Source organism: Punctularia strigosozonata, assembly GCF_000264995.1.
Source record: "Punctularia strigosozonata HHB-11173 SS5 unplaced genomic scaffold PUNSTscaffold_1, whole genome shotgun sequence".
Lineage (NCBI taxonomy): Eukaryota > Fungi > Basidiomycota > Agaricomycetes > Corticiales > Punctulariaceae > Punctularia > Punctularia strigosozonata.
In genome coordinates, this window is record NW_006767433.1 from 3,187,356 (window position 1) to 3,311,756 (window position 124,401).

The 124,401-nt window shown below is 54.4% G+C and overlaps 42 protein-coding genes across 42 annotated transcripts in view; 24 read left to right on the forward strand and 18 right to left on the reverse strand.

The window, feature by feature from the left end:
- Positions 1 to 1,226, forward strand: part of PUNSTDRAFT_59279 (HCP-like protein) — a gene marked incomplete at both ends in the record, with an annotated part of 1,321 nt that extends 95 nt beyond the window's left edge. The window contains 3 exons of the mRNA XM_007379096.1: positions 1 to 739; positions 788 to 993; positions 1,046 to 1,226. The exon at positions 1 to 739 is cut by the window's left edge and continues 95 nt beyond it. Coding sequence (XP_007379158.1) covers positions 1 to 739; positions 788 to 993; positions 1,046 to 1,226 — 1,126 coding nt within the window. The remainder of the gene's footprint in view (positions 740 to 787; positions 994 to 1,045) is intronic.
- Positions 1,227 to 1,679: 453 nt separating this feature from the next.
- Positions 1,680 to 3,232, forward strand: PUNSTDRAFT_57984 (FMN-linked oxidoreductase; the record flags this gene model as incomplete). Its single annotated transcript, XM_007379097.1, has 4 exons — positions 1,680 to 1,815; positions 1,876 to 1,974; positions 2,028 to 2,568; positions 2,608 to 3,232. 4 exons carry the CDS (start codon positions 1,680 to 1,682, stop codon positions 3,230 to 3,232), a joined length of 1,401 nt encoding a protein of 466 aa, XP_007379159.1.
- A 174-nt stretch (positions 3,233 to 3,406) lies between these two features.
- On the reverse strand, positions 3,407 to 4,617 carry PUNSTDRAFT_41511 (uncharacterized protein; the record flags this gene model as incomplete). The annotated part of the gene is made up of 6 exons (XM_007379098.1): positions 3,407 to 3,473; positions 3,538 to 3,886; positions 3,949 to 4,041; positions 4,097 to 4,163; positions 4,225 to 4,380; positions 4,441 to 4,617. 6 exons carry the CDS (start codon positions 4,615 to 4,617, stop codon positions 3,407 to 3,409), a joined length of 909 nt encoding a protein of 302 aa, XP_007379160.1.
- Positions 4,618 to 7,226: 2,609 nt separating this feature from the next.
- On the forward strand, positions 7,227 to 10,289 carry PUNSTDRAFT_140572 (uncharacterized protein; the record flags this gene model as incomplete). Its single annotated transcript, XM_007379099.1, has 7 exons — positions 7,227 to 7,748; positions 7,804 to 8,755; positions 8,810 to 8,823; positions 8,872 to 9,278; positions 9,331 to 9,476; positions 9,527 to 9,545; positions 9,599 to 10,289. The coding sequence occupies 7 exons, from the start codon at positions 7,227 to 7,229 to the stop codon at positions 10,266 to 10,268; spliced, it is 2,730 nt and encodes a 909-aa protein (XP_007379161.1). The 3' UTR covers positions 10,269 to 10,289.
- Positions 10,290 to 10,693: 404 nt separating this feature from the next.
- Positions 10,694 to 12,134, reverse strand: PUNSTDRAFT_56791 (uncharacterized protein; the record flags this gene model as incomplete). The annotated part of the gene is made up of 3 exons (XM_007379100.1): positions 10,694 to 11,300; positions 11,410 to 11,729; positions 11,784 to 12,134. 3 exons carry the CDS (start codon positions 12,132 to 12,134, stop codon positions 10,694 to 10,696), a joined length of 1,278 nt encoding a protein of 425 aa, XP_007379162.1.
- Positions 12,135 to 12,603: 469 nt separating this feature from the next.
- PUNSTDRAFT_49055 (general substrate transporter) lies at positions 12,604 to 15,089 on the forward strand. Its single transcript, XM_007379101.1, has 8 exons — positions 12,604 to 12,893; positions 12,946 to 12,962; positions 13,018 to 13,133; positions 13,187 to 13,373; positions 13,428 to 13,896; positions 13,954 to 14,090; positions 14,141 to 14,402; positions 14,461 to 15,089. Exons 1-8 carry the CDS (start codon positions 12,800 to 12,802, stop codon positions 14,778 to 14,780), a joined length of 1,602 nt encoding a protein of 533 aa, XP_007379163.1. The 5' UTR covers positions 12,604 to 12,799; the 3' UTR covers positions 14,781 to 15,089.
- PUNSTDRAFT_49056 (uncharacterized protein) lies at positions 15,066 to 16,225 on the forward strand. The gene is made up of 2 exons (XM_007379102.1): positions 15,066 to 15,870; positions 15,927 to 16,225. The coding sequence occupies exons 1-2, from the start codon at positions 15,083 to 15,085 to the stop codon at positions 16,162 to 16,164; spliced, it is 1,026 nt and encodes a 341-aa protein (XP_007379164.1). The 5' UTR covers positions 15,066 to 15,082; the 3' UTR covers positions 16,165 to 16,225.
- A 217-nt stretch (positions 16,226 to 16,442) lies between these two features.
- PUNSTDRAFT_58507 (G-alpha-domain-containing protein) lies at positions 16,443 to 18,934 on the reverse strand (the record flags this gene model as incomplete). Its single annotated transcript, XM_007379103.1, has 11 exons — positions 16,443 to 16,492; positions 16,545 to 16,598; positions 16,651 to 16,716; positions 16,773 to 16,974; positions 17,027 to 17,061; positions 17,112 to 17,132; positions 17,185 to 17,352; positions 17,408 to 17,460; positions 17,513 to 18,176; positions 18,259 to 18,348; positions 18,667 to 18,934. 11 exons carry the CDS (start codon positions 18,932 to 18,934, stop codon positions 16,443 to 16,445), a joined length of 1,671 nt encoding a protein of 556 aa, XP_007379165.1.
- A 5,567-nt stretch (positions 18,935 to 24,501) lies between these two features.
- Positions 24,502 to 26,088, reverse strand: PUNSTDRAFT_140578 (kinase-like protein; the record flags this gene model as incomplete). The annotated part of the gene is made up of 2 exons (XM_007379104.1): positions 25,408 to 26,088; positions 24,502 to 25,355 (listed from the first exon to the last, which is right to left on the reverse strand). The coding sequence occupies exons 1-2, from the start codon at positions 25,970 to 25,972 to the stop codon at positions 24,502 to 24,504; spliced, it is 1,419 nt and encodes a 472-aa protein (XP_007379166.1). The 5' UTR covers positions 25,973 to 26,088.
- Positions 26,089 to 26,336: 248 nt separating this feature from the next.
- Positions 26,337 to 27,957, reverse strand: PUNSTDRAFT_140579 (YjgF-like protein; the record flags this gene model as incomplete). The annotated part of the gene is made up of 6 exons (XM_007379105.1): positions 26,337 to 26,427; positions 26,482 to 26,804; positions 26,854 to 27,259; positions 27,309 to 27,451; positions 27,507 to 27,709; positions 27,795 to 27,957. The coding sequence occupies 4 exons, from the start codon at positions 27,952 to 27,954 to the stop codon at positions 27,250 to 27,252; spliced, it is 516 nt and encodes a 171-aa protein (XP_007379167.1). The 3' UTR covers positions 26,337 to 26,427; positions 26,482 to 26,804; positions 26,854 to 27,249.
- A 200-nt stretch (positions 27,958 to 28,157) lies between these two features.
- PUNSTDRAFT_57515 (inositol monophosphatase) lies at positions 28,158 to 29,583 on the reverse strand (the record flags this gene model as incomplete). The annotated part of the gene is made up of 8 exons (XM_007379106.1): positions 28,158 to 28,235; positions 28,285 to 28,419; positions 28,472 to 28,587; positions 28,679 to 28,780; positions 28,839 to 28,947; positions 28,998 to 29,110; positions 29,165 to 29,241; positions 29,357 to 29,583. The coding sequence occupies 8 exons, from the start codon at positions 29,581 to 29,583 to the stop codon at positions 28,158 to 28,160; spliced, it is 957 nt and encodes a 318-aa protein (XP_007379168.1).
- Positions 29,584 to 30,778: 1,195 nt separating this feature from the next.
- PUNSTDRAFT_140581 (cytochrome P450) lies at positions 30,779 to 33,630 on the forward strand. Its single transcript, XM_007379107.1, has 15 exons — positions 30,779 to 30,921; positions 30,975 to 31,435; positions 31,515 to 31,611; positions 31,666 to 31,925; positions 31,980 to 32,066; positions 32,121 to 32,283; positions 32,337 to 32,459; positions 32,527 to 32,629; positions 32,685 to 32,771; positions 32,828 to 32,862; positions 32,912 to 32,958; positions 33,008 to 33,130; positions 33,190 to 33,208; positions 33,276 to 33,286; positions 33,342 to 33,630. Exons 2-15 carry the CDS (start codon positions 31,278 to 31,280, stop codon positions 33,514 to 33,516), a joined length of 1,488 nt encoding a protein of 495 aa, XP_007379169.1. The 5' UTR covers positions 30,779 to 30,921; positions 30,975 to 31,277; the 3' UTR covers positions 33,517 to 33,630.
- On the forward strand, positions 33,562 to 37,877 carry PUNSTDRAFT_110371 (ARM repeat-containing protein; the record flags this gene model as incomplete). Its single annotated transcript, XM_007379108.1, has 20 exons — positions 33,562 to 33,577; positions 33,802 to 33,894; positions 33,954 to 34,019; positions 34,083 to 34,165; positions 34,216 to 34,287; positions 34,342 to 34,563; positions 34,621 to 34,848; positions 34,909 to 35,217; positions 35,267 to 35,365; positions 35,418 to 35,524; positions 35,577 to 35,731; positions 35,791 to 35,953; positions 36,003 to 36,223; positions 36,275 to 36,558; positions 36,613 to 36,879; positions 36,932 to 37,193; positions 37,248 to 37,277; positions 37,334 to 37,470; positions 37,534 to 37,701; positions 37,761 to 37,877. The coding sequence occupies 20 exons, from the start codon at positions 33,562 to 33,564 to the stop codon at positions 37,875 to 37,877; spliced, it is 3,099 nt and encodes a 1,032-aa protein (XP_007379170.1).
- A 165-nt stretch (positions 37,878 to 38,042) lies between these two features.
- On the reverse strand, positions 38,043 to 39,849 carry PUNSTDRAFT_123873 (uncharacterized protein). The gene is made up of 2 exons (XM_007379109.1): positions 39,603 to 39,849; positions 38,043 to 39,552 (listed from the first exon to the last, which is right to left on the reverse strand). The coding sequence occupies exons 1-2, from the start codon at positions 39,782 to 39,784 to the stop codon at positions 38,160 to 38,162; spliced, it is 1,575 nt and encodes a 524-aa protein (XP_007379171.1). The 5' UTR covers positions 39,785 to 39,849; the 3' UTR covers positions 38,043 to 38,159.
- Positions 39,850 to 39,942: 93 nt separating this feature from the next.
- Positions 39,943 to 41,131, forward strand: PUNSTDRAFT_123874 (proteasome subunit alpha type 5). Its single transcript, XM_007379110.1, has 7 exons — positions 39,943 to 40,029; positions 40,082 to 40,126; positions 40,185 to 40,210; positions 40,260 to 40,624; positions 40,677 to 40,779; positions 40,834 to 40,929; positions 40,986 to 41,131. Exons 1-7 carry the CDS (start codon positions 40,005 to 40,007, stop codon positions 41,052 to 41,054), a joined length of 729 nt encoding a protein of 242 aa, XP_007379172.1. The 5' UTR covers positions 39,943 to 40,004; the 3' UTR covers positions 41,055 to 41,131.
- Positions 41,132 to 41,595: 464 nt separating this feature from the next.
- PUNSTDRAFT_56227 (ThiJ/PfpI family protein) lies at positions 41,596 to 42,474 on the reverse strand (the record flags this gene model as incomplete). The annotated part of the gene is made up of 3 exons (XM_007379111.1): positions 41,596 to 41,927; positions 41,975 to 42,263; positions 42,322 to 42,474. 3 exons carry the CDS (start codon positions 42,472 to 42,474, stop codon positions 41,596 to 41,598), a joined length of 774 nt encoding a protein of 257 aa, XP_007379173.1.
- Positions 42,475 to 43,022: 548 nt separating this feature from the next.
- PUNSTDRAFT_129888 (Dor1-domain-containing protein) lies at positions 43,023 to 44,717 on the forward strand (the record flags this gene model as incomplete). The annotated part of the gene is made up of 1 exon (XM_007379112.1): positions 43,023 to 44,717. The coding sequence occupies one exon, from the start codon at positions 43,023 to 43,025 to the stop codon at positions 44,715 to 44,717; it is 1,695 nt and encodes a 564-aa protein (XP_007379174.1).
- Positions 44,718 to 46,685: 1,968 nt separating this feature from the next.
- On the forward strand, positions 46,686 to 47,907 carry PUNSTDRAFT_95970 (kinase-like protein; the record flags this gene model as incomplete). The annotated part of the gene is made up of 4 exons (XM_007379113.1): positions 46,686 to 47,036; positions 47,090 to 47,546; positions 47,595 to 47,655; positions 47,712 to 47,907. The coding sequence occupies 4 exons, from the start codon at positions 46,686 to 46,688 to the stop codon at positions 47,905 to 47,907; spliced, it is 1,065 nt and encodes a 354-aa protein (XP_007379175.1).
- Positions 47,908 to 48,103: 196 nt separating this feature from the next.
- On the reverse strand, positions 48,104 to 51,165 carry PUNSTDRAFT_140588 (glycoside hydrolase). Its single transcript, XM_007379114.1, has 18 exons — positions 51,018 to 51,165; positions 50,683 to 50,956; positions 50,506 to 50,625; positions 50,358 to 50,449; positions 50,117 to 50,303; positions 49,962 to 50,059; positions 49,850 to 49,908; positions 49,722 to 49,796; positions 49,646 to 49,664; positions 49,545 to 49,589; positions 49,397 to 49,512; positions 49,268 to 49,346; positions 49,091 to 49,215; positions 48,884 to 49,027; positions 48,641 to 48,830; positions 48,528 to 48,588; positions 48,452 to 48,471; positions 48,104 to 48,401 (listed from the first exon to the last, which is right to left on the reverse strand). Exons 1-18 carry the CDS (start codon positions 51,078 to 51,080, stop codon positions 48,351 to 48,353), a joined length of 1,818 nt encoding a protein of 605 aa, XP_007379176.1. The 5' UTR covers positions 51,081 to 51,165; the 3' UTR covers positions 48,104 to 48,350.
- Positions 51,166 to 53,340: 2,175 nt separating this feature from the next.
- On the forward strand, positions 53,341 to 55,316 carry PUNSTDRAFT_80473 (uncharacterized protein). Its single transcript, XM_007379115.1, has 4 exons — positions 53,341 to 53,839; positions 53,895 to 54,758; positions 54,807 to 54,924; positions 54,977 to 55,316. The coding sequence occupies exons 1-4, from the start codon at positions 53,507 to 53,509 to the stop codon at positions 55,141 to 55,143; spliced, it is 1,482 nt and encodes a 493-aa protein (XP_007379177.1). The 5' UTR covers positions 53,341 to 53,506; the 3' UTR covers positions 55,144 to 55,316.
- Positions 55,317 to 55,468: 152 nt separating this feature from the next.
- PUNSTDRAFT_123879 (uncharacterized protein) lies at positions 55,469 to 57,062 on the reverse strand. Its single transcript, XM_007379116.1, has 3 exons — positions 56,903 to 57,062; positions 55,582 to 56,850; positions 55,469 to 55,515 (listed from the first exon to the last, which is right to left on the reverse strand). The coding sequence occupies exons 1-3, from the start codon at positions 56,960 to 56,962 to the stop codon at positions 55,504 to 55,506; spliced, it is 1,341 nt and encodes a 446-aa protein (XP_007379178.1). The 5' UTR covers positions 56,963 to 57,062; the 3' UTR covers positions 55,469 to 55,503.
- Positions 57,063 to 57,786: 724 nt separating this feature from the next.
- PUNSTDRAFT_95977 (Ca2+-binding EF-hand protein) lies at positions 57,787 to 58,866 on the forward strand. Its single transcript, XM_007379117.1, has 4 exons — positions 57,787 to 57,912; positions 58,051 to 58,201; positions 58,289 to 58,436; positions 58,491 to 58,866. The coding sequence occupies exons 1-4, from the start codon at positions 57,802 to 57,804 to the stop codon at positions 58,576 to 58,578; spliced, it is 498 nt and encodes a 165-aa protein (XP_007379179.1). The 5' UTR covers positions 57,787 to 57,801; the 3' UTR covers positions 58,579 to 58,866.
- Positions 58,867 to 59,274: 408 nt separating this feature from the next.
- On the forward strand, positions 59,275 to 60,293 carry PUNSTDRAFT_129892 (uncharacterized protein; the record flags this gene model as incomplete). The annotated part of the gene is made up of 3 exons (XM_007379118.1): positions 59,275 to 59,290; positions 59,352 to 60,032; positions 60,082 to 60,293. 3 exons carry the CDS (start codon positions 59,275 to 59,277, stop codon positions 60,291 to 60,293), a joined length of 909 nt encoding a protein of 302 aa, XP_007379180.1.
- A 96-nt stretch (positions 60,294 to 60,389) lies between these two features.
- On the reverse strand, positions 60,390 to 62,600 carry PUNSTDRAFT_57717 (NGP1NT-domain-containing protein; the record flags this gene model as incomplete). The annotated part of the gene is made up of 6 exons (XM_007379119.1): positions 60,390 to 60,494; positions 60,547 to 61,392; positions 61,441 to 61,943; positions 61,997 to 62,162; positions 62,216 to 62,364; positions 62,420 to 62,600. The coding sequence occupies 6 exons, from the start codon at positions 62,598 to 62,600 to the stop codon at positions 60,390 to 60,392; spliced, it is 1,950 nt and encodes a 649-aa protein (XP_007379181.1).
- A 402-nt stretch (positions 62,601 to 63,002) lies between these two features.
- PUNSTDRAFT_140591 (glycoside hydrolase) lies at positions 63,003 to 65,999 on the reverse strand (the record flags this gene model as incomplete). Its single annotated transcript, XM_007379120.1, has 13 exons — positions 63,003 to 63,284; positions 63,335 to 63,830; positions 63,889 to 63,957; positions 64,010 to 64,239; positions 64,291 to 64,599; positions 64,650 to 64,799; positions 64,856 to 64,888; positions 64,942 to 65,014; positions 65,073 to 65,222; positions 65,275 to 65,406; positions 65,467 to 65,532; positions 65,580 to 65,880; positions 65,939 to 65,999. The coding sequence occupies 13 exons, from the start codon at positions 65,997 to 65,999 to the stop codon at positions 63,003 to 63,005; spliced, it is 2,352 nt and encodes a 783-aa protein (XP_007379182.1).
- A 1,346-nt stretch (positions 66,000 to 67,345) lies between these two features.
- Positions 67,346 to 68,364, forward strand: PUNSTDRAFT_140592 (uncharacterized protein). Its single transcript, XM_007379121.1, has 3 exons — positions 67,346 to 67,978; positions 68,028 to 68,203; positions 68,259 to 68,364. The coding sequence occupies exons 1-2, from the start codon at positions 67,495 to 67,497 to the stop codon at positions 68,180 to 68,182; spliced, it is 639 nt and encodes a 212-aa protein (XP_007379183.1). The 5' UTR covers positions 67,346 to 67,494; the 3' UTR covers positions 68,183 to 68,203; positions 68,259 to 68,364.
- Positions 68,365 to 69,111: 747 nt separating this feature from the next.
- PUNSTDRAFT_117809 (Clavaminate synthase-like protein) lies at positions 69,112 to 71,292 on the forward strand. Its single transcript, XM_007379122.1, has 8 exons — positions 69,112 to 69,313; positions 69,371 to 69,433; positions 69,485 to 69,916; positions 69,967 to 70,143; positions 70,205 to 70,399; positions 70,457 to 71,063; positions 71,128 to 71,170; positions 71,227 to 71,292. Exons 1-6 carry the CDS (start codon positions 69,170 to 69,172, stop codon positions 70,634 to 70,636), a joined length of 1,191 nt encoding a protein of 396 aa, XP_007379184.1. The 5' UTR covers positions 69,112 to 69,169; the 3' UTR covers positions 70,637 to 71,063; positions 71,128 to 71,170; positions 71,227 to 71,292.
- A 354-nt stretch (positions 71,293 to 71,646) lies between these two features.
- PUNSTDRAFT_123884 (Isochorismatase hydrolase) lies at positions 71,647 to 74,706 on the reverse strand. The gene is made up of 8 exons (XM_007379123.1): positions 74,589 to 74,706; positions 74,389 to 74,519; positions 74,139 to 74,324; positions 74,006 to 74,077; positions 73,804 to 73,950; positions 72,442 to 73,745; positions 71,765 to 72,389; positions 71,647 to 71,711 (listed from the first exon to the last, which is right to left on the reverse strand). Exons 1-6 carry the CDS (start codon positions 74,638 to 74,640, stop codon positions 73,620 to 73,622), a joined length of 714 nt encoding a protein of 237 aa, XP_007379185.1. The 5' UTR covers positions 74,641 to 74,706; the 3' UTR covers positions 71,647 to 71,711; positions 71,765 to 72,389; positions 72,442 to 73,619.
- Positions 74,707 to 74,873: 167 nt separating this feature from the next.
- Positions 74,874 to 76,109, forward strand: PUNSTDRAFT_49094 (thioredoxin). Its single transcript, XM_007379124.1, has 4 exons — positions 74,874 to 74,963; positions 75,019 to 75,189; positions 75,251 to 75,325; positions 75,379 to 76,109. Exons 1-4 carry the CDS (start codon positions 74,913 to 74,915, stop codon positions 75,412 to 75,414), a joined length of 333 nt encoding a protein of 110 aa, XP_007379186.1. The 5' UTR covers positions 74,874 to 74,912; the 3' UTR covers positions 75,415 to 76,109.
- A 50-nt stretch (positions 76,110 to 76,159) lies between these two features.
- Positions 76,160 to 78,925, forward strand: PUNSTDRAFT_80491 (uncharacterized protein). The gene is made up of 5 exons (XM_007379125.1): positions 76,160 to 77,084; positions 77,134 to 77,237; positions 77,290 to 77,710; positions 77,767 to 78,075; positions 78,130 to 78,925. Exons 1-5 carry the CDS (start codon positions 76,277 to 76,279, stop codon positions 78,774 to 78,776), a joined length of 2,289 nt encoding a protein of 762 aa, XP_007379187.1. The 5' UTR covers positions 76,160 to 76,276; the 3' UTR covers positions 78,777 to 78,925.
- Positions 78,926 to 78,992: 67 nt separating this feature from the next.
- On the reverse strand, positions 78,993 to 83,373 carry PUNSTDRAFT_80494 (uncharacterized protein). Its single transcript, XM_007379126.1, has 6 exons — positions 83,035 to 83,373; positions 81,114 to 82,981; positions 80,948 to 81,061; positions 80,824 to 80,894; positions 80,738 to 80,772; positions 78,993 to 80,680 (listed from the first exon to the last, which is right to left on the reverse strand). Exons 1-6 carry the CDS (start codon positions 83,159 to 83,161, stop codon positions 79,200 to 79,202), a joined length of 3,696 nt encoding a protein of 1,231 aa, XP_007379188.1. The 5' UTR covers positions 83,162 to 83,373; the 3' UTR covers positions 78,993 to 79,199.
- A 1,007-nt stretch (positions 83,374 to 84,380) lies between these two features.
- Positions 84,381 to 85,505, forward strand: PUNSTDRAFT_49098 (uncharacterized protein). The gene is made up of 4 exons (XM_007379127.1): positions 84,381 to 84,626; positions 84,713 to 84,811; positions 84,873 to 85,240; positions 85,298 to 85,505. Exons 1-3 carry the CDS (start codon positions 84,540 to 84,542, stop codon positions 84,927 to 84,929), a joined length of 243 nt encoding a protein of 80 aa, XP_007379189.1. The 5' UTR covers positions 84,381 to 84,539; the 3' UTR covers positions 84,930 to 85,240; positions 85,298 to 85,505.
- Positions 85,506 to 85,655: 150 nt separating this feature from the next.
- On the reverse strand, positions 85,656 to 86,038 carry PUNSTDRAFT_129905 (uncharacterized protein; the record flags this gene model as incomplete). Its single annotated transcript, XM_007379128.1, has 4 exons — positions 85,656 to 85,724; positions 85,779 to 85,793; positions 85,863 to 85,944; positions 86,022 to 86,038. 4 exons carry the CDS (start codon positions 86,036 to 86,038, stop codon positions 85,656 to 85,658), a joined length of 183 nt encoding a protein of 60 aa, XP_007379190.1.
- A 742-nt stretch (positions 86,039 to 86,780) lies between these two features.
- Positions 86,781 to 88,891, forward strand: PUNSTDRAFT_96001 (uncharacterized protein; the record flags this gene model as incomplete). Its single annotated transcript, XM_007379129.1, has 3 exons — positions 86,781 to 87,354; positions 87,411 to 88,616; positions 88,679 to 88,891. Exons 1-3 carry the CDS (start codon positions 86,788 to 86,790, stop codon positions 88,889 to 88,891), a joined length of 1,986 nt encoding a protein of 661 aa, XP_007379191.1. The 5' UTR covers positions 86,781 to 86,787.
- A 729-nt stretch (positions 88,892 to 89,620) lies between these two features.
- PUNSTDRAFT_129907 (uncharacterized protein) lies at positions 89,621 to 91,797 on the forward strand (the record flags this gene model as incomplete). The annotated part of the gene is made up of 5 exons (XM_007379130.1): positions 89,621 to 90,184; positions 90,234 to 91,436; positions 91,493 to 91,545; positions 91,604 to 91,721; positions 91,777 to 91,797. 5 exons carry the CDS (start codon positions 89,621 to 89,623, stop codon positions 91,795 to 91,797), a joined length of 1,959 nt encoding a protein of 652 aa, XP_007379192.1.
- A 188-nt stretch (positions 91,798 to 91,985) lies between these two features.
- PUNSTDRAFT_80502 (uncharacterized protein) lies at positions 91,986 to 94,321 on the reverse strand (the record flags this gene model as incomplete). Its single annotated transcript, XM_007379131.1, has 5 exons — positions 91,986 to 92,199; positions 92,258 to 92,375; positions 92,428 to 92,480; positions 92,534 to 93,733; positions 93,785 to 94,321. 5 exons carry the CDS (start codon positions 94,319 to 94,321, stop codon positions 92,176 to 92,178), a joined length of 1,932 nt encoding a protein of 643 aa, XP_007379193.1. The 3' UTR covers positions 91,986 to 92,175.
- Positions 94,322 to 94,701: 380 nt separating this feature from the next.
- Positions 94,702 to 100,746, reverse strand: PUNSTDRAFT_96008 (uncharacterized protein). Its single transcript, XM_007379132.1, has 18 exons — positions 100,503 to 100,746; positions 100,337 to 100,423; positions 99,775 to 100,281; positions 99,617 to 99,716; positions 99,520 to 99,559; positions 99,356 to 99,472; positions 98,597 to 99,301; positions 98,207 to 98,544; positions 98,143 to 98,159; positions 97,994 to 98,086; positions 96,815 to 97,942; positions 96,556 to 96,765; positions 96,383 to 96,505; positions 96,249 to 96,324; positions 96,157 to 96,194; positions 95,682 to 96,102; positions 95,207 to 95,632; positions 94,702 to 95,147 (listed from the first exon to the last, which is right to left on the reverse strand). The coding sequence occupies exons 1-18, from the start codon at positions 100,578 to 100,580 to the stop codon at positions 94,729 to 94,731; spliced, it is 4,923 nt and encodes a 1,640-aa protein (XP_007379194.1). The 5' UTR covers positions 100,581 to 100,746; the 3' UTR covers positions 94,702 to 94,728.
- Positions 100,747 to 101,525: 779 nt separating this feature from the next.
- Positions 101,526 to 104,741, forward strand: PUNSTDRAFT_140602 (glycoside hydrolase; the record flags this gene model as incomplete). The annotated part of the gene is made up of 14 exons (XM_007379133.1): positions 101,526 to 101,661; positions 101,718 to 102,018; positions 102,070 to 102,135; positions 102,188 to 102,319; positions 102,374 to 102,523; positions 102,573 to 102,645; positions 102,693 to 102,725; positions 102,775 to 102,930; positions 102,985 to 103,293; positions 103,352 to 103,581; positions 103,637 to 103,705; positions 103,754 to 104,249; positions 104,300 to 104,503; positions 104,559 to 104,741. 14 exons carry the CDS (start codon positions 101,526 to 101,528, stop codon positions 104,580 to 104,582), a joined length of 2,379 nt encoding a protein of 792 aa, XP_007379195.1. The 3' UTR covers positions 104,583 to 104,741.
- Positions 104,742 to 105,478: 737 nt separating this feature from the next.
- On the reverse strand, positions 105,479 to 110,208 carry PUNSTDRAFT_56805 (glycosyltransferase family 2 protein; the record flags this gene model as incomplete). The annotated part of the gene is made up of 6 exons (XM_007379134.1): positions 105,479 to 106,328; positions 106,393 to 107,272; positions 107,325 to 108,775; positions 108,827 to 109,406; positions 109,456 to 109,737; positions 109,791 to 110,208. The coding sequence occupies 6 exons, from the start codon at positions 110,206 to 110,208 to the stop codon at positions 105,479 to 105,481; spliced, it is 4,461 nt and encodes a 1,486-aa protein (XP_007379196.1).
- Positions 110,209 to 111,983: 1,775 nt separating this feature from the next.
- PUNSTDRAFT_96015 (uncharacterized protein) lies at positions 111,984 to 114,755 on the forward strand. The gene is made up of 4 exons (XM_007379135.1): positions 111,984 to 112,363; positions 112,418 to 113,045; positions 113,097 to 113,154; positions 113,211 to 114,755. Exons 1-4 carry the CDS (start codon positions 112,022 to 112,024, stop codon positions 114,670 to 114,672), a joined length of 2,490 nt encoding a protein of 829 aa, XP_007379197.1. The 5' UTR covers positions 111,984 to 112,021; the 3' UTR covers positions 114,673 to 114,755.
- A 266-nt stretch (positions 114,756 to 115,021) lies between these two features.
- On the forward strand, positions 115,022 to 116,315 carry PUNSTDRAFT_80518 (CRAL/TRIO domain-containing protein). The gene is made up of 6 exons (XM_007379136.1): positions 115,022 to 115,176; positions 115,234 to 115,454; positions 115,507 to 115,614; positions 115,668 to 115,776; positions 115,832 to 116,076; positions 116,126 to 116,315. The coding sequence occupies exons 1-6, from the start codon at positions 115,060 to 115,062 to the stop codon at positions 116,265 to 116,267; spliced, it is 942 nt and encodes a 313-aa protein (XP_007379198.1). The 5' UTR covers positions 115,022 to 115,059; the 3' UTR covers positions 116,268 to 116,315.
- Positions 116,316 to 121,260: 4,945 nt separating this feature from the next.
- PUNSTDRAFT_140607 (uncharacterized protein) lies at positions 121,261 to 123,946 on the forward strand (the record flags this gene model as incomplete). Its single annotated transcript, XM_007379137.1, has 10 exons — positions 121,261 to 121,512; positions 121,561 to 121,755; positions 121,809 to 121,891; positions 121,941 to 122,005; positions 122,063 to 122,202; positions 122,267 to 122,355; positions 122,412 to 122,557; positions 122,608 to 123,464; positions 123,516 to 123,760; positions 123,811 to 123,946. 10 exons carry the CDS (start codon positions 121,261 to 121,263, stop codon positions 123,923 to 123,925), a joined length of 2,187 nt encoding a protein of 728 aa, XP_007379199.1. The 3' UTR covers positions 123,926 to 123,946.
- Positions 123,947 to 124,401: the final 455 nt, after the last annotated feature.

Genomic DNA, 124,401 nt, shown 5'->3' on the forward strand with positions numbered 1-124,401 from the left:
GAACGCCAAGAAGACCCAGGACCCCGACCTTCAGTTCGAGTTCGCCGTCTTCATGATCGATGCCTCCAAGACCCTCCCCGTGCCCGAACCGACCCCCGCCAACGTTATAGAGGTCGAACGGGCACTCGAGAAGCGCGAAGATCTCGTTAGAGAGGCTACGTCCCTCCTCAAACGCCTCGCCGACCGCGGCCACGCCGCCTCCCAGTACTTCCTCGCCGACTGCTACGCCAACGGTATAGGAACCACCAAGGGCAAGCAGGACTTTGATCGCGCCTACCCACTCTTTGTTCTCGCCGCTAAGCACGGGCACCCCGACGCTGCCTACCGGGCGGGCACCTGCTGCGAGAACGGGTGGGGATGCCGACGGGAAAGCGCCAAGGCGCTCCAGTTTTTCCGCAAAGCGGCCGCAGCGGGCCACCCAGGTGCCATGTATCGTCTCGGAATAGCCGAGCTGAACGGCGAGCTCGGGCTCTCGAAGAAGCCCAAGGACGGGGTGCAGTGGCTCAAGCGTTCGGCGGAGCATGCGACGGCGGAGTTTCCGCACGCGCTGCACGAGCTCGCTCTGCTGCACGAACGGGGGATCAACAACGTTGTCTTCGTTGACTACGAATACGCGGCCGAGCTGCTGGCTCAGGCGGCGGAGCTGGGGTATGCCGCGAGCGCCTACCGATTAGGAGAGTGCTACGAATACGGCAAGATGGGATGCCCGCAAGATCCGGCTCTTTCAATACACTATTACGTGAGCCGCTCGGACACCGAGATCGCAGCTCGCTGACAGTCCGTTCAGAACATTGCCGCGCAACAGGGCCATCGAGACGCATGTTTTGCGCTCACGGCCTGGTACCTTGTCGGGTCGCCAGGCGTGCTGCCTCAATCCGACACCGAGGCATTCCTGTGGGCGAAGAAGGCAGCCGATGCCGGTCTGGCCAAAGCCATGTACGCTGTCGGTTATTTCCTTGAAGTCGGCATCGGAACTCCCGTCAATCACGATGAGTGAGGTCTTCATATTGCGAGCTCACCTTCCAATACTCATGTTTGGGTCAAGGTCTATGCAATACTACAAGCGCGCCGCGGACCTCGGCGACCGTCGCGCTACACAACGGCTCAAGGGCGGCTCTATGCATCACCCGGGCGGCGCCGACGCCGTCGTGCACCGCGATGGCACACAGGATTCGTTTCAAACGGGGGCAAAGAATGGGAAAGACAAAGACTGCGTCATCATGTAAACGATACTCGGATCCCCCTCTGCTTCAGCCCCTGTGCACGGACTACTGCATCTTTGTCAACCTCATCCCACTTTGCACTCGGAATGTTCCCCTTCCATCCTCTTCGCGCCCCACAAACGCTTCCGCATACCTTAGCTCTAACTATAGTCGTCAACCAACGCGGACACGATTTAGACCCGTCTCCGTGCATTGTATCATCCTAGCATCCTTCCGGAATACGAAAACCCGTTTATCAGGGCCTGTTATTGCGGTCAATGTCAACGCGGGCACCGGAACCACATGATGGGGTACGTGAAGGAAACATCGGTACGGTTGCTGCAATGCTCAGACTCGGAGTCGGGATGCCACCGGTCGTTTTTCGCACGCTCGCAGGTGCACCCCAGCCTCCGAGTCAGCGATCTAATCTCTTATATATACATGCTGCTTGCCTTTCGCCGAACGTATGCATTAATCATGACCCGCCGTTCACTGTCCACATCGCCTTCTCCTCCGCCGCGGGCTCCAAAACGCGCTAGAACCGAGCGCGTCCTGACCCCTGACGACTATAAAAATGGCGTCGTTCTTGCTCCTATGGTCCGCTCTGGCGCTTGTGCGTTCTACTGTTGTTGAACTACCGCAGTGTTGGATCTTGCTTTACGCCACTGTTCAGTGCCAACCCGGTTATTTGCCCTCAAGTACGGGGCATCACTTGTCTGGGGTCCAGAGATGGTGGACAAAGCCATACTACACGCCGAGAGGACAGTTGACGGTAAGCATGGTATTTACGAGTACCGTGCTAACCCATGCTGAGCGAGCATGCAGAACGAACGGGGACCATTGTATACAGAGGTGCTGGCAAGCCCATGTTTACCACTCATCCCATCGAAAAGCCGTACTTCATTTACCAAATCGGCTCCGCCGACCCGGAGCTCGCCGTTAAAGCCGCAAAATTCGTCATGCAGGACGTGTCCGGCATCGACCTCAACTGCGGATGCCCCAAACCTTTCTCCACGCACGCGGGGATGGGTGCCGCCCTTCTCACCAATCCCGACCTACTTTGCTCTATCCTCACTGCGCTCAGGAGGGAGCTTCCGCCGGAGATATCAATTTCTGCGAAGATCAGACTACTTCCGAGTCAAGAGGACACGCTCAAGCTTGTGGAACGAATCGTGAATACTGGTGTCAACGCCCTGACGGTGCATTGCAGGACGCGGAATATGCGCCCGCGAGAACGGGCGCTGATTGAACGACTGAGAGAGATTGTTGAATTCGTCGAGCGATTGGGCAAGGGCACTGCCGTTATTGCGAATGGCGACTGCACCAGTTTCGAGGACGCGAAGCGTGTTAGAGAGGTGACCGGTCCGTGATCCTCCCCATTAACCGTCCGCGACCTCTGATGAAGGCTTTCAGGTGCCCATTCGGTCATGATTGCCACTGCTGCAGAGGCGAATCCTTCAGTGTTCTCTCCTACTCCGCTCCAACATGTGGACCGAACCCTGATACCTCCGTATGTCCGCCTATCGAGGTGGCTCGACAACCACTGGTCGAATACCGCCTTTTGCATCCGGCAGTTCAAGTCGCCTCATCCTGGCGTCTCCAAAGCCGAGTACATGGCACGCAGCGAGATGGTTCGCGTGGCCAAATCTTACGATGATATGGATGGATATGTTGACGGACAATGGGATGGCGAGGCAGTTTTCCGGGACATTGAAGACACACTCTCTCATAGGCCCGATTGGGTTTCGTGGTGGGACGTCAAAAGACCTGGAAAGGTCGATCTCGGTTCACTCGTCAGTGAGCAGCGGGCAAGCGCACAAGATCCCGAGCTAACCGCTCCAGAACCCGCGCTTTTGACGGAAACATCATCGCTGCCAACTACTCCCCCGGACTTCCGACCCAACCCTGAACCTGTCGATTTGTGGGCACCGCGGCCGTCCGAGGGCAATCCTATACCTGCCCTTGTTGCTGGTAGGGATGAACCGACACCGACTCCTGGGGGTGAAGTCGGGGGTATCGTGGCCGTGTAATCGGTGTGGTAATTCACATGCAGTAACCATATCCGAGTTACAGTCGAGAGTCTCAATGTCCATTAACACTACTCGGGACACCGACACATCACTGATCGTCACAACTTATGCTACAGGCGTGAATACATTGTATCGTTACGTGGTGAAAGAAACGCGTCATTTTCGTTTCGAGTCTCAGCATTGTGAGACAACTTCCTCAACGTAATCGGCCATGATGCGGTGTGTTTGTGTCGATGGGTTCCTGCAAGAGACCGGTCATGACGCTGGTCGGAGTTAAACGTTAAACGCCTAAAACGATGACTCACCCAGGAATCCAGTAAAACGTATGAGCAGGGTCCGAACATGCACCAGCCGTGGTCTGGGCATTGACAGTACATGCGCCGTCGCTGACGTAGCCGAATTCACCGTACTCGCCGCCTAATACCGCCATCCAAATATTGTTCAAGTCAGCGACAGCCACATTATACCCCAACTCCGCGTTCATATTCTTCGCGGTGTTAAAGAGGTTGCTCTGGAACTCGGCGGCGCCAGGGCTCATCGACCCCAGACCAGTTGCGGTAACAATAAGGAAGTTCTTAGCGTTGGTGGGCGGCGATGCCAAAGTCTCGATGTCGTAAGCTATACCCGCGACCGCTCCTTGCGCGTATGATGTCGCTTTGAGACCATCAGAGAGCATCTCAGCGGACAGTCCCCACGCGTTTCAATACTCGACTCACAGTTGTTTAGCTCGTCATCTTGAATCCCAAAGAACACGGTATACAAGGTACTGCTCGGATCCAGACCGCGGCGCTGGCTGAAGAATGTTTGCGCTACACAGCTATGAGCGACGTGACCAGTGGAACGTAGATAAGCGTTGGGACTCACTTTGGCCTTGGAAGTCGCTGCCATTAAAGCTGGGGAACAGCTGTTTTGACGTGACAGAGTTAGATACCTACGGGATGCATTTGTCTCAGATTATGGGCGGTCTCAGACTTCGATCATCGTCAACGAACCGCGTATGGAAACAAGGTGGCGCCGATGTCAGATGCGAGGTACTCCGCCCAGACTGGACCGTTGGTCATTCTGCCGCCTGCCTTAGGATTGGGTGGAACCAGAACAGCAGGTGCGGGCGCAGATCCATTGTGCACACCAGCGTCCGTGAAGGAATCCTGCAGATACACCATGAGAACGCTAATTACTGCACGCCTTTCATTCATGCAAACACTGACCCCGAACGTGACGATGTTTTTGAAGGTATCCAACGAGGGCAGCCCTGCGACGAGGTCTGTAGCACCACACTTGGGGTTGACCGCCAACCGCACACCGTCGTTCGCGTCGCGGCTCAAGGGTGTAGCAGCAACCGCAGATGCCAATGACAAGAGCGTGAAGTTAATGAAACGGGTCATAGCGACAGGCTTTCGAAAGGACAAATGCGAGTATGCTTGGCGGCCCTGCTCCATTGAGCTGGCCTTTTTATGCAACTGTCATAGAACCTCGTAGAGACAGTGAAGGTTGAAGCATAATGGCGATGACAATATGCTGACACTGCTTCCCAATCATGCCAATGAGAATGCATAGCACAAAGGGGGTAATGCGCACAACGGCCTCATCCGAGAAGCACCGCGGAGCCAGCACGAGTTCGTCCACTGTGGAAGCGCTAGAGCCGCATTAGCTCGACGTCGTCTCCGCCGTAGCCAGCCACCAGCGCCGATCCTCGGTAGTGAATTGGCGCGTGACACACGTGACACCTCGCCAGCATGCATGTGGTCATGAGTGCGAAACCCGGACTTTTGCCCAGTTGAGATCAAGTTCAGATACTCCAGAAGTAGCCGCGATATACATCCGGGGATCTCCACGGAAATCAAATGGGCCAGAACTATACGGGCCTATCACGAGCGCCGCAGTCCATACGGCCGTCCCTTTCAGAATTTGATGTGCGCTCCAGGTGCACCGCGAGTTGCGCTTCCGTCGTTGTTCAGGGTGGGCGGACTAGAACAATATTGACCGCGCGATGGCGTCATTTTGAGATCGCATATGGTGGAGCGCGCGCTCTCTTCGAATGATGCCTGGAGATGCCTTGGCGCATGCTCAAGGTAGCTTGATTTCAGGTGTCGAAGAGACAGTGAACACGCGGCTATAACCTGGAAGTTGCGACGCATTAGCGTCGACATGCAGGGTCGATTTAGATGCAACAACCCGTGGTACGCTGCTCTGGCAACAGACAACCGAGCATGACCCGGCGTATTATGCAGCCGTCAAGTTGATTTCAGTTACGCGTTCCAGATGCTGCGCAGCAAGTGGCAGCAAGTATACGCAGTTAGTACTTCGATCTTGGGCCGTCGACCTGATCCGAAATCAGTATACATTTATAGCGACATGCAAGAGTAGTGTTCACCGGCGTGTCCCGGAAATATAGCGAAGTTTACGAGGCGCGGCGGAAGTGAACGATCTCGACCGAAGATGTTAGATGTCGTCATCTGGGCCAGACACTCACGTTATACGTCTAAAAGAGATAACTATGCACGCGTATATCCGAACACGAGGTAAGGACAGGCGCAGAGACTCCCTATACAGGCAGCCTTCCGAGTTGCATTTTCAGATGATGCATGACAGAGCGACGAGTGTCTAGTCGATGATAACAGGCCCAGGTATGTCGTGCAGCATCCGTTCCTATGAACTGTCGCAGGTAACGATATCGCAACACTTGCGCGCTTTGAGGCTCGTGATAGATCGCCAATGTGCATGCAAGGACAACGCTATTGCGGGTGCGTGAAGCAACGATGAGCCATCGGCGATGCGGCATATCGTTCAGAAAGGTAGGTAGAAGGCCGCAACGTACGCGCATCAAGTCGGGAAGACATTGATGGAGCATTGGTGCTGGTGTGTTTTACATCGCCTGTTAGTCAGAGCTTGCGCGCATAAAGCCTTGCCCGAGTACTCCAGTTCCTTTGTCGCTCGCTCGCTCGCAGGGCGATGTTCCCCTCAGTAGTTTTAGCTTCGGGCCGTAAGCGTGCTTGGATATACCTCGGAGACGTTCGTTTCCATACGCTGGGATGTGACGGTTACACGACCTTCTTCGTTGCCAGGAGTGGTTCATTGGGGCAATCAGGAGTTAGGGGAACGTCTTGCGGGTCCTCGTCTCCCTGTTCCCTCTCTGGATCCGGCCTCTGGCAGAGTTGGGTGCTTATTCGTACGCTGAGTTGTTCCTATCTTTGTGTATATATGTGTATCAGGCGTCAATGATCACGCATAATCTATTCCAGCCTCTCAGTATGGGTCGAGGCGCGAGAGAGCTCACAGGCAAGTCGAACAGCGTACCCTTCAGCATTTGCGCAGGATTGGCAGCACGACGGACGCCTTCATGCGATTCTGAGAAGAACATAGCAAGTTTATACAGTTGTCTAAAGGCAAGCCCGGTATCGAAGCTGAAGCACAGAGCTATGAACATCTGAAGTTTGATGCTCGTTCTGGTGATCAGGCAAAACGGGACGCGCCGTCACGGCCCGGACGGCCCGACTGATATAAACCTCGGAGACGCGTTGGCTTCAAACTCGAGATCGGCGTGATCCTCCATAGCCTACAAACATTGCTGTGTGTTTGTTAACATTGCGATTTATGTTAACAACTTGATCTAAACGAATGTCTGCGGCGCTGTAGGACTACTGAGGCAAGCTCTGGACTTGACGGCCGTGATACGTACTTATTGCGTGTCTGACTTCTTGACATCATGCTTCAGAGTTCCAGGTGACCGAGTAGCGAAGCGGAACTTATCTACGGCGTAAACCCATCTCTCCGCGCCGCGTCTATGAAGGGCCCATCTGCCTATGGAGTTGCTGGCGTCGTCACATGGCTCACCACACGAGGTCAGGATTCCGGACGCGTAGTTTATAGCCATCTTTTGACGACCAGTGCCCCAGCTCTTCTCTTCAACGCAAAGATAGAGCAGCAACTCTGCTTAAAAGGATGGGGCTCCTTCGAGTGGATGGTTGGTCAGGAGTAATACTCTCTCGGCGATATGCGCCTCTTCGTGTATTTCACTGCGTTGACGGTATGGATCATCAGCGTCCGATCCCAGACCGCAACACTGGGCCTTTCCGATGGATTCCTCTCGTTTGATACGCCAAACCTCTCTGTTGAGCTTGTTAAAGACTCGCAGACGCTGTACTCTCTCCGCCCCAAGAGCGGTTCAGGAGCGGGAACTTTCGACTTCATCCCTGCTGATATGATGACCGAGCGCCAGTATAACGGCAACTACCACCTCGGTGATATTACCTTCAGAGCCCGCAAGGTCGGTTCTACGGCATGGATCAGCGGTGATAGTTCCGCCGCCCGCAAGACATTGAGCCCGTCGCCGGTGTCGGGGTCCACGCTCGCGGCCGCGAACCTCGGACCAACCCTCCCATCCGGATCTCTTCTAAACATTACGCGGAGGTGGATAGTGCAAAACGGGCAACTTGAACTATTGTTCGACATCACCAACTCTCAGTCCTCGGCCGTTGAGATCGGCGCTCTTGGAGCACCCCTTGAGTTCAACAATGTGAGCAAGTAATCACTACGTATATTTCATACCTTGCTGAACTTACCGTACGCAGATCTTCACCGATCGTACCGCCGCCGATACAAACACGAAATGCAGCCTTTTCGACCCTTATATTGGGCTTGACGCCGGTTACGTTCAGGTCACCCCGCTGCTGGGTACCTTGCCTCCATTGGTTGTCGTTCCGGCCAACGGTACAAGCTCCCCGCTCGAAGGCTGGCGATTCCTTCCTGAGAGCACAGCGAATCCGCCGTATTACCAGTCTCAGACATTTGAGGGCCTTTTCGAATGGCAGTTTCATACTTTGGCATACGCGCAAAACGAGTGGCGTAATGTTACACCGTGGAACGCGCCCACTTCCGCCATTCTACAACCGGGGCAAACGCGTACCTATGGCTTACAGTTCCGTCTCGCGTCTTCTATCCGCGGCATTGAAGACGAAGTACGCAACGCAAGCGTCCCCGTGGCTGTCGGCGTGCCCGGCTATATCCTCACCGCTGACCAGGTCGGCAAGCTCTTCTTGAGCTCTCCTTCGAAGGTAGCCTCCTTGTCCGTTAGCCCGTCCGGTGCGCTATCCTGGACCGCGAACAAGGATGCAACATCCAGCTCCTACGTGGGCTATGATATCACGCCCCATGCTTGGGGTCGTGCTCAACTCACGATCACCTACATGGATGGAAGGAAGCAAACGGTACATTACTATCTGACGAAGAGCGGGACGCAGGCGATGTCGGACTTGGGCAACTTTCTGACGACAAACCAATGGTTCGACGATCCCAACGATCCTTTCCACCGCTCCCCGTCGGTCATAAGCTACGATAGAGAGGCCAATGCGATCGTTAAAGATGATCCCAGAGCATGGATCCCGGGGTTGAGCGACGAAGCGGGTGCTGGCTCGTGGCTTGCCGCCATGATGAAGCAGTACGTGCAGCCCAATGCAGCCGAAGTCACGAAACTTGAAGCGTTCGTCAATCAAACGTTGCACGGCTCCATCCAGAACTTAAATGGTATGTGACACAATCGTGCACGAATATGTACTGCGATTGATTCTAGTAACTCAGGGACTGTCAAAAAGGTAGCACCACTGTTCCCGACAGAAAATCATGGTCTAACTCCGCGATAGTCCGTTTACTTCTATCAGCCATCGTTGGTTCTTCAGTACAGCTATCCATCGAGCATTGACTGGGGCAACTGGTGGTCGTGGTCGGAAGCGGATTCATATGCGACCGATCGGGCCTATGACTACGTGCACGTCACAGCCGCCTACTGGGCCTTGTACCGTGTCGCGCGGAACTACCCCTCATTGGTGAAGACGCACAATTGGCAGTGGTATCTGAACCAGGCCGTGACGACTGTCGTGACGATGGCTAATCCCAATTCCGTTGGATACGTGGACGACGGACTCATGGACGAGACAGTCTTCCGCGTTCTGCTAGATGATCTCCATAGAGAAGGGCTGACAGCCAATGCTAGCGTCGTCGAGAGCCGCATGAGGGCCAGGTGGACGATATGGGCTGGAGAACGTTATCCGTACGTCAACTTTCCTTAATCTTCATATCGTATTCGCTGATCAAGTAGATAGATTCGGCTCGGAGATGGCATGGGATTCGACCGGACAAGAGGGCGTCTATGTTTGGGCGAAATACTTCAACGACTCTACGACCGCTCTCAACGTGATCAACTCGATCATTGCATATCAGCCCACAGTTGCGCACTGGGGATACAACGGTGAGATATCCAGAGTTTGGCTTTTTGCACTGTCTGACATGACGCGTTAGGTAACGCCAGGAGGTATTGGTGAGTGTCGAAAGGGCTCCAATCCATTTGTCCATTTTCCGAATCTTCTACAGGGATAACGTATACGGCGGCAAACTGCAACGCATCGAACGCCAGATTCATCATTACGGCAGCGGGTTGAACGCGTTACCGCTCATGTCGCAATTTATGTCGACTCCCACGGACTACTACCTCCTCCGCGTGGCCTTCGGTGGTCTCAGCGGACCGCTGTCCAACATCGACCAAAGCGGATTCGCATCCGCCAGCTTCCACTCCTGGGAGGATACGCTCAAGTGGGATGGATATTCGGGCGATTACGGTCCGAATTATGTCGGACTCAGCCTCAACCAAGGCACCTATATCGTGCAGCACCCCGATTTTGGCTGGCAAGCATTTGGCGGTATCGTCACTCAGAAGTCGCCGACGATCGTGGTGCAGGTTAAGGATGCAGTCCGTCGACGGGTCTTCGTTGGCCCTATCGCAACCCTCTTGACGCTTGATGCCGGCACCTTTTCACAAGTTGAATTCGACCCCGCCGTCAAATCGGTCAAGTTGACCATCGTCGCAGGCGCACAAAGCACCACTGCAACCGCCGCTAGCGCACCCGCGGGAAGATTGGTCGTATCAACGACGGTGTCGGGCACGCACGCGTTGAAGCCGTCGACCAATTTGGCACTTGATGCTGGAGCGTACACGATACCGTTCACCAACGGCGCGGCTTCAGTTACCCTCGTGCAGTCTTGAGAACATTGGGTATGGATCTTGAGCGGCGTAACGATAATCGAGTGGTATGCACTGCTCTGGTCAAATACCTGTGGTGATGGCGTTTACTGCAACGAAGTGGGTGCAGGAATATGTAACGAATGCTGAAGTTGCGGTTTTTCGTCTTTGGCTGCAACATGCATAGAACAGATTGTGAATGAGTCTCCTACCCAGTGATACATATTTTGGTTGGAATTACATCTACAGCCTGAGGCCGATCACATCACGTCGATTCGCGCTGAACGGGCGTCGCACATGCGCCAGCGGAGCCTACGTACCCCATATGCCACACAGGTCCACCCGAGCTTTAGAACTACAGTATGGGAGGTCAGACAAGTAGCTGCGAAAGATGGGCATCTCCCCATCCCACCTGTGGATTGATTCAGCAAAACACCCGTGTACTGTACCTAGGCCAGACGTAGAGGGACGGACCATTTGCGATGATCTCCCTCGTTCGGCGCCTCGCGGATTTGTTCGACTCGTGGCCGCCAGGTGCGCACGTCGCCGCCCTCTGATACCCACAGTAGACTGGGCTCAACCATGTCCCTCTCCCTGAAGAACGGCAGGAGGACCTCTCTGACCAGCCTCGTGTCCGCGAGCAGATAGTCGTAACGAAATAAGGGAGAGCAGAGATGCATGTAGACCATACCAACAACGCCCACCATAACCAGCTGCCAGCTGTTGTGAGTGATAGGATCGGTCTTCAGTACGGTGGATGCAGACGAGGGCACTGGTGGATCAGGACTATATGGCTTGTCCAGATTAACGACCCAAGTGTGCGGATCGTCTACCCAGCGAACCTGATTAGCACGGAACACTGTTGGTTGATGATGGCGCCAGGCGTCGCTTTTCCAAATCTTGAAGCCTCGAGCTTCATATTTGCGGAGTACCTCTTTGTCGTCGGTTCGCCTCGGCATCGCCAACGATATCTTCTCAGAGAAGGTTGCACGAGGGTACAAGCTGTAAGCGGCGTTGTATGTGATCACGTTCATGACGCATGCTGTATGACATTTTCTCAGTATTCCTATCATGTTCGTCAGGTCAGAATATGCGCACTGGAATGAAACGCTGTAAACACGGAAGAAAATCGATCAGTAACATGCGAACAGCATCGAGGTGGCACTCGCATAAGATGCACTCTAAGGGACACGATTTGGCGGCGACGACCTGTACGCGAAGAATGTCCCTTGTGCGAGGCGATCGCTTCTCGAAGGAGAAGACGGCTTTGACTCCGGTGAGCCTGTAGTTCTCAGCGTGGAATCTCTCCGCGGCCGCGTTAGGCTCATCGTCCGAGCCAGCGGACATAGGCAGCATCCCATAGAACGGATGCCGTTCGTCGCTCGCCTCCTCAAAAGTCGGTGGTTGGACGGAGTTAGGGACAAAGCGGTAACCTTGAGCAGAGAGGAGCCATTCTCCGATGACCTTCGCTTTAGAAGGATGGACCTGTATTGCGAATTGCGATGAGATCGAGTCGAGATTCCGGCCATGTCCACGTACGTAGAGGTCGAGATCGGATTCGGGATACACTGTGCGCAAGAAGAACTGCAAAGCGACTGAACCGGATATCACCGTTGCGGTTTGTGCTTGTAAAGCACGAAAGGCTCTGGTATCGTCGAAGAACCGCGACAAGTGGCGGTCGATATTGAACGCCCGCGCGGCGTAATCTCTTACGGCAGATCTGACGAGTCTGCATGTCCGCTGGAGTAGGACGATGGCCGGGGCATCGGTTTGCGATAATATGGCATCGTAGAGGGTGTGGATGGAGAACGCGCTTGCGAACGAAACGGGCTGGCTCTTAGGCTGGATGGCGAGATGTGATAACGCGCTGGTGAGAGCACTGGTCTCCATCGATGGCGGCAATGGTGCCACTTGGCACGGCGAGTCGGCGTCTGGATGAGTCCACCGGTCTAGAGTATGTTCAGGTTGGTGCCGTCGCGTCCGGCCAAACTGTTCAAGCCAAGCTGGGAGGTGCACGAAAAGCCCCGAGAGCGCGGGAGGCGGCATCGTCGGTCCGGCAGCCGTCTGGCGAGCGCGTGACGTCAGGGCCTTCCTTCGATCGTACTCACCGCTTTCCAAGTTTGCTCCCGTCCACGGAGGCAACGGCCGTGTCGCGGACAGACAGCACATATCCAGGATATCCACAGGCTCACAAGCCACAACGTGCATCAAAGCAAGTGACTGCTCGGCACCGCAGGGCTGGTCACCTCTGGAGTCCTTCAAGTGAACTCGCTCGTCCGCGATCCCACACTTTCCTAAAATATCCACCCCTGCATCGTTCTCCAAGCCTCCCCCGGCCCGCGAGATGGAGAGAAGCATCCCCGCGTGAGGGGTATGTCTGCCTCGCATCACCTTCCTGGAACCTCTATCCGGCTCCCAGCGCATCCGAACTCGCACCAGACATATGCGCCGCTATATAATCTCCTGCCCAATGTTTCTCACCTCTCGGACTTCGATCCTTCTCCACTTCTGATACTTCCCTTCCCGGGGGTTGATCAAGCCAGGTCGCTTTCAAGATGGCGCCAGTACCGTTGAAAGCCGTGCCTACCAACCGCAATGCCATCGTGCTGGCGGTTTTCGTCGCCTTCGGCGGATTCCTGTTTGGCTATGGTACGCCCGCAAATATGCCCTTGAACATACTGGCACTAACGCCCTCGTCCAGATATCGGTGTGATATCCGTCAGTTCTGTTGCTTCAAGCACATGACGGGATAGTGCTAACACAGGATCCTTAGGGATGTTTGATTATGCCAGATTTCATCGACCGCTTTGGCACTCTGGACCATGCTACCGGCAAAATGGTGCTGGACAGTTCTCGGCAGTCGATCATAACATCCCTGTTGTCCGCTGGGTACGCTTGACCCCATAGTCGTATGGACGAAGGTGACTGACGTATACCACCAGCACCTTTGTTGGTGCCCTTGCACAGGCATTCACTTCTGATCGCTTCGGACGGCGCGGTTCGATTCTCTTCTGGTCCGCTATCTTCACAGTCGGCACCGCGATCCAGACGGGGACGGCCCGTTCCATCGTTCAGATCACCATTGGCCGGTTCATCGCCGGCTTAGGTGTCGGTGCCATGTCCGCTATTGTGAGCTTCTCGCTAACCTAGCTGTATCCTCCGGGCTCATCATGGTTGTGTCAGGTGCCCCTCTACAACGGAGAGACCGCGCCGAAAGCCATTCGTGGCTTCCTGCTGGTCATGTACCAGTTGCAAATCATCATCGGCATCTTCATCTCCTACATCATAGACCTCGGCACCCATACGATCAACGGTAGCGCGTCCTGGCGCATTCCCGTCGGCCTGCAGATGCTTTGGGGTCTAATACTCCTCTCCGGTATCTTCTTCCTCCCGGAGTCGCCCCGTCACCTGCTCGGGAACGGGCGCGAGGCGGAAGCGCGGCGCGTCGTGGCCGCGCTGAACGGTGTCCCGGAGGACGACCCTCTCGTTGCTGAAGTCGTCGACGAACTCGAGTACGGTATTCGGGCCGAGAACGAAGGAGGAAAGGCCACATGGATGGAATGCTTCAGCACACGTAACGTGTTGTGGAAGCGTACGATGAACGGCATGATGCTCCAGTTCATTCAGCAGCTCAACGGACAGAACTTTTATTGTCAGTGGCCATTATCCTGACTCCCGTTTGTTCGTCAAGCTCATTTGCGACGTGCAGACTACTACGGCGACACTTTCTTCAAGAGCGCCGGTACGACACTGTCACCCTACGTCATTCAGACTATCCTTGGTGCCGTCTCCGTTGTCGGTACCGTTCCTGCTCTGTACCTCATCGACACATGGGGACGTCGCAAGGTAAGATGCCGCAGTGTAATGCCCGTCTTCTGACTCACGTTGTCCTATAGTCACTACTCACCGGCTCCATATTGGAAGCGATCTGCTCTCTCATTGCGGGCCTCGTCGGACACTTCACCTTGGCTGCGCCGGATACACCCCAATCTCAACTGACCTCCAGGAACAAGAAGGGAGGAGACACGATCATCGCGTTCGCAGTGTTGCACGTATTTTCGTTCAGCATGTTTTGGGGCCCGACACCTTGGGTATACCTCGGCGAGAGCTTCCCGCTCCGTGTGCGACCCAAAGCCATTGCGCTCGGTAGCGCGACGAGTACGTCTGATTCGACCTCTCACTGTATGTTGTGCGCTGATCTGCTCAATCACACCAGACTGGATCTGGAACTTCCTCTTGTCGTTCTTCGCTCCGCGAATCGCCAACGACATCGGCCCGCTCATCCTCCTCATCTTCTTCGGCATGCTTGTCGTCGGCTTCGTCTATGTCTACTTCTTCATCCCGGAGACCAAGGGTCTTACTTTGGAGGAAGTCGACGAGATGTACCGGGCCGGTGTCAAGCCATGGAAGAGCGAAGGGTGGCGTCCGCACCTGATGGAGGGTCACCACCACGTTTCGGAAAAGCCTGAGAGGGATGGAAGTGAAAAGCAGGCGACGGAGATGGCGGAGAACGCCAGCGCGGACAGGGTAGTATGACTGCGATGCCCCCCATGAATGACGAAGTGTGCGGAATTCCCGCAGCGAATGCATGTACTATAGATGAGGCTCCTTCACGCGTAGCCTCGGCTTCAGGTGCTCACTGTTTTCTCGCAATCCATCGGTGCACTTGACTACATCGACCGTCCTAACCAACGCGTGCGCCTCTATGATGCATGACGTCATGGGACGGCGAGCAAGCCAGTGCCGCGGACCACCACCTCCGGGCTGGAGCAGCACGTCAGCGCTTGATCGCTCCGGTCCCTTGGACTCGCCCATCACCATGGCCTCTCCAAGCACGCATGTCCCTCCTCACTTCCACCATCATCGTCCTCGAACTCCTCGTGGCATCCGTACTCTCCATCGCCACATGGCTCTTCTGTGGTAACAGCCTCCTCGGCCATCGTCTGCGCATCTCGCACGTCCGCCTCGGCCTTCACGCTCTCATCGTCGAAGGCGTCAGATACCGCTACACCGGACGAGGGCAGGTCGACGTCCATTACGACTTCTCGGTCGAACGCCTGTCCTTCCGCCTACACGTGCCCACGCCCTCCCACCCGCGGTACGCCTCCTTCGGGGCCGGCAACCTGAGCGCCTCCGATCCCCTCTACGAATATTCTCTGTCGGAAGCTACGCTCACGCTTTGGGTATTCCCATGCCTGTTCGGCGTTACAGCGGGCTCCTGGGCGAGCCTGGCGCTATCAGAATTCCGCATGATTGTCAAGTCTTCGCGGTCCACGCCGTGGTGGGTAGCCGCCATCCGGAGAAATGTGGTCCATAGCCTTCTGACGGGCGAAGTCCTGCGATGCGACCATTTCCGCTCGGCCGCACGCATGCAACCTCTCCCGAGCCTCGACGAATATGGCCACATAGATAAGCATCCCGAGCAGGACGAAGTCACGATACAGACAACTTGGGAGCGTCTCCATCTCCTTAACCATGAACAGTATAGAATGTACACTTGGCAAGAGATGAATTCGGGACTGCGGGAGGATTGGGTCGATGGAAGAGGCTTCCTGAAAATCGTCTCAAAAGATGTCAAATGGGTACGAGTCCACAAGCAGGAGCCTTTGCATCGGCCGTCATTATGGTACGCTCCGCTTTCCCCCATCTTCCTCGTTCGATTGTTGACTAATGCCGATATAGGTCTATCATGAATGCACTTGTCGATTTTTCGGGTGAACTATTGGCGCTCACCCAGCAACCTTCTCACCGGTTGGACATCTACCTATCAGAATGTTCCGTAGTCTTCCAGGATTTCCGGATACGTGACGCAGAGCTTTATAAACAAGGCATGGCGTTGCTCAGCGGCAAGTTCTTTAGTGCCAAGGAGGAGATTAAGGATCAGTTGTGGGACGCACTAGTTGAACTCATTGCTCCTTGATGAAATAAAAGTTCGCGTTGCGTGGCCATCGTAATAACAGCGCGTCGTAATAGTAATACACGGATACAGAATTTGGTTATTACATTGGGCTTCTCAGCTTCTTGTTCCATAATTACTTACGGCATCGGTTCCGCCGTGGATGGTCCATCGCCGTTCAGTGATCAAACGAGAAAAGACCCACGCTCATTGCGTGCTATTAAGATTGGGGCGTGATGTGGCAACGATAGCGAATACATGTGAAGGTGTGGTGTACGACCGAAGAAGTGCTGGCGATTATGCTATACGAAATGCGAATGCTTTAGGTTGGCCTTCAGGATGTTGTCCCGCACTGTGCCAGGAGTCAGCCCGATATCAGTTGAAACGTTCGCAGACATACAGACCTTGATGAATGATTAGCCGTGTTCTCCGGGTGTCGATGACGGATGTTAAAGAGACTACGGGCAGTTCAGGGTCCTTGACTGTATTGATGAATCGACTTCAACGTACTGAAAAGATCCCGTTCCTTGTTCGGCGAAAAGGATTGATGTATTGCGTAGAATTTCTGCTTAAAATCTGGCAGTACGAGTCCGTTCAGATGAGGTCATGGACGAGCAGCTTGGAGAACATACGCCTTGCAACGGATTCGTAGTCGTTTGGCCTATTCCCATATCCCGACATGTACCTTGACAGCTTTACTCCGGAGGCGAGTTTCTTCTGCAGAAGGTCGCACTTGTTCAGGAATAATATGATGTTGACGTTCTGCATCAACTTGTTTGCTACGACAGCTTTCCACAGGAGGAACGAGTCTTCGAGGCGGTTGACTGTAGGGTCCTACGCGTCTGGTCAGGTTGGTGTCGCTTCCAACTTGGCAGGAACGACTGACCTCGCTCAGCACTTGATCGAAGGCCGAAATCGGCGCTTTGGTCAACGGTCAGAACCTAGCTATACCAATACACAACCAAGCCTACCCAAGAAGATGATTGCGTTCACTGGAACACCCATTCAGTAACGTGGTAGTGATTCAGTCAAAAACGGGCTGACCATCCGTGAAGTACGGCGCCCACGCCTGTCGTTGGTGTCGTGCACCCCCGACGTCGTAGATCTTCCAGTCAAGGGTAGAGTTGAACCCGTGCCCGACATCGGAAGGCTTGAGCGTGAAACAGTGTTCAGTGACGCCAACCGTCTTCAAACGCGCTTTAAGAACGTCGTCTACGGAACATGCGCTCAATACAATGGACCCTCGTTACAGCAGCGTTTAGCTTACCGTCGGACGGTATGTATCGTTTCGCCGTAATCCGGTGAATGTCATCGAGGTAGCTAGACTCGGGCATGAGAACGCGTTATCCATCGCAGCGTCGGGACTACCCACAATCCGCTACTTTCTTCGAGCCGAAGTCTTCGCTCTTGCAGCCGCCTCCTCACGTTGGGATCCTGCCAAAGCTCGACCATAGTCACCGAACATGCGTTGAGAATATGCACGGGATCGTCCGGATCTTCCCACCACCCACGAACCTCGTTCGAGTAATCGTTCTGGGGATTCTGCGGCCCTCGAAGCATGCGCCCGCCCAAAGACAGCGCCTTTCGCCAGGTGCTTGTGCTGTGTAGCGTCAACTCGGAGCGGGGAGTGGAAGGCGAGGGGCTCAGCGGTGGAGAGGGGCGCCCGTTGGCGGCCACCGCGGTGTTGATGGTGAGACCGCTCATCGCGGCGCTGAGGTGCGGGCTCGAGTGATTTGCATCGGCGTTGTTCCAAGGTGGAAATACCACTTGCTGCTGTGATGAGGAGGCGACGGGAGGCGGGTCAAGTCGCGTAGCCTCCCCATCGTCATCGTCATCCGGCGAGGATAACTGGTGGATAAGCTTCGTTTCGAGTTCCAGTAACGGGCTCAGTCGCCGTCGGTACCTTTCGAAGTTGGGGATGGGGCTGAACGAAAGAGACGACGGCGAGCGAGGCTCCGCGGAGATGATCACGGACGCGGCGTCTATAGAATCGACGTCGACCTCATCGGAGAGCCCGTTCTGGAGACCGTTCTGGTCTGTAGAGATGGCTTCGAGGATTCTAAAGAGAACGAGACTGTCAAGTAAGGTAATGACCGTGTGTTTATCTACCTCACCGACGAATGGACCGTACTAAATTAAGATAAATTACGGAACGCCATGCAATCCGCTCAGCGTGGAAGGTCTCTGGCGTGTGCAAGAGCTGGAACTCTAGGCTTCGTCAGCTCAGCGTCTTGCGAAACATGCAGCTCGGTAGGCGAGCCTGAGTCTCAACTGAGGTGGAAAGACAGGAGGGTCAGGAGACGTCGATGGAATGGATCCAGCGGAAGACAGACCATGGTCGCAGAAATCTCGGGCAGGCCAGATGATGCCACGGTGAGAGACGCTGGACGCTGCGCCGAGATCAGTCGCGACCTCAGGGCGCAGTGGGCAACACATACCGGAGATATAGTCCGATCGCGAATGCAGCCCGCGCCATGTCGAAACCCAGGCGGCGCCCGTGCAGGAGAGGTAAGGGGGTTGACTCACGTTTTAGTGTCGTGCTCTTGCCGCTCTCGCTCTGGCCCAAGAGGAGGACCTTGACCTCCCGCCTCTTCTTCCGTTGAACCCTCTCTGCTCGGAGCTCTTCGTCGATTGCCTCGCTGCGCATCTTTGCCGCGTGTTCTGCCCGAAGCCTGAGCTCTCTTTCCTCCGGGGTTTCGTCCTCCGGCGGTTGGGTGAAGACGAGCAGGGGGTCGTGAGGGTCGTGACTGAACGAGTGTGACCTCGGGCGATTTGGCTGGAGACGGCTCCTCATCTCGATCGCGGGGACGGCTGGCAGGGCGGTGTGTGCTGGGCGGGCAGGAGATGGAGGTGGATCAAAAGGGGCCGGGGCACGGGCTGAGAGCGAGGAGGGATGGAAGATTCTGGAGGAAGGGGCGAGCTGTACAAGTACAAAGGCATTCTGGAAACGACCGAAGTATGCGTCCGGAGAGAGAAGCTTGTCCAGGCACGTACGTAATGGCGACTCTCCCGGCCATCCGTGATCGCGGACCACGGCCAAGTCAAAATCATCATATCCTCTCAGCAAGCGTAGCTACAGCAGCTGCAGTAATAGTACCGTACATTCGTCGACGTCGCCATCGGGCCCACAACCGCGCCGGGCTCGGTGGGCAGCGGCCAGGAGGACGTCCGGGCTGGACAATCACGACCCAGCGTTGGGCCGACGACCGCGCGGTCCGGGTTCCAGTGGAATCGTCGGACGGGAGGATGGCAAGCCAGCCCCGGGGCGCCGGCTGCTTTCAAACACTAATCCAATCGCAGGCCAACGCAGCCAGTCCGCCCGGCCTTCCACATTCGCACAGCGTACACACATCCTCCATATGGGTGTGGCGGCGCTAAATGCCTCCGTCCGCCATCCGAGCCCCAGCCGCCGCTACTCGACACCCACCGCGCTCGATCCTTATCACCCCGCGACACCGAGCAGGCCAGTGACCGAGCCAGCTGCGACCGAACCCGTGTTGTGGCCGCGCCCAGCGAGCATCGTATGTAGCTGCGGTACCCACGGCCTCGTGCCATCGGCTCGGCTGGGGTTTATCAACGGATCACAATTGCGAGGCGGACTCGGAGTCGAAGAACTTTCCGGTTCTGTTTGAACGGCGGCGAGATCGAATTACTTACTTATGTGACACCTCCCAAGTCCGCCAGCGTCTCGGGCTTGGGCCGCTCGGCGGAAGTCCACGTCTACTATGACCTGTTGCGAACGTTGCGCATTATAGCCTACTCGATGGACGTGTCATCGGCAACGTGTTCCACCACGGCATGTGGGGGCTACAAACGGCGAATAATCATCGCAGTCCACCGCGGAGAACTTTCTCGTGTAGCTGTGGTTCAGAGAGTTTCTCTCAGCATCGTCAGACGGTGACCCTCGGTGACCACAGTTAATGACATTGTACTTCCCCTTCGCGCGCGAGCTTATACTCTGCCATTTCTCCGTCCGCTTCGATCTGCCGAACATCCAGACTGGAGAGTGACACTGTCCAGATGACAGGATGGACGTCTCCTGCGCCTTAACGCGTATTTTCTGGCGTGAGAAGAGCCACTTATGAGCACTTGGCGGCGGCTGTTATTCTAGGTCTTGGAAGAATGACGGTCTATACTAGACAGCTTTCAAAATCGATATATATCGAGATTTCATACCCAAATCGCTCGGTTTGGCGCGCGTTTTGGCCACAGGATACTGTATCAAAATCTCGATATATATCGGAATTGAAAGCTCTCTACTGTCCTACATACGTACGTAGCGGTTGTTGGAGTTGCCTGCAAGTAGTGGTCGCGGCGAGCCATTGAAGCCTTCGGGTGGTCGTCGATGATTATTAGATTTAAATGAGCTCCCCGCTGTCGACCCGATCAATGATGCTGTTCGACATTAACCATGGGCGTACTGCCGCTGCTCCTGCGGACCGCGGTCAGCGGATATCAAGGCATCAAGCACAGTTTTGACAGCGATGGCTCAGGTCAGAATAAACGACACAGACCTTATGGGAGTCATCATGAAATGTCGAGGCAAGATCGCGACGGGTGGATGTTGGTTGCGAGGAAAGCGCCGGTGGCGGGACCTCGATCACCGGGTGCCTGTATATGTGGCATTTTGCGTCTAACGCTGACAAGCACCGGCATGCAACAAGCCATAGTCAATATAATGACGCTTTCAGCGCGTACACTTGCGTTCTAACCTCGGAAGATCATCGCCAATCGTGCAGAAGGCAAACCCAGGGATACGTTCATCAATTAGGTACCACCTGGGATGCCCGGGCCGAAAACAGATCGTTACCACCTCCATCTTTGACCTTTGATCCCGACTCTTCGGCAGAGAAGGGTGACGGTCACCGCCCGAGCGCCTCACACCATGGTCTTTTGAGGCTTTCTTCGTGACCTCCACCGTCTCCTCTCTTTCCTTTTCTTCGAGGCAGCTCTTGCGGCCCTTGGTGGTCCATGGCTCCCGTTTTGCGGCCAGCGTCCTGGAGACGCGACGACGGCGACACGTCCGACACCTCTTCGGCGAGTGGTGAGCCCTCCTCGTTTTCTACCGACTCGATGATGTGAAGCTCGGAGGCTGATGACGACGAGCAGCTGCTCCGGGAGAGCAGGCCGGATCCTCTGCGTCAATCGAAGCAGCGTCCCACAGTGCGCCATCTACATCATCCGTTGTAGACGCGACCAGCAGTACCGACGTGACTGCGACATCCTCAGGCAGTGCGGCTTCGGAATCGAGTACGGCCTCAGCCATCAGCACGACCACCGGCCCTGCATCGAGCGCTGTCTTCCTGGCAAGCCCACCGACCACCACATCCGCATCGCCTACGTCTGTGGCATCCGCGTCCTCACAAGGTAAGCTGCCAATTTCTTTCGCTCCCATGGTGCTCTGAATCTTCGGAATCTGAACTTACGCAATCAGGTAATCCATCCCCTGCTCCATCTTCCAACGAGGAGGCCACTTTTGCGCCGACCGGTTCTTCGGAACTGATTTCGTCCTCATCCTTTGTGCCGTCACCGCCAGAGGTGTCGGTGCCGTCATCTATTCAGTTCACATCCGTTCCAGCACCTACGGGGCAGTCTTCGCCTGACGTGCCGTCTTTCCCGGCTTCGACGGAGGTAACCGTCACGGGAACGTCGGTGTTCTCTTCGGGGAGTTTGGTTTCGCAGACCTTATCTATTTCTACCGTGGTCTCGACCGAGGCGTCAGGAGACGCCGGGAAACATCGCACCGAGTCGCACTCTTTGTCTTTTTCATCTACGCAAGCACAAGCGACTGCTGCAGCGTCAACGCTGGATGCGCCTTCTGCTTCTGCCTCGACATCGGACATTGCAGAGGTGTCTTCCACCGTCGTGACGACCCCATCTGTTTCCCCGTCATCCTCTTCTTCATCTTTTTCACCTTCGCAAGCAGCAGCTACTTCGGCATCGACGCCAGACTTGTTCCCTGCCTCTGCATTGACCTCTCCGACGTTGCCTGCCACACAGGCATCTCTCACCGTCGCCAGGACCGAGGTAGCCACTACTGCAGCTTCTGCCAAAGGCGGTGAAGGTTCAGCGCCCATCGTGGTGACATCGTCGCCTAAGGCATCGCATTCAGTTTCGTTTTCGCAGGCAAGCCCTGTGACGACGACTCCGTCTCACGGGGAAAATGCTACGACGCCACCGGCTGTCGCTTCTACCGACGTTGTTTCATCCAGTAGCCGACCGGAGCTTGCCAGTACTAAGACAGTCTCGGATGCTCAGTCTGCGACGTTATTGACCACGGGGAAAACCACTACCCCACCTTTTCCTGAAGTGGATGCAGCGGAGACTACGTCTTCCGCCTCGCTACCGAACACCGTTGCGACACCTTCCAAAGCAACCGTTCTCCCCACAACGTCGTCCCACGCTAGTCCAGTGCAAACAACATCTTCTGTTTCTAAACCTGCCGTTGATACGACACTTTTCTCTTCACCTGGTACCGCTACGCCACCCTCAGATGCTGACCAAGATACGATTACAGCCGACTCCACGACACCGACGACGACCGCAAACACAGGATCCGCCGCCAACAAAGGCTCCACCGCGAATCCTTCAGCTGCTGCTACCGATGCCGCTTCCGTCGCTCAGGGTTCGTCTACTCCTTCCCCTGTGACAACCTCGGTCGCAGCTCCAGATGACACCAAACCCACCACGGCTGCAGGTTCCTCCAAGGCGACCTCTCCCACAGCATCGACGCCTTCCGCCCCGGCTTCGGCTACCACTGCTTCGGCTGGTGCTGGCGCAGCATCGGTGTCTTCCGTTCCTGCGTCGGGTAGCAGGGCCGTGAACAACTCCGGTGCGACGTCTAGCGCGGATGTAGTTCCATCGTCCACCCCTACCACCGTCGTCGTTCCAGTGACGACAACGCTTGGCGGCTCGCGGACAGTAGTTTCTATTACGACTACCTCGGATGTGCCGGTACCAATGTGCGTTGTACCCTCGATCAATCTCTGTGGATTCTCATGAATACCGCATATGGTAGTCCGTCAGCTGTGTCTACTGCATTCACGGCCACCTCGGTTACTTCAGTGTTCACTTCCGACTCCAGCACATTTACGAGCGTGATTCTCTCCAGGTGAGCGATGCGAGCATCATCATGACCACCATTGACCTCATAAGTGCAGCGTTCCAGTCCAAGCCGTTGCATCCCAGAGTCCCTCGGCCAAGGATAACTCTGTGACCCCCCTCCCGGACGAGGCCGACGGAGTCACGGCAATCGCCACCACAACCTTTACGAGCCACTTTTCGAAAACCGTCCCAACAACGATCACCACCTCGGGTAGAACCATTACCACCAGTACATCGGTTGAGACTAGCTCGCTCGTGACTTCGACAGTCTTCTCTACTCCTGGGGCTTCAGCTCACTCGAATTCGAGTGCCTCGTCTTCGCGGCGCACCGGCGCTATTGCAGGGGGGGTTATTGGTGGGATTGTCTTCGTGTTCGTTGCCGTCTTCCTGGCCCTGTTCTTCAAGCGATGGCGCTACCAGCGCAAGGAGGTTCGCGACCTCAAGACACTCTTCACCCTTCCACCTCCCGCCACGCCCATCTATCCGGTTCAGCCGCGCTTCATGGCCGACGCCACCGCACGGCCACCCTCGCTTTCCGACGACGAGATTGCGGGATGGAAGAACACGAATATGTCCCAGAAAGGATCCCAGCTCGTTTCGCAGGGTTCGTCTTCGCCTCCGGAGGATCCGTTCAAGGACCCAGAGAGGCCAAAGGGGCCCGACTCCAATGCCCCGGCCGCTGCAGCGTCGACGCCACCTCGGCCGCGTATCCGTCGTAAGCCTGTTGCATCCGAGCAATTGCTGGAGGATCCCTTCAAGGATCCCATGGAGACGGTTTCGCGAACCAATTCGACGGTTTCGGACGATACCGTCGATGTCGCGAGTGCTCTGCCTTCGATAGCGCCGAGGCCGTACCAGCCCAAACGTAGTTCTCCAGTAAGATTCAAGGCATGATTACTCAAGGATTACGGCTGATAACCTTGCTCAGCTCGCACTGGATGCCTAAGCGGATATGAATGATATGCGAAGAGTTGTGCGCTGCGCGACAACTGTAGTTGACGACCGCATGGCTTGTACAATTTGTCTTACGGACTAGGACATCAATGGACGTCCAACTCGTCGTTTTGCCTTTTGGTTGTTACTCATGTTATCGGACCCTCATTTGATGGTGACCATTTTGTTTCACCGTAGTTTACTAATCCAATGCATTATAATTATATGTGCTATTGGTATATTTGCGTCCCCGTTCCCCGCCACGATGATACAAGTTTGTTGTACAATGTTCCAGAAAAGCCAGATTCCATCGCACATGATAATCTAAGCCAAAGCCTTGAGACACTTGATCGTCTTGTTCAACATCGCCGATATTGACGATTGTCTCTTGCGCTTCCCTGCCTCGCTCCTAGTTTCTATCGCCTGAGGACGGTCGTTGAGCACGGCCATTCTCAGGAGCACGGCCGAAGGGCTACCCGTTCCTGATGGCGAATCAGGAAGTGGATGTGGGCGGCGTATTGCCGGTGCCGGATGGGCCTGCTCGACGCTGGCAATGACGATGCTCGTGAGGCCTTGGTCACTGACAGGAGGAGTGCGGGGCCCACGTGACGATGGTGAGGAAGGTCGCGATGATCGGGAAAAGGCATCAGGATCGACGTTGCTTCGTGAACGAAATGACCACGCGACAGTGACCATCGACGTCTCGCGTTGAAGAAGAGGTGCCACCGCGGCCGTGCCGGGAACAGGAGCGAAGATGATGCCGTTGAAGGGGGGTCCGCCGACAGCTTTGACGAGGAACTGTGCGTGTTCTTCGACGATGCCCTTGACGTGCTGTGTTCCCTTCGATACATCGTCTGGCGACATAAAGAATGTATCAATGTTCAAGATACGCTCCTTGATGTCCTGAATCTGCAGCCGGTGGGCGGGATTGACTACCAATATGCGCTTCAGAAGTATGTTGACGGCAGACGAAAGCGGGAGCATGCATCGCAGAAACTCTCCGTTCCAACGACCATGCGCCGTGTCATCCACGTATTCGATGAAAGAGGTGTCCGAGCGTTCGGCCCTCTGCCAGGGGCAGCGCCCGGTAATGAGGTTGATAAGGATGATGCCCAAGGACCAAATGTCACTGCGGAGAGGACAATACAGGCGGGGATGTTGAGCGTCCTTGAACGCTTCTGAAGAAAGACATTAGTATGCTGAATGCTGTGAAAGATATAGTGGACTTACCAGGGCTCATATAGAAAGCACTGCCGCATCCGCGATTCTCCGTGAGCGAACTCCTGGTGGCCAATCCCCAGTCACCTATGACAACATTCCCCTCGGGGGAGCACAGAATATTCTCCGGTTTCAAGTCCCGGTGCGCGATGCCTTTACTATGCGAGTGTTGGACGCCGTCGCATATCTGTAGAAATACGTTGCGGATAAGGTCGTCCCGTTTCCAGAAGACCCGTCGATGGACGATGTTGCCGAATAGGTCGCCGCCTTGCATCAGATCAAGGACGATAAAGATGAATTGCTCCTCGTAGACGATGTCGCGCAAGGTGAGGATGTTGCCGTGTGAGGAGACGAGTTTGTGTATTGCTACCTCGCGCCGATGAGATGCACCCGCAGCATTGGTGGTGTCCCAGAGGCACTTGACGGCGACCTGCGTCGTCTGATGAGATCCGGCCTCGCGGTCTTCGGCGCGATGAACAATTCCGTAGGCTCCAGAGCCCAGGACCTCTCTGAGAGAATACCGGCCGCCCACCAGCCTGCCGGTGAAGTTGGGAAGGTTGTTGCTGATGCGAACCATGGTGGAGAATTAGACGAGTCGGATCGGAGGAGAACTTGTAGTGCGAGCCCTCCATTCGAAATGCGGCAGATTTTGTACCAGTCGACGTCTGAGCGGATCGAAACGAATTCATCAGCAAAGGTAGGGAGCCGCCCCGGATGTTTCTGAACGCGGAATATCCGGATCCCGCCCGACAGCGGACGATGATCGTAATCTTATACGCCGGTCTTGATCGAAGGCTCATGAGGTTGGAGAGATTCCGCAGAGCGGCTTTGGTCGTCCCTCGCGTCGTTCCGCGACGGCACGGAGTAACAACGAAATCCTTTGTACGCAAGCATGAAGCGAGTCGGTAGTCGTTTCTGTGGGACGGCTGTGGGCTGTGTCGCGGGACGATCGCGGAAGTTGCGGGATGAGCAAGTGACGGATGGCGGAAGGCAAATGGCGGCTCTCGCAACGGACGCAATCCCGCCAATTTTCTATAAAGAACAAGTCAACACGACAGGATGAAGCAAACCGACCTGTCCCCTAACCCTCCAAACATCACCACTTCTCCTCTCAACGATACCCGACGACCTCCACGATGGTCTTCTCGCACTCGTCGCTTTTCTTCACCACCCTTGCTCTTAGCCCTGCGCTGGCCGCACCCATCACTTGGAGCTCAGAGGATTCATCCACCATCAACACCTCTACCTTGGTCGCCCCGACATCGACAAACATGCCGCCTGCCACCGCCACCACTGCCACTACTACCGATGACGGCATGTACCGCATCCAGACCAGCCGGCCCACTCCCGACGGACGCAGGGCCGTGGCACCCGAGCCAAACGCTCCTATTCCCACCGCCTTCGAAGACCTGGCCGTCGTCAGCATGGGCGCTATGTCTACCACCGACGCAGTTTTACCTGACCGTCGTCCTTCCGCCTCGGCACCGGGCACGACGTATTTACACCCGCCAGCTACGCCAGTCATCACGTCTGCCTTCGATGACTTCACCGTGTCAAGCATCGGTACGATGTCGACATCCGACGTCTCCTTCACGTCGGCTCCCAATACGTTCCCCACCAACACAATCCCTGCCGAATTCGAGGGCTTCTCTGTGCTGAGCATAGGGACGATGTCAACCACGGACCACAGCTTTGAATGGGCGCCTGCGGCTACCCTCGTTCCATCTGCTTTCTACGAGCTTTCGGTGACTTCCCTGGGTGGAATGTCGACCACAGATTGATTTACTGCCCCGATACGCTGCATTGTATCCTGCTGTACGAACAACTGCAATTGACATCCAAAGAGACATGCGTTTACTTCAAACTGAAAGTGGTGTCAGAGGAATCCCCGTTAACTGGTAGACTGATCTGACCTAGCGATGCACTCCATCTCGAACAATGCATCTTTCGGCAACCGGGCAACTTCCACAGCAGAGCGCGCCGGTTTGTGGTCGCCAAAGAATTTGGCATAGACTCCGTTCACGGCCACAAAATCGTTCATATCCTTTAAGAATACCTGTAGACTACTCATCAGTGATTCGGCCCTTAAGGTACGTTGAAGAATTGCGAACCGTGGTCTTCGCAACTTTGCCCACTTCACTGCCGCTGGCCTCGAGCACATTCTTCATGTTCTTGAGTGCTTGCTCCGCTTGGGCCTCGACACCCCCTTCCACGATAAGCATGGTTTTGGGATCAAAGCCAATGCAGCCGGAGACGAAGACGAGGTCCCCGACTTTGACGGCTTGGGAGTAAGGACCGATGGCAGCCGGTGCAACTGACGTATATGAACATAGGGACCGATGATGTCGTAGATGAACGCCGTCAGAACAATGCCTTGGCGGAGCGGAACATGTATTCACGTTCTGTTGAGACTGCAGACAAGGACGGATGCATGGAGATCGACATGTCGCGTTTGGTCTGGAAGAGGCGGTCGATTGTGCCCGTCCGTAGCAAAAATGAAGAACAAGCTCGCCGGGTTGTGAGGGTCAGAGCTGAACGGCGCGCTGAGATGGTCAACATTTGCAAGGAATCGATCCTCGTCGTCCGAGACGTCCGACATCGACACATGTTGTACAGCCCCAACCGTACGCGTTGTCCAGACTCTACATAGCCATATAAGACTCAATGCTCATGGGTCTGCTTCACTTTGCTGGATACTTAGGTATCAACATGTTGTTTAGCAACGATGGACCGCGTTTATAATCCCACTAGACACGCAACCGCTAGTTGGGCGTCACATCAGCAACAGTCTCGTAGAAATCGCGTATGAGCCTTCTTTGAGCGTCATAACCACTTTCGCTCTGTCCAGGATGAGTCTCGTAGGACATGCCGTCGTAAATTGGCACATACTGGGGTATCAGCCACTCCGCGAATGACCAGATATTTCCTTCCCGTCAAGATCTCCTCCGTTACGTTCCCGTCGTGCACGCAATCTTTGGATCCCGTCACCAAACACCCGGCTTCTTGGGCGATGACGATTCCAGCCTGGTTGGTACCCGTGAACATGGATCGAAAGTGTTTTCAGGGGGGCACGTACGCAGACATCCCAGGGCCAGCAGCCTATCTCCCAGTAAAGGTCGAGTCCGCCCTGAGCGACCATCGCAAAATTGAGGGCTGCGCTTCCGAGCGATCGCAGGGAATGCGCCATGCGACCTCCCTCAACAGCCTTCTGAGTCGCTTGCTCTAGCACAGAGCAAGCGATGAGCCAAAGGTTGCCGGACATTATCAGAAGCCATTTCCTCACTTCCACCAGACTTTTCCGGGGTGGGATCACCGGCCAGTTTCAAGAAGGACTCGGATTTCGGCGCAAGAACAGGGAAGGTCCGGTCGGACCCCCATTCAATGGCTGATAACGACGTGAGCAATGTGTTGTCGATCATGGTCGCCTTGTTGACTCAACGAACCTAGCAAGCCTTGCGACAACGACGGAAAAGTTTTCGGGGAACCCAGGGGAAGCTTCAAGGTCTCGCTTCCTCGGGTCAGGTGCGATCCTTGGCCCTTCACGCCGGAGTACTGAAGGCGTGATAAGCTGCCTGAACGCGCGTACGACGTCGAGAACACACCAGATGGTCCAAGAATGGATTGTAGATGACACCAAGAACGGGCCTCTTCTTGTATATGAGCCCCAGAGAGATGCACACGAAGGGAAATCCGTGCACGAAATTGGTAGTACCATCTGGCGGAACATTGTGTAAGCGCCGAGGACCTTTCGGGTCTGTGATAGCCTGACCAATGGGATCGACACAAAAAGTGGGTTCGTCCGTTACGGGCTGTCGGGACCCAGCGGCGTAAGACTCTTCGCCGATGCTGAGGAAAGTCAAGGTCAGTCTACGATCGGTGCCAAGGTGCTGGGCGCTGTCGGCCGATGTCCCGCCGCACCGTCGATCGTAACAAGGGACGGGATGGTCGGATGTTGGCTCACAATTGGAAGTGAGGGTAGGCTTTAGCGATCGCAGCCTTGACAACCTCTTCGACTTTCACGTCAAACTCGGTGACGAGATCGACCGAGTTTTTCTTCTCGTTCACGTCCGATGCAGGAGCGGACTGGATCGCCTGAGACCCTTCGAGGATGATGGCCCCGGCGGTGCGGGCTAGGGCCGTGGTGAATGCCAGTACATCTTGCAAATCGGATGCCGTAAGCTCCGTCATGGTGGACGATGTCGCAGGAAGAGAGGAAAGGGAGCGGGCTACAGTACGGGAACTCGGGTCGAACGCCGTGTGTTGTGCAGCTCAGGCTTATCAATGGTTGCCCATGGATGCAGCAATAAGTGCAGCTGGCAAGACGCCAGGGCGTGCCGTCGAGGCCAATCCGTCGCCGAGGCCGGAACAACCAGCGCAACCCGCCTGCACGTTCGTGACACTGATGAATCGATGACCTCAACCCCGGAACTCGAGCTTGAACCCGTGTTTCGCACGTCCAGGTTTTGCCTGACCTTAACCTGGTCTCCACAAAATCCGTCGCTGAAACATGAACGCCTTTCAGAGTTCCGGTTGCCCTCCGAATCGCTCGTCCTCCGTGCCCCGCAGGCCGCTGTACTACATGAAACTCAGTCCCATCGTCATGCGACGAGCGATTCTTCTCATTCGCATGTCAACTCAGCCTATGATGGATCAGTGTCTGACCACCAACACGACCACCCCCCTCTGACGCTGACCGGGACCGGTGGCCGACGGTATACAGGGGCTCCATTCTCGCAGGTTGCTCGGCTTTGTCGGCTCTTCCGATCACGTACCGCAGCAGACGTCCACACCTTGGCAGCGCAGCTCCTATGTCTAAAACTTCAGTCTTGCTTGGAGCATCTCCGAGCCGAGCTACGCGTATAAATCCAGGGGAGGGATTCGGAACGTCGCCAGCTTGAAGTCGCCAAGCTCCCTGTATCCTCCATGTGGAGGATCATGGCCCTTCGTTTGAACGTCGGAGATGCCACGTAGGCGAATGGCTGAAACTGGGGTCGCGTTCGATCCGTCGAGGTACCGGGCTGCCTTATGTGAGTACATTGACGACAGTCGACGTGCAGTGTGACCATCGCTCACCCCCGTTTAGACACGCCTTATTCGCAGCCTATGGCTTATGCGTATAGCACGCGCTCCCGACCTGGACCGGACCGAACGAATCCGTCACTCCTGGTCGCCCATTGACGTCTTGTGCAATACACGTATCAAGCTACCGTCATCGTTGTCCCGCCCTTCCTTCTTCCCGCGGTTCCCGAATTGTCAACTCTTATACCTTTGAGCCTTTGCGGTACACACGAGATCAAATTAAATGCAAAGGGCCTAGATGTGAACGGGCGTGTTCAATCGCGAGTGTCAGATCCATCTTTGTGCCGTTCAATCACCCCCACTCGTGAACCCAGGTGCTTCTGCAAATCACCGGAGTACCCCGCTCATCCTCCTCACTTGCAACCGATCGTGGGATAGCGCTTCAGCTCCGACCCATCTGGAAGATTTACAGCTAGAATTCGACTGTCCCCGCTGGGACACGCACCAGTACGTAAGGCATATCTATATGCTATCCGGATGCCGCGCCTCAAGTTTCCAAGTTCTCCGAGACCATTGGATACTCTCTCATGGTTAACTCATGACCGTACAAAGGGCCCGGCATCTGTTCACGGAGATAGGTGCTATGTCTGGGATTCGTGAACCTTTGCTTCTCTGGACCTGAGAGGTTCACATGAGGAAGCGTCTCCGCAACTGAACAGAGGCACCTTGACTGCGCTACGGACCTTCTCGGTCAATCTGGGGTTGTTCCGGACATAGACGCAACAGGCCAGCGGGCACGAGTGTATATATACCAGCAGGGCGTCCCTCTGCGTTCATCATTCAAGCTGAACTGAGAATCTGCTATGCAGGCATCGTTCTCCAACACCAGTGTTTGGGTTTCGTTCGCCTTCACTGTTGGTATTGTCGTCTTCATCTCGAGGCGGATCCGTTTGCGATCACCTCCGTTGCCTCCTGGACCACCTGGTCATTGGCTGTTTGGTACGACTGTTCCTCTCGAGGAGTACGTATATCGTTTTACTTGCCTTCGCAACTTAGGGGGCTTAGTGTTGTACTCTTCGTGTATTCTGCATTGACTCTAGTGCCTGGAGAATCAACGAGGAGTGGACACAACAGTACGGCCCCGTCTTTTCGTATCGTCAAGGGACTCGGAGAGTGGTCGTCATCGGTCGCCATCAGGTCTATGTAACGTCATGTCGATTCACAATTCTGTGCTGAGATCATGTTTAATAGGCTGCTGTCGACATTCTCGAGAAAGACGGTGCCGTAACTCTAGACAGGCCCGAGAACATCCCGGTTATAACCGCCTCAGGAGGACTGCGTGTTATCAACATGAGTTGGAATGACCAAACCAGAAAGCTCCGACGCGCCATGCATGATCGTTTACGGCACAAGGTCGCAACAACATATGGTCACATCCAAGAGGAGAATTCCAGGAACCTAATTCTTGACATTCTCGACAACCCGGATGCTCATCAAGTCCATGTTAGACGGTATTTGAGTGCCCTACAACTCGTGTTCAATCCACTGACGCATACGCTACAAAGATATGCGGCATCCGTGATCCTCAGAATTGCCTATGGGAAGACCACGCCTACGTATGTATCAGACCCAGAGGTTCAGCATATCATTGCGTCAGTCCGCTTCTCTTCTTTATTGCGCATGCCGTAAACCACACGTCGACGCAGGATCGTCGCACGAATGGGGCGCATCTTTGCCCCCGGCTCTCTGTTAGTGGACAGAATCCCATTTCTCCGGCACGTTCCCGGTATCTTGGACGAGCAGAAGGCTTGGCACAAGGACGAGTTGGGCTTGTTCCGAGGTAAAATCGATGCTGTCAGGGAAGCGATGGTGGGTTTTGAATTTTTGCTCAACGGACACCGCCAGATTATGAATCCGCATAGGCACATGGTCGTGCCGAGGAGTCCTTCGCGAAATTTCTTCTGACCGAGCAAGCCAAATTGGACATCTCGGACGACGAGATGGCGTATCTTGCTGGCAGCCTCTTCGGCGCCGGCAGCGATACAGTGAGTTCATTGCATGACTCGTGTGTCTATGCCAAGCTTGGTCGAGTTTGACTCTCGCGTGCTATAGACAGCATCCGTTCTCGGATGGGTCATCCAGGCTGCAGCTGTGCATCCGCAGGCCCAAGCTAGGGTACAAGACGAGCTGGACCGCGTGCTTGGTCGGGAAAGAGGTGTGATCACACTTCGCTGGTATATGCAACCGCTGATGGTCACTTTCTACGAAAGCGCCAAATTTTGAAGACGAAGACGCGCTCCCGCAGGTCACGGCCTTCATGCTGGAAGTATACCGTTGGAGGCCCACGAGTATCATCGGCGAGTCCTTTAGCAGTAGCGAACTGGCCATGTAATTGAGATCGCCTTCGATGCAGGGTTTGCTCATCGTGTTCGGTCGGACATAAGATGGGTTCGTTCCCTGCTATCTCTCCTGCCACGTGAATCTAACGATTTCCCAGCGAGATTTCCTCATACCAGCCGACTCCACAATCCTTGGAAGTCATTGGTATGTAGCGTCTAATCGTCTGAGGGGGGCACTAATCAGACACTGTTAGGTCCATTGCGCATGATCCTGATGTCTGGCACAGCCCTGACAGATTCGACCCGGGAAGATGGCTGGACGAGGAGGGTAAGATATTGAAAGACAAAAAGACTTTCATGTTCGGTTTTGGAAGGCGGTGTGTTCATTCCCTCTACTTGCACCGCTTTCATTGACGAACCGCTCGTCAAACTTAAGCGTTTGCCCCGGTCAACATGTAAGCTTCGCCCGCGTGAAGACCCCTTAATGAATATTGAACGTCTGTGCTGTTTCTTTTTTCCTAGGTTGCCAACAGGTAATAAGTCTCGCGCTGTGCGTCGTGAACACATACTGATCGCTGATGATCGCAGATCCGTGTTCATCAATACGGCCATGCTCCTATGGTCATTCCACATAAAGGAAGATCCTGCCAATCCTATCAATACCATGGATTTTAGGGGAGGCACAATCATGCATCCGTCTCCGTTCAAGGTCGTGTTTGAGAATCGGATCCAGGAGTTGAAATCACTGATCACTGACATGTAACGGACCGTGTACGAGTTTCCGAGGCGACATTCGATGAACAGCGACATGACTAGTCTGTCAAGCTTGCGGCTATCATACCATTGCCGTTGTACGGGCCTGTACATACCTCTCTCCAACGGCGAGCATTGCGTATCGTTGATGATATTGTTCAAGCGTGGGAGTGGCGCGTTAACATGAAGAGATCTTGGACTCACGTGATACGCGAGCGCGTTTCAGCGACTCGCCGCGAGCGTTGTTTCCTTAACTTAAGCTTTCTCTTTTTTTTCACCGCAATGTCGCTCGTAGAAGTGACCCAACTGCTGGCCGCGACGCTAAGTCCAGATGGAAACACCCGAATATCCGCAGAGCTCAAGCTAGCTGAGTACATGGCCAGTTCAGGCGTGTCCAGTTCCCCGAATGTAGACCGACCACCATCTCACCCATCGACGCGTCATTAGAGGCCGGACTGGCACTTTCTCAGATTACACTCTCGCAGGATATCGAGCCTGCGCTTCGTCAGATGAGTAGACCATGTCCAGCGCCACTTGGACGTGTCTTGATGACTGCGTTGCTCGACTAGCACTCAGCTAGCATCGTCCTCCGCAAGTACGTCAGGGAAAGGTGGTCGCCGTACTTCACCACGTTCCGCGGTTCTGCGCCGCCGGTAGAGGTATTCTACCTATTGACTTGTCGCTCTGGTCGCACTCTAAATGGGTGCAGGTGAAGGCGCAGATCCGCGCTGCAGTGTTCCAAGGCCTATCAGATCCTGTCCGCAAGATACGGACATCATGCGTGCGCACATCCCATTGTTTTCAGATTCTTAGCCAACATTTGATGTACATCTAGGCTCATACTCTGTCTTCAATCGCAAACTGCGATTGGCCGGATGAATATTCCGATCTTCTGTCCAACCTGATCAACTTGCTCTCTTCTGGTTCCGCGGACTCCATTCATGGTGCCATGCAAGTGTTCACGGAATTCATTCGAACCGATCTTTCAGAAGAGCAGATTCTTCCTGTGCTTCGCCAGTTGCTTCCTGCCCTCCTCGCCATACTCGGTGCAGCAGAAGTGAGTCTCATGCCTTCGTGTGATTCTGTCGTGGCATTTCATGTCCGTTTGCATCAGCGACATAGCGCGTTAACTCGGGCCCGCGCGGTAGCGGTTTTTAGAGAGTGCGTGAGCGCCCTCTACATGGTCAAAGAACAGCATCCGCAGGCAACTCAGGAAGCCACTGCTTCCGTCCTCCCGATCTGGTTGGAGGCATTCAAGGTTCTCCTGGCGTCGGATCCCCGCCAAGATATAGTGAGCGAGACCAACTGGGACGGACTTGCGATACGGATACAAATTTTCAGGGTAAATACTGTCCTGTCCCTAGCGATTTTTGACCTGGGCATTCTCAACTTCTGCATCTAGGCGCTTGATACAATTCATACGTCTTTCCCTCGCTCTCTTCGCCCGTATCTTTCGGAATACCTCAACAGCGCTCTTGGCCATCTGCAAGCGTTGTACCCAACCTTTGTTGCTTTCTATCTATCTGACGATGCGAGCGTTCCTTTGTCATCCGAAGATGAACCCATCGAGCTTCCCCACCTGATATGCCCTATCATCGACTTCTCCGCAAGCATCGCGAGGAGCGGCAAAGCAAAGGAATGGTTTGATCAAAGCAACACTCAGGCTCTTGTCGATACGGTATTCCGTTGGGTGCAGATGACAAAAGACGATGTAAGATCTGCTGTGATTAGCTCGTACACCAGCTAAACCGGGGGTACAGGAAGAGAACTGGGCAAATAATGCGAATGCGTTCGTAGCCGAAGAAGATGACGAAACATCAGCATATAGCATACGCGTAGCCGGGTTTGATCTATTATCTGTGAGTAGCTACGTCCGTATAGCTCATGTCACCGCTCTGACGATCGATGCAGTCGATCCTAGAACGCTCTCCCGTAGCCACTAGCTCTTCCTTCGCCAGCAGCATACAGCGCACGGCATCCGAGTCCCAACGGGCGCGCGAAATGAACAGCTCTGAATGGTTAGTTCGTCATGTTTTCTCCCCGCCAGGCATCCACGAGCATCGACTTCAGGTGGAGACCACTCGAGGCGGCCCTTGCTGCCGTTGGTTCGCAGTCAGAGACAGTAATCGAATGTCTCGAAGACGAAGAACTTGCAGGTCGAACGAAGCCAATAGATATTGCGTCTTTGCTCACGAACGTAATTCCATCGGTGTTGACTCTGCATGGTGCGGACACCCATGTCTGGGCCTGTTGAGTGCACAGTATTGAGTCCGCCTCCGACCAGATTTTCCATTTCTGCAAGGCCGTGGTTTCGTCTTTGCAAGCCAATACGGTACCCTTCTACCGAAGGAACTGGCTGGCCAGTATCTCGATGCGGCGATACAAGTAGTAGAGGCCAACGTTGCTGGTGTACCCATCAAAGTTTCTGCCATCAAAGCAATCCAGAAGTGAGTTGTCCGGGTTGCTGCACAAGCATCGCTCTTGACCTCTCGCTAGCTTCTGCCAAAATGTGGACGATGCTGTGCTCCTGCCTTTCGCGCCAAGAATGGCGCAGGACATCGGTCCATTCATGCTAGTGACCTCCGAGGATACCCTTGCGCTAGTGCTGGATACGCTTTCTGTGGTCATGCAGATAGAAAAGGCCAGTTGGCTGACAGTCGAGTTGGCGTCTTCGCTTGTCAAGGCCCTACTACAAGTATGGAGTCAACACAACAAAGGTATTGTCCACGCGATGGTCTTTTCACCGTATCCTGACAGCCTCTCCCAAGATCCTATGTTTACATCGGTGCTCTCTGACGTACTAGAGTCACTTGCATCCTCGGTCGTGCCCGGGGTGTACGAGGTCGTTGTCAAAGAAGCCCTGCCGGCCCTGTCCAATGCTGTATCCGCTGCCAAACCAGACGAATTGTGGATCCCCGAGTCTGGAATCGAGATGATCACGAGCTTAATTGAGGGAGCATCCCCAGGGAAACTCGGAGACGGTTTCTTTGCTGCCATAGCGCCAACTCTCTTCGGCGCATTGAAAAGCTCGGACGATAGGGACGTCCTGCAGGTCAATCCAGTACAACATGCTATCACAGATCGAGACTCATCCACGCTTTACTAGAATGGATGTCAATGCTTGACTCTCGTTGTTCGTAAGGATTGCTCGCAGCTTCTGGCTTTCAACGACGGTCATTCGGGCCTGGAGCATACCTTCGCGATAATTGCAAGGCTCCTTCAGAATGAAGACGAGTCGGGCGGGCTTTTCATCGGAGAATTGATCATTCATCTCTTAAGGAACGCGGGTGAATCAGTTTTACCTGCACTACCTGAGCTTTTGCAGGCAATGCTTCAACGTATGCAGACAGCGAAGACCGCTTCGTTCACGCAGGTGCATCTTGGTAATTTCGGGGAAGTGTTTCATCACTAACTCGGCGATGCAGAGCTTGATAATACCTTTCGCCTTCCTCATCCACAACCAACGCGACACGGTGTTGGACATGCTCGAGAACACCTCCATTGACGGTCGTTCAGGCCTTGACGTCTTGATCCAGACCTGGTGCGAAAATGCGGAAACATTCCAAGGCTTCTGGCAAACGAGGGTCAGCAATCTGGCCCTTTGCTCCTTATATGTATCCGAACGTCCGAGTCTGCGGAACATCGTCGTGAAGGGCGATATCATTGTGAAACCGGAGACAAAGAATGGTACTCGACTCTGGACCTATTGTGGGTATCGTACTGATTATCCGCCACGAACAGTGATCATGACACGTTCAAGGACAAAGTCCAGTATGTGGTTTCGCATTGTGATAATCTCCACGGCTGCTCAGAACATCATTGCCTAGTGCCTACCGAATTCACTTCTATCCACTTCCCGGTCAAGGCCTTCAAGATCATTGTGCGCGACCTTCTTTCCGGCGGCGAGTCTGCAACCCTCAATGCCGGAACCGACAATATTGAGGAGGTTGACTCGGAAGATGGCGTAAGTGACACAAGAACACCCTGCTTTTCATATACGAGTTGTTGATCACATCCCCATTGCAAGGACGAGGGATGGGAAGAAGAGTCGCATCACGGGTTCAAGCGAGAAGAATACGCTATGCTTTCGGAGATGCTTGGGCCCCGGGGGCTAGCTTTCGACAATGACGATATCCTGGACGGACCGGAGGATGAGGATCTCCGAAATGACCCTATTTCGCAGATGGATATGCAGGCATGTTATCTAGGTCAATATCGTGATTCATGAAATGAACCGCTCATCGCTCTGTCCAGGCGCACCTGGTGTCGTTCATCAAGGAATGTGCTTCTCGGAACACGAACGATTTCCAGAACGTTGTGGGACAGCTGAACGCAGAAGAGATGTCAGTTGTTCAGAGAGTATTGACATGAATATTGGGTACTTAGATATTCATGTCATGACTGACGAATTGGATACTTCGAGAGACACAGAATGTACGGGACTTCTTGACTAGCAACATGATGATCCGTGTCGATTACTATTCCTGGTGTACGACATATGGCAATTCGAGGGTCACAACTCAGAACGATGGTACAGTGGTGAGGCTGTAAACAAATCAGATGATGGTCTAAAAATCCGAGCACTTCCTACCGACATCTCCATGACGATATAAAACACACATCAGTTAAATGAAGCGTCGGCGAATGGATCCATTACAAGCCCTCCTTGCCCAAATCCCACTCCCTAACCGCCCCCTTCTTCTTATAAACCATGTTCATCACATTCGGTTCACTTTCATCCGCAAGCAGTCCTGCTTTGCCCCACTCAGCGCCGATCTTCTTCTTTCCCTTCTTGTCTTTCCCTCTCTCTTTCGTCCCTCCCAGCCTCTCCATCCTCTTCTTTTCGTCCTTGTCTTGTCTCCGCTGCTTGAGCAGTTCCAGCATCGCGTCCCAACCCGCGAAACTTTCGTCTGGTATAATCCCAGTTTTTGGGATGTCCAAGCTACCGTCTTTGGATGTCGAGGACAGTAGAGGAGCAGTATCGAGGCGCGGATCATAACCTGCTTCGAAATATCGATCCATCTTCGAGGGAAGTGGAGGAGGAACAGGAGGAGGAGATGACGGAGGTCGCGGGGAAGCGCCGGACTTGGCAAGCTTCGACTTGGTAGGTAGAGAAGGTCCGGGAGAGAGTGAACGCGATGGAGACCGGGACTGAGATAGGAGGGTATGCGAAGATGGTGATCTTGCCTTGGAAGGTGGTGTGCAGACGGCATCGGGAGGCGACTCCAACCTCGGAGCGGCTGACGAAGACATGGCTTCCGTTTTGCTATGCTTGAGACGTCCACGAATAGCCCTCTGATATTGCACTGGTTGAACCTCAGCAGGAGAGGGCAAACGCTCAGGAGAGGGCGAATGCTTAGATGGAGCAGGAGGAGAAGACCGCGATGAAGGTTCATCGTGCTGATATTGTGAAGAAAGTGACCGAGAACGATGCCGACGACTATGCGACTCCTCGTCGTGATTTCGTCGTTTCCGGCTATATTTTGAAGGGCTGTCTCGGTCTCGAGAGCGGGAGCGTGACGCACGAGGCCTCTCGTCCTGACTGTGCGTGCGTGATCCTCGTCTCAGGCGATCGTCTTCATGGTGGTAACCGCGTTCCCGTTGACTTTCCCTCCGACTCCCCTTCTCGCCGGAGCGCGAGTACCCTTTCTTTGACTCGGGTTCTTTCTCCCTGCGACGTCCATGATCGCCATCATCTCTTGCTCTCCTCTTCCTGTGCTCCCTATCGTAGTCTTCGTCCGTCTCCTCCCGTTCGCGATCATTCCTCCGTTCCCAGCTCCGCTCTCTACGTTTCCCTTTACCGTTGCGGTCGTGATCGTGTTCTCTGCGGCGCGATCTCCCCATGAGCCTCCGTAAACGCATCCTCTCGGCCTCCACCGCTTCCTCTGCCCTCTTTCTGCGTTCGTGCCGCTCTTCCTCTTCCCGCTGAAGTCGCAGCTCCTCTGCAGCCTCTGCCTGCGCGCGCAATATGGTTCGGTTGTGATCGTCCGTGCTACGAATGATGGAAGAGAGAAAGCGTTTGTTGGTCTTCGGAGCGTTGCTGTCCCTAGTGTATTCCTCAGATACTGCAGTGGTTGCGTGAGTAGGAAGACGTACTTCTGAGGCAGGTATGCGGCTATTCCACTCGTCGCGTACCGATCGGCCTTCTGCCTCGCCTCCTTGAGGATGAGTTCGGCGACGTGCCGGTCCAGGTCTTCGTCCGAGACCGTTGATGGCACCGACGACCCCATTTGCGCACGGACAAGATCAGAGACAACCGACGACAACGAGCTCGACATGGTTCGGTCTCCCCGGTTATGAGTCGATGAATCAAGACCCTTGGATTCTGGAGGCTGGGGAGGTCGAGGGACAGGTCTGGTGGCGTGGGCCACGTGCTCCCGCGCGACGGTTCTTGTCCGGGATCGGAATTGCCAAAGAAGGTCAGGACGCGTCTCTGTCGGCTTACGCGTACGCCGTATAGCTATCACAGATCCTACTTCTCCCTCACCATCCCCGGATATGTTCTTGACGCGCTCAGAGTACGGTAAATGTCCTGCAACTTGGACTACAAGAAGTTGCTAAAGGGCTTGTCACAGATCGAGGTGTGAATACCTTCTCGCCCGAGGGACGTCTCTTCCAGGGTCAGTGCATGCCCGGCGCAGCCGCAAAGCTCACTGACACATCTGGGTCGCATTGCAGTCGAGTATGCTATCGAAGCAATCAAGGTCTGTATGTTATGGCCACCTGTTACCCTTGTGTCCTAACATCTTTCAGCTCGGTTCAACAACGGTCGGCATCAAGACGCCTGAAGGCGTGGTCCTCGGGGTCGAGAAACGCGTCCAGTCATCGCTGATCGAGCACGCATCCATTGAGAAGATTATGGAGATAGACACCCATCTAGGCGCCGCCATGTCTGGTCTCACCGCCGACGCTCGCACCATCATTGACCACGCCCGCGTCACCTCCCAAAACCATGCATTCACCTACGACGAGAAGATCAAGGTAGAAAGCGTGACGCAAGCCGTCTGCGACCTTGCTCTCCGCTTTGGAGAGAGTATACACGACGAGGATGCGATGATGAGTCGACCCTTTGGTGTAGCGCTTCTTATTGCGGGAATTGACGAATTGGGGCCGCAACTGTGAGCACACAAATCACATCTTACCTTAGTTCTCTGTCTCAGTGTCTGGAAGATACCACACGGATCCGTCAGGGACCTTCGTTCGGTATGATGCCAAGGCGATTGGGTCGGGATCCGAGGCTGCTCAGAGCGAACTCCAAGACAAATGGCATAGGGTACGTGATAACCATTGCGTAGGATCGTTCGACTACCTGACGGGGTTCTTGCAGCAAATGACATTACGGGAAGCGCAAATCTTGACCCTACGCGTGCTCAAGCAGGTCATGGAAGAGAAATTGGACCATCATAACGTGCAACTGGCGCAGGTCAATAATATCAGCGATCCTTCGACATCGATTGAACGCTGACCTGTCCGCTACAGGTGACACCCGACAAGGGTTTCCAGATCTTGAACGAGCAGCAGCTGAAGGAAGTCATCGATGTGATGTGATGACTCTGTGTAGTATAATATCGCATTGCATGGAACACGATCATGGTCTCTAGACTTTCCATGTTCCAGCCATTCTCTAGGTTCATTTGTCAAGAAGAGCATCTCGACCTTCATAACTAGGGGCGTTATGTGCATTACGCCCGCAGTGTCCTTTCTCAGGACGGATGCAGTGACGGAGGGCTCGATGGTCCCATGTAAGATAAGCCACTGCCGACATGGAAATTCGTGCCGTGGAAGCAGCAGGAATATTGCACAGCAATCCGCAGCGATGGAATAATCGAAGGCAAATGTCGCTGCACAAGCAAGGTAGGTAGGTAGGTATATTTCCGGCGCGGTCCCAATAGCGGAACAACCGGTTGCCGAGTGTAAAAGGACTTCGAGTGTAATGTTCGAAGTCTTCTGAAACGCGGGTTGAGTCCACTGCTATTTGACCATCGATACTCTATGAAGCAAAGACGGTGTGTCCTGGCCGGTAGTTTTATTACCCGAGTCGTCGACGGATATCGTACAGAGCACCAATGTAATCGCCTTCACCTTTCTGCTAGGCCACGCTTCTCTCCAGCCCGCTATGCAGCTTGATCATTTCAATGAATTTGTCGCCAAGCACGTTAGCGGCCATTGGGTTCGCGCCACTGACCAGCTCTCGGTCGACGGTGATCTTGCCGAACTTTGTGCCAGCATCCTCGATCATATTTGCGCCAGCTTGGTCGAGGGCAGTTTCTACCTTTGGAATCTCGCCTCCCTTTATGTATTCGACGAGCTTCTCCTCCGTGTTGGACCAAGATGTGATATTGTAGTCGGTGTATGCAAAGCCGGTTGATCCCGGCGCGTGCTTGGTTGATAGCAGGGCATACGGTCCATGACAGATCACCGCTATAAGCAGATCTCAGCTCACCGTCAATTCGATGGAAGATCTGTACCTGTGGGCTTGCCCCGGTCGTGGAAGTGAAGAAGGATACGGCCGAGTTCTGGATCCTGGCCGAGATCGCTCAGCGGCGCATGTCCGCCCGGAATGAATACGCCATCAAATGATTCCAATTCATCGGCCGTGATTGTCTTGAAAGGACGCGGGTGTAGGAGGTTGTTTTCCAGCTCCATCTTCTTAATGAGTTCATTTTCGCGATTTCGAACCCACCAAGCTCCAAGGAAGGCAAGAGGTGAGACAGAGAGCGGATCTGGCTGCGGTTGACGTCCCTCGGGAGAAGCAAACTGCATAGCGAGTCGGTCCACGACGTCGATGACCTCGTGGTAGGCAAGGAAGACATACAGTGACTTGTATACCGTAATCGAGGAGCTTGGTGAGCGGTGCAGCAAGCTCGTGAAGGAAGAAACCCGTCTCTTCCTCAACGACAGTCCCGTCTTTCTTCTTGACGGGGAACGCGTGTGCGTCAGAGAGTACGATGAGCACTTTGTAGGTCATCGCGTGCCGTTGACGATCTGTTCGCGGAAGATAGGAGGTCTCGCCACTGATATAGACGTAGAAACGCGTTCGAGTAAACTTGGAGGTGACGTCAGAAACGTCCTGTCCATGACGGGGATGGGCTACCAACAGGCCGCCGACATGAGTATACGATAACATGCGCGCGAGACGACCACAGCGTTGAAGAAACGTGTACGCATATGGTCATCGCAGCACGGTCGCAGTCGTGGCGTTCTAGGTAGGTAAGTTAACTTAGCTGTAGGTAGATAGGTAGTAGTTGCGAGCCGGGACACCCTGGTCTACACGGTTGCCGTCCGCTCTATGAGCCAACACACCGCTTCGACCAGAATATACGTGATTACATGTATGGTGAAAGAAATCAACAGATAATCTGTGTCAATGTTGTGTCGTCGAGCAAGAGAGGAACGGCGCCATCACCGCCACCCAACGAACCCATCGTGCGCACGACACAGAGTCGTTCTGTACCGATTGCATCCGCTATTCGACGTCGCGGCCTCTTCTAATGGACTGGGATAGAACACCGTAGAATGGATCCGTTGGACACGCTCACAGATGTGTTGGGTACTACCCACCCGTCCAGCTCGGACATCTCCTACCTGGCCTCTCTCACCGACCTTCCCCTCCCAGACCTCCTAGCGGAACCAGCCTCACTGTCCTCAACCTCGGCACAGCTGACGAACGCGCTCACAACCTTGTGTCACACACAATACCCGACGTTTCTTTCCCTACACAGCGCATCCACGTCCCTTTCAAGCACACTCACCTCGCTCCAGTCCTCGCTCGGGTCCCTCCTTACCGCGCTCCCAACCCTCCAGTCGTCCGCGCAGTCCTTCTCTGCCCAAACAGCACCTCTTCTCAAACAGCGCCAGCAAGCTTTGCTAGTAAAAGCACATTCAGAAAGGCTCGGTGCTCTGTTAGATCTACCTCGACTATTCGAAGCTTCGGCTCGCGCAGGGGCGCTCGGCGATGCGCTCGACATCTCATCTTATACAGACTCCCTTGCGCGTAAGTTTCCGGACGTGCCGCTCGTACAAGACATTCATGCGGAGGTTAACGCCGCGCAAAGATCTCTCCTCGCCCAGCTTCTAGAATCGCTGAGTGCACCGGGTCGCGGACGTTTGCCGCAGTTGTTCAAAAGCGTTGGGTTTCTCAGGCGGATGAAAGTACTGGAAGAGGAGGAATTGGCGCAAGCTTTTCTGAACGGTCGCACTGGCGTGCTGGAGTCATCTTTGCATGCCATTGAGCTGACGGAGGATGCGGACGGTCATTCCCGATACATGAAGAAGTACGTGGATACGTGGCGCGAAGGCGTGCACGACCTCGTCACACAGTACACGACCATCTTTCTTTCTCCATCGTCCTCCCATTCCGTCCTGTCGACCGCCCCACACTCGCCCAGTTCGGCAAAGGCTCACACCCCTTCGTTGGCCCCTGCCAGCGATCTGGAGACGACGCTCACGCTCCAAGCACTTCTCTCCGCGACTTCGACGCGGCTCCTCAACCATCTACTTGCAAAGCTGCGCCAGCACGTTTCTGCTATACGCGCCAAAGATCCCGCTGCGCTCTCGGCGCTTCTCACTCAAATGACATATTGCGCTGGAGCGTTCGCCCGCATAGGCATGGACTTCGGTCTTCTGATAGCTCCCATCTTCGTCGACGCCGTGCGAAACGGTTTCAAGGAGGAACTGGACGATGCTGCGGAAGCGCTGAGCAGTCGTTTCAGACAGGCGAAAGACGCCAAGTGGCTTATCACGCCCTCGATGGCTGGACAGCCTCCCGAGCCGGACGTTGAAGCCATCAAGAGCAGTCCGACGCACGTGGTGCCACAAATCCTCGCATCTTTCCCGCCCCTTGCTCTGTTCACCAACAGCATTCTGACTGCCCTAAACGGCCTTCGCCTCCTCGCACCCGTGCAACTTCTGCTTTTCTCTTCACAAAGCCTGGATGATGCCCTTAACAGCGTAAGCCTGGTCTTCCTGTCTTGGCTCAAAGGGTCGGCATGGGACGAGCAGGACAGTAAGATCGTAAGGGCCGCCGGACAGGCATATGCGAGGGTGCTCGTTCCGTGGACGCGGAGAGCGCTCGTGAAGGGCGTGTTCGATGCTACGAAACCACTGAAGATGAGCGGAGGGCTTGCGGAGACAACGCAAAAGTGGGAAATGTGGCTTGGAGATGAGGACGAGGACGAGGAAGAAGGGGACGATGAAAATGATGATCAGTAATGGCATCACGCTACGTAGGTTCGCGTTCTCGGTCCATGAGCTAGCTTATCATAGGCTACGACCACGGAGATGTACGAGCTATACCGCTTGTTGAAGGGCTCGCAATGCTCGTTGCCAGGCGTACCACTGCAAGCTTCGTGTAAGCTCTACCGCCTGCAAATACATGTGGAAAGCATGTGGCCACGCCGTCGACGATCCGGACTGTTCCTATGGAAAGCCACGACCGCGAGCATTCAACGATCTCAACTTATATCCTCTGCATTCCCAAATGCGGGTATGGGCCCATTGCAACCAGACTTGGACGATGTTGGAATGTCGTCCGAACATCTTACTCTCAAGTCGACGCCTTCCCCTCGCCGTTCACGCTGAAGACTATGGCCAACTCTTACGACAGTTTCTCCGTTCGCACCCGCTGCGAAAAACACCAGCACAGTATCTGCACACACGGGTCACAATGTCCCTACCAGCACACGCTCGTCGACATTCGTCGCCTAGAGCGTCTTCTTGGCCAAGAGAATACGCGGAATCCAGAGGATACCCTCAACATCGAGTATCTGGGGGATTTTCGCACCTATGATGAACGTTGGGGGGATGGGTGGAGAATAAGCGTTAGGCGAAGCCGCACAGCAGGCGCCGTGAAGCACGACATTGTGTTCACCACCACCAACTTCGACTTAAACTTCGCGATCAAACAACTGGAACTAGCGGACGTCGCCCTTGACAGCCTCTTAAGCCCCGCAGCGGCATCAGTGAGTGTCGGTCGTGATTGCATGCAGTCGCAAACAACAATGTTTCGATGTAGATTGGTCAAGATAGAACCCTCTGTGCGGCATATGCCACGGCAGGTCACTGCGACGACCGTTCCTGCAGGCTGTCGCACCACTTGTTCGACATCTCTCGTGTTGAAAAACTCGTAGGGCTTCCTAGACGGAGTAGTGCGATGATGGGCGGTGAACCGAACATATTCGCCAAGTTGGAATATCGGAAGGAGTATAGCAGTTGGAAGTGGGTGGCAAGGATCCTCAAACTCGAGGCGGGCGGGGAGACGTATCGATTGAATCGTCCCTACCAAGGTCTTGATTCGGACCTCACGATGGCAATGCTTAAGCTTGAGAAGAAGGTCATCCTCGCAAAGAAATGTTCATGACGGGGCCACCATGGGTGAGCATATTCTTGGTACAGGTATATTGACCCCACTTACAACCGCAAGTATCCAGATCCACCCGGCGAATGTTCTGTTCCGGGCTTGGCATCCCAGTGGGGTGAAGCAAGTGATGGACGACTCGTGCTGGCGTCTCACTCTGACTCTATTCTCTGCTATGCTATGCGCGCAGAGGTGTTATTCTTGCCGCTTGTTCCATGTCAGACGTAGCCGTTCAGCGGACCTATCACCAAAAAAATCATTGGACGCACAGTGTACGGCCGGTGTATATCAGTGTTGTTCGGGTAGAATTCATATCGGCGTTTCCCAGCTAGTATGTGCTTGCAACCAAGGTGGGTGACAGACATCCTTGACGAAGCTCAATTCTGTGTCCCCGGCCCCGGGGATGACACGGAAACGATCCCCACCATCCACCCTGCATGCTAGATCTTCCTCTTCTGTAACAAGCCATACGAATGGCGGGTCCCAATTCCAAAAGCGCGTTGCCAAGTATTGGATGGTGGCCCAATATGTCCGAGTAATATATGTCGTTCTCGCATTCGGGGAGGGTTGCGGGAAAAACGAATGGCTCCAACAAGTAAGCTCAAGCGTTTGTGCTTGGTTTGTATTCGTGACCGAGTTGGTGATGTACCAGGTCCACGCCAACGGCGTTGAAGGGGTTCGCAAGATGACGTGCCAATGCCCATGACATATGTACTACTGTATAAACATCCGCCGCAGGCAATTACTTGATCACCTCCTTAGGTCACGCCGCTAAACTCTTTTAGCCTATCTGCAACAGAAGCTAGTATTCGTTCATGGGTAGTATGCTTGACGACTGGACGGATGGTATGCGTGGCTACCGTACGAAGCGCGACGCTCAGCACCAGACTGTCGCGTCTAAGTATAACATCCTCGGTTTCATTTCATCGGGAACATATGGACGCGTATACAAGGCCCAGGCAAAGAGCGACGATGGCCGTGTACATGCTATCAAGAAATTCAAACCTGACAAGGAGGGTGAAGTACCGACCTACACCGGGATTAGCCAGAGCGCCATTCGCGAAATTGCGCTCAATCGGGAGATATCCCATGAGAATATTGTTGCCCTCAAGGAGGTCATCTTGGAGGACAAGTCCATATACATGGTCTTTGAATATGCGGAACACGATTTTCTGGTAATGCTATACCCTAGGTCGTCTCTGTGTTCAGTGCTGACTCGTTCATATAGCAAGTGATTCACCATCATTCACAAACCCTCCGACAAGCGGTCCCTCCCTCTGTCTTGAAATCGCTGATATGGCAGCTACTGAATGGCCTTGTCTATCTCCACTCTTGCCATATTCTCCATCGTGACCTGAAGCCAGCCAATATACTTATCACCGCTGGTGGAGTGGTGAAGATCGGCGACCTAGGTTTGGCGCGTCTAATCTACCAACCTCTCCAGCACCTCTCAGCTGGCGACAAAGTCGTCGTAACAATCTGGTATCGTGCCCCCGAACTCTTGATGGGCGCCAAACACTACAACAAGGCGGTAGACATGTGGGCAACTGGCTGTGTCATGGCCGAGTTGGCGAGCTTGAGACCCATCTTCAAGGGAGATGAAGCCAAGCTGGACTCGAAGAAGAATGTACCTTTCCAGCGTGATCAACTACTGAAAATCTTCGAAGTTTTGGGCACAATAGACGGTGAGTCCCGTCTATGAGGACGCTATGATGAAAGCTCAACTTAGGTAGAACGAGAATGGCCGAGTGTCAAAGAGATGCCGGAATACCATAACATGAAGCGTCTTGAGTAGTCAGTCAATCTCCATCGTGTTGATGGTTCCGATCCGCACTCATGATGCATCTCAGCTATCCCAACGGATTTAGCACTTGGTGTTCCAATCGCCTTCGCTCTCCCAAGGCTCAGGATTTCCTCAGACAGCTGTTTGCATACAGCCCAGATACACGTCTCACGGCGGAAGATGCTATTTACCATGAGTGGTTCAGAGAAGAGCCGCTTCCAACTCTGAAGTACGTGCTTTTCCTGTCAACCAGCGATCCTTAAGAATGCTTGACCGGATGTCCTCCACTTGTACAGTGCATTCCAGGGTGTGCCCTCGCACCAGATACCGCCCCATAGGCGGATCACGCAGGATGATGCTCCTTCAACTATGATGCCTGGTCCTGGGCTATCGCACGCGCAAGCATCACACCAAGTGCAACTCGCACAATACCATCAGCAGCACTCCGGTAAGCAAGGCACAGGAAGTGCACCAAGCTTCGCTAGCGGTGGTGCTCCTAGTGGACATCACGGAGGGTCCCGAAAGAAGGCGCGGATGGGTTGAGCTCCCCGCTGCTGCTAGAACTGCAGTGCTCTAGTCTCAGATGCATGTCCGACGATTGCAATTTTGCTGTTGCCTCATGGACTTGTAACCGAAAGAAAGCGCAAAGGACCGACACCACCGATTAGCAAACAGTGCGATATATATTTTACAGCCTCGCTCGAGTTTATGAGAAACCCGTATGAATATTGGGAGTAAATATTGGCAATGGATGAGCCTGCGCTCAAGCGTCAGAGAAGGTCGATGCTGTGACGGTCCAAGGCATACCTCGGTGTTCAGGACGTATTCTAACGCGGAATAAGAGGTTAGAATATGGCATATCTTACGACGCGTAAATACTAACGTGACAACGGGAGGATTTCCTCGTCCGCAAATAGTAGATATAGGTACTTGAGTGTTTCGCTCTGTGATTGCGCGGCTCAAAATTTGGCCCAAGGTCGTGAAGATGCATCATACCATGAGGAACGTCTCCATTTTGTCTTCGAGTCTCACTGGCACTTCGTCGACGTTCACGACAGTCGCGTATCCCCCTGTCTCGACCTTGCAATGCTTTTCGATGCTCCTAAAAATTGACCAGCCCCACTCCCGGTATCTCGCATCACCGGTAAGGCGATAGGCCAGAAAGAGAGACTCCACCGTCTCGGGCCTTACGGGGGTAAGCATGTCAGCCATCGAGAAGAAACGCAGGTACACTTTTACCTGAGCATGTAGCGAGCGTCGTAAGGTGGGAATTCACCTCGGCGAGCTCCTTTGATATACCAGTCATGTGGCGCAGTAGAGCCCATCATCTGATCCATGCCATCGCTCTTGATACGGAAGTGAACGATCTCCGGGGCAAGACCTCTGTAGCGATGTAACGATGTAAGTAGCGTCGCCATGCTGTATGTGGATGCAGAAATTGCTTACGTAGCCGTGTCATGTGTATTCCAGCAAGTACGCACAAGCTCAACGCCCGACTTCCAGTCGCGTTTGCCTTGGTCTGTGAGTTCGCTCATCTTGGGCGGGATAGATACTGGGCTGATGAGAGCGCCCTGAAAAGCGAAGGATAAGAAGGCGACCACGGAAATCAGAACTGCAACATACAGAGGTGACAGCGCCTAGCATGAGACTACCGCCGATGAAGCAGGCCAAATGGTCCTGTTTCGGCGTTAAGCGCCACGAACTACGCGTATGTGAATAATCAGGACGATCTGGGCTAGTACGTGCACCAACACTTCACCGCCCGGTCCGGATCGCTCTGGAATGAGCTCGGCCGTGTATATGAAGTTTCCAGTGATCGACTTTTGGATAAGGTGATTATGAATGGCGTTCATCGCATCGTCATACATCTAGGGTTGCCTTAGCCACACTGCTTCCGTACACCTAGTTGGGGACCTGCCTCGCGATAAACGTCTTCAGTCTGATTCTGTAAGGTGATATTGAATACACAGAACACGAACTGAAGAGCAGCAACGAGCTCACAGTTTGTAGCCATTGCTTACTGTATATTGCTTACTTTAGCGCGACCGTATGCCGGCGAAGGGTGTAGCCCACTTACAGCAGGTACTCGTAGTACGAGTCGCCCCTTGAACCAAGGCGAATAGCAGATTGCACGAACTGACCATCGTTCGGGCTACCCGGAATAGTCAACATCATGAAAGCGCATATCCTGGGCAGAACTCGTACCTCAGAAATATCGAGGCCAAGCCAGCAGGCATTCGGGCCTTCTTGATGACTCGCATAACCTAGAACAACGTAGCATAAGCTGGCGGGCCTACAGCCTAGTCTTAGAACGCACATTCTCGACTTTCTCCCAATAAACTTCATTGCCAGTCAACTCTGCAAGGTCCTTGAACTCAAGCTGTAGGGTGGCTGCCTCTGCAGTGCTAATGAGGTCTGTCCGGGAGAGGTCTATCAGTAGCTAACCCAGCATGGACGCATGTCAGCACTGACTGTAGTTATCCTTATCTAACGACCCTCTCCGTTGCGCGAGGTTGATCAGGCTCATCGGCAGGCCTGCAGGCGTCTCGAACGCGGGAAGAATGCGGTCAGCGAGGTCAACAGCCTTTCGTATGTACATCGTATCCTCGCCGGACAAATGGTAAGCTGTAAGGAGACCTCCAAGCACGCGAATTGTGGTCTAAATGCCAGAATCATCAACAAACGATTATACAGCTAAAAGGTGAAACGGCACCTCGAACGTGTTGAAGTTCGCGTCACAATCAAACTGTAACTTGTCCGCAACCCAGCTACGCGCGCGCTTGTACTCTTCCGCCAGCGGTTCGCCTGTCGAAGGGAGAAGTTCAGAAGGAAACGATACACAACCGGTACCACGGCCTCACCCATCAATAGCATGGTGTCGATGGAATCTACTACTGTGTAACCTATACCTCCAGCAGATGTCAGGTTTGTGCCCTTCCCGGAGATGGGGTGATATTCATCATCTCCCATAGCATCTCGTTCTCAACGAATTTCGTCAGGGTGTGCTCCCTAGAACGAACTGGCTACAGTTCTCTTACCATAAGCATGCCATGCCCATTTGAATGCGTTCACGACCGCATCTCGTTTCTCCACATCTGCCACCCACCAGTTCGGTACAAGCGACGCTCCTGAGTAGTAGTCCGCTTCCGCCTCTGCTTCGATACCAAGGAACTCAAGAACCAGGCCTTTGATGAGTTCGGGACTTGCGATGTAAATGACGCCGCCGACGGCGCAGAACACGAGGAAGTAAATCAAAGCATTCAAAGTGGCACTGGTGGTAGGTTCAACACCGGGAAGCTCGTCGCCTTCGGACTTGCAGCTAGGATTAACCTCGTGTCTTTGTATTTGCATGCGATGGTGAGTATATGCTCACCCCCTGACGTTTCTCCTTCGCTTGACCCTTACGTTTTCGAAGACCCGCAGAGTCCTTGGACATGGTGTACGGTGAAGTCGGGGGGCTCCTGAGCGCAATGCTTCACCAGGCGTTGTCTGAACAGAGTCTGATGGTAATTTCCAGCGAGCTCAGTAGTGGAGTAAGGCGAGTCGTTCGGATACGTGGCGTTACAAACAAATCTGTTTAATTGGAAGTTACACCCCCCAGTCGGCCGCCTCGGCTGCCAGCGGTGTACAGAGGTGAAGCCATCAGTGGCTATGCAAACACTGCTACTTGAAAGAGCTTGAAAGTCGCATATAACTTTAAGGCAGTCATTTACTGAGGAAGAAACGCGGGTACCCTGATTAGTCGGCGAGGGCATGCACGTTCAGCTGTGTTTGCAATTCATATATATACATACACTGGACCACGCCATCGCAACAGTAACCAGTCGAGGAGCTAGTAGATTTTCTAAGATGGCGATTCTCTGATCAACATCGACATGCACTACACAAATTCAGAGTCGTACCCGGAACAACAATACGACTAGGACTCCCGTCGCCACCATCTCGAAACGTATCCATATGCATCATTGCGTAGCTCAAAACTGACCGAGACTTGTGCGTCAGCGCAACAACAACGACATTGTCCACGGCATGCACCGAGTGTAGGGGAGCAATCCTCTACATGCAACTCTGCTAGAAGAATATTCGCGGACGACAGCAACGCTCCATTCGCAAGATGCGGCGTATGGAACCGCGTCGCCGAGCTTTCAATTCTGAGCAATGGAATGCGGAGCTGAGCATCATCGCCACGCCGCCGCCGACGCCGGCCAAGATGTTTCATCGTCATCGACGGGGCGAAGGAAGTATGGGAGAAACGCGCTCTTGCGATCAGGGTGGCCACACAGATCCAATGTCAGCTTGTGTTTCGGAAGCAAATGGAGAGCGTCATCCGCGATTCAGCACGAGGCGCACCCTTGGCTACTTTGCGCCGCACTGAGTGGGAGAGGGGAAGGAGCACAATGCAGCTTTCTGTATGAGCAGGACCGTGACTCTCTTGGATGTCGAAGAAAGGGATGAGCAGTAATTGCTGTTGTTGCGTTCAAATCAAACCGTGAGAATGCGATGAGGGCAATAGAAACGCTCTCACCACGTGCGATATTGATGATGCGGGAACCCAACCTCTGCAGGCAAAAGCGGCCAGTGCACGAAGATGACGAGGATAGTCGATCTCTGGCCTGCCGGGAGCCCCGATTCTCAATGGTTTCTCGCCGTAGGAGAGCGACGAGGACTCGTGTAATCTTGACCGACAGTCATTCTCCCTGGGGACGGCATCTACGTGACACAGAAGCCAGAGACGGATTCCAGGTCTCGTCTGGTACTGCAACGCCAATCGAGCAAGGTGTGGATCCGTGCTTTGCGTAGAACACGGCGCGCTTTCTTGCGATCGGCGCATGGTCGGGTGTCCAGCTCATGCCGGGCAAACACGGAGAGGTTTTGGATCCTTCCGCATTCACGGGGATCCACCTCTCGAAGGGTTACGCGTAGCTCCACACGGCCGGTCACCCGGTGCGGGATCGGAGTTGATCGGACACAGACCGTCCTGGAAGTGTCATGATCCGCCTCAGTGCGTCGAGAAGCATGCGCGGACCATGGGCGTGGAACTCGGTAGCCTCGTGTAACGTCGACGAAGGCTTGCCAAAGATGGACCCAGACCGCCCCGCGCCTCGTGAAATGACGACGAGGCGAGGGAGTGTGGCGAAATGTGAGAGTGGTCCTAAAAAGGCAATTGCTGCCATACGCACGAACTGTTTTAAACAGTGACTGACCGCCATGTTCGTTTTCCAGCCCAACCACGCCGCCAATAATGCACGCAGGCCCAGCAGAGTGCTCGCTGTTGCGTTCATGAGCTAGCGCGTCAACCCAGTTCACCGCGATATCCTATCACTATCCACAACCTACCCCCCTCGGCTACCCTTCGATATAGGCCCAAATTCCTCATCACACGTCCTATCTGCCGCTCGCTGGGCGGAAACCAGCCGCACTCCGCCAGATCGCATCCGCACCTTCAGGTAACGCTGATTTGTCTATGCCGCATCCGCATTATTGCTAACGGACCGCTCGCGGATCTCATTTCTTCCTCCTTCCTCTCGACACACACTGTCGCCCCTATTGCCTCTCGTTGATCACCCGTTGTGTTGACAATATATAGTAAGCTGCACGATATTTTAGGCTCCATTCACCTCCTTTCCCACCATTATGAGCCCCTCTTACACCGTATTTGCCTCCGCTTCTTCGTTCCCTCACCTCGACTCTTCCAGCAGTCACATTGACGGTGTGATCTGGTTGCAAGACTTAGACTACCGTTCCGAGTCACCCTCCACTGGCGATCTATATCGTGAACGTCGACCCAGGACTCTCGAAATCGCACCCGCATTTCCTCCCGATATATCAGCTCCTGTCGAGCCAAGCACTCCTAACCTAGCGATGTCCACCGTCGTCACCTCCCCGGGGTACATCGCATCAGCACGCGCAACGGCAAATAATTCGGTTTATTCCTCTTCACACGACCGCAGCACAGAGGGCGACGAGCAATATCCAAGGCCTCATGTTCATCCATCAGCTGATACATACCTTCCACCCGTGCCCTTACCCGACTCGTACAGCGCATACGGCCAGTCTCACAGCGGGAGTGGACTTACGTTGTGGTCACCGCCAGGATACCCCAACGTGGCTTACCCTGCGCAAGCGAGGACGATGAACTACGCAGATGCACGAACACCGATAATGGATGGCGCAGTCATGCAGGCGCCCATAGCCGTAAGTCCCTACACTAAGTATACCGTTATATTCCCTTACAGAAGCGCTATACAAGGCCTCGTATGCAACCGCATCTCCATATTACGATCGAGCGGCGGGTTCCGACGTCAACTACTTCGCTGCAGCGGCACCGTACTCTTCAGCACCCTCAACCCCCACCCAGTATCATCAGCCCGACGGAGCGCAGTCTGCCGACTACACCCCTAGTCCGCCATCTCATGCACATGCTTATGGTCGACACGAATATGGTGACTCTATTCCACCTCAGCCTGCCTTCACGGCGTCCGGAATGTTCACACCGACATCTTCTATAATCCTTTCTGCCCATCGGCAAAACTCCGTCGAACCGAACTACACTGTCATGTCAGCTTCCTCGAGCGCGGAGGATTCAATGCGTTATAGCCATCACACCGCCTTTCCTACGTCGTCCTCCAGTTTCGCTCCTATCACCGGTGTCTCGCCTCCATTGGATATCTACGCAGAAGCCAGCTTGCGAGGCATCGACCCGCGGACCTTCGTCACGGATGCTACTCCTACGAACTTGAGCGATGCGGAAGCCGAGCGCGAATACGATGACATGACCCTTGCTAATAGAAATGGCCGACTCTCTGATGCTGCCAGCATTTACATGAGTGACGGTTCCTCCGACGAACTCAGGGCAGCAACCGACGATGATAGCGAATACGAAGAAGGCTCGGAATACGCAGCATCGGGATCCAAACGGCGGCGGACTATCAGCGCACCGGGTTCGGATGACCCTTGTTCCATTAAGTGCGAAGAGGTCGACCAGGATTTCACACCTATCGGAAACTCCAAACGCCTTCGCCCTGCGAGGAATGTTGTACCAACCCCCGTCCCGAATCTGACCAAGAAGAGTCGCGGCCGCCATGTACCAACGAGTCCCGTGTACGTTAAGGAGGTGAGTTTACGTCGTTCTACCAGTGATCACACGCTGATGAATTTCAAGAACGGCATTATGCGAGATGTGCGGGCATACACTTGCCAGGTGGCGGGGTGCAGTAAGCGATTCGCTCGCGGAGAGCATCTTAAACGCCACGTGCGAAGTATACATACGAATGAAAAACGTATGTCTGCATGCGCTTCAATCCCCCATTCAGCGCTCACGGCATCCTTTAGCTTACAAGTGCGACTATCCTAATTGTTCGAAATCCTTCTCTCGCCACGATAACCTGCGGCAACACCTTCGTGTCCACAAGGACTTTTCAGCGCCGAAAGAGGATAATATCCCATCAGCCAGTAACTATTCGGCAGCCAGTCCTCGCTCCTTGCCTGATTCGCAGTAACCAGTGGAAATGGACCATTTGATTTAGACTACATTTGCCTCCATTTTTAACATAACATACGTTCTCGCTCGATTTCTCCAGCCGACGTCGTATTGTAACGCACGGAGTGTAGCCCTATTACTGTAGCTTAGCCACCGCCAGTCGAGTCGTCCGAAATGTAAACATATTGTGTCCTTATTTCTAACTATGACGACCAATCACTCGTATGGGACAACTTTTCTGCCGGCCACTTGAACGCGACATACGTGATTATTCGTTATGAAGTATTACTCGCTCTACACGTTCCATTAATTACTCTATCGACATTCGGTTCATCGACGAGCGTGGGGATTAATTTCTTGACTCAGCGGTGAGGAAATATTAGGCGTTGATCTGTATGGAAGGTAACTTTGCGTTCATTTTCGGTCCAGATCAGGGACCATGAGGTGGCGTACGTACCGTCAGTGAGCGGAATAGGGTCGGATCGTTCGTGCATCGTAATTCAATCTCCTGCTCTCGGCATATCTCCGTAAGCCAACCGAGCAGTGGATGATCGTGTCCGTCCGGCCGGAGGAGGAGGGTTAACTTCCGCAGTACGCTACGCTCGTGTTCTCTACCGGGCAGGTATGTGGAGCGCAATTTGTGGATGATTCTGCATAGCGGTGTCTCGCTTCCAACGCCCAAGGCAAGATGCTCCACTCCTTGTGCTGCGGATTGACCTTCGCTATTCGGACCCGTCGTTCCTGCGAGGTCTTCAACAGTAACTGGCACCAGGATGTCATCGAGCACGGCGGTGCGAATTGATGAACTTTCTACTGAAAGCTCACGCAGGCGCAGCGGACCGCACGCTTTCAAGACCTCGCCTTCGGCATAGCCGCATTGGGGGATACGTAAGCTCTGGATTGTACTCGAGTGCCGGCGCAATAGATATTCAAGCAGGCAGGGATCGGGGCCACGCGAGAATTGCAGAGAGCGCAAGGGTGCGGCGGGCGTCAGCAACCCTTCTAGCCACGAGGACGTTGCGGACGGAGCAACATTTAATATGAGGGTTTCGAGGGATAAACCTGTGGGGGTCCGCTGGTTTGCATTGTCTACGCAGAACTCAGGCGCCATCCCCGACAAACTGATCGTTTTGACGGAGCGGTAGACAGACAGGTACGATTCGAGCAGGCGGGGGCTATCGGACCAGTTGTTGAACCTGAGCGAGCGGATCTGAGGACCGCAATGGAGACGTCGTAAAGTTCTGGTATGTATCGTCGGTGCCACTCGCGGACCAGGACCACGTTGTCCGTAAATGGATATGCCGAGTTCAGAAAGCCTAGGGCAACAGCATATGACGTCTGCCATCTGATCGTAGCTCAAGGCATCCGGCTGCCCGCCAAAGTCAACGGTGATATCCATGACGAGCACGATGGATGCCAGCCTTGGCGATGCGGTTATGGCGGATACGAAGGAATGATATGACTTTCCCGAGCTGATGACGACGTGTCGAAACAGAATATTGTGAGAGAGCTCCTTCCACATTGGAGAGACGAGTGAGAGGATGGATAAAACTGTTCTGTCAGGTCGTGTGGTGCTGCTGCATGCTGCGAACTGCAGGATATCGAAGACTATTTCAGGGGGGAGACGGGGTAGCGAAGGTGGTGACTTGCGCAAGTCACGGCATGTCTGGTAGTGAACCTGTGAAGACGTCTGTATAAGATCAAAGGAAATGTCGTGACGGAGTGTCTAAAATCGGAGTTGATTAGAAAAAACCCGCAGAGGAGTGAATCAAACACACTTCATCGCTCTGCAATGGCCTCCATCGCCACAAGTTGAGTTGGTATCCACCGTAGCCCATCTTGCGTCGAACACTGCAAGAGGGAGCTGACGGGCTGCAGAGAGAGCCATCTCGACGACACCGTGCCTCTATTTGTATGCGAGGTGAAACGTACCGAGCCTGACGGAGCTTCGCCGGAAAGCGGCGCCATCATTATTGCTTAGACTCACCGTGGGAGGATTTCAAACCATGGCATCGAAGCGCCGGATCAACGTGTGTTCCCATCCCATCATCCCGACGGGACGCACATCGTTGTTGTGAGACGAGAATAGAGATTATATTACAGTCTGATGGGGTTATTCGAGTTTCTATTCATCCGGATGCAAGGTTGGTGTAGCACATCACCTTTCGTGACTCTGAGAGTGAAGACAGCTATACGCCGCGTCCGAGTGCCGGTCGGTTACAGTGACGGCGCGGCGGGAATTCATTTCAGCGCAAGCATAATAAGGGACTGCGGCGGCCTAGAGGCTGCATGCAGCAGGTAACAGCGCCGGTTGTGCGCGCGTTACATATGTGGTTGACATCATGTTGGCAGCTCAAACGCCCCCGTGTTTTCATCTCACCGGGGACGCGTAAAGCATTGAGGGAGCGCTCGTTCCGTGATCGACTAGTGAAAATCATGTCCGATTCAGCTTGACCAAGCGGTACAGAATGTGGAGAGGGCCATTTACGCCGTCGACAGAACAATAGAGGACCGAGAAGTTCCGCGTCATCTCAGAGTTCTTGAGCCGAGTCAGAGCCTGAGTCGTCGAGCCCCGCGGGCCACGCGCTAAACACGTCGCACGTGCCCATCCGCCTGTGTAGCGCGTTTCGGTTTCTCGCAGGCATTTGACCTCATCCTCCACGAACGAAGAACGATCATGTACTCGGCCTCTGCTGCGCAAAAAGCCAAACGCCGCACTCACCAGCGGCCCGAGCTCTCTGACGAACAGAAGCAGGAAATCAAGGAGGCATTCGAGCTCTTTGATACCGTACGTAGTGCTTCTCAACGCGCACATAGCACCAGCGAACCGACTTCGTTCACTTTGAAGCTCCGAGAGCGCGCCCATCTGCTCCATATGACGCGAACTATGTCGTGATTCAGAAGGCTGACATGCTTGTGCTTGTAGGACAAAGACGGCGCGATCGACTATCATGAACTGAAGGTTGCTATGCGTGCTCTGGGTTTTGACCGCAAGAAGGCGGAAGTGTTGAAGATACTGCGAGATCACGATAAATCAGGCCATGGTCTGATGGAGTTCGAGGACTTCGCGAAAGTTAGTGAGTAAAACATTCTGTTACTCGTCGCTCTGCCCCGACTCTGAGGGCCGCCAGGTTCGAGGTCATGAACTGACGGTGCTGCAACAGTGTCAGAGCACATACTTGCCCGTGACCCCATGGAGGAGATAAGACGTGCATTCCAGCTCTTCGACGATGATAACACGGGTAAAATTTCATTGCGGAATTTGAGACGTGTAGCCAAGGAGATCGGCGACCGGCTGGAGGATGACGAACTGTACGTCTGGTTCGTTCATCATCCCGCGGTAGTGATGACCGACATTGTCAACAGTCAAGCCATGATCGACGAATTCGACCTTGACCAAGATGGCGAGATAAACGAGCAAGAATTCTTCGCTATCATGACGGACGACGCGTAAAGCATTCCTCTATCCCTTTGTTTGGGTTGTCATTGTTCTCGCGCATCCTGCATCCGATAACCACACATCGTCTGTCCGTATGTACGATCTTCGTCACGTTTCTCATGGCTGGGATCGCTGAAGCTGCAATGCGCAGACCTGTCACTCACCTATAATACACTGCTACAATCTAGTTTGTCCCTAACCACGTACCGCACGATTCTTGATTGTCGTGTTTCATCATTGCGACCTCTAACAATCGTACACAAGTGCATGTATAGTAGTAGAGCTTGATGATAACACTCGTAACAGACCGACTATACATGAACCGGACAGCACACCCGTAATGATGTTCCAGGAAAAAATCGACATGCCGGGCCCTCCGAGGTGTAGGCCGCGACACTTCCTAGCCTGCGAATGATCTCGGAGAGTCAATGGCCCCAGGGGGTCACTGGCACTGACTTTCGACGGTTGTGTCTTCGCCGTGCAGCGTGGCATTCTCTCAAAGAGCATAGATGCGAAATTTGAGATTTTATATGCCAACGCTTTTCCCACGCCTCCTCGGCGTCGCGACTCTCGGGCGTTGGCTCGGAGTATACCCAGGTGTTTGCTCGTGTTCCCTTGCTCCTGCCAGCGCCGTGTTGCTTGCAGCATAATAACGCTCGATTCCGGAGTGGAACAGCAGGCTTGAAACTCCAGCCAAGCCTTATTGCCACCATGTTGCGCGCGGCTCGTACGTTGCCCTTGAGAATTGCGAACCCCATGTACTTCCAGCCCTTACTTTGCTCTGACAGTGGCCCGTGCCATCGTCTCAGGAGGGCAGTCATCGACATCCGCGTTTCACACGTCCTCAATTGTGCGCGCTGGCCTGAACAAAACGAAGCAGAAGGCTCGCGCAATAAGACGCTCCAACACCGAACTCAAGGCCGAACGCCAACGTCTCGATGCCGAGAGACGACCCCATGTCGTTCTAGGGACTCGTCCCGGGGAGGAGGAAACGCTGTGGGCCCACTGCGATCTCGCAAAAATCATTATTACTTCAAAGGATGTCGAAGCGGTGTCGACCAGCACGCCTCCCCGTCACTCTCGCGTTACGCAGGCCGCTCCCGAGGATGGATTTGGAGAAGAGTACAAATTCGACCTACCCAACGTAGACACCGTCAAGTTGCCTCCGCATCTCAATTACGGTGTCTCCGGCGCACAGCAGGAAGAGCTCGTCCGCATTCTGCCTGCTCTCACGGCGCAATCCCGAGCGGAACAATACCAAACGCAACAATCCCTGTACACTTCTCATTATGTGGCAGCTCTCCCGGCGGCGCTCAACCAGGAAGTACATAAAGCCAACATGCTTGGGAAGGTTATGGACTTGAGGAATGCGAATGCTGGTGGCATAGCCTACGAGAACAGGAGGAGGATAATTGCTGCCTTTTCTGAGCCTGAGAAACCCCAAGATACAGGGAGGCCAGAAGTACAAGGTTTGTTGCCCTCTTCTGGACTGTTTTCATTACTGATCGCCACCTTTAGCCGCGCTCCTGACCCTGCAAATACGTAACCTCTGGTCGCACTTGACACGGTATAAGAAAGATATCCGCAACAGACGGAGCTTGCGCGAGCTTGTGCACAAGCGAGCAAAAATACTTAAGTATTTGAAACGCAAGCATCGTGACCGTTATGATATCGTGCTGGAGCGGTTGGCCCTTCACCCAGAGGCCGTGGAAGGGGAGCTAGTAGTCTAGTCGTTTATCCTATCATAGACTCCGTCACTGGGTATAATCATGCAATTACGGGAAGCATCTGTCTAATCTGCATACAGCATCATATGAAATGAGCAGCTATCTTCCGGTTTTCCGCTTCGTCTGCAGCGACCTCATCGTCTTCGCCTTCTCGCGGTTTTTGTTTTTGATGTTTGCATCGGTGTAGAAGTTGCTCGCTTTTCGCTACGACAGATCCGGTCAGCGTTCTCCTGCTAACGTGGATCTTTCCAAATACCTTGTTCGTTTTCATGCGCGGATTTTTGATATTTTGTTGAGACACCGAGGTTGACGCTTCTTCAATAGCCGCTAACTCGCCTTCGCCAGACGAAGACGGCTCAAACGAAGCATCTCCCTCATCTTTACTTTCGGGGAACACATCGCCCCACGACAAACCAGTAAATTCATCTTCCTCATCATCAAGCTCTTCCTCATCATCCTCTTCACTTGCATCGTCGGTGCTCCTTTCCCCAGCGTTTGCTTCCTCGTCCCCAGAGTCCACAGTGACTTGGGCATCCTGCTCGATAGGCCGAACATCCTCAGGGATGAACACATTCTTCTGGATGATACTGCCAAGATTTTGCTTTGGACCGACGATAGTCTTCTCGTCCTCCGTCACCGCCTTGTTATTCTCGCGAGGGAGGGATTTGCGAGTAGCCTTGGCTTTTTCTTTTGCCTCTCGAAGATTTAGCTCCTCCGTGCGCTCCGGGGGCGGGACAAAGAACGGTATCCGTCCACGAACCCAATCACTCAGAATAATCTTCGCGACGCCATCCATATCGGGCTCGCCGCCTTTTAGTAGGCGACCCTTCATCCGCGCCAGCTTGTCCAAGAGGACCTCGGCATCCCAAGTCTTGCTTGGCTTTTGCTCATCGGGGAGTGGAACACCATACGTGCGTGCGAGATATATCGGCTTGACTCGCTCTAATAGCGACGGAATATGTTCTGAGGGGGTGGCAAGCGCTTCAACGCGAACGACGCCCTTGAGCACGGTGGCCGTTTGCGAGTCGTGAGCGGAAGTAGGAACGATTCCCGGGCAGTCTATGAGGTATATCTTACGCGTGAGGGTGATGTATTGCCAGACCTATAGGTCCTTCAGTAGACTGCTTGAACGAACAACCTCTCAACGTACCTTAGTCTCCCCCGGAACAGGAGCCACGTTGCACACCTTGCCGCTCTTCAGGGTATTGATCACGCTGCTCTTTCCTACGTTGGGATAACCGACGAAACCGACTGAAATTTGTTTCTTGTCGGAGTGGAGCTGGGAAAATTGTCGGAGGAGTTGAATAAGGGCTCCTTTACCAAACGCGTGGTTCGGGGAGGCGTGAAATGCGAGTGTTGGGTAGCGAGGCGTCAGATGTTGAATATAACGCTGCGTCACCCACCCCGGAACGAGATCACACTTGTTGATAACAAGTACGACTTGCTTGTGCGCCTTTTCCTTGCGGATGTATTCGAGGACGGACTCGCACATTGTGCCCAAAGGATCGCGAGCGTCGAGGATATGCAGTACCACGTCAGAGGAATCGATGACTTTGTAAAGCTCGCCGTAAATGCGGCGCGAGGTTCCCTTGGCATAAATGGGCTCTATGATGTCCGCATGGGTGGGTGCATCCGGTTTCGGCATGGCAGAGCCTTTCGAATTGGTAAGTTTCGTGTAAAGTTTCGAAGTCCACGGATCCACGTACTTGAAGGTCCGACGATGGTGTCTCCTCTGAGTTCAGCCTCCTCCGCTGCCGCTGCTCCGAGCTTTCCCAGTTCCTCGAAGGTACCAACTTCTATGCGAGCCTTCTTGCGCTGAGCCTTTGGGCCGAATGTTTCGCCAAATGGCTCGGTCTCGACAATGTGTGAACGCTAGAAAAATTCGTCTATGAAACCACGGTAGGGAGAGCCATCAACTGGCACACCTTGCGCAAATTGGGATTCGCGGCGTCGTCTAATAGTGCCATAGGCAGTTTGTTACGGCGCAGGAGCACAGAGTAAGGATCATGCTTCTTGTTGCCCAAGCCTGTACGAAAGTGGTCCAAGGCCGTTTGTGAGATGACCCTAGTATTACCTGCGACTGAAGTCAGACTCGATCATCCTAAGGCCGCGAATTCCGCTTCACTCACCAAACCATCTCCGATCTGGTTGAACTCGCCCAGGGGTTGTTTCGTCCTCCCCTTTCTGAAATGCGGCAGCCTGTATGATCTTGCCGTCCCGGTCTCGAACGGGTTTTCCGCCGTTCAGCATCTTGACCCTGGCAGCCTGTTTCGCATTTCTATAGAAGTTTTCCCCTTTAACCTTCTTCATGTGTGGGGATTTTGCCTGTGAGGAAGATGAATCTTTCTTGACTGGCGCCATCTTTGCTGCAGGGTCCGCTGTGGAAGGGAGAGACCACGGATCTGCAAAGATGGCGGCATCGCCACCATAGGCCCCTAACCTGGGGTTAGATAAACCACATTGCTCCCGGTACATTTCTCAAGGTCGTGGACCAGGTATACGAATATATGACGTCTGGCAATACTGAGTGGGTTGAAGAGCTGCCATGTATAATGTGATAGATTGCGAAAGCACAAACTCATAGTCTGTACGCAGCAAAGTCATTTGTTCGACGCCGCCAATAGTTGTGGCATTTGAAGTCACCCGACACCCTCTGGTCTCAGTACACTACGAAAGGATATCGTCGATCATTTTCGCGTCATATCATCTAGATTACCCTGAATGAGACCAAGACGTTGTCTGGAAACCATGCATCAGCTCGAGTTGTTGGAGCTCAAGAACTAGGCGCACGAGGTATAACTTGGTGGAACTGGCGCCAACTTCGAGTTTGATGGCACCCTCGGGAATATACCAAGTCTGTTTCTCAACGCTCCACTGGGACAAATCCTTTCTACGCAATGCGAAAGTTGCTGTAGCCGTTCCGCCCGGCGGGATGGATTTCAGTTTGTCGAACCCCCTAAGCCATACACCGGGGCTATCTGGGAAGGTTGCATACTAGCAAATTCTCAGTCGTTTTAACGCTAGATAGGAGCTCTCTGACGCACCAGCTGCGCTACCTCGCTGGCTGTGACATTGCCAGTATTCGTAACTTGCGCAGTTACCTGAGCGATTATATCGTACAAGCTATTCGAGTCATCCGATCCTTCGAATGGCTCGTTGGTACGCTGGATGGAGGTGTTGTCCGTGTGATGCACATCTTGAACGCGAATGTTCTCGTAGACGAAAGTCGAATATGACAAACCGAACCCAAATTCGAAGCGAGGATTGATTCCCTTTGCGCTGAACCAGCGGTAATCAATGAGCGTCGACTCTGTGAAATTGGCTTGAGGGAATAGGACGGGATCCGAAACGATAGTATTAGGGGGGTAATCGTCCAAGGAACGCCCAGTGGTGAAGGGAAGCTTGCCGCTCGGCACGACGTCACCAAACAGAACACTTGTAATGGAATCGCCGGCTTCTTGACCGGGATAGTGTGCTTGGATCACGGCCGTGATGTTCTCCAGAGCAAACCAATCTTCGACAACGACTGGGCCGCCGGCACTGCGACCGATATCAGCTGTCAGCTCGGTGAGGTCATGGTCACTGCAGATGCACGTACTGAATCACTACTATAGTATTGGAATTGTTCCTGGCCACTGTCTTGATAAGCTCCTCGCCATTGTGATCACTGTATACAAATGAGCGCGTGTGCGTGGTTGTATATGCTATGAAACACTGACAGTAACAGATTCGCACGATCCATTCCCTCGGTGGCATAGGCGCTGACGAACACCAGCGCGGTATCCGCGGTTTGAACCGTCGCGGCGATATCATCATAGGCGGTATCGTTGAAGACGGAATACACCTGCGATCCTAATCTTCGTGCTCTATACGCGATAGACTCATACGGTGTAACCAAGTAAGGTGGAATTGCCCAGCCTGACCCCCCGCCCAAAGAAAGGGCGCCGTTCTATGCATGTCAATTCATAGCGCCCCCACTTCAGACACGGTAAAGACCTACTACATCCCACGGGGGGTATCTATTTTCACCACCACCATTAAGCGCGCTGAGGGTGTTTGGGCCAGCATCGCTGCCGATGATAGCAATAACTTTAGGCTGAGACAAAGGGAGAGCACCATTGGTGTTTTTCAGCAACGTGGTTGAATCCTCCCCGATCTGGCGAATGAGGTCCGCAGTTTGTGCTTTACGGACGTCATGCCAAGATGCGTTTTCGACGTTGAATGAGCCAGGAAATGCGTTCCAGGTCACAGGCGGCGGAGGATGATCTGCATCCCCAAAGGCGATCCATGGCGTTAGAACACGGACGACCTATTGTAATGAGCATCGGATGACAAAAAGAAAAAAATTCATCCACGAACTGCATCGTCCAGCCGCGACATCGATACCGAGCCATTGCTGACGGCTGCCGTCAATGCCGGTCCCCACATCGTGCTTCCTCCTAGGCCGAATCCGGGCATCGTAACATCCAAGCCCGCGTTGATAAAGGGTGATGTGCCCCAAGTTGCTCCCTAGCAGTAGCAAATGCATGATCACTGCAACTTGATCTCTAGGTAATCAGGCGTACCCAATCAGACATAATGGCCCCTTGAAAATTTAGCTGGTCATATATGAGTACATGATCCAAAGAGGTACAAGCAGTGGAGATCTCACTTCGCCTTTGAGCAGATTACTCATAGAGTGTCGATCGGAGCATGAATGAGTCTGGTTGATCTCGTTGTAAGAGCTGGTTCGGCACGTTCTTAGGTGAATCAACGAAGTCAGATGGTGTGACCGATACTGACCACATCACAAAGCCGGTGCCTGCGCGAACCGCTTCAGCAAATCCCCACATGTAAAGCTGGTGTGTTGCCGCGTCGTCGATATTGGACGAGATGGGGGACTGCTCGTTGGCTGGAAATACTGCATATGCCTCGGTCGAATTGTACGGATCGCTGACGGATGGTTTGTCACGTAACCCGATATATGGATGATAAACTACGGCACCGGTATGTCTCTTGTTCGTATCCAATCCAATGTTTCGCCGTCGTGATGACGCCGCCATCTAACATCCCTTTCACGGTCATATATGCAGCGACACCGGTGCCATACGGATCAGCAAAAAAACCTTCCCAGTTACTAGGACGTAGACAATAATGAGACGTGATGGTTGAATCGAATCGATAAAAAGACACAAACCGTCCCCCGCGCGGGCTTCTACCAAGAGGACCACCGGTGACCGGCGAGAGTGCGACATGGATTCCTCTGCGCAGAGTATGAGATTTGATAGTGCTTGACCGATCGTCACGTACTGGTCATGGAACTCCTGCCCCATTGCGTGACCACGTTGATACATGAGGTCTCTATCCCATGTCGCCGCAGTGGCTACGCCTGCAGAAAACTGGGAGGAACCGATGATGGGCCGAGCGCCCGCGGGTCCATCCTCCAAGCAAAGCGAAGGAACTCCTAAGCGTTCCACTGGGCCCGTATTGCCCTCGCACCGGCCAGGTTGACCTGTTATGACTGTGGCCTTCTCGCTTACAGTCATCTTCGACGCGAGGCTTTTAGCACGAGCAAAGGCGGCTTTCCAAGCAACTCCGCCGTTGGCGTTGGCTGATGAACATATAGTAAGTTTCAGGCCAGCCATACACGGTCGGGCGAGGATACTCACGAGAAGCAACTGGCGTAGACCTGCCCGTATGAGGCGGGTTGCTGATCGACGCCATGGCCATTGCAGAGTTCGTGAACGGGGTGAACCCAGCCAGGAGGGTGAAAAGGATGAACCGCCTCATCATCGTATGGTAGGGAGCGCTAGCTATCTGCGATAGTGATGGTGCTAAGTTTCATGTTGACGCTTTATACGGTTTCCATGAGTTGACATTCGGTAATGTCGCGTCTTCGTGCCACTATCGAAAGGCCGACGGCTGCTTGAAATGGCACTGCGCAAGCATATGTCGAGGAAGTCCAAGCTGTTTATGGAACTGAGACGGCAGATGACCCATATCTAACTCGTTCCCTGCTTCCGCGCCCGGCAGGAGCGGTCAAGTTGCACTACGAAGTGTGCTAGCAGGCATCGTAGAAGATGAAGTAGCGACAGCTGACTGTCCGCCACGGTGCTCCGCGCTTTGCATCACATTCAGTTGAAGCCACTGACTGAGGTCATATGGCGTCCAGTAGCTGGCCGAGTATCAACGTCAATTCCGGGATGCAGCAGAAGTTCGTTCGAACGTCAATTGCTTATATCAGCTTGGAAAGAATTTGCAGGACAGTGACATCGTCATAAACGGTACTGTACTAACAATAAGTATAGTAATCTTCGACAGCCCAGAATTTGCTTAATTTGAAAGTCCGACCACCGAATTGGACGAACCTTATTCGCGCCAACTCGTCAACGAACTTATACCTTCTGCTTTGCTACTTATCCCGTTGGTTACACACCCAGACCACGTATTCTTACATCAGCTCCCTCCGGTTCTCGTACAACCTCCCTGTTGCTCTCAGAATGCTTCCGCGTCCCTCGAATGCGTCCCTCTCTAATCAACGTTGATTGTCGAAAGGAAAGGACAGAATGTCATCCTGATACTGGAGCTGATAGAACGCTGCTTCTCAGTGACGCCCTACCGTGACTGTGTTGACGAACCAAGGATACCCAAAGCTCATCTTTGCCATTCTCTCTTGCTGGCCAATTCCAGGTCCCGTGAATCTTGGCGTCGGTACTCGATGAAGTGGTGTCTCAAAGTTGCGTCGCTGCTTGCTCTTCAATACGTTCAAATACTTGGCCTACCTACATGCTTGACTTCACCAATAAATGCTGCTCTGGCACTGGAGTTTTTGTTCATGTATCCGTCGGTGCGGCTCAATGGTCCTGGGTGCCTTCCGATGGTTCACTGCTTCTTCTCTGGAAATTCGGCACTCATTCATTCATGGCAGTCAGGATATTCCTGCACTCTACATCAAGCACGGTGTGGAGGAGTCCATCTATACCTCTTATCCTTCCTTGCTAGCTGAATTAGTAGTGGTGCATAGGGTTAGGGTTTAGACTTGTCTTATGCTATGCCAGCGCGCTACTTCGCCTTATCTCGGCTTTTATGACGAACTGACTCGCAGTGACGACGGACAAACAGCCTATCCCATACCGAGGATCTTCTTCCCTCCTCTCAACGTACATTCTCTTCTATCTCCCAGCTCCCAATTCTGCCCATCGAGCCACGCCTTACGTCCTGAGACATGGCCGACTACTTGATGACCTCTCCTTCCGAGCCGGAATCCACCAGATTTCCGGCTGATATCTCCGGGTCGAAGCCCAGCTCGCCCCGAATCATTTCGGGGTCATTCCGACCCACTATGCTATCACTATCCTTTAGTTCTTCCGGCAGTAAGGCTGTAAGGGCCTACGAGATTGAAAGGCAGCGCGTCAAGAAGGCTAGGGAGTTCGAGCTTGCCAAGGAGCACAAGGAGAAAGCTATAGGGGAGAAGATGGCACAGGACACAGGCTTCAAGGGAAGGAGAAACGTGAAGGATATTCGGAGTGGAAGCGAGGACGTTATCGATCCTATGCGGAAGTTGAAAGCGGATGTGCTTCAGGTTGGCCGCAGCACTGGCGACGAGGAGCGCGCGGGTAAGTCAGGACGGAAAGAAGTGACTCTGGGCGAACTTACCGTCTTCAAACCGGGACGGAATCGGGGACACGGCCGGGGGCGCAAAGCAAAGGGTTTGGACCATAACATTGACCCCGTCCTGTGTCTCATTCATATCCTCAGATTCAAACTTCGAAGTTGTGCCTCATGTGCGCGCCGTCATCGCGCTTGACGATGAACCGGACCTTTTCGAACTCGACGAACCATGGGAATATGTTAATCCCGATGAGGACGAGAATCATGGTCCGTCTTATGCGGCCGTGGTCGCCGGTGCCTAATTCTTGCGTACTAGATGCCCTGTAAGTGCAGCTCACTGCCCGAAACATGTAACTTGACCCTCCCTCGTTTGTGCAGTAGTGCATCTACAAGTGCTTGGATTTCTATAACATAATCTACGGTGCTGTGGCGGTCACCCTCAATTAGTACCAGCTCGTATGTAGCCCTTGATCAGAATACTAATATCGGCAAACGGACCTCCCGACGACCACGCGCGTGTAATATGGCTAACACCGCGTACCGGATAATAACTGAACGCAGACCGCCGAGAATCATACTACCAAGATGATCTTTCGCGGGCTGCGAGTGCTATGGCCATGTGGATCCCGTCATTCTTGACGCATTGCTCCCCTGCAGACTGGTACCAGTGATGCTCCGTGAGGCGGTGAGTTTTGGCTCACCCATGACAATTCCTACGATCGCCTCGGAACTTCGCACTTCCCAGTTCCATGCTGAGCGCCGAACTGCATGTGCTCGCCCTGGACGAAACACGAGCGACAACGTGGCCCCTCGTTAACATCATTACGTTCGGCCGATTTTCTGTCGTGGGTTGTCCAAGACACGGCCGAATGCACCTTGATGCTATTGCGTGCATATGGGTGAACCGCGTTTCATCAAATTCCGGCTCTCTTGAGCACGTTGTCTAACGGTTCCTCAATTCCACTGCACGACGTATCCACTCGTTGCAACATGGTCAACAAACTCCTGCCAAACTCCTGCCAAAGCCTTGTAGGAGTCCACAAGCCTCGGCGCCCCTGCCGAACCATGCTGCAGCTTTGCCAAATTGGAGCCCCAATCAAATAAAGTACGTGACCTCTCGGCTAGATCCGACAGCTGCTATATTACGTTGTTATCTCCTGCTCCGGAGCATTCGAGACCGGGCGTAGTATATAAGCTCATAGTCCTCTGCTCTACATCGCTCACTTCGCCAGTGACATACGTCTCGTACTCTTCCCATAGTCGTCCCGATAAAATCACACGCCGCGCAAATGGCCATCGAGCTCATCCCTATCCCCATCCCCGCTTCTGCGGATGCCTCAAAGTTCCAGCAGATGGGCCGTGAAGTCAAGGGCGTTGATCCTGGAAACATGACGCCCGAGCAAGCGAAAGAGATCGAGGAGGCTCTATACAAGGTAGGCAGTTACGTTTGTGAAGTAAACGCCGGACTTATATGGGTTTTGTGCGCGAAGCACGACATTCTACTCTTCCGAGATGTCCACATGACGCCGGAGCAACAGTACGCGTTGACCAAGGTGGGTCATTTATCCCATATAATTCTGCCAATATTAAACGACGCTCTACAGGCATTCGATCCTGATTCCGAAGCCTACGGGCACGGTAACAACAAGACAGGAGAGACGAAGAAGTCCATCTTGCACCCTGACCTCAAGACTATTCCGCGCGTACCTCAGGTGCAACTCATTGGCAATGGCACCGTATACAACCACGAGGGCCTGGCAGAGGCCATGTTGAAACATCCTACGCACACGACCTTCCATAAGACTCGTGTTTCTCCGGAGGACGAGGAGAAGGGAATCACGCGCTTTTATCGCTGGCACATCGACGCTGCACTGTACGACCTCAGCCCGCCGAAGGTGACGACGTTATATGCGATTAGGGTTCCGCACGGCACGGAACAGACGTGCAGGTACGATGACGGTACCGGAGACGAGCTAGCGGTGCCGTTGGGAACGACGGCGTTCGTGAGCGGACAGACAATGTTCAATATCTTGCCGGTAAGATAGTGAGATAGCGAAACGATACAGGTGTTGACCTTGGTCCGCAGCCGGAGCTGAAGTCGGTTGCAGTCCGCGCCAAAGTCAAATACGCACCGCACCCATATGTGTGGATGGCACCTGCACATGCGTTACCTACCGGTCTCGGTATCGAGGCCGAGGGGTTGGAGCTACCCTACGAGGAATTACCGCCTTGGGAGGAATCCAAGATTAAGACATTGCCTATCGTCAGTAATCTCCTTGCATCATTGCCTGAACGATGGGCTGAACGATGCTTTCCCACCGCAGCTATGGAAGAACCCTCTAACTGGCGAACTATCCTTCCAAGTTCACCCATGTGGTGCAGCTGAGATCATCGTCGATCCGCTCCCGGCTTCCGCAAAGAGGGAAGGCGCCCTATACCCCGATGGAGCACATCTGAAAGACTTGAAGGAAGTGCGAGAATTGCTTTACAAGATGCAGCGGCCGGGAATTGCGCCTCCGGTAGGCAGTCGCGCAGCTGTCACCTTGCGAATGCTCATGGTCGCGATCTTCTTCCAGCTGGTCTACCCTCACGACTGGCGTGAGAAGGATTTGGTGCTATTCCACAATCGCGGATTGCTGCATACTGTGGTAGGCGCGTTCAAGAAGGATCAGGTGCGCGCATTCCACCAATGCAACCTCGCCGCAAGCGCAGATCCCGTCGGCCCCACGGCCGACGATGTAGCCAAGTGGGCCTGAGCATAATGTGGCGGAGTTGCTTCATCCCATCCGTCTTCACTGTGAACTTGTATTTTGTATTTGAAACATCTTGAGAGGCTTAGTGGCTGGATGTAGTTGTAATGACGACCCATGTGATGGAATCAGCGTATATATATCATCGCAAACCCTGATCGAGACAACCCGAGCAATGGTTGCATATATTACTCGCATAGGTAACAAAAAGCAAGCAGTAGTCAGCAACTTGCCATCGTCGGACAATATGATGCATCCCAGTGTGATATCCCTCATTTACAAGAGGGAAATTGGCAGCCCTCTCGCCTTCGTCATCCTAACATCCGGATTAAAGCTCACATGGGCTTGCTGGGGAGTTGGGTGAGCAGAATCCCAAAGCGCTTTTTGATAGTGACGCGGTGTCGCGAGAACTTGTCATCGGGCGAAAACCGGGCTTGACGAGACACGAGGATGTTCAACATCTCGCAACGGGGGCTGCATGAATGGACAGTGCATACCAGGATGCGCTGACTTCGTGATTTTGCCGCTCGCCGTTACTTTCTGTAGTGAGATCAGCGAACGGACAAGGGCAAAGCAGGGACGGACGCCCGCGGTACCTTCAGTGTGTATATCCGGTTGCCGTCGCCGTCCAGCGTGTACATGAGATGCATAGTGGGCGCACGAGGAGCGGGTGGGATCCAAATCTGGCGACTCGAAGGTGCGGGCTGAAAAGAGACTGTGGGAAGGTCTTCCCCCATCGAGCGCATGTCACGTGCGGCAGACGTCACAGCTTCACTGGCAGGAAATTTGCTCCCGTGTTGGTCAGGGGCTCGAACACACCAGTGAACACCTCCGCTTGTCCTCGGGCGAAACGATCGTCGTGCAATCTGATCTACGTTGTCGCGCGCCGACTGAACGTACTGAACTCCGGCTGAACCTGCCCTGATCTTGCATACGAATGTAAGAAGCGACTTGAGCATCGCAGGCAGGACATGTCCAATTTCATCTAACGTGAATCTACGCTGCCCCTATCTTAGACTTCACGATGGCCACACCTCCGGTTGAAATCGACCCAGCACTTACCGCCCTCAATCCCAGTCTGGTCAGTTCTTGTGTGTTGTTGCTGAACCATATTCCTCATTCCGCTAGTCTCAGTCGAGCACACTGCTCACCATACCTCCGACTGAGCTGTCGCGCCACACGACCGAAAACCATGAGCCGCCAGCTGAAGCAGCGTCCTCGTCCACGGCGGTCTCTAAATCGGCCGCTGATGCGTCCGGGACCTCTCCGTCTCGTCGCCCGGTGACTCGCTCGCAGACGGGCGCTCGCGTAAAGCTCTTCAGGACCGACCTCGTGATCGACTTCAGCGACATCAACCCCCCGGATCCCTTTGCGCGGAAACGTGCGGCCAAGAAAGCTGTCTCGTCCGGCCAGTCATCTGCAGATGCACCTCTTCCGTCTGTCTCTTCTATCATGGATACAGGCTCAGGTGCTGCAAGCCCAACCGATCCCGACGCGCCACGTTTCACCGGGCCTCAAAGGCATCCGCGGCGGCGAGCCGCACCGCCTGTACCGGTGCCGAACTTGATCAAGAAGTCGCGCGGGCGGCGCGTACCAGTCCAACCAGAGGCGTCGTTCACTTCGGAAGACGGCGATGGAGAGGTATCATCGAGCCTCACTCCCCGAATGTACACCTGTCAAGTCGATGGATGCGGGAAATGTTTCAGTCGTGGCGAGCACCTGAAGCGGCATATCCGCAGTATACACACGTATGAGAAACGCGAGTAGCAAACCCACTTCCTGACGGTGTCCCTGCTGACGCGTTCTTACAGCGTTTAAATGTCCATTACCTTCGTGTGGCAAGTTCTTTTCCCGTCACGACAATCTCCTTCAACACAAGAAGATACACAAAGAATTCAACTCCTCGTCGAGCTCCCTCGACTCTGATGGGGGCGATGAAGGTTATGGACCATTGAAACGCGTTGCTCGGCAGCCGCCACAACCTCAACCACCGTCTGCTATGGGTCGTTCACAGGATGGGTCGGCGTCACATGCGGCGGACTCATCCACTGATGGATGGAACGGTGAGAGTCAGGAAGATCAAGCTTCACACACGACGGCGTTAGGCTCGAGCATGAGCGTACTTGTCCCAACGCAGTACATTCCCGTTTACCCAGGCGGCATGACGCCGTATATACCAGGACAGTACGCGCCAGGTGCGGCCCCACCCAACGCAAGCTGGGGATACCAATACATGCCATCATATACGGGCTACCAAACGGTACCCGCCTCCTCCGTATCGTACGAGCGTCAGCCTCTGTACTCGCCCCCCGTTTCCAGCCTGCGGTCGTCACGCGATGAATCCCCCCCGACCTCTGCCGCAGTGGAGTCAGGCGACACGGACACCGAAGAGACGCGCCCCCAGAACGACCTGCCACTGCGTACGCAAGCGGAAGCGTCCGACGACAGACATCACAGTCCTCCATGCAGTCCGCCCCGACACACACCAAGCCCAGGAACGCCTACGGAACACGTGGGAACACCTTTACCAGAGCCTTCATTCTCCAAGCGGTTGCCAGCATCCCAAGCGGCGCCCGACGCCCGGAGTGCGCCTTCGTCGGTTCTCCGCATGGACGACCTGCTTAACTACACCGGCGATCCATCTGACACAGCGAGCAAAGACGAGCATGCGACCGTCGCATCTATACTCAGGTTATCTGGGCTGATCGACGTTGTAACGCAAGCCCAAGCCCAAGCGGAGCAATCTGGTGATGTTTCAACGTCGTCGGAAACAATGCACACGACCCCATGACGGAGGACATTGACTATCAGCAGTGTAGCTATCACGGTATTTTTCCCTGTACTAATCCGCGGGCGAAAGGTCCACGCGTAGCCTCCTGAGCTGGAACAAAGGTTGCTCCAACACAGATTGCACACCCATGTATCGTTATGACACATCCTGCTCATTTATACAACATGAAAGTCTCATGAACGAGGCGATAAATATGTATCAGATAATCTTGCATCCCCATTGCTCGAGTTCCCTTAATACCGACTCTTCGCTCGATATATCGACGCCTCTCACGCCGTCTCGAACCACGTCCACGTCGAAATGGAATTTGCGAGCATCTATGGCCTATGCCAAGCGTCAAATCAGCTATCCAAGTTTCTTCGCCCATCACGTAGATGCCAACCGTAGCTCGAACACAATAATCGGTCGCAAGACCGACGATGGTCAATCGTGTAATGCCGTGTGAGAAGAGGATCTGGGGCAGCGCGGTGAACTGCACGTAGTGGTTCATCGCGAACGCCGAATAGCCGTCGATTTGTGGGTGGTTACCCTGTGCGAGATGTAGAAGGATCATGCACATGTCCGGATATAACGAACGCATTGACCTTCTGAACGATGTGCACCTTGTCTCCGAGTCCACCGAGACGAGCCCGGAGACCGTCCTCGAGATCACAGCCCTATGTCCCAAGTTCAATCGTATACTGATGCGGAAAACTACAATCCGCAGGCACCGCTCACTCTCGTGCCCTGCACACAATGATCAGGCCAGAGCATCTGAGTGATCGTCTGTGCTTGCGTATCCGATCCCGTCGCGGCAGCCTGAGCATGCAATCCTCCAGTTATTGGGTGGGGAATTTCGATCGGCTGGAAGGGAGAGAGGCCATGGGTTGAAGCGAAGGAGACATGACCGCTCGGGTGGAAATCCTGGATATTCGGATGGATCGGCGGGATACTTCTCCGTGTCTATCGAGGGGGTGATATTGCGCACCTGACTGGCCACGACGAGGTCCCAGTCATGCTTGTCTAGGAGGTCGTATATTACTGGAAGGATGTCCTCTGCGCCTTTCACAGCCAAGCTGCCGGAGATGAAGTCATACTGCACGTCGACCACGATCAAAGCTGACATGGTGCACGACAGAAGCAGTGCTGTGTGGCTGATCTAAGGCTTGAGATGGAGGCGCATCTCACCTGGCAGGCTCGCGCGGTTCTGGCTACGGTAGCATTGCAATATTGCCTGCATGTTCTGGGCGATTCCCAATCCCACTCGGTCCTTCCGCGCTGCGCACACATGCGCGTGTGCAGCAAGTCCGAGAGCGGCGACCATGTATTTCCGAGTCCGTGTCGCCAGTGTAATGTTTTGTCATAGCTGTGGGCAATCACGTGGCCGAATGACGAGCGCGATATCTCATCGGGCCGCTATAAGAACGATCTGCGCCTGATGTGCTCGATGCAGAACACTTCCAAACCGCCCATCCCACTCGCACAATCCCACTCGCATAATCCAGCGCCAACATGGGAGGCAAGGTTACCCCCGTCACTTCCCTCGCGCAGTTCAAGGAGCTGGTCGGTGTCCCCCCGCCTTGCCTCTCGTCTTCGCTCACCCACCTTTCTCTCGTAGATCTCCAAGGACACCCCCGTCGTAATAGACTTCTGGGCGACTTGGTGCGGCCCCTGCAGGATCATCTCGCCCGTATTTGAGCAGCTATCCGAGCATTTCGGAGACGTCGAGTTCTACAAGGTGGATGTCGACGAGCAGCCGGACATCGCGCAAGAGGTCGGCGTTCGGGCTGTGAGTGTCCGCGTGCTTTCGGACGTATGCCACGGGGCTGACCATCGTGTTCCTCGCTCAGATGCCCACCTTTGCCGTCTTCAAGAGCGGTCAGAAGGTCAAGGAGACCGTCGGCGCTGTGCCCGCTCAGCTCAAGGTACGATTTGTCCCGATCTTGGCCCAGGGCGTTTGTCTGACGGCGCGTTGCAGGCCTTGATCGCAGAATATTCGAGCGTGCAGGCTTAGACTGCCTGATCCGTGTTTATAGTCGGAGCGTTCAGTAATGTATTCGTAGTACCTTGCATATCCAGAGTAGTAATTGCGAGCGATCTTCCCGAAGCCGTCGTACCGACTCGTACGCCGGCGCAAGTCATGGACCCAGGGTCGTACACAGCCACTTCACCATATCGTCACCGGCTCACTCGACATCGTTCCGCCTCCTCTTGCCCCCGCTGCCCGTTACGACGTTGACGACCTAGACTCTCTCTCCTTAACATATACCCTACTTTTCTCCCTTCCTCTTCTCAGCCGTTCTCGACTTGTCTCCCACCCGCGCCCCCAGTTAACCCGGCCTCGCAAAGCGCGAATCAACGTCCTCACGCGGACCTCGGGTATGCCCTCCAACTTCTTGACCAAGCTCGTCAAAGCCTCGCCGAGCAGCAATGGGCGGTCTAGGCAACCGTCACCCAACCGATCTCAAGGACACACTCCAACGTCCTCCGTCGACGCCGGCGGCCGAAGCATCAGCCGGATCGTAGTCGACCCATCTTCTGAAGACGAGGACAATCCACAGGTCACGGTCATTCCACCCTCCCCGAGGAGCGACCGCCAAACTACTTCGGACTTGCAGCTTCCCTCCAACGGCTCGCAAGCCGACCAGGCGAAGCCGCCTGCGAGGTCGCCTCGAACTCCTTCATACCAGGATGAGCTCCCCACGCCAACCCCCGACAAACCCCAGCCTCACCTCGAGGCCTACACCGCGCAACATCCGCAGATCCAGCGATCATCCTCCGCCAGCAACCTGCGCTCTTTCTTTGGCGGCGGCTCGCGCTCGCGACGCAATTCGGTCGCCGATGAGCCCTCAGATACCATCCTAGTCCCCAACGGCATGGCACGCTCTGGCTCCACGAAATCTACCGCTTCGCATGCGGCGAACTCCAGCTCTCGTCATGGCCGTGCGTCCACTGACTCGGCCGTCAGCCCCCGCCGAAGCATCGGTTCTCTGTCCGCTTCTGACCGCGAGGACGCCTCAGGGAGCCATTCCGGCGTCATGTCTCCCATTGTCGAATCGCCCACCGCCATCCGTCAGGAGTTCTTCGGCCCCGAGGCAGGCATAGGACCGTCTATGAGCAACCATTCTACGCTTTCTAGTCATGGCAGTAGCAGTGGGTTCCTCAGCGCTGGACCCAAAGATGCGGATGCGGTTTCCATCATTTCTGCGACGACGGGCAAGAAGAGCCGCCCATGGCGCCGGTCTGCGACCACCTCCGGCGCCTCGCCTCCCAGATCGGGGAAAAAGCCGACGGGGCTGGCTTCGGCGATCGCGGCTTCTGGTCTGGCCATGGTTAATCCCGCGTCCACGGCGGTGCCTTCGATGCCGGGAATGACACTGCCCATGCAGACGTCGCCTCCCGCGTTACCGAAGCGTACGCGTGTTGGTTCGGCTCCCGGGCTGCCGAATGGCACGGCTTCACGCTCGAGGCAGACGTCGATTTCGATGAGCGAACCTCGGTCAGAGGAAGGCGTCGAAGTCAAGGATTCAGACTCGGAATCAGGAAGCGAATTGAGTGACGATGAGTTGGACCTCGACCCGGATGATATACCCGTCACCGGTTTCGCTGTGGCAAGCAGTAAGCGCAACGCAGATTTTCATGAGCTCTTTCCCGGTATACCCGAGGGCGACTACCTCATTGAAGGTGCGTAGTCTCTCTGTCCCAGTCGGCAATTCTGACCCGTCTCCCCTAGATTATGGTTGCGCATTGCAGCGCGAAATTCTAATACAAGGCCGAATGTACATATCAGAAAACCACATTTGCTTCCATGCGAATATCTTTGGATGGATCACGGACGTGAGTCATGCTTCTTTGGTGTCGTGTCATCCCGCTCATGTCCCGTTCTCAGCTTCTCATCCCTATGTACGAGGTGACCCAGCTTGAAAAGAAAATGACGGCCTTCGTCATCCCCAATGCCATTCAGATATCCACACCCTCCCAGAAGTATAATTTCGCCTCCTTCCTCAGCCGTGACACCACCTTCGACGTCCTGTACAATGTGTGGCGCCTCGCCCGGCCTGATGAATCGTCGTTTGGAGGATCGGGCCGACCGTCGCTCGAGGAGTCTATAATTGGCGCAGCTGCCCCGGCCCAGGGCGCAAGCGTCGGTGCAAGAAAGGCGACGCGATGCGCGTGCGGTAGAGATGGAAAGCATTATTCGGAGACGGCGATGGAGGCCATCCTCCCGGGCACGCCTGAGAAGATCTACAACCTGTTGTTCGCAAGTGGATTCATCAAAGAATTCATGATGAATGAACAGATGTTGATGGGTAAGCTTCGAGTACGCTCATGCTTTCGCGTTAGCTTATACATGGCGATGTTACAGACCTCCAAATATCCGACTGGACGCCGTTACCCAATAATCCGAAGCTGCTCGCCCGGAACATGTCCTACATCAAGCCACTCAACGGAAGCATTGGACCGAAGCAAACCCGTTGCGAGCTTCGCGATGAGAATGAACACATCGACTTCGACGATTACATCTCGACGATCACCACGACAAGGACTCCTGAGGTGCCTAGTGGTACGGTGTTCTCCGTGAAGACGCGCACTTGCATCATGTGGGCGAGTGCCGTCTCCTCAAAGATCGTGGTCACGAGTCAGGTCGAGTGGACTGGGCGTAGCTTCATTAAAGGTGCGTCCTGTAATCATAGAACCCGCACAGGTCAGATCCCTAACGTTCACCAAGGGATCATCGAGAGGTCATGCATTGACGGACAGAAAACCTACCACGCTGATCTAGAAAAAGCTGTCAGACGATATATCGCCGAGCACCAGTCCGAGTTCATTCCTGAGGGTGTGGATGCCGCGGCCGTCGTAGCTTCGGAAGCTGAAGCCAGGGCCGAAGAAATCGAGTCTCAGCGTTCCTTGTCGGCCGCGGACGTGCGCAAGGAACGGGATCACGAACGAGGACAGCGTAGCCTGCAGTGGGCGTACGATACCTTCGAGGGTGCGATGAAAGTGGCGAAACAATCGACCGAGGGCGCGCTCGAGATTCTAAAGGACGCGTGGGATAACGCTTCCGGCACCACCCTTCTATATATCATCATCGTCGCCTTAGTCATCAGCAATGTTTGGACATTGACGATAGTCGGAAAACGAGAAGATGTCGGGAGGCGGAAGGAACGGAGCAAGGTGGAAGAACGCGAAAAATGGATCCACGGCGTTGTCACCGCACTCTGGGAGGAACTGCAGTCGAGCCCCAACGCGGCGTCTCCACAGGCAGCACGAGCTCCCGGCGACTGGCGTGACGAACTCGCAGATATCCACACCACTCTCGACCTCGTCGAACTTCGAGTGAAACACTTGCGCGAGAGCCTTAATGATCTCAACTAATGTGGGCCTGATTCTTTTTGGGTCTAACGGTATTCTGTGTGGAGGTCGTGCTCAAGTCTTGATATGCTGGACATTGTCTATGAATTTGTATTGTTTGGTATCTTCTGGTCTGTAACATAGCGAAGGAGAGCAATAGCAGGCATCATTTGAAAGGATTAGGTATGTCGTACCGGCTCGGTGCATGAGATAATTGCTAGGTAAAACATTGGGTGTTAAGGAAAGTGGGAATGCGGCACGGACTAGAGTTATATCCACAAAAACAGCACGATGCAATATTCAGGCGTAGTTCGAATAATCGAAAGAAGTGACAACGGCACGAGTAAAGGAGGGTGTGTGTAGGATATGGGAGTAGAGAGATGCATGGTCGTTTTTTCATACACATGATGACGAGGGCTATTTGGCTGGAGAGTTCGCACCGATAGGTCATGGTTGGCGTGGGGATGCGAAAAGGGAGAGTACTTTCTCCGAAGCCTCCTTGTACTTCTTCAAAACGTTCTTGTTGTTCTTCGGTCTGTCCTCTCCTGGCGTCTTGTCGGGCGGCGTCGGGCTATGATCGTCTCCATTCGCCCCTTGACTGTCACTCGAGGACATGCTCGGGGTGGTGCCCACAGAAGCGATTGATTGCTTTGTCCTCAATGACGGAGCCGTCGTCGGAGGCGTGCTGCTTGCCATGGACGTGGAAGGCGTCAAAATGTTAGCGCTGGAAGTAGACGAGGCCGATAGCGCCGCAGAGCTGGACTTGTTCAAAATCTTGGACGAGCCACGAGACTTGGGGGAGAACGATGTAGGCGGAGATTTGGCGCGCAAGAACTCCTTGGGAGCTCGGCGAAAAGCGAGCGGAGTCCTTCCCCGTTGCTTCTTGGACAATGGCGAAGGAGAATCGGCGATGTCCGAACCAAGGAGCTCTGACGCCGTCGTAACGGTTGATACCGATCGAGAGGTCATCTTTTGCGGTGTCGATGCAGGGCCTTTGCGGAATACCGAGAGTTTGTATCGGTCGACGACACCCCGAGCGAAGAGTGTCGTTCCTCTCGATCCATTTCGTTCTTCCTCGCCAGCTGCTTCGACGAAGTCCCAGTCGTCATCCTCAAGCTCGGTGACACCACCTTCGTCTTCCGACAAGTAACGATCCAGAGCCGGTATGCCGGACTTTTCCTTGCGTCCACGTATTTGTCGCGTGGGTTGCCGCGACACCGGTGGCTTCTGCATGGGCGGAACCGTATCCAGCGATTCTTTCTCATCGACACTTGGTTCCTTGGGAGGCGCCTCTGCCTTCGAAGGCTCGGCGATTCGAACTTCCTTGGACGGCCGCGGAGCGGGCACCGCTTCCGCCTGTTTCGTAGGCTCTGGGACGACATCAGCAGCTTTCGGGGATTCTTCGACGGGTGTGCTAGGTGCAGCGGGTGCTTCAACCTCCGGTAATGGCGCCTTGCGTGCCTCCGGGGTCTTCGGTTCTTCCTCGGTGGGCACGTCCTCCACGATCACTTCCACCGCCGTCTCAGGAGTGACGGTTTCCGCAGTAGGCACCACTGGAGTTTTATCTTCGACGGTGTGGCTTGGCGTCTCGGATCTCCGCTCCTCCTCCTCGTCAGTCTCTTGCTCAGACGAATCCGGTTCATCGTCGTCGAGGAGGACAGAGTGACGGCCCTTAAAGGAATAGCCATCGAAGACATCGACGGTGTCATCCGCAACGGGCTGCACGGACGGACTTCGGGACTGAAGCGGCGTCTGAACCGAGTCCTCTCCATCGGTGCGATCCGTATCGGTGGTCTCCTCCCGATCAGTGTCCGTCGCGTTATCTTGGTCATTAGGATCATTGACGACTGGAGCCATGTCCAGGAATGTATCATCGAAGTTCTGAGTATCGCCCGCGTTCGAAGGATCGATGGGAGGAATATAGGGAGCTGGCGGAAGGTTAATACTTCTGCGAACGACAAGTGTGTTTGCCCAGAACTACTCACGTATATAGCGCTTGTAGTAAACATGAGACCAGTCTCTGTGAAGGGCATAAGAGCAAAATTGAGCAATCGCCTACAACTCAACTCACATCATAGAGAAATACGGATGCTTCTTGATGCGAGGTTCGCAAAGACGAAGGGCAGGGTTTCGTTGCAAGAGCTGTAGAAGACCGTTAATGCTGGATCCTGCGGTGTCATGCACGCGCCGCATACCCCACGTATAAGGCTCTTGGTATCTTGATCCATTGTTCTATCATCAGGAAATTGCAATTCGTCCTGGAGCACGCGGACATACATGTCCGCGTGGTTGTTAGCCCAGAACGGTGTCTGTTACACGTCGGTTAGCCAGCGCCAGGACAGACGACACGGCGGTGCTTACAATGCCGGTCAGCATCTCGTAGAGCATCGTGCCAAAGCTCCACCAGTCAACTTCGTAACTGTACGGCAAGCCCTGGATCACTTCCGGAGCCAGATACTCCGCCGTGCCGCAAAAAGTGCTGGTAGTATCCTGCTGACCAACCGGTCCGGACCAGCCGCTGAGATCTCCAGGTTTGCCAGTCTTCATCCACGCTGGCACGTTTGCGTCCGGCGATGGATCCGTCGCAGAGTAGAAGTCGCCGCGACTTCCAGATGGCGTGGGAGGCGCCGTGATAGCATTCGTTCGGCGTGGAAATTCCTTCGAGAGCCCAAAGTCGGTTAGCACGATGTGCCCGTCAGCGCCGATGAGCACGTTCTCCGGCTTCAGGTCGCGGTAGATGACGCCCGCGGCATGCAGTCCTTCGACACCTTCGACGATCTCGGCGGCGTAGAACCGCGCGCGGTCGCGGCCCAGCCTGCCCCAGCGCGCGAGCTGCGTGGCGAGATCGCCGCCAGGGTGGAAATCCATCACGAGGAACAGGTTTTCCCTGTCGTGGAAACTCCACCACAGCTTTACAACAAAGGGATCCGTCCCGTCCGCGGCCATCCGCTTGAGCACCGCCTGCTCGGTCAGCGTGTGCTGCAGCTCTTGGTGGGCGAGCACGTGGCGCTTCGTGATCGCCTTGAGCGCGTATAGGTCGGCGCTCTGCTTGTGCCGTACGAGGAGTACCTTGCCCGCACAGCCCTTGCCGAGCACGCGGAGCATCTCAAAGTCGTTGACCGTCACCTTGCGCGTCGATTTCTTCGGTTCCCGAAGCTTGTTCGGGTCAGTGGAGCGGGCGCGTTTCTTCTTGCGACGGGCGGTCGAAGTAGAAATGGAGGACTCATACTCGTCCCCGGTCTCGGACGGCGTCGCGTTCGACGTCGAGGTTGGAGACGAGAAGGCGCGAGACAGACGCGAGTTCTTGGTCTGCTCGGCGGACATAGACCGGGGGATGCGAGGCACATGCCCATCTGGCTCATGAGAAACGGGCGTAGAGGTTCCGTTAGCCTCATCGTCGACAGTGTTGTCGAGGATGGACGCTGCAGCAGGCTCGGCACTCGCTTCTACTGGCACCGCCGGTGTAGAGCGAGCAGTGCGAGTCGTCCTGACAGACACCGGCGACGAAGGCCGGACATCCTCGACGGCCTCCACGCTCTCGGCGGCGTGTGGCTGGTCGTCTTGACCGGCATGGCCGTCCGGAACTGCCTCTGCAAGCTTCTCTTCTTTCTCTTCCGCGGGCGGCTCGTTCTCGCTCCAAGCGATACTTTCTGCCTCGTTGAGGCTGATGACGCCGTCCTGCGACTGGTCCGGGTACGAGCCTTTGGGAGATTTCGGGCTTATATGCGCCGCAAGATCGGAGCGGACGCGCTTGATGGCACGCTCGACCCGGACACTCTCCAAATCGTCCGTCCGGACGCGGAAGAACCGTTTCCACGGGCGGGTGGACCGGAGAGCCCCGTCGTTGGCGACGACGGTAAGGTACGAAGCTAGGCTACTCGTGCCCGGGCTAGCCATCGATGAACTGGAGACGGTACTCGCGGCTTCTTTGCGAGCCGCTGCCGACGAAGACACGTCGGTGAACGGGTCGCGGAGCTCGGCGGAAGGTGAGCGCATGGGAGACGGGGGTCGCCGCCCTGACGGATGGCGCGCGGTAGACTTGCCTGCGGGAGATGCGAGGCGGGAGAGGGTGTTGAGGAAGGTGGACTTGCGCTTGGGCGGCAACGCGACGGAGGAGAGGTCGAGTGGCAGGGCGGGCAAGGCGCTGGCAGGGTTCGCGTCCACGAGCTTGTGGTGCAGCTCGACGATCTCGGATGCGGAACGGGTGAGGGTCAGGTTGTGCGTGGGCGCTGCACGCACGCCATCAGAAGACGTAAGAGGGAGCGAGCGCGGGTCGGCTTACTTTTGATGTAGATGTTGTACGAGCCCTTGTCGTACGGATTGTCGGCTACACTGACGCTCCATGGGCCGTCCTGGGCGTCCATGCGCAAGGGCGCGCGGCGGGACGATTTCTGCACCGCGGTAGGCATCGTGGTTTGTGAGAGGCTATCGACTGAAAGGGCGATGGGTACGATGTTCTATGTCGGGCTGTTCAGCTGGGAGACACGGAGAGCGACGAGGAAGGTGGGTGCGGGGTGAGGCGGGGAAACGACGGGCGATGGCGGAGATGGTTGGAAAGGCGGGGTGCGAGGACGACGGAGGTGGTCAGACGAGCAACGAGAACGTAATGGACGGCTGATTAGACGCGCAGGGCGAACGGGTCGGGCACGAGCCTCAAGGGAGCCCGCACGCCTCGAGGCTGCTGACCAATCACGCGACGGCGAAGTGCGAGGCCAGTGCTGCCCCGTGGCCACGACTGGCGGAGGCTGGTGGCTGCGAGGACGCCGTGGGGGACGGTGACGAGAACGAGCGGCGTTGGGTTGTGGTTCAGAGGAAAGCGAGCAGGTCTGATACGAACGCCGCCGTCAGAGACGCGCCACCAACTGATTATTCTCTACGTAACATCGGTGGCCGCAATCTGTGGGACCGGTTGCTATCGAACTACATCGTCGCCCACTAGATACTACTCGCCCGTCGTCGTTCTCAACGCGGGCAGCTCTGGATATGCAGGCCGGGTGCCAAACGGCAGCGTATGCCTTTCAAGCTGCCCTGTGATTCCGCGACCAAAAGTAGCCGAGACATCGCAACGACGGTCAACAAGGTTGAGTCATGAAACAGCCTCCGACGCGCATCCCCTGTCTGGCCATACGTGGACGGCTGAGCAGTGTGGCTGGCCATACTTGATCGCTGGCATTCCCCGTCAGAACCTCGAGACCGGTCTGAGGTCTAGGTCTCCGACGTGAGATGCTCTGTTGCTCGGCTCGTTCCGTGCGCAGGTCTGATCCAGCCGCGAGTGACGTCCAGGGAGTTGTCTCGGTCGGAGGCCACTGTAGATAAGGATACAATACCGAGCGCCGCTGACATATCCAGGGAATCCCCTTATAAGTTATAGCCACTGCCGGAATGTATGCGTTGGTCCCAGCTCCGAGCCGACGCTCCGTACTCCGGTGGACCTGTCTGACCCAAACCAAATGCGGATTAGCCCAGACGTATGGCCATGACTCGGTAACACCTCGGGTTCGACGTACGCGGGCCGCCAGAAGAGACGACGGCTCTGCCCTTCAAGTTCGACGCGCTTTGCACGGGTGACGTCAACGGCAGTCGTCGCGGTGTAGCGTCCCGTGGCTGTACGGCCCTGTGAGCGGTGAGCGCCATCCGTCGGCCAGCAACGTTCGCGAAGGGCCAGCTCGGTGTGAACCCGTAAACAGTCCAGGCCCGGGTCCGTGCGTGCATACCTCCGCCGTAACGCCTGTCGGAAGACATTGTCCTTCCTGTCTGTCGCTCGCATTCAGAGGGCCAGCGTGAACGATGCCGGAAGCAGAGGCCAATTCCTTGCCGCCCAAGCAGATTCTCGAGGAGCTAGGCGAAGAGAGCGACGAGTACGACGACATCGAGGTGGGTGCCAACCGACCATTTCAAACGCGCAGGAACACCACGGCTTTGAGCGATCATGTTCACGCCTCACCTACACTCGTCTACAGGAGGAGGAAGAGAAAGAGGAAGGCGGATACGCAGACGAGGAGGAAGAAGAAGTCGAAAACGCCGCTGAAGGAGCCGATGACGGCAATGAAGGCGGCTCGGTGCGTTGCTTGCCGAAATGCGCACGTTCATTATCCATCCCCTAATCCTCTCCCTGGCCAGAGTCTCACCGCGCTGCTGATCGGTGGTCATGTTGGCTACCTCTCCTCGCTCGTGTAGCGGTACTGACATATATGCAGGGAGGACCGGCCCCAGACGAAGCGGACGCGGAAGGCGACGATGACGAGGACGATGAATACCACCCTGAGACTGCGTCCAAGCCGGTGGCGGCACCCATGATAGGCCGCAAGCGCTCACGCGACGAAGAGGACGAGGAGGAGGCAGCAGATGGTGCTACTACTGCAGAAAAGCACGGCGCGGCCGGAGGGGAACCAGCTGACAGCGCCGACACGGACGAGCAAGAAACGTCGGCGAAGCGCGCAAAGGTCGATGTCGTGTAATGAAGGACTCACAGCTGACGCGCTGACGAGGCGAGCACCATATAATTTTCTACATGATCTGTGGAGTTGACCTGCCCACGCTGGCAGAAAAGAGTCTTAGCCTGTCTGATGCCTAACAGTTCCAAATGATCCGATGGTGACCTCAATTATCTGTTGTAACTGCTGCAAGTACGTTCTATATATCGTTATTCCTGCTTTACCGTACGTCGGTTGTGACAACGGTCGTGCTGTATATCACGCGTCATAATAACTGTACACAACACTGGTTGCCGAGAACTATTCCGGGATGACGCGGCCGATCTTCAAACGTATCCTCAGGACCAGCGCAGCCACGGTACGAGAACCGGCGTCCCGGGAACGAGCGCCAGCCAGGACAGCGAATTGTAAGCCGGAGTGCGAGAGCCGAGAAAATGCTGAAGATTGGGTTAGGGGGTACCGTTTCGCCTTATTCCGTCGTTTCGAGACCGTAATCCTCGTGGATTTTGCGGATTGTGGTGTCCTTCAGTACCGCTAGCTACGAAGAACCTATGAACAGGTTTCGACAACGATATCGAGAAGCTTGGCATACTCGACCGATCAGTATCTATGGCAGAGCATGCAGAGGGGTTTGAGCACATGTAGAACCTTACGCATATATGCGGGTTTCACTTACCTGCGTAGCATCCTTGGCCTCGTTATAGCGATGCAGTCTCTTGATATGGGCGGAAACGATTGCGTCCGCGTCTTGGTCCTCGCTTCGAGCGCGATCGATAAAAAGCAGGGACCAGATAAACGGAGGAACAGTCTGTGCGCTTCGCCTTTCTATCCTTACCCGAGGGCAACGCGCATCTCGTCGATTTCTTGGAGTAGTGAATCGGTGCGAGCCTGGGTTTTCTGAGTAACGCGAAACCGGTCTGAAGTTAGCTTTCGGCCAGCGTTCACGCCGCTGTACCTTTGTGGACGTTGGGGCGTGCATTGAAGGGGACGGTCAGAGAAGTCGAACGCGCAGTGGATCTCAGATTGACAAGGAACGCGATCGTGGGCGCGTCGTGTCTTCGCCCGCGTTCCAGATCAACCATCAGCAAGTTGAAGCAACTCGGGGTTTCCGCGCAAGTACTTACTGTATCGGCAAACGCAATCGTTCTCCACTGTGACTCCACAAGTTCCCCGAATATGCAATCCCCTCCTCCGGGTCCAACGAGAGCACCTCGCTGCGGCCTGCTGATGTCCTGGCTTATGCCGGGATATTGCGCTCGTCCCTGTAGGTGAGAGCTGGACAGCCCCACGGGCCCGGTGAATGGGAATTTCAGTCTACTGCTTCCGTCAAACCCGCCATCGCCTCGCGCTCGTCTTCTTGGGCGCTCATCAGCGTGCTCAGGGGAACTCATGTACCTCGAGTTCGTCGCATTCTCGCAGACCGTGCCCTCCTTCCCCTGTGTCCCCATCCTTCGTTGACATAGGATCCGTCGCGTTGCGTCGAACGCTGACCCGGCTTTAGTGGTGCGCACTGTCTGCCCTCTCCTTGCTTCATGTCCACTGACGTACTGCATGTTGCGCAGACATAAATCTAGACTCGTTGGCTCAGGCCCGCACAGCACATGCCTCGCGAGAATAGCTTCAGCGATTCCGAGGGCCGCTCTCTAACCCCGGACTTGGAAGAGGGCATGGAGTTGGAGCGCAACTTCCAAGAGCAGGTCGACCGCGACCTTTCTCAATCTCCCCCGCAGTTGTTAGGCGTGGACGCCCCCGAGACTACTGCTCGCACTACGATCACACCAGCCTCCCCTGTAGCTTCTGCACCCTCGGCCGCTGCTGGCACTGCTGGTGGCGCCTCCCGCGCCAACCTTCGTGTTTCTACCCATCCGCCTCGGCCTGTACCCCAGACTCATGGCAGCGCCAAGGACCGCTTCAGAGCGACCGTCCACAAAGTTATGCGGCTGCACCGCACCTCGACTATGTTGGCGATGGGCGGCGTCGGCGCCGAACCCGGTATCGACCCTAAGCGTGCGGACGCGGACAGACAATTCGGTCACATCCGCCAGGATTGCTTCATCGAGATTATAGACTACAACGGTGCGACCAGTAGCGCGGGCAGGATGGACAACGCTGGGTTCGTCAAGCTGATGAGCGACCCGAAGGCGAGCGAACCTCAGCCGTGGGTCAAGGTATGAATCTTCGCTCACATGCATGCCTCTCGCATACTGAACGAAGCTGTTCGCAGGTTCGATGGATCAACATCGGTGGAATTTCCTGGGACGTTATCAAGGCATTAGCCATTCGGTATAATCTGCACCCTCTGGCTCTCGAGGATGTCTTACACGTCCCTCGCCACTCGCGGTCCAAGGCGGATTATTTCCTCAACCACCTCTTCCTCCGGGTCCTATGCCACTCCCTCGCTAGTCCGGACGACCCCGAGTCCCATGACGATAGCCAGTCGTATTTCCCCCGTGGCGCCGACCAGTCCAGCGGGCCGGTTTTCCCCAATAAGCCTCGGTCCAGTTCACCCACCCGCATGGGCGACGAGACATCTTCCGCAGAGGATGAGAAGATGTCGTACGGCGGCTCGCGCTACTCTACTCTCCGAGAACCGAGACTCAGCTACCGTCGTAAGCCAAGCGTGAGAATAGCCACTCCACCTCTGGACATCGAACGAGCGCGGTCCGTCACAGAGAAGGGCCCGATATCAGCTGGTTTAGCCTCTGTGAGGCCTCAAAGCGAAGCGGCTCTCAAGAGAACGCTCAATGCGAAGACCGTCGCAGCCCTAAAAGAGGGCGGGTCCGAAAGTCGCGTTCACGTCAAGATCCAGCCTATGTGCATCTTCCTGCTGCGGGATAACACGGTCGTCTCCATCCACCCGAATCCGGACCTCGATTTCACTCTTCCCATCTCGATGCGTCTGCGTCAGCCGCAGACTGTGTTAAGAACGAGCGCGGACGGCTCTTTCCTCGTGCAATCGTTGCTTGATTTGATCGTCGATCGGGCTCTGGAGGTTATAGACGAGTATCAGGCGAAGATACTCTCGCTTGAACACGCCGTACTTCTGAAGCCCCATATGGACACGGTCAAGTTCCTGCATATCCTGCAAGGCGACCTGATCCTCCATAGAAGGACGATGGATCCGATCAAAACTGTCGTGTACGGCCTGCGACGCTATGACGTGGACCGCTGCGCCGCACTTATCGCCGAACCGGAGCTGGATGTAAAAGCCGTCAGGGGTTATATGAGCCACAAGGCGAAGATTTACCTTGCCGACGTGAACGATCACATGGAGTACATATTGACGAGCTTGGACATGTTCGCCGGTATATCAGAGAACTTGATCAACTACACTTTCAACATGGCAAGCAACCAGATGAACGAGGTCATGAGGCAGTTGACGCTAGCTACGGTGATTTTCTTGCCGTTGACGTTGTTGACTGGTTACTTTGTGCGCTATATCATCTTCCTCCTCCTGAGGCATACATCTTATTGACTGGCTCTCCTTGTTAGGGGATGAACTTCGAGAATATGTGGTCCATCAAGCACGGCCATACGGATCTGGTCTTCTGGATCATCGCCCTTCCTATGATGGTCATAGTTGTCCCCACATTCCTGTGGTCGGATCTGCGTCAGGGGCTACGAGACCTGAGGACGCGTATGATCGCGCGAAGCACCGCCCAGGCACCAGTTTTTCTCCTTACTGGTGGTAGCCGTGATCACTGACCTCGCACATAGGATTTAAAGAAAAGACAGTGAACCGTCTATCATGTTCAACAATTCTCCCCACTGCAACTCAAAGGACCAACCGATGATGTGCTCTACCCTAAATCCATATACTTACATCCTACTCGATGTCACATCCTCATTATTTGCCTTGAGTCTTCACTGTCTACACATTTAATATTTATCCGGGTTTTGGCGGTGTGCATGAACGCGATGGGATGTGACAATAGATGTCTGTTCGTGCCTGCTTCCCCATATCATGCAAAGCCAAATGTAGCAGTGAGTATCAATAGGGGACACTATCCTAGTATCACGTGCTGCATTGCAAGTTGAGTACGGCGAGATTCACGCGTTGCTTTTGGCAGTCGCACTGCGATTATACCGGTCGTACTGTATCTTCAGTGCTGTCCACATTATCAATGCGGTCTTACTACCAGGTTGCAGCTGGATTATGGACTTGCGCTTGCTCTGATATGAACTGCGCGAATGTGCGCAGTCACCTCGAGGGCTGCAACTGCCCTAAGCAGGTTATATGCAGTACTCTGCGGGTGGTGGTACTATATATGCACATCGGATACCGGCTTCTCCCTTTTCGCCCAACTCAATTCCCTTGCCTCACCGTATCAGCATGGGAGCGACCGTCCCGCACCACTGCCCTTCCCGACCGTACTACCGAGTCTCGGGCACTCTCTCTGACCATCTCTTGGATAAACTCACTGAATGTCCAGGATGCCGCGCGAGAACAGTTTCAGTGACTCCGAGGGTCGTTCACTGACTCCCGACCTGGAAGACGAGGTCGAGAACTACGATATCATTCACAAGGGCAACGACCCCGCCGGTCAAGCCGCATCCACCCGTATCGGCGGCTTGGACGGATCTTCTACGACGAAAGGCAGCCGTCCAAACGTTCACGCGCAACGCACATCTACCAATCCCCTGCTCGATGCAGCACCCGACAGACATGATACCATGGAAAGCCGGCCAGGTCACATCCGACGCCCTGCAGTCCGGACCACCGGTAGCGCTACGGATCGCTTCCGAACGACCGCCAGGAAGATCATACAGATGCGTCGCACGTACGCCTTCATGAGCTTGGGCAATGCAGGCGCCGAACCCGGCGTAGATCCTAAACGGGATGATGTGGACCGTCAATACCGTCACATACAGCAAGAGTGCACGATCGAGATTATAGATTTCAACAGGACGACGAGCAAGGGCATGAGAATGACCAACGGCGATTTCGTGCAACTGATGCACGAAGATCAGAAGAGCAAGCCGGAACCCTGGGTCAAGGTAGCACCTCAATTCTCTGCGCTCGGTGGAGTCTGACTACAATGTGCAGGTGCGATGGATCAATGTAGGTGGTGTGTCTTGGGATGTTATCAAAGCGCTGGCGCTCAGATACAACCTTCATCCCTTGGCGGTGGAGGATGTCCTGCACACTCCAAGGCACTCTCGCTCCAAGTCCGACTACTATAATCAGCACCTTTTCTTACGGGTATTGTGCCATTCTCTCGCGGGTCCCAATGACCGCGAGCCACATGAACACGACCAGATCAATTTCCCTCATGCACACGATTTACCTGCAGAACTCAGGGTTCTCCCCAACGAGTTTCAGTCTAGTTTACCAAGTGGAGTGCTGCCAGTACACGTTGACTTGTTTCCCAACGACATAGGAGCGACGTCGGGTTCACGTCTTCATACGCCGCGCAAACGCACGTCAACATTGAGCTTTCGTCGCAGCGACCGCGTGAAGCTTGCAATACCGCCCATCGACGTCGAGAAAGCTCGTAATTTCAACGAACGAGGTCCACTTTCCGCAGGTCCCCGGGTGGAGAGCCAAGCCGTGCGCGACCGGAGCCTCAACGTGCACACTATCGAGGCACTGAAACGCACGGGCTCTGGACAGAGAGTGGATGTGAAGATACAGCCTATATGCGTGTTCCTGATGCAAGACGGAACAGTCATCTCCATCCATCCAAACCCCGATCTACAATTCACCCTACCCATCTCGCGACGGCTACGGCAAGCGCAGACAATCCTGAGATCAAGTGCGGATGGGTCTTTCCTGGTTCAGTCCATTCTTGATCTCATCGTCGACCGGGCTCTGGAGATTGTGGACGAGTATCAAGCGAGGATTCTGGCACTCGAGCAGGACGTTCTGCTGGTGCCCAACATGGACACCGTCAAGTTCTTGCACATCTTGCAAGGTGACCTGATCCTCCATAAGAGGACGATGCAGCCAATCAAGACGCTGGTCTATTACCTGAGGCGGTACGATGTTGATCGGTATGCCGCCCTGTGGGAAGGGAAAGACCCGAAGGATGTCAAGGGGTATATGAGCTATAAGGCAAAAACCTACCTTGCGGACGTTAATGATCATATGGAATACATCTTGACAAGCCTAGACATGTTTGCTGGGATTGCCGATAACCTCATCAACTATACCTTCAACATGGCCAGCAATCGGATGAACGAGATCATGAGACAATTAACCGTCGCAACAGTGACGTTCCTTCCCCTGACGCTCCTGACAGGCTATTTCGTACGTCGTGCCTACCGCGTAATGTACATCATGTCGAATGCTGACCAGGTGGATAGGGCATGAATTTCCAGAACATGTGGACTGTCAAGCACAACCACACGGATGTCATGTGCGTTGGCACGATTCTAGCTCCTCCAGATCAGTCTTGACGACGCCGGCGTCCTCAGATTCTGGATCATAGCGCTGCCAGTCATGGCCATAGTAGTTCCCCTATTCCTTTGGGTGGACATTCAACGTGCATCAAGAGACTTCAAGAAACGTATGATCGCCCGTACAACTGCCAAGGTAAGCAAGATACCAGGTTCAATCAGCGGAAAGCTCTTTCCCAAATATAATTTAGGATCTGCGTTTCAAACTATAAACATTTAAGCGTCCCTTAGGTACAGTATGATCGGCGGTTCGTATATGTCATGAGAACCTTTCTGTGGCTCGTAGACTTTGACAATCATGTATGCTGTGCTTGATATTTCATCCTGGTCAAAGCCACGAATATGTACCCTCCGGATACTCTACCGCCTCTGAATTGACGCCAAGTCCGGAAAAGAACGTGGGATTAGGAAATGATATATATAATACGTAGCCGTAGTGTTACGATCGAAACAAGAGAAGGTGGTGGTACAATCATACGTGTAGCATGAGCGCGTGGGCTCGTCATGATGTCTTCGGTTTCCGATAGCAGCAATCCATAGACTAGAGCAGACAGATAATAAGCATTATGAAACGGAACAGCACGGTATAATCAATGCATCCTGATATTCGCCCCCTGTCACGACAAATTAGTCCCCGTTGTTTCGCGAGCTGAGATAACGAGAGGGGGTCACCTGGGCAGCCGCTTTGGCAATCATATGTTTCTGAAACGATCGCAATGCTCGCCATATGTCGGCATGCATGAAGAGAGGAACGACGATGGCCATCATAGGCAAAGCTATGATCCAGAACCTACATAGGATGTCGTCAGCGAATGCCAATAATTCCTACATGGTCAACATACACGAGGTCCGTGTGACCATGGTTGATTGCCCACATATGATCGAAATTCATTCCCTGCCAACAGAGGTCAACCGGTCGAGCTGTCACTAGGGCGATGAAACACGCACGAAATAACCTGTCAGCAAAGTCAAGGGCAGGAATATAACGGTCGCAACCGTCAGTTGTCGCATGACCTCGTTCATCTGGTTCGACGCCATGTTGAACGTGTAGTTGATCAAGTTCTCGGAAATGCCAGCGAACATGTCCAAGCTGGTCAAGATGTACTCCATATGATCGTTGACGTCAGCCAGGTATATCTTCGCTTTGTGGCTCATGTAGCCCTTGATCTTCGCCATATCCAATTCTGCGTCCGCCACGAGCGCCGCGCAACGGTCGGTGTCGTATCTTCTTAATCCATAGACGACGGTCTTAATGGGCTCCATCGTCCTCTTGTGTAGGATCAGATCTCCCTGAAGGATGTGAAGGAACTTGACAGTGTCCATCCGGGGTTTAAGCAGAACGTCGTGCTCCAGCGCAAGGATCCTCGCCTGATACTCGTCTATAACCTCCAAAGCTCTGTCGACGATCAAATCAAGGAGGGACTGTACAAGGAAGGAACCGTCCGCGGAAGTGCGTAGGATGGTTTGCGGCTGCCTGAGACGGAGCGATATAGGGAGTGTGAACTCAAGATCGGCATTGGGGTGGATGGATATAACTGTGTTGTCCCGCAGGAGGAAGATACACATCGGCTGGATCTTCACATGCACGCGCTGTTTGGAGCCTGTCTGCTTGAGCGCTTCAACAGTCCTGGCGTTCGCACTGCGTTTGCGAACTGCCTCGCTTTCCACCCGCGGTGACTTGGCAGAGCCCGCGGATATCGGTCCCTTCTCGGTGACTGCCCGAGCTCTCTCGATGTCCACTTTAATGTTGCCGTTGCGCCTGTCCCTGAGCATGGAGGCCCGCTTGATGGAGGAAAATCGTGAACCGCCGTATGCGGTTCGGTCCTCATCTATTGCAACACCGTCTTCCAGTGGCGTCGGCGAGCTGGACCTGAGTTTGTTAGGGAACAAAGCCCTCTCGCCGTTCAGATCTTCGAATGGAGGCGAGAAGGTCGGATCCGAGTGGACTTGCGCATCCCGGTCGGATGGATCCGCCAGCGAATGACAAAGGACACGGAGGAATAGGTGTTGTATATAGTAGTCGGCCTTGGAACGTGCCTGAACGCGCTGGTGTAGAACATCTTCAAGAGCAAGGGGATGGAGATCGTAACGGATAGCTAGAGCTTTGACGACGTCCCATGAAATGCCACCGATATTGATCCATCGAACCTGCACGGACTCAGTCTGTAACACCATACGGGGCTTGAAGATGATACTAACCTTGACCCATGCTTCAGGCTTACAGGCGCCGGCGTCACTCATCATCTTCACGAACCCTTCGTTGTTTAGCTTTCCGACCGAACTCGTCGCGCCGTTGTAGTCTATAATCTCGATTGTGCACTCTTCACGAATATGCCCATACTGTCGTTCCGCTTCTGCGCGCTTGGGGTCGATGCCCGGCTCTGCCCCAACATTTCCCAGCGTGAGCATGGTGGACGTTCGTCGCATTTGCATTACCTTCCGCACAGAAGAGCGGAAGCGTTCCGCTGCACTGCCTTGCATGCGGATAGTGGGTCTTTGAGGACGGGGGACCTCAAGGTTGGAAGGTGCTGACGTTGTGGATGGGGCTCGAGGAGCATTGGCCATGAGGTTGTTGAGAGTCGAAGATGTGGCTTCCGATGCGGCCATGGCCCGAGACAAGGGCGTTGGATCCCTCCTCATCTCGTCTTGGATTGTGCGCTCCATGGCAACCTCGTCTTCCAAGTCGGGCGTCAAGGAACGACCTTCCGAATCACTGAAGCTGTCTTCTCTAGGCATCGCAAGTCTGCCAAATACTCTAGCCGTGCCAGAGAGCGTTTAGCCACAGGAAGGAGGGAGAGCCGGTGCGTGCAGGGTATCCAAAGCAAAACCGGACTAAGTGATCTATAAGCGGGCCCAGTGAGTTGAAAAGGGCAGTCAATCTATCTCATAAGACACAGTCAGCAGCGAATGCCTTCAGGTAGAGGATTGTGAGGTTGAAGGGGCGCAACCGAACGCTGGCACTGTAGTGTGGTGTGGGAGACTGCCTGGCCAAAGCGCCCGGGCTTCAACGTGTTTGTCAAAAATAGGAATATGCGATGAACATTATCAGCATAACATCGTCAACATAACTACGCGTAGGCGAGCGCCATCTCACAGACTACTGTCCTTCAATACTACGATGTAAGTGCATGATGCCGATATCCCTAACGATGTATAGGCCACCATCGCCTGCGCCGTGACGGCGTGCTATCCTCCTCCGCGACATTGGCCTCCCTGATCACCTTCAGAAACACGCTCTCCAGGCTCGGTCTCTCCACTGTGTATTCCGCGAAGTCTCCGTGTTCCGCTAGTATCCCAAATAGGCTTGCGAGTGATAGTCCACGCCGATCGGTGGGGTCGATGGGAACCTCGAATCGCGTTGCAACATCATCCGCCATGCGCGAACCAGGTATGCGCCGCATGAGTTCCTGGGCACGCCGCACATCCTCACCCGTACGGCACGTGAAGTGGACCTCATAGTTGGCATAACGTGCAGCAAGGATATCGGTCGTGCCCACCGCAAGTAGACGCTTAGCCAAGATCCCCACTTTGTTGGCCAGCGCGGCAGCTTCCTCCATCGAATCTGTACACAACAGTCGTTATTGTGGTTTTTTGGAGACAAAGCTGATGATGGTAACTTACGTGTCGTTATTACCACTGCTTTACCCGTTGCCACCGCCCTCAGTGTGTTCCACATGTCTCGCCGGGTGCGAGGGTCGATGCCAGACGAGAACTCGTCAATCAACACGACAGACGGATTACCCATCAGAGAGATGGCCAAACTCAGTTTCCGCTGATTACCGCCGGAAAGGGTGCTAGCCAAGCGATCGGCATAGTTGTCCAGCGTCGTTGCACGCATTACGATCTCGACGTTGTGATGCAGTTCTGCCCCTCGCATCAAACCCTTCAATCTTCCGTAGACCGCCAAATGTTCCCGTACAGTCAGTTGAGGGTCTATAGCGGTAAATTGGGGGCAGACGCCAAGGTTCAATCGGGCAATGCGAGGGTGTCGAACGACAGAAGTATTTTCGATGAGAATGTTGCCACGGTCGGGTGTCAGGTCTCCGCCTGCGGGCATATGAGTGAATGCAGAGACGGGATTAACATGAAGACTGACATATCTGACGGAAAAGAGACGTCTTGCCGGCGCCATTGGGTCCAAGAAGACCAAAAATCGTGCCTCGAGATACGCCCAAAGTAACGTCATGAAGGACCTTGTTGGGTCCGAATGACTTGCTCACATTCAGCACACGAAGCGCATCGTCAGAATGAACTACAGCCTTTGCCTCTGCCTCAACGTCCGGACGAGGGATTGTGTTAGCGGGCGCAGCTGTAGAAATATCTCTTGTCGCTTTTCTGGACAGAACAGACCCCGAGTCCATCCATACCAGAACTCCGAAGAGAAAGAAACTCCAGCAAAAGAGATAGAGGATAGGACCACCGTAACGTCCTATAGTGCCCATGGACGCTGTGGTGACGGGCGCGGAACCCGAGCATAACAGCGAAAACAGGTTCACAGAGACGAAGGCAGCTCTCATCTGTTAGAAATGTCAGAACTTTCCCCAGTCAATGAATAAGTGAGTTTTACACACCGCGCTCGCCACAGGAGATGCCATCGATAGAGTGTAGTCTGCCGATGAGGCTTAGATCAGATATAGCTGGGGTGAAAGGGAGTTGCACTGACGAACTATTGTCATCTCGCGGTCTGCATTAGATGTTTTTGCATACGTGAGAATGAGCAGGTATGCCGCCAGGTAAAGCTTCGGAGTCGTCAATCATGCGGCAAAAGGAAGAGTGGGAACCACGATGTTTACGCACTATGAACATGATTATCTGATACCCTGCCATTACCGCGAATGAAGCCAGGGGTGTCGCCACGAAGAGGGAGGTGCAGTACGCAAATAGCGTCCCAGCTATGCCGTACAATACCAAGACCACCCACTTCAGAGACAGATCAGCCACTGGCTTCCTGAACTTGTAGCGATGCTTACGAAAAAGCCTAGACCACTGAACTGCTCGGAAGCAGTACCAAACACGACGATGATGATGCTAGCGGCAAACACAGAGAATATAGAGTCAAATAGAAGGTGGCCGAGCCACAAGCCGATGGGGTCACTGAGACCGTTGCTGAGCTGCATCGCCTGGACTGAAGATCTCCGCTCCCTGGACACATACAAACTGAAAAAGGCCGGATATACAGACTGACACTCATGAGCTCTTGGGAGGAATGGATGACATATCTATGCTTACCATTGCTGCACCAAAGAAAGCCACCCATTTTAATGCCACGAGCGTCCCAGCATCCACAGGCGGGAAGTATTGGAAGTTTGCGTTGATGATGCTTGACGTGAGTGCAAAGCCCGATTGGTTGAGTGCCCGGTTGTACAGAACGTTGCTTGCGAGATTTAGCATCGTAGGACCAGTGTATCCCGGTGCTGTCGCTTCCCATGCGACAAGTGACTCCAACGAGTTCGTGTTGATGGATACGCCTCCTAAGCTCAAATTCCGGAAATTCTGTTGTATGTCGCTAACAAACGTGGAGTTATCTTGTATGTTCGAAATGTTGAGAGTGGCCGCCGTAACGCCGAGATCGGAAGCGATACCCGGAGGGGTTACCAGGATATCACTTCCCCGTCTTGTGTTGACAAACGTGAGAGGGGATATAGGGAAGTACAACGGGAGGACCTCGGATGAGTGAAAAGTCGTCGCACAAGTCTTCGAACGGTTGCTAATGAAGAAGATCGGGATGCATGCGCCGCATATAGCAACCAGTATAGCCAAGGCTGGCGTCAGCCAACTACGTCGAGCAATCATGACTCGCTTATGGAATATAGTGAACGCTTGGCTGTACGGGGACCGGGGCCGCCCTGTAGTGAGTTGAAGAGCCACTGTAGTAGCATTGTCTGGTGGGAGTGACTGTATCGAAGATGTTTGGCTCTTTTCAGTGTCTACCTTCTTCTCGGGTAGTGTCAGTGTCTTGTCGTTTGTGGCTATGAGTCCGAGGAAAATATCTTCAATGGAGGTTCCATGCACGTCGTAAGAAACAACGCTGAATTCATGCGCGTCGGCACTGAGGATGCGCAAGCTAGCTTCAACTGTTCTGGGATCCTTCGTCTTGAGATGGAAGGCTGCTTGTGACGGAGATTGTACGGTGTAATAGGTGTCCGGAGCGACGGTCCGTAGGCGATCCTGGACAAGAGCCAAGGGTGGTATCGGCACCACTTTATCGTCCAGAGATGCTGCGTTGAAGGTGACTTGGAGGATATAGCCCTCTCCAAGAGTAGTCTTGAGCGACACAGGAGTGCCATGAGCGACGAGCTTGCCCGGAGCGGCGAGGATGGCTATGTGATCGCCAAGCAAGTCGGCTTCATCCAAAAACTGAACTTCGAGGTGAGGTGAGCACAGAACTTAATTAAAGCGTGTACTCACGTGCGTAGTAAAGATGATGGTGCGATTATGGCGAACCGAGGTCAATATTCTCCATAACGCCCGACGCGACAGCGGGTCTACCCCGGAAGTGCACTGAACAGGCGGCGCGTCAGAGACCGCATCGTGACATGACATCGAAGTCAAACTACCTCATCAACCAGGACAACTGGCGGATGTCAGTATGAGCATACAGGTAGAAACAAGACTATCCACCATTAGATCCGCCGACGAGCCCAGCTGCTAATTGCAACTTTCGCTTCTGTCCTCCGGATAGAGTGCTTGCATTGGCATGGATCTTCAAGCCAAGGTCACAATCCCTCAACAATTGCTCGATGTCTTCCTTGTCGTCACCGTTCAATGCATTGTGCTTCACCGCCTGCCATACCCGGATATTCTGCAAGCAACTTAGCTCGGGGAAGAAGACGTTCTTCTGCGGGACAATGCCAAGAGTTCCGCGCGGCGGACGGGTAACGCCTCCTGAAAACGTGACGGAACCGGAGGTACGGCCCAATAAATTGCCCAGAATGGACAACGTGGTCGATTTACCGGCGCTGGATGGACATAAATCATGGCCGCAAGGTGTGTATGCAATGGAAGGCATACCCGTTAGACCCTAACAATACGAAAATACCGTTCTTCGGCACGTCAAAGGATAGGTCCTCGACTGCAGTCACAGCTTGCTTGCGACCGAACCATCCTGGCAAATACTTTTTGTGCAGATTCCGTACTGAGATCGCTATATCAGGAGACACATTGACGTCCTGAGGTATCATTCCTTCACGTTTGCCGAATAACCTAGAGAACCAAGAACGCCTGGCTGACGGTGATTTGGGGTCATACAAGTGTCTTTCCAATAACACGGCCAACCACGGCCAGAGGAAGATATCAATCAAGGCAGCGATCATCAGGGGCAAGAGTCGAAGCCCGTCGTCGGGATCTCCTTTCGAAGCGTTGGTCGGGATCTGCTCGTTCTCCCATCCGCAGATCGCTTTGATAGCGAAGATGTAGAATCCAGGTGGGAATATGACACTGAAGATAAATGCAACCCCATTGCCCGGTCGACGTATGATCAGGGCAATTATAGCCAGCACGATGGAGAGGAATGTGGACGTGACTGCTGCGAGCTGCGGGGAAGACCCGAACGGGGTCGCTAGGAAGAGCGAGTAAGAGGCGAGTGAGAGGCCAAAGAGCAAGTGCACGGCGAGAACCAGGAGGACATGTGTGCCAGTGAAGATGCGGAAATGCCAAACAAGTGCGACAATAATCCACGCCGGAAGATAAGCCAGGCAGTGGCTGAGATGCCAAGACCTATGCCACAAGTGTGAAATTCACACTCCCAGGAAATTAGATTGAGGAACGAACAGTATGCGAGCCGAGTCATACAAACCCATCGCCTTGAGATGACTGGTGAGAAGGTTAGCCCTTTCACCCATGAATGCTCCTGGGAGTTGGTAGGCTATGCCTATATAACATATAAATCTGGTTCGTCTGAGTGAAATTGTTGGTTCTGATCAAACAACACTCACAGAGCGAGTACGAGCAGAGTACGAATACCCCGGATGTAACCTGGGCAAGAAGTACGGAGTTAAAATGGCTGTGGTTGACAGAGCCTATAGTACTCACTCAAGCGCAGCTTCGTGAATTGTTCCTTGTTGGTCTCCTGCGTGAAAGGCCATTCGAGTGGTTTGGGGATATTAACCCCTGTGCTTAATGATATAATCGCCTACATGGCATCGACTGCTGTAATCGTCCGCCCTGCAGCAGTGTTTGATAGAACATACCTGATCGACCGCTAATTGCAAAGGTAGAATGCGTTTTTCAAAGTCACTGGTATGCTTCTTGACGTCGATCCGAAACAGTCCGGCATCGGCCATGATGGTATAAGCTACTCGTGTGCCAGGAACGGCTATGATGGTATCGTTGAAAGTGCCGTGATGGGACGTGGTAGGGGTAGACGTCGGCCGTGCCGAGGAAAGAGCGCTGGTAGCCGCCGGTCGTCCCCCCGATGTATCAGTGATGGTGTTGTCGACGGGATTGAACGCTATGGCCGCAAAACACTCGCTGAAGCCGTTGAAATTCTGTGGACAGTGTCCAGGTATGTCATCAATGTTCATCGCCTTCTTGACGTTCCGTAACTGTTTAGGTGTAAGCCCTTGCGTGATATGCGACATTATATCCTGTGGCGACGGGGACGCCGTTCCATTTGTCCCGTCGGCCCACCATAAAGGCGTAGAACCCGAGTAAGCGCGGCGGAGGTCTCGTATTGGCGTGGGCTCGCCGATGCCATACTACAGTAGAGTATGGATTAGGTCGCAAGGAAAGATGGAACTATGGCGCACGCACATTGTTAGGCCTGCTGAGAAAGATTTGCGCGACGGCCAAGAAGATGCCGTAGCCGATGGGAAGGATGAAGCACCGTACAAGGTTCAGCTGTATCATGTATCGAATCAGGGTCGAATCAGGGTCGAATCAGGGGGTGGGTCGGCGGGGAATCCACGCCAGGGCCTACCCATGAGTGCTTGGAGAGGACAATCCAATTCTTCCAGAACAGGACGCTGAATTGACGCCACAAAAGCTTGCCGGTCATGGTCTGGCAGGGAGCTGGTCTGTGCCGATGACTTTGTGGCGCTGAGAGCCTTCAGATTCAACGCTCGGCCTGCAGTGAGCGAGAGTCGTGTGCGCGCCTGCGAGACGAGAGCAAAGAGCAAGAGCTGTTTCCCGCTGCCTGTCCGCAGCGTCCGTAAGCCACGGTTGCATGAGAGCCGCCGAGTGAAGGATGGAGCGGCACACAGCCACACCGCTCAGCCGGCCATTCGCGTGTCCTGAGCGTGGGAATATGGATATCTACCTACCCGGGCTTCAAACGAGCCTTCTCTATTTCAATCCATCATATCGCCTCCCAAGGGCCAACATCCAATGCTGATGCCTGACGGTCTGGAACGCCGCTTTCGCGGCTTTCTGCATTCGATCCGCCTTCGGGACACTCGGCACCGCATGAGTATGTCCGATCCAAGCAAGCTCCCTGTCTCACTGAATCCTAAGGCCTGAGCCGGAAGGGCCAAACCGCGTTCGCGACGGAACTGCAGCGACGATTTGGCGACGATGCAACGATCTCGCTCCCGTACAGGATCGGCGTCAGCCAAGCCCTTGATTCAGGCGCCCGATGTGTCCGGATCCACCGGCCCGTGCGAACCCCGCAGTGGGGGGACCTGGGTGTCTCCTGGTTCTCCTTCGACGCGTTGCAAGATTGTTTACCCGAGACGGGGATACCGTCATGCTTCTTGTAGGCGCGATAGGACGCTGCCTTGCCCTCTGGTAGAAAAGAACATTCAGCGGCAATCCGGCAACACGCGGTCCCGTGGACATCGAGCATGCATCAGCACATCACGGTACTGGGTCGGGGACCACCGCACTTCCAACATTCACCTCAGGCGCATGCAGGATATTAAAGGCCGTGGTCGGTACCGACAAGTATAAATACCCCTGATGATATGCCTCTTCCGTAGGCTCAGACTCTAGGAGACTGCCAGAAATGCTTGCGGCGACATTCTCCCATCTCATCATAGCCCTCGCGCTCTTCGTCACACCCGCAATCACCCTGTTCCACGGACGGGATGCGAGCGGTCTGTCGGCTCTCTCTGATAATTTCGCGGAGACATGGCCGGCTCGTGAGCGCTTACATTTTACTACGCGCCGTTACTCGTATTCTCACCGTAATACGTAGCTAATACCACTGGCGGAACCTCGTGGTCTACTGCGTATGCTCGGGCGAAGAGCCTGGTTGACCAGATGACGCTCGAGGAAAAGGTGCAACTCATAACCGGCCAGTCTGGTCGATGCGTTGGACAAACTGCTCCTGTAGAGCGTCTCGGGGTGCCGGCTTTGTGCTTGGAAGACGGGCCAGCCGGAGTACGGCCGATCTTGGGCGTCTCGCAGTTCCCCTCCGGCTTAGCAACGGCTGCAACCTGGGACAAGGATCTCATCTACCAGCGCGGCTACGCTATGGGGCAGGAATTCCACGATCAGTGGGTGCCTCTTGTGCTTACTGTCGATGGGTGTTCATGTTCCATTCTCAGAGGTGTCAACATCGCCCTCTCTCCTGTGACTGGTGGTCCGCTGGGTCGCAGCCCCCTTGGCGGTCGGTATGTCTGAATTTTGGCCCCTTGCTGAAGGTGCATTCATCCACGTCCGTAGCAATTGGGAGGGATTTTCGCCGGATCCTTACGTTACTGGTTCTGCTTCGTATTTGACAGTCAAAGGTATGCAAGATGCCGGAATCCTAACCACGGCCAAACATTGGGTTGGATACGAGCAGGACACATACCGGTAAGCCTCTTATCCAGCTAATCGCGTTCCCATCTCATGATCAAACATACACAGTGATCCGTACAATCTCACGGAGTCCTATTCTGTCTTCCCCGCTCTCGAACAACAGCCTATCTCATCTAACATCGACAACAAGGCCACCCATGAGCTCTACATGTGGGGCTTTGCAGAGGCTGTCCGGGCCGGTACCGGCTATGTCCTGTGGTGCGTAGCCGACGGCTCTACGCCTGCAACAAGCTTACCCGAGCCGTAGCTCGTACAATGAGGTCAATCGAACCCACTCATGCGCCAATGCTTACACGAATAACAATCTGCTGAAGGGAGAGGTACGCCTGCCGGTGCCCATGCGCGACATATCCTCACTATGAACAAGTTGAACTTTCAAGGTGCTCTCATGTCGGACTGGGTACGGCACATCCTTGTTTTACTACAAAAATCAGGCTAACATACAAAAGGGTGGTGACTGGGGAGACGCAGCGTTCATCAACGGCGGCCTTGATATGTCGATGCCTGGCTCAGGTTTCGGCGGAATGTTCGGCAACATGTTCGGTGATGCGCTCTTGGCTGATGTAAAGAATTCGTCCGTGACGGAATCCCGCGTGAACGACGCCGTGAGTCCGGGGTGCATTGCATGTTGGCACACATCGTCTAAATGCCGTTCTCAGGTCCTTCGCACCTTGGTTCCTTGGATTGCATTTGGCCAGGCCGATACGCCGCTGCCCAATGTCACCTTCAACGCTGTTCCTACATTTTTCGTCACGGATGACGCTCATTGGAGGGATGTCCGCAAGGAATCCACAATGGATCTGATCAGGAAGATCGGCGAAGACTCAGCGACATTGCTGAAGAACGTCAACAAGGCGCTTCCTCTACAGAAACCCAAAGTTGTGTCGATAGTTGGGAGCGATGCTGGTCCCAACATGTTGAGTGCCATCAATGGCGGCGGGACAAACTCATATCCGGCGTGGAATCCTGTGAGCAGCTTGTTTTCTTAGGCTAGTCGCCGTGCTTTGCACTTAACGGCTGCTGCAGAATGGAACGCTGTCGTTAGGGGGAGGCTCCGGCTGGGCTATCCCGCCGTATCTGGTGACGCCGTACGAATCGATCAATTACCGCGCCCGCAAAATGAACTCCCAAGTTTACACGATCTTCAACGATACCGCGTATGATGCCATTGGCAGCACGGTTCAAGTTGCCGACGTAGCTCTGGTCTTTGTGAGTGCATACGCGACCGAAGGGAAGGATCGCCCCAATTTATATCTGTAAGCTCGAAAGTAAAAGACATCTCCTCAGTTCCGCCTGATTTCATCTTCGTAGCGACAACAACGGCGAAAAGCTGATCAAGACTGTAGCGCGGAATAACTCCAATACAATAGTGGTCATTCAGTGCGTATGACCAGCTAATGCTCATACGTCATGCTCATCGTGTTGTAGCGCCGGAGGTCCTGTCTTAGTGGAGGACTGGATCGATTTAGAGAATGTCACTGCGGTGATCCAGGCACACTACCCTGGTCAGGAAGCCGGGGATGCCATCGCCAGTGTACTCTTCGGAGACGTCTCCCCCAGCGGCAAAATGCCCTACACGACAGGGCACTCCTTAGAGGAATATCCCCCGCACACTATCGTCTCCGATCGCGTGGTTGACCCTCAATCTTACTTCAACGAATCTACCTTGATTGACTACCGATGGTTCAGCGCGAAGAATATCGTCCCGCGATTTGAATTCGGCTTCGGCCTATCATATTCGACATTCGATTACAGCAACATCAACGTCAGAGACGCTCATCTACCCGACAACACCTCCGTACAAGCCACGAATGAACCTTTCATTGGCTCGAATGATAGCAACAGCTTGTACGACACCGTTGTGGAGGTGACTGCAGAGATCACAAACACCGGCAACGCCACTGCCTGTGAGGTAGCGCAACTTGTGAGCATTTCTCCATTCGTTCCAAAGACCCGCCACTCAATTCCGTGCAGTATGTCACATTACCCGGTAGTTCGGGTATATGGCTGCGCGGCTTCGACAAACTGAAGGCTCTGGCCCCGGGCGAAACTCGTACCGCAACTTTCGCGTTACGGCGCAAGGACCTCTCTTTGTGGAGCACTGTGAGACAATCCTGGTACATTCCCAGCGAAGACATCAAACTTCAAGTCGGTTCTAGCTCCACCAAGTTGACTTTGGTACGTATTGACATTTTTCTACGTGCAATTATCTCGCAGCCTAATAGAGCGCCAGAATGCTACATGGTCCTCGCGTTGAAGAGTGATAGTGGCATAACACGCGTTCCTAATGAGCGCCGCTCCGTGCGGCGTGCATGATTCTACGCGTCTCCGGTTCGTGTATCTCGCAAGACGACTATCGGTCCCTGAGTATTCGACAATCCATGTGAACCGGTATCTCTCAGTATAGACTTACAGCAATCACTGTACACTCAGGCTTGCTTTTGACCGCCATTCCTGGTATGCTTCTGCCTGCTAGGAAGGTACGTTTCGTTCTCATCGTCCGTAGTCTTCAACGGATCCTGTGAACAGCAAATTGTTCAAGTAACGCACATGAACAGTCAGCGAACTGTGGCCACTGACGTATCCCCGGTTTCGTAGGCTGAGCATATATAGCATATATTTGTAAGCGCCAGCATGGCGGTTCCGTGACCGTGTCGACATCAGTACAGGAAGATGAGTACTCTCGGCGAATTCCAACTCTTCCGCTGTCTTGCGTTTTTTATACCAAACGATCTTCTTAAGCAAGATGGCGAGCTGTGTATCTGTGTGGTCTGTTGCGTAAACATCGACGACGATGCAAATCATTCATACATACTCACCCTGTCACTTCGCGCATATGAGAGATGAGAGACGTCTGCCCTGCAATCCGGAAGATCGATGCAGGCTTACTGTACAGTTGCCCATATCGGTGCTAAATTCTACAATGCACATTCTCTCTCGTGTGCTCTGAGAAGTCCGCATAAGATTGGCAGCGATTCCATGTTTGGTTTCAAACATAAGGAGTAACCGAACATACGAAAATGGTTGTAAACTACGTATCATCACAGCGAGCATTCATGAAGAATCAAACTAGCGTCCATTGTCACTTGAAGTAAAGATGAGCAATGAGTCCGGATATTAGCCGTGCAGAAAAAGAAAACCGTGCGGTTCGGATCAATTGTCAATGTAGCCTCCGCTGCCCTTGTAACCAACGTAACCCTGACCGTTGAACTCTCTTGGAGGTGCTGCGCCAGGAGGAAGCTGATAATTCGGCTGCGATGAATATCCGCCTGGAGGGGGCGACTGAGCCGGAGCCGGTGATGATCGAGAATACCGATTCTGCGCCGTCTGGGATGACGGCCGTCGTGATTGTCGTGCGACGCGTCGAACGCCTTCGTTAGTCGTGGGTACGGGCCCATTGTCAGCCAGGCTCACGCCTCGCTGCGGACGTGTGCGATCCTGACTGCTCGTCCGGTTCCGGGATGAAGGACTCGCAGCTGGAGCTTGTGAAACATACATGTCCGGTTCCGTTGTATATGAATCATTATAGGCAGCAGCCTGCCCACGAGCGTCCCGATATGAGTTCTGGATCTCCGCTGAATGACTGATTGGCGAAGTCATGCTACGATGCGGTGGGTTGCTTCCACCGGTCGTACGAGAGAAGTGCTCGAACGGATTGCTGGCGGGAGCGTGACGAGGGACTGGAGCAGGAGGTACCGAGTCCAGGTCGTCATAAGGATCTCGGTTATCGGGGCTCGGCACCAGTCGTTGGTTCGAGGACGATGCTGGATGTATCGGCCAACCTTCTTCGCTAGTGCGACCGGCCGAGGAGGACCCAGATACGGTTGAGGATGCAACAGGCCGAGCAACCGACAGCGGCGCTGGGAGCATGAGCAGCTGGTCTTTCTCGTACCTGCCCCGTGAAGTGATGGGGGCACCAGATTCAGTAGTACTCGTTTCAGTCGGCGGCGAAGGTTGGTAAGTCTCCGTGGAAGAGACCATCGAGTACCTGTTCGAGTCAGGCCTGCGTGAGCTCATCGTCAAACAAATGCGTGTGATATCAAGGGACCACATACCGCTTAGGTGACCCAGAATGGACGTCCCAGAAGGTTGAATCTCTGGACGTGGTACCAGTCTTCCATCGCCTCTCGCGCTCGAACTCAGCCCATCGCTTCATCACGATATGTGACGAATCGAATTCCCCCTCCTTGTCCCCGTGATCAGCGCCCTTCTTGTCACCGGCAACCTGGCGAGTTTGACCCCAGGAGAAGTCGTCGAAGTGCCAGAATGCATACATCGGCAGTATGCCGTTCCACACGGGGAGGGAGAACAGATATATGATCATCCATCCAACATATGCCAGTTTCCTGCTAGTGATGACAATGAGGACGCCGGGCAAACCAAGGACAATGGCAAGGAGAACGAGAGGTATCGTTGTGTTGGTGCCGCCGGGTATGATGGAAACGATGATGAGGTACAGCGTGAACGAGATGGCAGCGGGAAGGACGAGCATGCCGGCCAATTCCATGCCAGTGACAAACTGCATGGAGAAGCAGAATGTACCACAGAGGTCACGAACGAGGATAAGCTCGAAGAGATTGTGGACTGTTGAGTTGATCCATCGACGTCGCTGGGATAGGAGCACACGGAACGTATCAGGCACGATCGTCTTGCACACCGCCTGGGGACAGAAAACGTTCTTGCGCCGCGGGAAGGTTTTCAGCAGTAACGTCGTGAGGTAACGATCTTCACCAAGAAGCAACAAGTTCTTCTTGTGCAGCGAATCAACAACATTCTCGGAGTAGTGTTCCACGATATCGGGGTTTGCAAGGATGGGGACCCAGTAGCCGGAGTCACCTTTCGGGGCCTTGATGCGGTACATGCTGAAACATCCTGGCAAGCACGTCACGCCGCCGAACATCGATTCGAAGGCTTTGACGTTATGATGCGAGTTGTAATATTCGAAGACTACGAAGGATATCAACACGGATCTTGTTCAGACCAGTATCTCGGGACATACCTTGTATCATCGTAACCCAGGTTTCAGCCTTGTTAGCAATCTTGGTTTCGCCGCAAAGACCCATGATCTCCACATCCTGCACCATGCACGCAACCATCCGACTCAGCGAGTCCGGGAAGACCTTCGTGTCAGCGTCGACACAGAGCACTGTTTCATATCGGTCCGGGCTGATGCCCGTCACCCGCCACATCGAATTGAAGAACTCGTATTCGAAGGTCGTCATGCGCTCGTCGAACATGACCTTCTGCATGAACGACATCAGCATGATTTGGCTGTCGCGCTTGCCGCGATTGCCGGGCTTGGGGTCGTTCGCTTCCAGGGGATTACCGCACTTCGCTACGAGGACCATGGGAACCCGCTGCTGCTTCGACATCTCCACAGTCGCGTCGTCGTAAGCATAGAAACCAGCATATACTTGAGCCATGTTGTGACGCTTGTGCCCATCAGCTATGGCGACGTAGGAATGCGGTTCAACCTCCTCGGGCGGGATCAAGAAGTCCTTCATCATGGTCAAACAAATATCTGGGGTCGTCATGTCATTCCCAGCACCCTTGGCCAAGCCGTCGGCGATGACCAATATGACTTTGTGGCTATTCGGATAGTCGGTAGTTGCGAGAGAGTCCAGGGTGGTCCTCAAGCCCTCAACGGATTCGGAGTAGGCAGTGACGAGACAGATGGTGTGAATAAGAGGGTAGCCGAAAGGTTCATAGTCAGGAGGCGGTTGAGGGACAATGTTATAAAGAGGGAATGGGCACGGGTTCTCGTTGAAACCACGCGCAACCACCGCGGAATCGTTGAGGGAGGTACTGCTCCTCGACTCCCTCATCGTTTCCGGAGGCGTTAGTTTGGTGCCTCGGGCGGAAGCAGCATACAATGTACTCCGTTTGTAGGGGCTGTTGTCGATCATGCCGTACGCAGTGGCGGGTCGTCCACCTTTCAAAACATTGCTATCCTGTGGCGTAAAGCGAGAGGTGCTAGGCAAGAAGCCGCGCTTGCCATTCTTCTTTGTCAATCCCTGATTGTTCACGTTTGGCCGGTACTGGCTGGGAGCAGGGCGGTAGATGTCGTTCGTCCAGTTCTCAATCTCGGCGCTACGTTGCATGCGCTGTTCGTACGTCTCCCGTTTGAAGTCGCCGAGCTTCCAGGAGAAGAACCAGGTAAAGATAACGGCCATGCCAAACCGGATCCCGACAACGCCGATGATAAAAACGAGTGAAACGTAGAGGACAACTTCGGAGGCAACACAACCGATCGTGTTGGTATCGATGAAACCGACGGTAACAAGGTCCTCCAAGCAATGTCCCATGGTCCGCTGGTTCGTTCGGAGCAGTTGCATGGTGAGATCCTTCCCATTATACGTCCCGTTCGGCTTGGCGAGTTCGTCGAAGAATTTAGGATAATTGACTTCCGAGCGGCTCAGCCAGGTGAGCAGATTGAGGTCAAGAACGGTGCTAAAGAATATTATGACTTATCATAAGACGATGAGAGCCCGTAATACGTACGACTCAAAGACGGCAAGGTTACGACTGGGGTTCTTGACATCATCCCATGTGTAATACACCTGGCCCTGTGGATGAAGCGAGGCAAGATCATTCCTCGCCGTGGACGTAATGTGGCAATTTTCCGACGAGTCGTAGCCAGTAAGGTTGACGCCAGAGTTCCCATGTTGGCTGTAGACATTACAGGGGAAGTACCAGTCCACATTGCCGTTTGAACCGCTGATCGATGAGTTGCTCGCTTTGGTGATGATCCCTAAGCAATGCTGGTTCACCTTCTGGAACATGAAGGATATATCGTTGCCCGCGACGTTCCAACCACCTTCGAAAAGAGGGTTTGTGCTGCCATTTGGGAAGACAGTGGCAGTCTTGGGATGATTGAACTTGGAGAGATCGTAGTCGTAGCCATGGATGATGACGGAGCCGGTGCCGATGGTACCAGAATGAAAACGCGTGGGTGGACGCCCGCAGACGGTTTCCGTGAAGCCGAAAGTGAGGTATCCGACGGCCGTCATGAGCACAGCTACGACACTGAGGAGTCCCATCTTTTCTCGCCATGCGCGCTGCTGCTCAGGCGTTTTGATGCCTAGGAGACGTGAGAACATCATCGGTCGATCCACAACAGGATGACGTACCGCATGCAGCGAGGAGAAAGTTCGGTATACAGATGGTGAGAATAAGGCAGTACAGCATCCACCAGTCATGAGGTCCGGGTACGTCTCGGAAGAGGAAGCCACCCTTTGCTTGGGGTTGAGGATGCGGAACATCAGCAGGAGTAGACGCCTGCCGCTTGAGGCGGCGATTAGTGCCTCGCTTAAACAGAGCAAGCCCGGATTCGTGAACGTCTTCCTCTCGACCGAGAATCGACTTTCCACGCCGAACACCAGGCCGCCCGGCTTGCGGCGCATTGCCAGTGCCTATGAGGGGAAAGCGTGAGCGGAGAAGGAGACATAGAGCGAAGATTGCTGACTGGATGGCAAAACGCCTACTCTACCGCCGTGTTCCTGCTCCAGCTGGGCGGCGTGGGCACGATAATGCCACAATCGGTGACCGGGCTCTAGCTTCTCTCTGTCTGGTCTGACCAAGCTCTTCTTTCTGCCAACTCGCTCTTCTCCAGCCTCGGGATCCCCACCCCAGGCGGAGACTGGCTGCATCCGCTGCCCCACATGCTCGTGGCGCTCTCCACGCTCCTGCTCCTGGAACGAGACGGTGCCCTTCGTCTGATTGCTGAACGTGCTGGCCTGACTTGGGTGTATCGGTGGTCTTGCGGAGGGAAAAGGAACTTCGGGGAGTTCTGATGGTGGCTCGGGGCTGTTAGGGTATGATGGAGGAGCCGGGGGAGGTCGTGAGGATCGTGGAGGGCGTTGACCTTGACCACGGTAGTCCATAGCTTCGGATGGCAAGCAGAATTACGAAGAAAACGACGAGAGCAGGCCCATAGGCCGGGCTGCGAGGGAGAGCAGCAGGGAGAGGAAGCCGTGAGGACGGTGAGGATGGAGCTCACAAGGCGAGTTGACGACGCAGGGGCGCGTACTCCCACGGTTTCATTGACATGACACGCCTCACGGCCTCTTTCAGCCCTAATCAATGCTCATTTACCCTGCTCTCTCGTCATCCTCCTTACGTTTGTCCTCCACCTGTGGCCCCGACGCTCTGGCTTTCTCTGCATCTCGTAACCCTCCTGGACGACCGCAGCAGCATCACGTCTCTCACGTTCCACTCACAGCGCAGGCGCACCGCCGAGAGAAACGAGCACAAAAATAGGCCGCGCAGCCGTTCTTCCGTACATACATGAGTAATTCGATATCGACCAGCCCTCGATAACCATCGTCCCGGTACAATCTGAAAACAAACATCCTGGTGTATAGGACAATCACTGTCCTTGTCGTTCAGTTAAAGATTAATGATACTCGGAGACATCGATCAATCTTGAGTATGCAGTGCTTAGTCGGCGGAACGCGGAGCAGAAGTTCATGTCAGTTGCCGAGAGGCGAGAGACGACCATGCCACCCTGAACGGGGTATGCTTCTCCCGCCATGAACTTCACGTGTGCTGCATGGTTCATGCAATCGAGCAAGGAGGGGAGCCCGACCAGGGTTTCCCTGAGGCCGATCCTGTAGAGGGGGTCTCGCGGTGTTAAAGCGATTTCCTACGGCGCAGAACACCAGGGTCCTCATTGGTGTTGAGCAAAGTGACTAGATGGATGTATACACGGGGAGCGAGAGCAGTTGCCAATCCCACAGCAAGCAAGAGCAGTGCGATAACAGGCAGGAGACTCGCGGGCACAACGTCAGCTATGAGTGCTTCCAGTTGCAGTATGACTAGGTCACGCTCCTCCGTGAGCACCGAGGATGACGGAGTCCTGATCCCGGTGTTGAGCATTCGCACTTTCGCATAAGCAATCCGTCCCAGCTGCTTGTCCGGGGCAGAGGGTACCGCAGGTTTGCTGTTTTCAGAACAGTCAAGCAATAAACTGACGTCCACGGGAGACTGTTCCTCCGAACAGGCGGGATTTTGTGAATATCGCGGTTGGTTCCAGAGCAACGACTGCCGTTGCTTACCGATCCAGCCCAAGAAGCACGCAGGGTGAAGCTGCGAACAAATCTCCACTCCGGATGGCAAAGATCCAATGCAAACAGCTGTTCGTGCGAATAGCTCTTCAGTGATTGCGTGGTTTGATGGTTTGACAGCATATTCGGCGCGCATTGTATGTCGTCTAGGGGATCTAACGACGTGTTCGTGGATAGAGGAGCGAAAGCCCATGTTACCCGAGGATGGTTATGGCTTAATACGGGCTTGTGCATGTATGTAATATCAAGACGACTGAGTGAAGCATTGTCGATCAGACGGAGCATCGACGTGCTTGTACCAGTCAACACTCGCCACATGTCCGCCGCTCCTGGCGGTATCCTTCGTCCCACGTCTGGCGCCGCGAAGTTGACAATATCGGTATTGGCGAGCGCAAATCCAGACGAGGCAAGCAAAGTGGTGGCCAGCTGTAACGTAGAAATCACCAACATCCGAAGAAGGAGGTCGCGAGGAAAGAGGCTTCTGGTCAACATCGCTCGCTCACGAGTCACGACAGCTCGCGACGCACCGCCCGCCGCGCGAAAAAACTTGGAGAACCCGTGGCTGCTACGCGGTCGTTTACTCTGACTGCACTGTTCCTACCAGCTTAACAGACGCAGTCGACGCACGGACATGTCGGGCAGGCTGGGGGACGACTTGCAATCGGCGTGCGGGGGCGGAGTCTATGGGGATCATGACACCGTGCCCGTCTCCGAAATATCCCAACTTCTGACGCCATCCCCATCTTTATGCTCCGGCACTGCGTCGCCAGAGCCTTCAGACGTCCCTCCCTTGGACCAGGATCAAAAACCTGCAGCTCCCAAGAAGAAAAAGAAAAAACGAGCAAAGAAGAGAGCCAGGGATACCGCTTCAAAGCCGAACGTCACAATAGAGGAGGTGGAAGACGAAGATGACGTCCGTCCGCCCTTGTGTATCAGCAGGAACAAGCACTGGAAATATATCAGTTCTTACCACGTCAGTAGCGCATATTTCCGTCTGATTTGCAGGATAGCGTTCATCTTCCCGCAGGGACCATGGCTGCAACTTCCTGTCGAGCTCCTCGAGTCTCTGTTTGTCTTGAACATGGATCCCGGGGCGCTCAGTGCTTCTGATACGCGCACCATCTCCCCTGGATCCGCAAGTACTGCCCTGTATTCAACGGCTCGTCCCCGTGACCGCGGATTCGCTGGGCTTAGCGATAATTCATGTCCCCAGACTCCACATACAAATTCGTTCGGGCCACCTCTTCCACCCCCACCAGTCATTACCCCACCGCCAGGGAAAGCATTGCCTCCACCTATCGATCCAGGTGTATTCCGCTCTGTTGCAAGCATCCGGCGGCTCATCGACGAGGCATCTGAGCTTTCTGTCCGGGCCAGTTCTGGCATGTCGGCCGCTACTTTGAACTCGTTACGCGGTGCGACCGGTGTTGGAAACTCGGCATGGGGGACCGCCCTGTCCCTGGGTCTGAATCCGTTGGGTGACCATCCCTCAGGGAGGAGCGTCACTATGTCCGCCAATCGTATCCATCGCCTACGAGTATTGGCGGTTCAAAAACTAGCGGCTGCGTACAAAGCGGACGAAATCGCCTCCAGTGTCATGGTCATGCAGGGTGGAACCGTATTCGACGACCTTGCGGAACGAGTGTTGAGAGTCGGTGCGTTATTCATGCTCTGTCGCGTCCATCACAATGCTCATGTCTGTGCAGAGCCAAATGACATAGATGCCCGTTATGTGCACTTCTTCCATGAAAAAATACCATCTCGGTCCGTCACTCGTTGTTTATCATTATACGGTCACGCCTAATGTGGTTGATCAGCAGGCAATTAGCTGAATCGACTCCCACCCGAGTCCTTGACGACTTAATCTCCGCACAACCTCACCGTCTCGAATTCTACAGGACACGCGGAATGGTTCATTGTTTTCGCGACGAATATGTGCAGGCAGCCAAAGACTTCACGTTCGCCCTGAAGGAGTCTCGCACCATTCGCAGAGCAAGGCTTCATTGCGAAAGCTTGTCACGGCCGGGATCGCGTGACAAGAACAAGAAGAAAGGCAAGAAGACGCGATCTGGTGGCGAGCAGACGCCTGCGGAAGGCACTCGGTTTCCTGATCACGACCGGCTCATGATACCAGGACCAGATGGCGAGCCAGTACCTATCCATCCTTCCGTCTTACCGGATGCGCCCGACCCCATCGAAACCCAGTGTTTGTTTCTCCGCGCCTCTTCCTACCTTCAGCACGCAGTTTACCTCATTGAAGAAGCCATCCTTAAACTGGAAGGGGTTCGCAGGGGTTGCACTGTAGATGGTGCGGAGATGCGGCTATGCTATATCGAGAACGGGAAGTATGGCGGTGTCGAGATCGGCAACCCGGATGGCCCACTGGGCAATCGGACCGGAGCGAAGCTACGGGCGTACAGACATGTCCTCGCCGTGGATCCGTTCAGGGAGCAAGTCATGTCCCTGCTCCGCAAGAGCGTACGCGACCTCGAACGATTCATGTCACATTTCGATACCGTGGATGCAACTTCTCCAGGCTTTGACGGTGACGCCGCGCAACGCATCGCACATGCTTTCATTCTTTCGGAGTCGATACGACCTGGCTCAAACCAACCCGCGGGATCACTGCCTGAGATGCCTGCGAGCTTTACCACTTACCATCCTCTGCTCGTGGAGGCTCGTTTCACCTTGCTCATTTGTCACCTCATGCTCGGCGATTTCGCCGGGGTGTTGCCGGCCTTCGAACGCACCGCCGCCGTCGTAGATGGGCTGGAAGGTTACCCTGTATTCTTGCCGCCGCGGTCGATGGGCCAAGCTGAGTTCATCGAGGTTCTGGAGCGTCTTGCAGCCGGTTGGAGAACTGGCATACAACCCCATTCCCTCTCGGCTACGTATGGCAAGATAACTACTCGCAAATTAGCTATCATGGCCGCACCCCCCTCTCCTCCGCTTTCGCCCGCGGATGAGAAAGAGTGCGACCCAGAAGCGCCGTCTACATCTGCGTCGAGATTAAAGCATCCGGCAATATCGCGGGCATCGTCACCGGCTTTGACCAGAGGGGCCACCGAGCTGATACAGGAATTGGATTGCCTTCGCATTCTGCTTGCCCCTGTCGCTCGCCGGCAACGTGAGAGGGCTGCAACGCAGCGCACGGAGAAGGCGAGCGATAAAAACAGGAAAAAGCCACTCCCCATCAACCTTCCCTTGCACGGACCACGAGTGGAGGTGATATTGGCGTGGATGGCCGCGGTGCATCTGGTTGAACTTGACGAAGTTGCTTGAACTCGATTATCTTATTGAATTATTCAACTAAATTGTACATGGCTTGTCCGAGTCCGTACTGATGCGACGCTTGATTGAGATGCATGCAGCACCACCCCGAAACACACGCTGTGTTGCCAGCGATCCTAAATGGGACGACGAGTATACGCACCTGGTTTTGGCGAAGGCTCGGATCAATGTAAAGACAGTAAGTAATGCTGAATATTTGAATGGGACGGTAAATACTTGCCAAACGTGCCTGTTCGGAGATAGACGCCCCTGTGGCCGACCAGCCTCGGCAAGATGACTAATCTCGGCCCGTGTCCTTACGGCCTTCATTACTATGGGCGCCATCAGAGAGTGGTCGCATGCTACCAAGGGCAAACCTGTTGGCTTTTGACGAACACAATGGCCACGACTAATCCGACGAAAAAAATAATATCACGTCCACCACCAGGAACGGTAGTGAAGCCGATACATGTTTACTCGGAGGCGCAGCAAGCAGATATCGAGGCTCTTAGGGAGGCGAGTACACCATGACAATTTACACCTATAGCTGCCCTGAGCTCATGCCGTCTGCAGTACGCAAACAGTCTACTGCTTCCAAGTACGGACCCATACTATGTGTGGGAGTTACGATGGCTCAACAGAGCTGATACCATCCCACGATATATGCGTGCCGCAAAGTGGAAGCTGGAGGACGGCAAGAAGCGTATCAAGGCTACTCTGGAATGGCGGAGAGAATATAAGCCAGACCTCATACCCCCAGACGAGGTCAAGGTGGAGGCTGAGACCGGAAAGATGTGCGTTTGCGAGTCATTGCCGTAGGCTTGCTCATCGAGAGGCTGGTTCTAGCCTTCTCAACGGATTCGATCGGGATGGGCGACCTATCATCTATATGCGACCAGCCAAGGAGAACACCGAGACTTCTCCTCGGCAACTACGGCACCTTGTATGGTGGTTGTGAGTTCCATTCCCGCATCGAGGGCAGACCGAGATAATGACCGCTGCGCTAGAGAACGCGCTAAGGACCTTATGCCTCCGGGCCAGGAGTCACTAGTCATCATTGTGGACTACCGGGGCACCACAATGCGCACAAATCCATCGATATCGGTAGCACGCAAAGTCGGTTTATGCCCAGTCACCACATGGAGCATTGGTTGCTTATCGTTAGCTCCAGGTTCTTGTAATCCTGCAACAGCATTACGTTGAGACACTGGGCCGAGCCATTGTCATGCACCTACCCATGCTATTGAACTTTTTCTATAAGGGGATCTCGCCGTTCTTGGATCCTGTCACGAGAGACAAAATGCGCTTCAACCCCGACATTTTTGAACTGGTAGCCCCCGATCAACTCACCGCTGAATTCGGAGGCGAATATGCCTTCGAATTCGACAAGGACGAGTATTGGAATCAGATCGTCGAGTATGTGCATAACACGGATGATATCATGCGGATCTAACCCTCCCGGAAGGGCATGCGGCATAGCGCCGGACGGGACGCGGATTCAGCGCAATGATGCAGGAGCCAGCGAGAAAGAGTTATCAGATGTTGAGCCTGAGGAGCTTGACGTTGACACCACTGCGTCACCACCGGCTGTTGAAGTGATTGCCTAAGTCACGAAGCCATGCATTCAGGATAATGTTCTATGCTAGTATATAATGCTACATACACAAACGATGGTAAAGTTCTGTGTGATAGGTGAAGGATCGGGTCAGCGTCCGCCCACTGGCAATGAGGATATTGTGATTGTAGAATGAGGTATGAAACAAGATAATTATTGGTGAGCCAAGGTTCAAGAAAAGGAATGCGAGGGTAGGTAATTCCGATATCTACAATGTGGTACTATTCATCCTACCTGTTGCGTCCGATATACAAATGAATCCACAATTGATATGAGGCGGTTCAGTCCTGAAGCGCCGTTTGATAGCGTGCCGTCCAGCTAGACGGCGGGGGTGCTTTCGAGGTGCGTCCCAATGAACGAGGTGACCCATCTCGTTGCGGCCTCGCGAACGCTGGTTCAGGCGGCTGCGCTGGGCTTGACTTGGTGCGCGCGCGGCTTGGGCGCGCCTGTGACTGGGTACCCGGCACGGCGAGGGAGGAATTGGACTTCGGCATGCCGGGAGGTCGTCGAGGTGCTCCATCTTGCCTCGTCGAGTATAACGATGCACGAGGATCTGGCATCGACGGCCCGAAGCTTTCACCGTAAACGCTCCTAGAGCCCCATGCTCCGGCGTCGCTCCCGCCGTACACACTTGCGCCGTCGTAGACAGAACGAGAGGATGAGTACATCGCTGCTCCCATGCCCATGCCGGGCCACACCCCACCGCCGAAGCCAGCGAGGTTTGCGCTGCTGCCCGTGTATTGACTGCCACCGTACACGCTTCCCCCACCCCCACCATACACGGATCCGCCTGTGTTCGTTTGACGCTCCCACTCGTCAGCTGCTGCAGCCATAGCCTGCTGTGCCACCGCATATTGATATGCTTGCTTGGCGATGGCCATGGCATGCTGGTGTGCGGCCAGGAAAGCAGGATCAGCGTTGGGTGGTGGTTGTGGCACCATGAATTGCTGGGCATTCATCGCTTGGGGCATTGGGGGCATCGCGGGTGCTTGACCATTCCATGGCAAGGCGCCCCATCCCACTCCAGCAGGCGAAGGTGCAAATCCAGCAGGAAAACCCATCCCGGTCATCATGGGATTCATGACAGGAGGGGCGGGAGGTACAGACTTCTGCAGCGGTTCGTCTTCGTCTTCATCATACGCATCGTCGCGAGGTAGCGATGTACGACCGTTGACGACGTTACCAAGCTGTGATCGCTGTCAAGCCTCGCTTGTGCGACAAACAAGTGGACGACGTACCTCGATGGCAGCCTTCGCCTCACTCCTCCGCCGCTCTCTCCTCCTATTCTCCTCGCCCTGTGCTGTGATCGTACCGCCGCTGCCGCTCCGCCCACGCTCATGACCCAGACTTCTCTCAATTTCTGTCGGATCCGCGATGCTTACCCTCCTGCCATGCTTTCCCCGTTTCGGGCCATGACTCAGACTGGACACGCTGCTGCCACTCTGGCTCGTGCTTGTACCTCCGCTCGCGGCGCTCCTGATACCGTAGCTGTCTTTTCTGTCCCTGCCGAAGGGCCCACCATAGTCGCTACCATCCTTCGGTGTGTGTGGCCCACGGCTCGAGTCGCCTGTGGTGGAGCTCGCCGGGCTATAGCCTCTTAGTTTCGAAGTCACGGGCGTCGGGAGCGTGTCAGACATAGAACCACTGGGTGGTATCAAAGACGCTAGTGTACCGGGTCGAGCTGTTTCTGAGAGTGGAGGTCGGAGATTTTGCCGTGCTTCCGGAGCTTCGGGCGATGTCGGTATTTGCGAAAGAAGTGTACCAGGCCGGGCATTCCCAACCAGGGACGCAATATGAGCGCGAGCGGCAGGCTGTGGCACTTTCTTGTCTTCCAAAGCTGATGTCGATTCAGGTATCATCGATACAAGAGTCGCTGGTCTCCCAGTCGCTAGGGATCTTGCGGAGCGAGTTGTTGTCGAAATGTCCTTTGAACCGCGAGGAGCGGGAAAAGTTTCTTGAGACGCAGTCGAACCAGCCTCCGACAGCACCGACTCGGACTTTGGTCGTGATGTTACACTAAAAGACGAGTCTGGCACGCGAGTACCAACAGGCACTGGTACAATGGGTGGCTCGGGTTTCCCGGTGATCGTCGGCGAAGTCGTCAGCGGTCCATCAGTGAATGTGGCTGATGTTCGCGACTCGGTAGACGTTTTCCTCCGGTTCGCGGGCGAGGTCGTTGACTGTCGAGCAACGGGAGAAGTAGATGAAGAGCCTGGGGAGAGACCACGGGTGAGGCGAGCGAGCCGCTCGCTGAGGTTTGAGGGTGACAATGCGTCGTTCGCGCTCTGTATCTCCGGCGCGAGCGTTACACCCGCATCCAGTGAGCTACGTCTTGGAGGAGGGTGGGCGAGGATAGTTGATGGGATTGGCGATGGCAACTCGAGCGTGCTCGGGGATGTTGCTGAAGACGTGCTTGTCATCGTATCCTGCTTCGGGGGCGGCTGCGGTACTTTGGTGCGCAGAGAAGCGGTGGACTTATTCGCCACCACTAGTCTCGCCAGAGGCGCGTTGTCCGAATCCTCGGAAGAACTATCTGAGCTCTCGTCGGAGGTGCTGTCGTTGTCCCGAGCAGGCGCTCGTGCATGAAAGGCCGGCCTGTCTAATCTAGGTTCAGGCATACGGTTTCAGTGGAACCAGTTATATTGAACTTACTCGGAAGATTGGTGGCCATGCTAGCGATCGCAGACGCACGGTTCGCATCTGCGTTAGGAGCCGCCGCTGACATAGAACGTGAAGCTCGACGGCGTAAAGGCGATGAATGCTCGAACATTTGGTGGGCTGAGTCGGACTTGGATGGGTTGTGGGTGGGCTGAGTGAGATGGCCCATCTCCGATGATGCTTTCTGAGGCGTACGCGGCGTGCTAGCGCCGTTCCGCAGAGGCCGCACCGTGGACTGGTCTACGGAGTCCGAGTCGCTAGAGTCCGAGGACGAGTCAGAAGAGTCTGTCGAAGAGTCGCTCGAGTCCTGGCTGCCGTGAACGGGCATCGTCGCGCTGCGGGAAGGGGGGCGCCTGTGGGGAGGAGCCTTCGTCGGTTCAGTCTCGACACGGGCTTGCATGGGAATGGGAGGTGGTCCATCGAGGCGGGAAGGCGGACGGGAGGGGGTGATGGGCGAGGTGCCAGCAGTCTGTTTCCGCGCTTGCGCTTCGCGGAAGAGTGCTACGGATACCCGCTGGGTAGGATCGTTGGTAACGCTGTTACCTCTTGAACGCGGCGGCGGGGTCATGTGCCCGGACATGGCAGACCCCGGTCGATCGGGTTGCTCGGGAGGTGGATTGGAAGGAGAATCAGGACGGACGTGACGGAAGGACTTGAGGTTGAAGGACTCCACGGGCGGGACAGGCGGGAGTTCAGGTGGACTCGGCTTGGACTTGGTACGCTCGCGTTGAGCCCAAGAGAGGACTCCGGACTTTTTGCGCTTGCGCGGCTCGGGGGTCTGTAGCGATGAGGTGGAAGGCCGGAGATCGGGGTTGCTGTACGTCTCCTGCAGGGTGGGAGGAGCACGAGGGTTTGGACGGAGCGTTGGCGCCTCCGGCAGCGAACGCGTCGAGAGCGCGCTGTGGGGATCGCCATACGTTGCGAACAGATTGCGCGATGGTGGTCGGAGAAGGTCTTGGTCGGCCTGGGAATTGTATGAGGACTGGGTGGACTGCGTCGGCCTCGGTGGGGAGAGCTGCGACGGGTGGGGCGCAGGGATGGGCTTGGAGTGTTTGCGCCGGAAGAGCTTGCGTTTGCTGCTGGCGGCATCATCGTTGGCGGAGTAGACTGTGCTCGGCGAGGCGGGGACGGACTGCTTGGCGAGGATGTAGTCCTGCTCGGCCGAGTCCTGTTCGTCGATCGGGCTGGGGGAAACGCTGCCCGCCGGCGTGCCCGACGACGGCGGCGACTTGTGCTTGTCTTTCCTGTGGAACAGGCCGAGGAGGGGCATGGCTCGACGACGGGCAGAGGACAAAGTGCTGCCGCAACGCGCCGGCGTGCCACGGAGGACAGGGAAAACGTGATGACCACCCGCGCATCCACCGCCACCACCACTCGCTGCTCGCACTACATGTTGTGCCCACCGCTCACACATCCTCGCTTCCTTGTACACGGGATGCGGTGACCTCAGGTCCAAGAACGTAATCCTGCAGGTTCTCGGCGCGCAGCGGCATGCACGGTGTTCCTCCATGTCCCTTCTTCCACCATGCGACGGCACGATAGCAAACTTGTCCTGGAGCCCACCTCCGGAGCTGAGCCCCTTCCTCGCACACAAATAATCTGAGCCTGGCCTGCAAGGGGCGGGTTGCGATATGCCGATAGGCTCTAGATTCCGTTCCTTTGGGCACCGGAGCAGCTCGGGAAATCCCCCATTAATGCAGCACCCGATATGCCTCCACCATTGCCAGTGACCATCGACGACGGTCATCTCGGCTCTCTTGTCATTTCTGTTGGGATCACCTGCTCGAAATCTGCGATGTTCGATGCCGGAGCCACGACAACGCACCGTGACGACTTCAGTGCCTATATATCTCCTCGCTTTACAATAAGCACCCACACGAAGGAGTCGTCCTCTGTCCGGTGTCTGTGCACCCCGACTTTATGAGTTGATTTTGGCATCCGAAATTCTGCCACAAATCCAAGGCTGAGAAGGATTTGTCCAGTCTGCTCCCAGATATACGCATGTGTATATTCTGCCGTCCTGCTATTACATAGGTTACAGAGCCGCTTGAAGCTTGAAGGTGCCGGTCCGGGTTTCCAATTAGACCGGCCCGAAAGCGACGCGGTCACCTGATCGCAAAGGGACCAGCGCATCGCCACTGAAAACGCGTCTCTTTCCTGCAGTTCTCCCATCAAAAGTCTGTCCAGTGCCGGCGCTCGGTACGCATTCGAGGAATCCAGGGTGATCCTCAATGCGCTTACATCCTTGAATATTCACACGATATCTAAACGACGGTCACTCCAAAGAGGATTCAAACGCGTCCTCGGTCGTCCTTCAGGTCCTTAGTATGGCTCAGACAACTGTGCTGAGCTGGATCACGAATACGCCTGCAAATTCTAGTCCACCTCCGAAACATGAGGCTACCCCACAGCCGCCTAAGAAGAAACAGAAGATCACACCTTCAAATGCGCTCGAAGTTGCAGTCGCGTTTCGAACACGGCGCGAACGCGAAAAACGCGCCCAGCTCACGACGTATCGCACCAGGGTCTCTGCTAAACTTGAAAAACTGCCATCACTTCCTCTAGACATATTACTCGAGGTCCGTCAGTTGACCGACACCGATGAACCTTACTTTACACGTTTCTAGATTTTCAGCCACCTTCATCCGATGGACCTCTTAAATCTCAGTCATACTTCCAAGCCGCTTCGTTCCTTGCTACTGCACGGATCTGCGGTCGGAGTTTGGCGGGAAGCGCGTCGGCAGATCGAATACCTTCCCGAGTGCCCGGAAGACATGAGCGAGCCTGCGTATGCGGACCTTTGCTTTGATTCCTATTGCAAAGTAAATTTCTCGTTATTTTCCCGATTGACGGCAACTGAACAATGCCGTCTCAGGATTGTCGAAGAGCGCGGGTGGTGCTTGACAACATCGATTGGGAACTGCGGGCGCGCTTATGCAATGCATGTGCTAAGAAACTGTACGATCTTCTCCGCTGGAAAGGGGGCAGCCAGGCTGACTGTTGGCAGCTTGATATCTGACAAAGAGATGGAATTTACGACAGATATGAAACAACTGCTACCATACTCCTGCCGTGAGTGGCTGCTGCGCAATCATCGTTGCCCGACGCTAATGATTCTGCAACTGAAAGGCGAAGATACGTTGTACATGCGCGTCACTGACGTTCTCAATTACAAACATCAAATGCACATCTTGGACGCCAATGGGTCCACGGAGGGTTTAGAAAGCTATCGCGAAGAAAAGCGGCGTCTTAAGTCGGTTATTGACGAAGTGCGCTTTCATCTGAACGCACCTGGTTCAATGCTCTGCAACTCTTAATCCGATTCCTCAACAGCATGCAATCAAATGCGACGACTGGGCGTGTATGATGGTTGAGAACCAGGCTCATACGCGAGCCGAAATTCGTCGCGAACGGAAAAAAGCGTGCGCTTGATATATATAGAATACACGAACTCCTGCTAACAGCTTTATGCGCTTAGCATCCTTGGTCGCCTGGTCGAGCTTGGTTACGAAGATGAGCTAAACCAAATGCCGATATATCAGTCGTCGGAGACCAAACTGCATGGGATCACTCTCATTGATGATCACCGGCTTGTCAAAATCCCGAGGAAACTTACTGACAAGTGTAAATCTGATTTGCTCGCTCTCAGCCGGCACTGACGCATCATTTCTCAGCGTGGAATAACATCAGAGACGAAATGATTGAGTACATGGAGAAGTTAAAGAATTACAGATTGACGCGCGAGCGCGCTGTCCTGCTTAGGCGTCGACGTGCCACTGCTGCAGACGTTTGGCACACACATCGACTCGCGCATCCCCAAGCGCTCGAAGACTTTGATGTATATCCAAGCCCCGCGGACTTCTGCGAATTCCCTGCCGTGAAGGACATCATCGAGCAGGACTCCGAAATATCCGTGACCGGGGAAAGTTTTGATGACGTGCTCTCGTCGTTGCATATCACAATCGCTGAATGGCAGAGGACGGCTCTCCTCCGCCTATTCAGGCGGACACCCATGGGCCGAGGTGATCCTCCGGAATTCGACAGGCCTCTAAAAGATGTGCGTCAGGCGCTGTCTTTAGCGACCACTGTCTTCACATGCGAGCGACCGGCAGGCTGGAAGGTGCACGCTGGCCCCGTGCGCAACATTGATTTCCGCATCGCCCTCCTTTACATGGATAACACATACCAGGGCATGTTCTATCCGGAATTTTTGCACCACGAGTGCAATCTCGTGCGACATGCGACATGGCGCGAGGGATGCTCTCGTGTCACGGACGATCGGTCCCTGAAGCTTGGTTCAGACTTTGGCTCAGACTTACTCAGACGGCCTTGGTCGTGCGACCACTTGCACTTCGACGTGAAGGCCAGCGAAGTAGCCGCAACAGTGGTTGAGGCGTGTGGGCTCGATGCTAGTACAGCGTCTGCCCAGGACATGGACAAGTTGGACGCACGTCTGGTCTGTCTGAAGTGTACTCGTGGTGAACGATGCGACGGGGAACGGACCGTGGACGTTCGGTCCTGGCGTAATGCGGTACGCGTCCCGGCTTACTATGCATTGCGTGTATGCCCTGATATGTGGCAGATTCATCACTGTTTGAAGGTGCACTGGGGAGATCGTACCGTCAGTTGGCAGCGATTATCGGACGCGGATGCCGCCAAAGCTATGGCTATCGAAGCGAAGAAGGCGACGAGTTTCGCCACCGAATACCACCGTATAGTCCACCAGAAGATCAACCACGCAGTCTGGTGCTGTAGGCACTGCTTTGGTACGGAATTTCAGCCCGAGAGGATGTCGATGGAGAAATTGCGCAAGCATTTGCACAGAATGCAAGTGAACGCGTTGCAAATAGCCTGTCATACTGACGTGTAGCTTGCAGGCATGACGTTGATGAGGACGTTGACCTACAGCATGTGCAGCGATACTGCTGTCGGGCACTCGACGCACCACCAATCCCATCCATGACGGTCCAAATGATTCCGGAAGCATCTTGAACTCCATGTTGTCCTTGAGCCTGGTCCAAATCGATACTACGACTTCATGCGTGCTACTAGTACATCTGAACCATGAATATGCGATACATGAAATGCCAGGGTGAAGTGATCATTCGTCGTCTGCTACTTGTCGCTTCATCGCTTTGACGATTGAACTATTGATCGACATCATCCCCCCAATCTCGGATGTTGCTATGAAATGCCCGCAGGAGCGTGCCTTGATGTCACAGAGCGTACGCTGTGCGACAGACCAGGGGAAATTGGTACCGGGAGCAATCTTGTATGCATAGGAGGCCTGTATCTCCTCCAGTTCTCCGATCTCCCGCAATAAGAACAGCTTTCGTGACGTATCAGCGTCTGGGCCAGACTGGAACCGCCTTTGTAGGTCTCGATACATGGCATCGGTATGCTGCTTCTTCGCATCGGGTCGTGCCTTGCGAGGAGACCTTTTCGACGGAGACGCGGAAGCGTCGCTC

Coding starts and splice junctions, on each gene's coding strand:
- PUNSTDRAFT_80518 (XM_007379136.1), top strand. CDS start 115,060: ATGGCCACGACTAATCCGACGAAAAAAATAATATCACGTCCACCACCA. Junction 115,177..115,233: donor ATATCGAGGCTCTTAGGGAG/GCGAGTACACCA, acceptor TGCCGTCTGCAG/TACGCAAACAGTCTACTGCT. Junction 115,777..115,831: donor CGATATCGGTAGCACGCAAA/GTCGGTTTATGC, acceptor CGTTAGCTCCAG/GTTCTTGTAATCCTGCAACA.
- PUNSTDRAFT_49056 (XM_007379102.1), top strand. CDS start 15,083: ATGTCCCTCCTCACTTCCACCATCATCGTCCTCGAACTCCTCGTGGCA. Junction 15,871..15,926: donor TTGCATCGGCCGTCATTATG/GTACGCTCCGCT, acceptor ATGCCGATATAG/GTCTATCATGAATGCACTTG.
- PUNSTDRAFT_140592 (XM_007379121.1), top strand. CDS start 67,495: ATGGCCGACTACTTGATGACCTCTCCTTCCGAGCCGGAATCCACCAGA. Junction 67,979..68,027: donor CCGGGGGCGCAAAGCAAAGG/GTTTGGACCATA, acceptor TCATATCCTCAG/ATTCAAACTTCGAAGTTGTG.
- PUNSTDRAFT_96008 (XM_007379132.1), bottom strand. CDS start 100,580: ATGACCGGCAAGCTTTTGTGGCGTCAATTCAGCGTCCTGTTCTGGAAG. Junction 99,473..99,519: donor ACTCTGCTCGTACTCGCTCT/GTGAGTGTTGTT, acceptor CAGACGAACCAG/ATTTATATGTTATATAGGCA. Junction 95,633..95,681: donor GTCTCTTTTCCGTCAGATAT/GTCAGTCTTCAT, acceptor ATATGCCCGCAG/GCGGAGACCTGACACCCGAC.
- PUNSTDRAFT_96015 (XM_007379135.1), top strand. CDS start 112,022: ATGTCGGGCAGGCTGGGGGACGACTTGCAATCGGCGTGCGGGGGCGGA. Junction 113,046..113,096: donor GGAACGAGTGTTGAGAGTCG/GTGCGTTATTCA, acceptor ATGTCTGTGCAG/AGCCAAATGACATAGATGCC. Junction 113,155..113,210: donor CATGAAAAAATACCATCTCG/GTCCGTCACTCG, acceptor GTTGATCAGCAG/GCAATTAGCTGAATCGACTC.
- PUNSTDRAFT_80491 (XM_007379125.1), top strand. CDS start 76,277: ATGGCACGCTCTGGCTCCACGAAATCTACCGCTTCGCATGCGGCGAAC. Junction 77,711..77,766: donor GAATGAACAGATGTTGATGG/GTAAGCTTCGAG, acceptor GCGATGTTACAG/ACCTCCAAATATCCGACTGG. Junction 78,076..78,129: donor TGGGCGTAGCTTCATTAAAG/GTGCGTCCTGTA, acceptor ACGTTCACCAAG/GGATCATCGAGAGGTCATGC.
- PUNSTDRAFT_140581 (XM_007379107.1), top strand. CDS start 31,278: ATGCAGGCATCGTTCTCCAACACCAGTGTTTGGGTTTCGTTCGCCTTC. Junction 31,436..31,514: donor ACGACTGTTCCTCTCGAGGA/GTACGTATATCG, acceptor CATTGACTCTAG/TGCCTGGAGAATCAACGAGG. Junction 32,067..32,120: donor GAGGTTCAGCATATCATTGC/GTCAGTCCGCTT, acceptor ACGTCGACGCAG/GATCGTCGCACGAATGGGGC.
- PUNSTDRAFT_49098 (XM_007379127.1), top strand. CDS start 84,540: ATGCCGGAAGCAGAGGCCAATTCCTTGCCGCCCAAGCAGATTCTCGAG. Junction 84,627..84,712: donor ACGAGTACGACGACATCGAG/GTGGGTGCCAAC, acceptor ACTCGTCTACAG/GAGGAGGAAGAGAAAGAGGA. Junction 84,812..84,872: donor ACGGCAATGAAGGCGGCTCG/GTGCGTTGCTTG, acceptor CTCCCTGGCCAG/AGTCTCACCGCGCTGCTGAT.
- PUNSTDRAFT_123884 (XM_007379123.1), bottom strand. CDS start 74,640: ATGCAGGCAATATTGCAATGCTACCGTAGCCAGAACCGCGCGAGCCTG. Junction 73,951..74,005: donor AGGTGCACATCGTTCAGAAG/GTCAATGCGTTC, acceptor CATCTCGCACAG/GGTAACCACCCACAAATCGA. Junction 73,746..73,803: donor ATTATTGTGTTCGAGCTACG/GTTGGCATCTAC, acceptor CGCTTGGCATAG/GCCATAGATGCTCGCAAATT.
- PUNSTDRAFT_140588 (XM_007379114.1), bottom strand. CDS start 51,080: ATGTCCAAGGACTCTGCGGGTCTTCGAAAACGTAAGGGTCAAGCGAAG. Junction 50,957..51,017: donor CGAAGGAGAAACGTCAGGGG/GTGAGCATATAC, acceptor CCTAGCTGCAAG/TCCGAAGGCGACGAGCTTCC. Junction 49,028..49,090: donor AATACACATGACACGGCTAC/GTAAGCAATTTC, acceptor ACATCGCTACAG/AGGTCTTGCCCCGGAGATCG.
- PUNSTDRAFT_80473 (XM_007379115.1), top strand. CDS start 53,507: ATGTCCACCGTCGTCACCTCCCCGGGGTACATCGCATCAGCACGCGCA. Junction 53,840..53,894: donor TCATGCAGGCGCCCATAGCC/GTAAGTCCCTAC, acceptor GCGCTATACAAG/GCCTCGTATGCAACCGCATC. Junction 54,759..54,806: donor GTCCCGTGTACGTTAAGGAG/GTGAGTTTACGT, acceptor ATGAATTTCAAG/AACGGCATTATGCGAGATGT.
- PUNSTDRAFT_123874 (XM_007379110.1), top strand. CDS start 40,005: ATGTTCTTGACGCGCTCAGAGTACG. Junction 40,211..40,259: donor ATGCTATCGAAGCAATCAAG/GTCTGTATGTTA, acceptor AACATCTTTCAG/CTCGGTTCAACAACGGTCGG. Junction 40,780..40,833: donor TCCAAGACAAATGGCATAGG/GTACGTGATAAC, acceptor GGGTTCTTGCAG/CAAATGACATTACGGGAAGC.
- PUNSTDRAFT_123873 (XM_007379109.1), bottom strand. CDS start 39,784: ATGTCGAGCTCGTTGTCGTCGGTTGTCTCTGATCTTGTCCGTGCGCAA. Junction 39,553..39,602: donor GCCGCATACCTGCCTCAGAA/GTACGTCTTCCT, acceptor GGAATACACTAG/GGACAGCAACGCTCCGAAGA.
- PUNSTDRAFT_117809 (XM_007379122.1), top strand. CDS start 69,170: ATGGCCATCGAGCTCATCCCTATCCCCATCCCCGCTTCTGCGGATGCC. Junction 69,314..69,370: donor TCGAGGAGGCTCTATACAAG/GTAGGCAGTTAC, acceptor TTGTGCGCGAAG/CACGACATTCTACTCTTCCG. Junction 69,917..69,966: donor CAATGTTCAATATCTTGCCG/GTAAGATAGTGA, acceptor CTTGGTCCGCAG/CCGGAGCTGAAGTCGGTTGC.
- PUNSTDRAFT_95977 (XM_007379117.1), top strand. CDS start 57,802: ATGTACTCGGCCTCTGCTGCGCAAAAAGCCAAACGCCGCACTCACCAG. Junction 57,913..58,050: donor CATTCGAGCTCTTTGATACC/GTACGTAGTGCT, acceptor TTGTGCTTGTAG/GACAAAGACGGCGCGATCGA. Junction 58,437..58,490: donor CGGCTGGAGGATGACGAACT/GTACGTCTGGTT, acceptor CATTGTCAACAG/TCAAGCCATGATCGACGAAT.
- PUNSTDRAFT_49055 (XM_007379101.1), top strand. CDS start 12,800: ATGGCGCCAGTACCGTTGAAAGCCGTGCCTACCAACCGCAATGCCATC. Junction 13,134..13,186: donor ACATCCCTGTTGTCCGCTGG/GTACGCTTGACC, acceptor GTATACCACCAG/CACCTTTGTTGGTGCCCTTG. Junction 13,374..13,427: donor TCGGTGCCATGTCCGCTATT/GTGAGCTTCTCG, acceptor TGGTTGTGTCAG/GTGCCCCTCTACAACGGAGA.
- PUNSTDRAFT_123879 (XM_007379116.1), bottom strand. CDS start 56,962: ATGGGCTACGGTGGATACCAACTCAACTTGTGGCGATGGAGGCCATTG. Junction 56,851..56,902: donor GGCCATTGCAGAGCGATGAA/GTGTGTTTGATT, acceptor CTCCGATTTTAG/ACACTCCGTCACGACATTTC.
- PUNSTDRAFT_80494 (XM_007379126.1), bottom strand. CDS start 83,161: ATGCCTACCGCGGTGCAGAAATCGTCCCGCCGCGCGCCCTTGCGCATG. Junction 80,773..80,823: donor CATCCGTATTTCTCTATGAT/GTGAGTTGAGTT, acceptor TGCCCTTCACAG/AGACTGGTCTCATGTTTACT. Junction 80,681..80,737: donor TTACTACAAGCGCTATATAC/GTGAGTAGTTCT, acceptor ACCTTCCGCCAG/CTCCCTATATTCCTCCCATC.
- PUNSTDRAFT_49094 (XM_007379124.1), top strand. CDS start 74,913: ATGGGAGGCAAGGTTACCCCCGTCACTTCCCTCGCGCAGTTCAAGGAG. Junction 74,964..75,018: donor TCGCGCAGTTCAAGGAGCTG/GTCGGTGTCCCC, acceptor TTTCTCTCGTAG/ATCTCCAAGGACACCCCCGT. Junction 75,190..75,250: donor AAGAGGTCGGCGTTCGGGCT/GTGAGTGTCCGC, acceptor TTCCTCGCTCAG/ATGCCCACCTTTGCCGTCTT.